This window comes from Dipodomys merriami, unplaced genomic scaffold (assembly GCF_024711535.1).
Source record: "Dipodomys merriami isolate MVZ:Mamm:240054 unplaced genomic scaffold, mDipMer1.0.p SCAF_15, whole genome shotgun sequence".
Classification (NCBI taxonomy): domain Eukaryota; kingdom Metazoa; phylum Chordata; class Mammalia; order Rodentia; family Heteromyidae; genus Dipodomys; species Dipodomys merriami.
In genome coordinates this window covers 5,844,561-5,965,257 of record NW_027202826.1, presented here as the reverse complement: position 1 = coordinate 5,965,257, position 120,697 = coordinate 5,844,561, and the positions used below count along the sequence as shown (strand labels likewise).

At 45.1% G+C, this 120,697-nt stretch overlaps 1 protein-coding gene and 1 long non-coding RNA gene across 6 annotated transcripts; both read right to left on the bottom strand.

Moving 5' to 3' along the window:
* Positions 1-3,268: 3,268 nt before the first annotated feature.
* Positions 3,269-107,059, bottom strand: Gab1 (GRB2 associated binding protein 1). 5 transcript variants are annotated; one of them, XM_070022128.1, is made up of 12 exons: positions 106,568-107,059; positions 41,969-42,263; positions 33,090-33,315; positions 32,640-32,720; positions 27,059-27,660; positions 25,952-26,037; positions 25,212-25,515; positions 17,542-17,631; positions 15,586-15,679; positions 13,512-13,635; positions 11,045-11,167; positions 3,269-7,476 (listed from the first exon to the last, which is right to left on the bottom strand). In XM_070022128.1, the coding sequence occupies exons 1-12, from the start codon at positions 106,637-106,639 to the stop codon at positions 7,318-7,320; spliced, it is 2,256 nt and encodes a 751-aa protein (XP_069878229.1). In that variant the 5' UTR covers positions 106,640-107,059; the 3' UTR covers positions 3,269-7,317. The 5 variants fall into 5 exon arrangements, with proteins under 5 accessions (XP_069878229.1, XP_069878230.1, XP_069878232.1 ...); XM_070022129.1 differs by lacking the exon at positions 106,568-107,059 and adding an exon at positions 87,532-87,574; XM_070022131.1 differs by lacking the exon at positions 17,542-17,631.
* On the bottom strand, positions 105,543-105,915 carry LOC138826760 (uncharacterized). Its single transcript, XR_011371837.1, has 3 exons — positions 105,897-105,915; positions 105,646-105,714; positions 105,543-105,554 (listed from the first exon to the last, which is right to left on the bottom strand). It is a non-coding gene; the product is annotated as an uncharacterized lncRNA (long non-coding RNA).
* Positions 107,060-120,697: the final 13,638 nt, after the last annotated feature.

Here is a 120,697-nt window from a genome sequence, read left to right as displayed (position 1 = left end):
GTGAATTTCAGAGTATGTGAATTATATCTCAATGGAAAAGTAATTCAATTAACTCTGTTCTACTTAAATATATGGATGTGAGAATGCTTTAGGGAAAAAGTCAAAAGGCACAAAGTACCCATGCAATTACAAAGACAAGTAAGTGGAACCTTTGAAGATTTAAAGGAAAGGACTAATGTTGTTGAACTGGTCATACTGACCTACTGAGGCGGGGGGGGGGGGGGGGGGGGCAGATTATCTGACATCAAACTTCTAATTCCTTGAAGGTACAGTTGTATGTATTCCCTTTGTCAGACTTTCTATGAAGATCCAGTTTCAAGCACAAGAGGGCGCTGTCCACCAAACACCAACTTGATAGCTGCTGTAAATGCTCTAAATCTGAGGGGAAAGAGCAAATATCCAGACAGACCTAACTTAAAAGTCTCATATACATATGTAAACCTATGTGTATATATATGTATATGAGACTTGGATATATACTATATATATATATATATATATATATATATATATACACACACATACATATATATGCACACACACACACATTTTTTTTTGTCGGTGGTGGGGCTTGAACTCTGGGCCTGGGCATTGTCCCTCAGCTCTTCAGCTCAAGGCTAGCACTCTACCACTTGAGCTACAGTGCTAGTTCAGATTTTCTGAGTGGTTTATTGAAGATAAGAGTCTCACGGACTTTCCTGCCCGGGCTGGCTTTGAACTGTGATCCTCAGATCTCAGCTTCCTGAGTAAGGATGACAGGCATGAGCCACTGGTGCCCAGCCACACACACACAGTTTCTTTGTGTGTTTATATACACATATAGAGGAGGAAAGAAAGGAGGAGAGAGGGAAGGAAGAAGAGAGGAAGACAGGAATGGGGAGGGAGGAAGAGCAGGATGGATGAGGGGAGAAAGATTTAAGAAAGGCAGAATAATGTGGATGAGCAAATGTGCAATTTTTAGCTAGACCAGCAGGTTGGAACTCAGAATGTATGTTGTAGTCTTTTCTTTTCTTTTCAACTGTACTGGGGATTGAACCTGGGCACTGTACCTGCAAGCATGCCGCCTCTGAGTTATAAAACTAACCCTAATGATCTGGTCTTCCGGAAAAAATTTTTTCTTTGGGAAATATGTGTTGCTCTTAAGGCCTTAAACGGATGCAGTGAAGCCCAAGCACACTGCAAGGGTAATCTGCTTCACTTTACATAAGCTGGTTACAAAAGTTACCCTAGCTACAAAATACCTTCACAGCAGCATCTTAGACTAATGTTTAACCACACACATTTTTGATAGTCTAGAGAATATATATAAAAAAATCATTAAGTAAGCCTTTTTGGAGATTTGGCTTTTATATTTCCTATAACTTGGGCTGGGAAGGTGGCTCAGTGGTAGAGCGCTTGCCTTGCATGCCTGAGGCCCTGGGTTTGATTCCTCAGCACCACATAAGCAAAAAGAATAAAGCCGTAAGTGGTGCTGTGGCTCAAGTGGTAGAGCGCTAGCCTTGAGCTGAAGAGCTGAGGGACAGCGCCCAGGCCCAGAGTTCAGGCCCCACAACAGGACCCCCCCCAAAAAAAATTCCTATAATTACATATGCGCACCCTTCCCCCTCCCCTCCAGTTCTCCAAATGACCTGGCCTCCACACAGATCGCAAAATCAGAAGAAACATATTCATCATTAAGAACTGATCATCAAGAACAACCATAACTAACAAAAATCTGGTCTCTAGTGAAAAACACACCTCTATTAGATTTCATTTATTTAAAAACTTACGATATGAAATTGGAAAATCTAAGGGGGGTGGTCACCTGATCAAAAGTTGGCAAAATGTTTCATTCCTGGCTCAGGTGTTGTTTGTTTTTGCTTTAGTCATGGGGCTTCAAATCAGGGCGTGGGTGCTGTTCCTGAACATTTTTTGCTCAAAGCTAGCGTTCTACCACTTTGAGCGATAGCACCACTTCGCTTTTTTTTTTTTCCTGGTGGTTAACTGGAAATAAGAGTCTCATACTTTCCTGCCCAAGCTGGCTTTGAACCATGACCCTCATATCTCACCCTCCTGAGTAGCTAGGATGACGTAAGCAAGAGCCAGCTACCAGCACGTGAAGCTTGACTCAGGATTTAAGTCTGAAACAATATTTACCGAAGTGTTACTGTCTAGAAAACTCTTCACAAAAATTAGAGGGTGCTGCTGCTTGCCCAGGCACCCAGAGTTTCACTATTTACAAAGTGACAGAAGGGCAGATGAGAATGACCTCAAATGAGATCGCCTCACACACCCCAAGCTTCTTATTCTTAAGTAAGGCTTCATGGAGGTCAGAACAGCAGGGTGCTGGACTGAGTGAACCAAAGGGCTGACTTATCCCAATGCTGCAATATAATACTGGGCACATTTGAACATTCATAGAAATGACAAATAAGCAGAATCATCCCAAGTCTTTTTTTTTTTTTTGTCGGTGGTGGGTCTTGAACTGTGGGCCTGGGCTGTCCCTGTGCTCTTCAGCTCAAGGCTAGCACTCTACTGCTTGAGCCACAACACCACTTCTGGTTTTCTGGTGGTTACATTGGAGATAAGTCTCACAGACTTTCCTGCCTGGGCTGGTTTTGAACCTCAATCCTCAGATCTCAGCCTCCTGAGAAACTAGGATTATAGGCATGAGCCGCCAATACCCAGCTCTAAGTCATTTCTGACACACCAAAATGTAGTGTCTTGTGGTAATGGTTGTGTTAACAGGCTGATTTCTAGCATGTTTGATTTCTGGCATGAATTGGGCATAACTCAGAGCAACAACACAGGTTTACTGAAGTGAAAGCAAAACAAGAATAATGTAGAGCATTCTTGAGCTGGGAGAGCTCCAAGGCCCTGAGGAATATGTCTGGAATAATGTGAGACTGATAGAGGGGAGGGGAGTTGGAGGGTCCTCGTGATGGAGTTTTGAGTGGCAGGTAGTGTTTCCAGCTGTGCATGTACATTCCCACAATGCATTGTTATGGTAATGATATGCAGTGTATAGACTTCCAAGGTCTTGATTAGGGGTCTCTACTGAAAGTTCACTAGAGGATAGCTATGTGCAACACTGCTCATGCCATTAGGGGGAATTTTACTCTTCTGAGTGAGAATCTTTATCAGGAGATGGTGCTCCTCATTGCTCTGGCCTATGGGATATTTGTCAGTATTTTTGATCATCAAGAGGTGGAGATGGGGGGCGGGGAGGGAGAGAAGGGGGAAGCTCCAATTGGAAATGCATATACATGTCTTTAGTTCACAATCTCAGTTAAAGGTCTTGAAACCAAACTGCAAAGTTTTATTTGGTAGCAGAAAATAGTCATCATTGAATTGTTACAAAAAGATGTGCAAAAAGGGAGAAATAAAATTACATACAAGATTCTCCTGATGAAATTTGGGATGGCTATAATTAGGTCACCAGAACTCACAAAATTTGATACTGTGTAAAGGTATTAGGAACTACAGTTAATCCCTTATCTGGTCAGTTGGTTAGGAACTCATGAGACAGTATACTGAGTCTGAAGAAAAATAGGTCTATGAAAGAGAAGACAATCCAAATTATTTCCAAGTAGAGCAAAATAAAAACAACGATCTCAATAACATGGCAGTCAAATTTCATCATATTAAGTCCATGATACTCATTTATGCTATGGCTTTTAATCTGATGGCTGCTTGTAAAACTATATAAAATTTCCATATAGTTTTCATATTTTACAACTGTAATAGTTTTCCATGGATGCTCTTCTCTCTTGTTGACTTAGTTATGTGTTGTGAGTCTTCACGAGGGTGCTGATTCTTACTGGACAGCGGGCAGGACCTACCAGAAGGATCTTAAGACAGGACTGGGTAGGGCATGCGGCTTCATTATCTGAGAAGCTTTCTGTGACTGTAAATAACTGTTACTCAAAATATGAATGCCTACACTCTGAACCGGCCAAAGTAAGCAGGCACAGGGCGTGTTTGGAACATTTTAAGAACAAACTATGTTCAATTCCTAAGACATAGTGTACCCAAAATAGCTTAACAAGCTTAAAATACTGTTTTCTCCAAAGGAGGGAAAGAAAACAACTTGTCAGTAGTTAAAAAACACACACACACAAAAACCCAAAAAACTAGAAAGGCTGGGCGTGAAGGGTGTCTGGGAAGATGATGCGGGAGGACTGGGTTCAGGGCCAGTCTGGAGATCTTGGCTCACAATACCCAAATCCAAACCTGTCTAATAGAATTCCCTCAATACTGGTGGTGTTCTGGTTTCCTCTTTCTTTCTTAATTTCTGGCAGCACCGGAGTTTGCCCTCAGGCCTTTTCACTTGTGAGGCAGGTGCTCCCCTGCTGACCAAGTCACCTTTTGCACTACTTCTGATAGGGTGTTGCTTTTTGCCTACGTCTGCACTCCTGTGATAAATTCCAGACCCCACCTGCATCGTAAGTATAACACCCTATTCTGTTGAGATGGAATCTCCTGGCTTTTCTGTCTGGGCCAGAATAGAACTGTAATCCTCCCAACCTCAGCCTTCTGCCTGGCTGTGAAGACATGGGCCATGTTACCCAGCTATTAGCCTGAAAAGCCATCCTGAAACGCTTCAGCAAGCATTAGCCTTGAACTGTGATCTGCCCACCTCAGCCTCCCAAGTAGCTAGGATTGCAGATAGAGTATTACAGATATATAAGCCAGGCGCTCAATAAAGGTGGGTAACTTCTACAGAGAAGTTACACTAAAAATATTTGTAATTGCTTTGGATATTCCCAATAGCTTTAAAGGAAGATTTTTGCTTATGAGTTAATCATTTATTATTGTGGTTACTTTTTTCTTTGTGCTGATACTGGGGCTTCACGTCAGGACTTCGATGCTCTCCCTTGGTTCTTTTCCTGCTCAAAGTGAAAGCTCTACCACTTGAGATATAGCTCCAATTCTGGCTTTTTAGTGCTTAGTTTCAGATAAAAGTCTCATGGACTTTCCTGGTCGAGCCTGCTTTAAACCATGATCCTTAGATCTCAGCCTCCTGAGTACTTAGGATTACAAGTATGAGCTACTGGTGTCCTGTTATTATTGTGCTTAGACCACAAAACATGTTCACTTTCTAAATAACTACTACAATTTAGTATCATTACTAACTATAATTACATAATGATGTATGTTTTCATAGTTTAGGTAAATTTCTATGATTTCAGATTTTATGTTGTGGGTTTGTTTATTGGTCATGGGGCTTGAACTCAGGGTCTGGTGCTGTCCCTCAGCTCTCTTTGCTCAAGGCTAGCACTCTACCACTTTGAGCCACAGTGCCACTTCCAGTTTTCTGGTGGTTAATTGGCAATATGAGTCTCACAGACTTTCTTGCTCAGAAAGGATTTAACTGTGATCCTCAGATCTCAGCCTCCTGAGTAACTAGGATTATAAGCATGAGCCACCTGTGCCTGGCTTATGTTGTAATTTTATCAACAAACAGATCACACACCAAACTCAAAGGTTTTGTTTTGTTTTGTTTTTTATTTAAAAACTCACCTCAAAATTCAGTTCTGGGTTTTAGTTTAAAAAGAAGCAAACATTTAAAAGCATCAAATGTTACTAGTCTACAATTGTCTTGTTATGAACACTTTGTTTATGGAACAACCCTAGTACACTGTATTAGGCACAACACCATGACCAATGGGCCCGAAATGGGGTCCATTTGTATACTCAGGCAACAATTAGAGGTCTGGTGGAGGTGGTCATACCTTGATGATAGGCATGCAGTCTCTACCTGTCCTCTAAAAGCTATCAGGAAGTCTCAAATCAATAGCTTGTAACTTAGGTTAACAAACAAACAAAACCCAAGCGACTATCCCTGCATTCTAAGTTATGTTGCAAAGCCAGAACAGAGGAATGTCACGGTGGCTCCCTGTAACCGCTGGTCTGGATGTCCAGACCACAGGATGGTGTTCCAGGGGAGTCAGAGCGATACCACTCCTCTGATGGTCTCAGAAATCTGGCTAGAAGGGGTCCAGGACTGTAAGAGTTCACATTATAGCAAGGCTCCAGTATGTTGTGAATTGGGACAGTGAGTATCAATCACAGTACAAAATTCTTAATTTTCTGACTGGAAAAGCAATAGATGCTACATAGGAGAATTGCTTATATTCCATCTATCTTTTTTTAAAAAAATGCAGATATAAAACATTAATTGCATAGGGATTTAAATATAAGGCCAAGAAGGATATATATATTTTTTAATCATAGAAAGGGCACTATGGTGTCATAAGATCATAAGATAGAGTTTCATTCTTAGAGGAAGAATCTGAATGACAATTTAATGAAAAAAAAAAAAATCACAGTATGTGGCTGGAACTAAGAGTGAATGTCAATTGATTCATCAAATCCCAAACTGGAAACTTAATTGTTAGCACTCACAAGAACTCAACTAAACATCATTGTCTAAACCTGGTCAGTATATTCGCACACTAGTGCCCAGTACGTACCTGATTAGTTATAGAACCTACCTTTTGCATATAACATTTAATACATGTTAACAAGTGTAAAAGCACAACATCACTGCATTCTATCAATCACTTGCAGGCTTGAGAGTGTAATTCTATTTAGTCTGTCAAAAGTACAAGATCCTACCCAGCAGAATCTTCACTCAATGAACGAAAGCACTGTAATTAACAAAAAATAACAAAAGTTCCACCAGTAAAAACTAAATGTACACGAACCAGAGAACTAGGCCCTGACCAGTAATATACATTATCTTCAGAATTTGTGGAAGGGAATGAAAGATTAAGTCCAACCATACTACGGTTGTACTTTAAGCTGAGAGTTACCACCTGAAATTTCACGTACAAAAGCTAACTTGTCAATCTGCTCCTCATTCTAATGGTGTTAAGAATATAGCTTTGGCAGCCACTTCCAAATCTTAAAAAAAAAAAAAAAAAAAAAAGAACACAAAAACTAGCTTAGTTCATTTAGTATTGTTACGTAGAGTAGTGTGAAGAAATCTGAGAACTCTGTGAAGGTACACTGGGAACACCTAAGCCAATGTTTTCAATAGAAAAGTGCATAAATACAGTAATACTACAAGTGCGGTTAGCCATGGGAGACGAGTTTCTCTGGGAGTTAAATGTTACCACTTAACCACATTATTTACAGCTTGCAGATTGTTGACGTGGCACCATGTACAGTCTGAATGAACTGCTCGATTTTGTGAAAGGTCCTCGGACTTCAGCTTTGCTTGCCTGAGGATCAATCCGCCTGGAGTTTAAGTGTCTAGACCACCATCTCCCCAAATGGCATTCATCTTTACAATGCACTTCGCATCTGCTCAGATAGGGCGACGGGAGGTTTTCATTTTACACTCTTGGTTGGTGTTTCCGACTCTGTGGACTGTCTCCCATCTGTCCAGGCTTCCCGTGTGCTCTTCAGAGCCAGGGTCTTCTGCTGGTCCACCACCACATAGTCCACTCTCTCGTCTGCTACACTGCTGCCCGAGCCGCTGCTCTTTTGCTACATACAGAGAAAATACAAATACAAAAGGAAAAAAAACAGACACATGCCACCTATCAAGGAGTGTTTCTGAGGGAAGGTCAGCCTTCGAATGCACAGATTCACATACACTGTGAATATCCTTGAAATTTGATTGGGTCACCCAAAATGGTATTACTTCAAATAAACAGTGGTGTCTTTCTCCTAAATCTATAATGCTCTCTTAAAAAAAAATTTTGTGTGTGTGTGTGTGTGTGTGTGTGTGTGTGTGTGTGTGTGTGTGTGTGTGTGTGTGTGTGTGTGTGTGTGTGTGTGTGTGTGTGTGTGTGTGTGTGTGTGTGTGTGTGTGTGTGTGTGTGTGTGTGTGTGTGTGTGTGTGTGTGTGTGTGTGTGTGTGTGTGTGTGTGTGTGTGCGCATTGTTAGTAATGGGGTCTAAACTCAGGGCCAGGATGCTCTCTCTTTGTTTCTTTGCTCCAGGTTAGTGCTTTACCACTTGGGCCACACCTTTCCTCCTCACTCTTTGGCTGGTTAAGTGGAAATAAGAGTCTCAGAAGCCTGGTGCTGGCGGCTCACACCTGTAATCCTAGCTACTCAGGAGGCTGAGATCTGAGGATCAAGGTTTGAAGCTAGCCTGGGGAAGAAAAGTCTCCGTGAGAGTCTTATCTCCAACTAACCACTCAAAAAGAAGTGGTGCTGTGGCTCAAGTGATAGAGTGCTGGCCTTGCGTACTAAGAGGCTCATGGACAGCACCCAGGCCCTGAGTTCAAGCCACACAGCTGACAAAAAAAAAAAAAAAAGTCTCATGAACTTTTCTGCTCAGGCTGTCTCTAAAATGTGATCCTCAGATTGCAATTCCTGAGCAAATAGGATTGCAGGTGTGAACCACCTGGCACCCAACCTCTCAAGTTTGAAAAACTGTTAATTTAAACTATCACATAGAATTATTCACATGAATACTCCAATCATAGGAGTTGGGATGGTAGTGACACTGTAATCTGGAGCCACGATCAAGCAATGATATTTAGTACCTTCTGGCTCCCGGAAAAAGGGAAGACAAATCCCTTCGGGAGGAAACGTACATCCTCAGGATGCAGCCACAAATTTGCAATGAGAAGCCACAAATAAACACCCAGGGAAATCAACTAGAAGTGTGAGTTAGCAAACAAAATTCAGACTTCCCAGGTCTTGAGGTGGTATCACTGCTGCTTCAGAGATTCAGAAAATGCTTAAAGGGACAAAAATAAGAAAGGAGGAAGAAGCTAGTAAAGTCAGCGAGGTATCTATAAAGAAGAGCCAACTAGAACTTCATTTTAGAAATATAAGAGATTTGATGTTAAAAGCTAAACAAATAGGAAAATTGAGAATTAATGAATTTAATGATAAATCCAAAGAAAGTATCCAATTAGAGAGAGATGGTGAGAAGCCAGGCCCAGGTGGCTCAGGCCTGTAAACCTAGTTACTCAGAAGAGCTGATCTGAGGATCGAGGTTTAAGGCAGAAAAGTCCATGAGCCTCCTATCTCCAATTAACCACCAAAAATCTGAAAGTGGAAGGGTAACTCGCTCAAGATTGCTAGCCTTGAGCAAAATAGCTAAGGGACAATGCTCAGGCCCTGAGTTCAAGCAGAAGTACCATACTAAAAGGGGAAGAGATAGACAGAGACAGAGATGATAAGATATAAAATATAAAAGTATAAAAGAATAAAGGTATGGAAAATTGTGAGAAGTTAATAAAAAGTTAATGATAAAAAGACCATGATAGTAAATATGTCTAATCAGAAACCTCAAAGAAAATATTTCTTAAAATGAGTATAGAAGCAATATTTAAGGAGATGACTGAATTTATAAAAATCAACTGTTGGGGTTGGGAAGGTGGCTCAGTGGCAGAGCGCTTGCCTCGCATGCCTGAGGCCCACATAAGCAAAAAGAAAAAAAAAAGCCGGAACTGGTGCTATGGCTCAAGTGGTAGAGCGCTAGCCTTGAGCTGAAGAGCTGAGGGACAGTGCCCAGGCCCAGAGTTCAGGCCCCACGACCGGACCCCAAAAAAAAAAAAAAAATCAACTGTTGTTTCTATTCCCTAAAAGTGCCTGACCCAAAAATAGAATTAAGAAAACAATTCTAGGGCTGGGAAGGTGGCTCAGTGGTAGAGCGCTTGCCTTGCATGCATGAGGCCCTGGGTTCAATACCTCAGCACCACATAAGCAAAAAGAAAAAAAAAAGCTGGAAGTGGCGTTGTGGCTCAAGTGGTAGAGCACTAGCCTTGAGCTGAAGAGCTGAGGGACAGCACCCAGGCCCAGAGTTCAAGCCCCACAACTGGACCAAAAAACAAAAACAAAAACAAAAAAAAGACTAAAACTTGGGGCTGGGAAGGTGGCTCAGTGGTAGAGCGCTTGCCTTGCATGCATGAGGCCCTGGGTTCAATTCCTCAGCACCACATAAGCAAAAAGAAAAAAGCCGGAAGTAGTGCTGTGGCTCAAGTGGTAGAGCGCTAGCCTTGAGCTGAAGAGCTGAGGGACAGCGCCCGGGCCCAGAGTTCAGGCCCCATGACCAGACCCAAAAAAACCAAACCAAAACAAAACAAAAAACAATTCTACTTGGAAATAGCTTATCAAAATGAATAATTATGGATAAATCTGTAGGATAAATAAGAAAATTCTATGTCTAGATACACTGATGTGAAACTAAGAAATACCCAAAGGCACAAAATGATAGTAGGATATTCTCTTCTATGTACTAAGAAAGTACTGTCAATAAAAAATAACAGAATCCTTAATTTCTATGAATGATGGCAAAATACACATTACGTTAAAAAAAAGAACTACAAAGAATTTAGCACCAGCAGATCTCCACTGAACGAGCTAATACTATTGCATTTTAGGGGGATGGAATTTTTTTTTTTTTAACAGAAGGAAGGTTTGAGCTACCAGACAGGTAAGTTAAACAAAGAAATAGGAAAGCAGTATGAACACATAAAAATGTTTAAATCATATAGTAAGAATGGGCTGGGGTGTGACTCAGTGGCAAAGCATTTGCCTAGCAAGTGCAAAGTCTGGGTTCCATCTCCAGTACCAAAAGAGAAAAAGAGAAAACAAAACAAAACATTAAGATGAGTAATAACATTGTCTAATTTGTAGACTAAACAAAAAGATACAATTAAAAATTTGGACAGAAACAGTGTGTCATCTGAGCTAACATTCTACAGAAGGTAAAGACAGGGGTAGAATCTGTTAAGAAATTATCTCAACAGAAATGACTAAAACTGCATTATGTGTATAACTCCCCTTACTATGAGGAAGTTAAAAGAAAATAATTAGTCTCCATGGTATTGTTGCCATGTGTAACAAAACTGTATTAAAATAAATAGACTTTTGGGCTGGGGCTAGAGCTCAGTAGAAGTGCTTGCCTAGGATGTACAGGGCAGTCTTTGGTTCCACCCCCAGCATCCACCCACCATTCAATTGATCAATCAATCAAGTAAGATGTAAATACTGGACTTCACTAAATTTCAATGAATAATCATAGAACTTCCTCAAAGGTGAGGATTCTCTAAAAGCTAAGCATCCTGCTGTACAGAACAAGGTTTCACTCACCTTCCGTGGGGGTGTAGATTTCCCGGAATCCAAATCTAGATCTAGGTATTCCACTTGCTTGTCCCCTTTGGGTTTGACCATAGGACTGCTTCCCCCATCCAGGCTGTGACTGCCAAAAAGACTCTGAAAGCAAAACACACACACACACAGACACACACGCACGCACGCACATGAGAAAAACAGTGGTCAAACATCTATGAGACATACTTCTCATCTATCTCTTCATTTCTTTGAGACCAGGCCTCTTGCTATCTTTCCCAGAAGGTCTCCAAACTCCCTGGCTGAGGTGTTCTTCTAATCTCAGCCTTTTGAGTAGCTGGGATTACAGGCACGTATCACCCTGCTCAGCACATAGTACTCGCCTTGTTTGCCACCCACTGAAGCCTACCTGTTTTTCAATAGGATCTATTGTTAGGAAATGACTGTTCAGAAAATTCAGCTTTGGGGGTTGGGAAGGTGGCTCAGTGGTAAGAGTGCTTGCCTTGGCATGCATGAGGGCCTGGGTTCAATTCCTCAGCACCACATACGTAGAAAATGCTGCAAGTGGCGCTGTGGCTCAAGTGGTAGAGCGCTAGCCTTGAGCTAAAGAGCTCAGGGTCAGCACCCAGGCCTCACGACCGAAAAAAAAAAAGAAAATTCAACTTTTAGTTTTAAAAAAGTAAAATGGATTAAAGCCTAGAGAAAGCTGAAAGTAGTTTCAAAAAGTTACTTTAAAAAAGTTTAAATTTGGCTCAACTCTGACACCGATGTCAAGCCACAGCTGGCTGTAAAACATTCAATCTAAACATTCTTTGTGGGTGCGTGCCAGTACTGGGGCTTGAACTTAGGGCCTTGCTTGGCTTTTTCCATTCTGGGCATGTCTTGTAACAGCACTGTGTACTCAGTTCCCGTGAGCTCATGAGCCACACACAGAGCACAGACAACACGGCTGCCACGATAGGCTGCCCTGCCTGTCTTGTACAGTACTTGAACTCAGGCTTTCTCACTCTTAATTATCTTAATCAAGGCTGGCACTCTACCACTGTAGCCATACCACTTCTGGCTTTTTGCTAGTTAACTGGAGAAAAGTCTCTTGGATTTCTCTGCCTAGGGTAGTGGGGGGTAGGAAGGAAGGCCTGGCTTTGAACCTACATCCTTAGATCTCAGCCTCCTGAATAGCACTCTGCCTAGACTTGTGCTCAAGAAAGAAATACACCAGGCTTTCTGAAGTCATCACGAGTTACTGTCTGTTTCTCTGGTTTTCCTTTTCATTATTTTCTATATCTAATCTAGCCGATACTCTTATCTACGCAAACACAAATAACAGAACAAGCAGTAAATCTGCTATCAACAAAAGCAAAAGCAAAATGTGTTTAGTGGTTAAAATTCTCAAACATCTGAGCTATTTTCTGCCAACTGCCTGGATTCTGGAAAACAAAATGCTTGCTACTGTTAGCAAAGTTCTCATGCCTTTGTAACATGGTAACCTGAAACACATTATGCTTGTTCTTTTCATTGTTTTTTTTACTGAAAGGTTCTAAAAGACCTTCTGTGTAAGAAAATTTTACCACACGACTGTCATGCCATTGGCCTGGAGGTTACACTACAACATGCTCCCAGTATATTTTCTAGAAGAATATCAAAATTCAAGTATACCTCCCATCACATATAACTGGAAAATATCTCTACAACTGCAGTAGTGTGGGTCAGAGATGTTTCTCTAAGTCTCATGCGATGAACGCTTAGTCCTCATAATGGTACTACTTTGTTTATTCACATGCCAGTAGTGGGGCTTGAAGTCAGGGCCTGGGCACAGTCTCTTGGCTTTTTTTTTTGCTCAATGCTGATGCTCTACCCCTTGAGCCACATTCCACTTTAGGCTTTTTGGTGGTTAATTGGAGGTAAGAGTCTCATGGACTTTCCTGTTGGAGCTAGCTTTGAATCATAATCCTCAGATCTTAGCTTCCAGAGTAGCTAGGATTACAGGTGTGAGCCACCGGCACCCGGCAAGCTGGTAGAATCTGTGGGAGGAAGTCTTCAGGACATTGGGGGCGGGCCCTAGAAGGGATTGTGAGCCCCTGGCCCCCACCTCACTCTCCTTTGCTTCCTGGACATGAGGTGATTGTTTGCTCTGCCAATCTCTCCTGCCTCAGTATACCAACATACACCCAAAGCAATGGGGTCACCACCCATCACAGATTAGAACTTCCAAAACCCAGAGCCAAAAAAGAAACCTGTTCGTCAGCTGGTTGCCTCGGGTCCCTGTTCTAGTGGAGGAATGCTAACATAAAATACTGTCTGCTTTTCCACGGCTCTCCCAGTGGGATGGGAAATTCTGACCCCTTCCTGGTTTTTAGACTTTCTGCTTGTGTCTGTCTTTCCTGACATAGGAGGAAACACAGGAGGCAAAGTTTCTGAACTGGAAGGAAGGCCACAGCAGGAATATGTCAGGGCTGCTCAGGAGGGAGAAAAGGAGGAGACTGCATACCGGGTCTTCACCGGCCAGGGCTGGGTTCATGGGGACGTAGCTCTCCTCGCTGTCGTGGGAGTCACTGCTGGACGTGGTGCTGTGCACAGAATCTGGCCGCGGCGACATGGGGAACCTGGAAGAACTAAGGGTACAGGCCGTCAGCCTCGGGGAGCTGTTGAGATCACCCCCAAAATCAAACCAGCCCAAGTCTGCCCTCCTTCCCCCATAGACACGTATGTCTACAGTTGTCTATGTAATGCATTTTATGGTACACATTACAAGTAATACTTACAAGTGTATTAAAGAGAAGACTTTGGATATAAAATTATCGAATGTAATACAGCAGAAAGTATTACCAGTAACTGAGTGAGTACAAAGTCAGATTAAAAAAAACAACAATAAGAATCTATATATAAAAACTTTTATTTCCATATATACCTTTAAACAAATTCCAATTAAATCAGCCTCACAAGAAACTACTGTATTAGTAAGATTAGGATTTTTTTGGTTTGTGTTTTATTTTGTGTCGGTCGTGGGGCTTGAACTCTAGGCCTGGGCGCTGTCCCTCAGCTCCTCTGCTCAAGGCTGGCGCACGCGCGCCCTTTACAGTACTATATTTTTAAGTCAAGAGCCCTCCAAAATTTTGGGTCTTGTGAACTCTTCATACTCAAAAAATTATTAAAAATTCCAAGGTACTGTCTGAGTTATGCTACTGGTATTTACCATATTTATTCTATCTCATGACATAGCATGCTCCAGAAGGGAGAATGACCGTTTTTTCATTTCCCCGGTATTGAGGATTGCAATCAGGGCCTCAGTTGGATTACTCCAACAGCCAATATTTTAGTATCTTAATGAAAAGCCCTGTTTTTCTGTTTGGTGATACTTGAGTTTAAACTCAGGACCTTCTACTTGTTAGGCAGATTCCCTACCACTCTGCCTCCAACTCTGTTTTTCCTTATTTCGTTTTCTTTAACAAGTGTTTTATTTATTTGATTGACTTATTTTTTCTTGTTTCCATTTCTTGAGTTTGATAAATATTGTTTTATATGATCAGAGGCACATAATCATTGTGCCTTTGTGTTCCTCCTTTATTTTTTTTTGCCAGACCTGGGGTCTGAACTCTGGGCCTGGGCACTGTCCCTAAGCTCCTTTTGCTCAAGGCTAGAGCACTATCACAAGAGCCACAGTGCCACTTCTGGCTTTGCCTGTGATTAATTGGAAATAAGAGTCTCATGGATGTTCCTGTGTGGGCTGGCTTTGAACCACAATCCTCAGATCTCAGCCTCCTGAGTAGCCACAATTAAATGTGTGAGCCACCAGCACCCAGCTGAAACTGTTTCATTGTTGGATTTTTTTTTTTGGGGGGGGGGTTTAGTTGTGGGGCATGAACTCTGGGCCTGGGCCATGTCCATGCACTCTCTAGCTCAAGGTGAGGGCTCTACTGCTTAAGCCACAGGGCCACTTCCGGTTTTCTGATGGTTTATTGGAGAGAAGAGTCTCACAGATTTTTCCACCTGGGCTGGTGTTGAGCTGTGATCCTCAGATCTCTTAAGTAGCTAGGATTACAGGCGTGAGCCACTGGTACCCGGTGACACTGGTTATTTTTAAGATAGGATCTTGGTATATACTGGACTATCCATCTATTTTTTAGATTTCCTGTTGCAGCACACACCACCACATCACCTTGTCTCCATTAAGATGAAGTCTTGCAGACTTTCCTACCTATACTGGCCTGGGATTTTCCTTTTTTGGTGCTGGTGGAATGGGAGCTTGAACTCAATGCTTGGCTGCGAGTTTGCTGTTTTCACTCAAGGCTAGTGTTGTACCATGTGTACCCCCCACCCCTCTGTCTACTTCCTCTAGGCTGGCCCTGAACTAGAGTTCTCCATTATCAGCCTCACAAGTAGCTGGGATCACAGGAGTGAGCTACTGATTTCCGGACTAAAAATAGTTTTAACTTTATAGAAGCTCCAAAAGGAGGGATCTCCAAGCCATTCTTGGAAACCATTTTTTCTAGACATATTCCTTGATAACGAATAATTTTAGATAGTCAGGACACTCATATTGCCCATTCTAACCAAGTACTTACTCTCGAGCAAAACTCCTGGTGATTGGAGATCTAACTGGAGCCTGCAGCTCTTCCCATTCTGGCAAAGGTTTTATTTCTAAAGGTGCTGGCTTGGCTGAAAAGAAAATGAGAAAAAGGAGCCTTTAGTATACAGAAGAAAACAAACCAAAATCCACTCTCTATTTCTCACAGATGAACTGAGGTTCACGGATGTCACATGCTAAGGTTAGAGCTAAATAGTGGCAAACGATAAATCAGGTAATGTTTCATGATTCTTAACTCAAAGCTCTATTGCAACATGTTGCTTTGAAATATAAGTAGAATATTTTATGGATATAAACTAAATGAAAACAAAAAAGAATAGTGTGACCAAATTCTTCCATAGTTACTTGACTTATACATTTCCTTATTTCGTCCATTCATTCATTCTTTATGAATTCCATCCTCACATGAATATAGGATGATCTATTTTATTCAGTACTTGAGTATCAGTTTACAGTCAGGTATGAAAAATGATGAATAGGCAGCATTAGAGATAAAATTAGTTCAAACAAAACCAAAACTCTGCTAAACCCAAGAGTTAATGAGCAAAGATTTGAGAACAATTCCTACCCAAACTTGAAACAAACAAAGGAATAATTGTTATCTTTAGATTCAAATATAGCTCTAGGAAATTTACATAATTACTTTTAAAACAATCACCTTATATTTTTAGTTTAATTTAACTTAGGAACTCCCTACTAAAGAAAATTAAGTAATGCTAATATTTTTATTCATAAGAGGTCTTTACTTATTATCTCATGATCACAGTAGACAATCAAACTAATATGTACCCCCAGAGTCCTTGGGATCTGTTTCTTAAGGAGGAGTCTTATGAGATCTGGGCCTTTTCAGTCAAGACTGATTGAAATCCTTTTCAGAAATGTATGGAGTAAGCAACAACATCAACAACAAAAAAAACCCAAAATAATACTATCTGTTTGTATTATATTTCAGAAGACTGCTTAAACATATTGGAAAATTTCAGTTATCTTTCATCCTGCCACTTCAAAGAAAAATGCTCATTTTTCCTCATTCTTTTTTCACAAATGTAATTTTAATCAATGGTGCTATAATTACCATGAAACTACAAAAATAAGTGTTCATTTTAAAGGTCTAAACAGACTCTCAGGAGCTTACAACTAAGCTTTTTATTTTATTTTTTGCTTTTGGTGGGTCATGAGGCCTGAACTCTGGGCCTGGGTGCTGTCCCTGAGCTCTTCAGCTCAAGGCCAGGGCTCTGTATCACTTGAGCCACAGCGCCACTTCCAGTTTTTTCTGTTTATGTGCTGCTGAGGAATGGAACCCAGGGCCTCATGCATGCAAGGCAAGCACTCTACCACTGAGCCACCTGTCCAGCCCACAAATGAGTATTTTTGTCAACTCAAATATAAGGAAGACTAGACGTATTAAAATCAAGTTAAAAAACTTTTCTTATCTATATCCTTAAAGAAATGTACAGAATGTTGTTCTGATTCAAGCTTTTTCTTTAATGTTTTAATTTTTTTTTTGCTACCAAAAGCCTAATAAGAGTTTAGCTCTCAATTTCTAAGTAATGGCATACTTAATACATGGAAATAATTATTTAGGCTCAGAACAAAATACATACATATATGTTACATGTGTATATATGATGCAACATACACACACACACAGAGGAAAACAACTGTGATTCACAAGCAATTTACGAGCTTAAAGAAAACGATTAAGGGAATAACACAAAAGACCAAGCTAACTACAACATATCAAACATTTAACATGCTGCTGATAAGCGGGTAACATAGATTCATCATGTGTCATGAGAGGCATTCATTTTAGAAATAACATGCTGGGGGCTGCAAGGGCAGTTGTAAAATAACACTAAAGTAACAAGAAAACCATTACAAAATAAAATGAACTCCCAACACCCCACAGAGCATGCGGTGCTGACGTACATACCCTTTCTTCTTGTAGCAAAGTCACCTATGGTTTGTGAATCAGTTCGCTCTAAACCATGGGGTTTAGGTCTTAAAATTTTAGGACTTTGACCTAATTGGTAAAAAGAAGACTCTTTTAATAGAATGTTATTGTTTAATTGGGAAAATGGATCTGTAAAAAGGAAATTAAAAAAAAAAAAAAAGCAACCAGAGCCCTGTGCAGAAATGTTCTATCTCAGAAACATGTGAGAAAGACTCCAATGTTGCCACACACACTGGTCATGCTGAGCAGGAGGAAGGGGTGCTGCGTGCAACGTGGAACACACGAAGGTTATGAAAGGTGTTAGGCTGAGCAGATCACCAGCCTGGTTAGTAATCTTGATGGGGAGGAAGAGGGGAAGAACACATGCCATGTTAGTTTTTCTTCTAACATGTCTTAAAAAACAGGATCCAAAGCTGGGCGCCCAGGTGGCTCACCCCTGAAATCCTAGCTACTCAGGAGGCTGAGATCTGAGGATCACGGTTCAAAGCCAGCCCAGGCAGAAAAGTCTGTGAGACTCCAATGACATGTTTTCTTTTTTCTTTTCTTTTTTTTTTTGGTCAGTCATGGGGCTTGAACTCTGGACCCGGGCGCTGTCCCTCAGCTCTTCAGGTCAAGGCTAGTGCTCTACCACTTGAGCCACAGCACCACTTCTGGTTTTCTGGTGGTTTTTTGGAGATATGAGTCTCACAGACTTTCCTGCTTGGGCTGGCTTTGAACTGCAATCCTCAGATCTCAGCCTCCTGAGTAACTAGGATGATAGGCGTGAACCACTGGCTCCTGGTGACATGTTTTCTTTTCTTTTTTTGCCAGTCCGGGGCTTGAACTCAGGGCCTGGGCACTGTCCCTAGCTTCTTTTGTTAAAGGCTAGCACTCTATCACTTGAGCCACAGTGCCATTTCCAGCATTTTCTGTATGTGTCATACTGAGGAATTGAACCCAGGGCTTCAGGGGTGCTATGAAGCACTCCACTATTGAGCCACCTTCCCAGTCCCTGTCATGTTTTCTTTACAATTTATGAGAAAACATAAAACCTCCTTTTCCCATGGAAGTACTTTCTGGAGACGAGACAGATGTTTTAAACACCAAATTCTGATCATTCCTGTACTTCCTAGCTGATGCCCTTGTAGAGAAGCAGGTGGCAAACACACATTTGCTAATCACAAATGGTGATTCGTTTTTTCCTGGATACTTAGTACATGCCCACTGACTTTGTCTTGCAAGAATTACGTGTGTGTGTGTGTGTGTGTGTTATGAGGCTTGAACTCAAGAATTACGTATGTGTGTGTGTGTGTATGTGTTGTGGGGCTTGAACTCAAGGCCTGGTGCTGTCCCGGAGCTTTTTTTGCTCAAGACTAGTACTCTACGACTCTGAGCTACAGTGCCACTTTCGTTTTTCTGGTGGTTCTTTGGAAAACTTTCCTGTCCAACCTGGCTTTGAACCATGATCCTTAGATCTCAGACTCCTGAATAGCTAGGAAGCACTAGCCCACTAGTGGGCTGGTATTCAGTTTTTTGAATTCTCCAATTTGGTTGTAGCAATCTATTCATGGTCACACATTAAGCCATCTAAAGAGAAGAAAAGGAGTTTAGCACAGTTGGGTGAATGGCTGCTATCACGCTGAAGGCTGGCTGTGGCTTAGGGCACTACAGATGACTACAGACAGCTCACTCCTGGGGGTGGGATAACAATGACAGAAAGCTTTGAGTTACACTGGGTTCCTTAAGTGGTTTTGCCCCTGGCTGTCTTCCTCTCTCTCCCCTTTCTGAAGGGCCAGTTTTTCATCAGCCCTGTAGCTTTAGACGTAAACCACTGTGGTTACCTCCCACGGGCCACAGCGCATGCTCCACACAGACCCTCGGCCTCCTGTCTAGGTCCGTGGTTATGTAATCGATGTTGGACTTGTGCCAGCTCTAATTCTTGTTTCTCACTTTTTTGTCGATTTCTGACTTTTTGTCCAATTGTCCTTCCAGTATTTTATTTTACTCTTTGTGCTGGTACTGGGGCTTGAACCCAGTATTTTTTTTTTAATGAAGTAGCTGCACAAAGGTGCTTCAATTCGAGGAGTTGAAGTACAACTCCTTCCGATCGGCGTCAGCCCTTCCCTCACTCTCTCCATCCTGCCCCGCCCTCAAGTTGTGTGCTTCCATCACAACATAGTACTTTTTTTTTTTTTGGTCCAGTCGTGGGGCCTGAACTCAGGGCCTGGGCGCTGTCCCTCCGCTCTTCAGCTCAAGGCCAGCACTCTCCCACTTGAGCCACAGCGCCACTTCTGGCTTTTCTGCTTATGTGGTGCTGAGGAATCGAACCCAGGGCCTCATGCATGCAAGGCAAGCGCTCTACCACTGAGCCACCTTCCCAGCCCATCCATTGCAACATAGTGTACACTGAATACGATAACTGTATTTCCTCACACTTCCCCTCTCCTTGCCCCCCCCCCCATTCTGATTCTTGTTTCTTCATTATGTGAAGTGGTTTATTAGTTGTTCAAAAGAGTTACACCACTGGATGCCTCCCTTTTGTCTGTGTGTGTACACGCACATCACCCTGCATATGTTATCACGGAAGTTTGTATTTAGATCCAACTTCTACATATGTGAGAAAATGTGCTGATTGTCTCTCTGAGAAGGACGTATTTAACATAATTTTTTCTAAATCCATCCATTTCCCTGCAAATGACATAAAATGCATAGCACAATTCTCCAGCGGCCCTTGCCTGTGCCCCTAAATGACCATCACAAGCAGAAGACTGAATCCAAGGACCTGCCTCCAAGTATTTGGATCACTGTGAACATTACTTTCCAGGCATAAGGAACCTCAACAAGCCCCTGCTCTTTTGCGCTGGAAGGATGGGGCGGCCCAGAGCAGGCGCTTTTCTAGGGCAGACGTCTTGGCAAGCTACCGACACTACAGAAGAGTTCAACTCTACCACCCGCTGCATCTCTCGCGTGGTATTGTTGTGTGGCCTGTTCTGAGTGCCTTCAATCTCCTGAAAGTCACTGTGAGCCCTCCCTACTCCCCACCCCAGGTGACGAAAGACCCAGAAAAGGGGCTTTTGTTACACCTTTCCCATTTGACCCCGTCCCAACCAAGCTTCATGAATCCTGGAATTGGGAAACCCGGGCAAAGCTCCCCAAGGCAGATGATGTGAAAAGGTGTGATTTTTACATCATTTTACTTGAAAGAGTATAATTATTTTCTTCTACTGTATTCTTTAATCCCAACGAGCTGCCTAGAGACAGCCCGATCGTGTTACAGGTCCGCCTAAAGCTCCGTAACAGCGTGCTCAGAGCGAAGGCCGGCCTCATTAGCGTGGATGAGAGCAGGCACCCGCAAGGCATCTGGCATTCCTTTATGCTCTCGGTGGTATTTTCCTCCCTCCTTTCTGGCCACCTACCCACTGGCAATACTGAGCCAGCCTTATGCTCCCTCTCTGTGAAAGGATCTAGTATGAGGTTTCCTCTAAGGATAAGTTCCAGAAACTTCTTGCCCTCCTACCACCACGTAATTGCCATCCACGCTCTGAACGCTGGCTGGGGGGTGGGGGGAAGCTTCCCGCACAGTGCCAAGCACTTACCTCAACCACAGCCCCTTCCTGGCAATTATGATCATGGGTTTACTTAGACCTACGCGGTGAGCTTCTGCAGGGAGGTGACCTGCCCTCCTTGAGTTTGGAACAGCTCGCCTAGCCCAATCTGAAAGTATTGCTTTGTCCTTCTAGAGGAAAAGGTAGACAACTGGATGTTACTGTGAAAGCTGTTTATCCCACATTTGGTTACGGTAGTGGGGAGGTCGTGTTTCAACCAGGCAGATGGAATCCTTTCGGAAGTCCATTTATACTAAGTTGGTTTGTTTTGTTTTGTTTTGCTTTTGTGACAGTACTGGGGCTTGAACTCAGGACCTTTATCTCTCTTGGCTTTTCCACTCAAGGCTTGTGCTCTGGCACTAGAGCCACTCTCCCACTTCTGGCTTTTTGGGTGGCTAAGTGGAGATAAGAGTCTTGATTTTATCTGCCCAGGCTCCCCTTGAACATCAGTCCTCAGATCTCAGCCTCCATGGAGCTAGGATTTATAGGTGTGAGCCACTGGTGTTCAGCTAGTGAGTATTCTCATAGGGACTGCTCAGATACGCTCAACGAAATGAGAATTTTATTTTTTGTATTACTACATGTTTAATGTAGCTTCAATGATTTCCTTTTCCAAAGTTTTATAGATTATGCCCTTTCCAGCAAACATCTCCAAAATGAAGATGAAAGAAAAGTAATTCACACAATTATCCTCCACTGATTCCAACAGGTAGTCAGATAGCCTCAGAAAAATGTTTATACTTGTTCTAATAGTCTCACTGTATAAAGAGGAATATAATAATTTAATAATTATAATCATAAAAGGTCAAGAATACTTAGGGACTTCTTCTTACCTTAATAAAGCTATACTATAAAACTGTACTCCATATCTATTTCCTTTATTTATTTTGCCAATCCTGGGGCTTGAACTCAGGACCTGGGCACTGTTCCTGAGCTTCTCTGGCTGAAGGCTAGCACTCTACCACTTGAGCCACAGTACTACTTCAGGCTTTTTCCATTTATGTGGTACTAAGGAATCGAACCCAGGGCTTCATGCATGCAAGCACTCTACCATTGAGCCACATTCCTAGCCCTATTTCCTTTAAACTATAACAAATTTGACCTACAGCCTTAGTATCCAAACTTTAATGCCTGTGTATTGAAGTCTTGTTATTTATTGATATTATCCATCCTCCAAACATTTATTCTTCTATTTTTAAAAATGTTAAATTTTAATCAAATTCAGAAACATCTTTTAGGGTCTCTTGGAAAAAAAGAAAAACAAGGCTAGAATAAGCATATCACATTAGGAGATGAGGCAAAGGGGTTGGGTGAGCTTGTTTGTTTTTACTGGGGTTCAAACTCAGGGTCTTTGCTCTCATTTAGTCTTTTTCCATTCGTGGCTGATGCTCTACCACATGAGCCACACATCCAGTCCTACATTTTTGCTGCTTAACTGGACACAAAGTCTCAATCTTTCCTGGCTGGGCTGCTTTAAACCAAGACCCTCAGGTCTCAGCCTCCCACTTAGGTAGGATTGTAGGTGTGAGCCATTGGCTTAGGTGAGTTTATTGAGTAAATATGGTTCATTTATATGCGGACTTACTTTTAGAGACGCCACAATAGGTACCTTACTGAAATTTCCTACACTCTACAAGATCACTTTTTCCATTAGAAATACAAAACTTTGAAATAGTAAAAATACAAATCTGTCCTGCATTTCCAGTGATTTAATCTGCTTTCCCAGTAGTTCAGACAAGCTTAAAAACCTCCCTTCTATTACTACAGTATGTGAAAAATTTCACCAAAACAAATACTACAGTGATGGATCTAGTATATGAAAATACGGCGAGGACAAACTGGGCGAGAGGCAAAGAGGTTCGTGTTACTACGTGAGGTGTTGGTATTCAGAGCGCATGCAGACCCGCTGCAGCTTCTATTACCCAGAAACATTTGAAAACCTCACTTGGTCTCCACACCACAACAGCTGTCTGCTAAAGCAGGGCTGAAACAAGACTAGAATGCCGCCTGCACATTTAGAACCATCGAAAGAACAGGAATCACAAAGGTCCTGGATGTTGAACGCGTTATCAAGCTTGAAAGTAATCAAGCTCTATCTGACAGAAGTAGATTTTCTTATTTCAGAGAATAAGAGTCATGGGGAGAACAGATTTGGTCACTCTAATCATAGCCCTTTGTGCCTGGGTGGCCCCTGGTGTCACGCATAACTTATCTCTACAGTTGTGGGATCAATTGTGGACACTTGTCCCAACAGTAGCCAGTGTGTGGCTGACCTACAAGCTAGTATGTGGACTGGGTGAACAGACAACTGGACCAATCACGTGACCTCTGAGCCACCTGAAGTGAGCACAGGATCAATAGGGTGTTAGAACCAGATGCAGAGGCTGCCCAGATGCATAATAAAGGAGGCAGGAGGCAGGATCCAGTCCCAGAGACCCGCAGCCCGCCAAAGCCCTCAGAGAGTAGAGCTCATTTAACACAGAGCAGAAGATGATAGAAGAGAAGGGGGGAAGGGAGAGACCAAAGAAGGGGCAAGGACCACCCAAGAGACAGAGCGCACAGAGGACAGGACACCCATCCCCCAGAACTGCCTCCATTTCTGCTTCTGGTCTCGTTTCAAGTGCATCCCTGCTTACTTAAAAACCCAACGCTTTTTTTTTTTTTTTTGAGTCTGAGTCTAAAGTTCTCTTGTCCACAACCCAAACTTAGCAGCAGGGGTCATGATGCAAGCCCGGGTTAGTGAGACATGTACACCACGGCTGTGCATTAAGAAGCTGCATATGGCAGGCGGCTTCCCAGGGTGCAGACATCCCGAAAGCATGCTGCAGTTCAGCTGGTGGTCAGTGCTTAAATGACCTCAACCCAAATGTCCAAAACCTGAACAGATATTATCCAATGTCAGCCAGGATATCTTATGTGCTACTTAGAGTTTTGTTTTTTGTCTTCTTTCCTTTCTCTGTCTCTGTCTCCTTCCCCCCCACCCCCTTTCTGTGTGCAGGTACTAATGGTTGAACTTGGGGCCTAAGTACAGTCCCTTAGTTTTTCTTCGCTGAAGACAGACACTCTACCACTTGAGCCACACTTTCAGCCTTTTGTGGGTTATAACTGCAGATCAGTCTCACAGACTTTCCTGCTCAGGCTGCCTTCAAACCATAATCCTCAGATCTCATCCTCTTGAGCAGCTAGGATTATAGGTGTGAGCCACCAGCACCCACTTTCTTTTCCTTCTTGTTCCTTTCTTTTCTTTTCTTTCTCCCCCACCTTCTCTCTTTCCAGTACTGCAGTTCAAAAACTCAGGGCCTTTTACTTGCTAGCAAGGAGGTTTACTCCTGACGCCATACTTTTTTCTCTATTTTAGAATTTAATATTACTTACAAAGTCCAGTGTAAAAGAAGAGACCAGAAGAATTTATTTATTCCCTAGCAGAGGAGGAAAGTTGTTATATGTATGAAATAGGAAGATTATAAGGCATTCTTATTATTCTCAAATAATTCTATCAAGTGCACTAATAATCTTAAATCTGCTGTTACTAAATACGCTGGAGAAGATTTTAGGAAATAGGAGCTAAGGGCCATCCCTAGTTTGCAGAATTGTTGGATTTAGGCTGTAATTTTTTTTTGATCCACAAATGAGCTGATAAGAATTCTTAAAGTCAAGAAATGATACTTACAATCACCTAGATTTCTACCTTCTCTTGAGAGACCATAATTAATCCCAAAGTCTCAGGAATCACCAGGGACTGCAGCAGCGCAGGAACGAAGGCTCTCCATTGAGGACAGGAAAGGCAGCTCCAGCGTCTCCTCACGCTCCCGTGCTGCCTGCCAGGGCCTCTGTGTAGTTTCACTTGTAACCTCTACTCTAGAAACAGGAAGCTCAAAATCTCACCTGGGCATCAACCTACGAATCTATAAATAGCAGACTGGCTTTGCTGAGGTCGACGACCCAGATACTATGAAAAGTGTGGGAAGGTCTAACCCCATAGCAGTTTTATTGTGTAGCAACAGTTAACTGCAGACCTAACTCTGCACTCTGCCCCGATTCTTGTGCCTGCCAAATTCCCCTTACCTTTTCGGTCTGGCTTGAGGTTCCTGTCCACTGGGGGCGGCTCACAGTCGGCCACAGGGACTGGCCTTCTGGGAGGGGTTTTAGGGCTGGACCTGAAGCCCATATGTGCAGGAGGAGGGACTTGCATTCCAAAGGAAGAGAAATCAAATGTTCCCGGAGTCATTGGCACATAATTCGCTTCCTGAATTGACTCGGTAAAGCTACTGGAATGTTGTCTCGGTGGTGAGTTGGGGTTCATCGGGACGTAGTTTTCGTCCAGTTCCTCACTTGACATGCTTCCCACGGCCAACACATTTTTGATTTTCTAAAGCACACATACGTTTTGTTTTTCAATAAGCAGAAATGACTGTCTGACACACAAGCACAATGAGGGGAGGGGCGATTCTTTTTGGTTTTTTAGTTTAAATTTTATTGTACGGTGATGTACAGAGGGGGGACAGTGACCTAAGTCCGGTAATGAGTACATCTTTGTGAACAGTGTCACCCTCTCCCTCATTTTCTCCCCAGTTCCCCCCCCCCCGATTCCCCTCTCTCCAAGTTGTATAGTTCTTTTCCAATATAGTGTCTAGTGAGTATTGGTTACCCTTTGTCCCACTGTTTCTGTGCTTCCCCTATCCCTCCCCAAATCAGATAAATTTTTATTATAGGTCATTCCAGGATATCATTTAGCCTCAAAGTACTCAGTAGGAAGATCTGGACAATGAAATAATCTTGATAATTCCAAGGACAATTATACTTACGAAGTGGTTATGGAAGCCTTCAAGTGAACTAGACCTGTCGCTTGGAAATGTTCGTGGAATATCATAGCAGTCTTGAGAACTAGCATCTAGAAAGAAGAACAAACAATCAACATCTCTTCCCAGCTGATAGCTGTCAAGGTAAACAGGAATGATCCACTCTCTCTCTTTGCATACACACACACACACACACACACACACACACACACACACACACATGCGTGTGTATGTATGTATATATATATATACACCGTGGCAATCTAAAAAAGGATGAGCCGGGTACCAGTGGTTCACGCCTGTAATCCTAGTTACTCAGAAGTGAGGTCTGAGGATCATAGTTCAAAATCAGCCCAGGTAGTTAAGTCGGTACAACTTTCACCTCCAGTTAACCAGCTAAAAGCTAGAAGCAGAACTGTGTTTCCAATGGTAGAGTGAAAAAGCTAGGGGAGAATGCTGTGGTCCTGAGCTCAATCAAGCCCCAGAACCAGCACAAAATATAACAATTAAAAATTTTAAATTACTTATATAGGAAGGAAGACAACAGCGCCCAACACATGTGACATGGAAGTTGGTATAACAGCACACATATCTGAAGGGGCTGGACTGGGAGAAACTGGGGGCTGCTCTATTTTTATAATTTCTCTGTCTGAACAAACAGCCTCTCACCTAGGAAGCAAAAGCTGAGAGGGAGGGAGGGAGGGAGGGAGGGAGGGAGGGAGGGAGGGAGACACAGGCAGGCAGGCAGGCAGGCAGGCAGGCAGGCAGGCAGACAGACAGACACACACACACACACACACACAAACACACACACACACACACACACACACACTTCCTGAGGCTGGAAGAGATCACTAAGGCCATTCTCCTTCAGAATGAGAAACTCTCAGTTCCTCCCTTCCAACAGAACAAGCATGCACGTTCCTCCAGGAATGGGCTGGGTCTCTGGCATGGTGACTATATGGTAGGTGGGTGGCTGGGTGGGGACAGGACCACAGAGCTGGAGAAGAAGAGGGATGTGGTGACCGTCACTCCATACTGAGAGGAGCAACCATTCAGAAGAACACTTTTGCCATCAGCCTCTCCTAAGAGAAGACGCTGGCCAGAGCTGACCTTTGCGCAGCTTGTTCAAATCCACGGTGGAGACGGTGTTACTGCGTGACGGCGGCATTCCTGCAGTGGGGATGCAGTAACTGCTGTCAGTGTCTGAGACCGCGCGCTGGATGCTACAGGTGTCCACGGGAGAGCGGTCAAGACTCGGGTGTGGCTTGGGCGGCCGAGGTGGAGGGATGTCTGGAATACCATCTAGCTTGGACGTCTGTCCCAGGGTGCCATCGGGAAAGGTCCGTGGAATCTGGTACGTATTACCAGGTGTTGGAGGAATGTCATAACTGATAGACACGTGTCTCAGCTGAGTCTCTAAACTGGACGTCCCAGATGGGGTATTGAAAACATAGAGTTCTCCGTCTGCTTCGGTACTCGATGGAGATTCCTTTGGCAACACATCATGGGAATAACTCCGGGGCAGGTTATATAGGCTGGAGTCGACAGAGACGGACGTGGCCCGCGCGGGTGGGGAGTCATACATCAGCTGCTGCTGGAAGAAGCCGTTCATGCCGTGTTTGCCGTGGGAGGAGGCGGTGCTTTTGGGAGCGGGGACATTGTCGTTGCAGTCCGTTTCAGAGGAAGTGGTTTTTGCCGAATCAGTGTGGGCTCTAAACAAACATGGTTGACGACAGAACAAAATAGGGTCAAGACATAAGACTAGAGTTTTGGCAAGTATATTCATAGTGAAGCCATCAAAATACAGGTGGGTTTTTTTTTTTTTGCCATTAGATTTCTTTGTGTGTATGATCCATAAGATTTAAAGCACAAATGGTCTTCAGTTTTTATTTTTTAGGATTATATACCCGACAACAAAATCACCACCACCACGAAACTACCAGAAGCATTCTCCGTGATTCCTGTTCTGCCCGTACCCCCAATTCTACCTAAGAAATCCACACCTACAAACCACAATCCCTGAAGCACTACCATTAGACACGACAAAAGTCTCGGAAGGAAAATGGAGAAGGTACACACACAGGAAAAGTACTTCCTATGAAAGAACATGCAAAAGCTGGCGCCAGCTTAGAAAGTGGGGTCATTGCCCTTTAAGCCTTTGGCAAACTTGTTCCACCTAACCAAGACCTAGAAGAAGGCGGCTAACAACCTGTGCCTGCCCTTCCAGTAAGCTTCTGTTAAAAAACACTGAGCCAACACTAGGAAGAGATCCATGGCACACATGGCGTAGAGTTCATTACCCAGCTCCAACAACCATAAGAAAACTCATTTGAGGCTACCTTGCTTTGGGGGTACAGACTCTGTCTCTTGTATTAGGAAGCTATCCACAGAATTTCTATATAAGCCAGGAGGAAACGCTAATAGCACAGCTGTCCTCACTTCCTCAATGATAAACAAGACACCTGAGCTGCACCTGTAGGCACTGTGCAAGGTCCTGTAGAAACTCAAGCTCTCCCTCCCCCAGTGTTCGTCAGATTACTCACTTCCTCTGTTCAGTGACTGGCTTCTGCCCTCTGTCTTTTTACCTAGGAATGACCACCAAAGTGAGTTGTTGTTGTTGTTGTTGTTGTTTTTTGGGGGGGGAGTGCAGGGCCTGGGGCCTGGGTGCTGTTGCTAAGCTGAAGGGTAGTGCTCTACTACCTGAGTCACAGCTCCACTTCTGGTCTTATTTTGGGGAGGAGTAGTTAATTGGAGATCAGAGTCTCCTGGGCTTTCCTGCCTGAGCTGGCTTCAAACCATAATCCTTAAATCTCAGCCTCCCAAGTATCTAGGATTACAGGCCACTGGTGACCTCCTCAAAGATTTATGACACATGCAATTCTAGAATTTTCCTTTCTTGTACCTTCTCTTTGGGGGGAATGCTAAACTCGTAAGCCTGATATTTCTACTTGATAATCCCTGAATGACCTCACTCATGTGTTCCTAGCTAAATTAAATTCACTTCTCAAATTGATCCTTTCCTGACATGCACTGAAAGAAACTCGATCTTTGCTAGACTCAAAATCCAATCGGCTCGATTCTCTCTACTGCACCATCATTTCAGCACACAGCCCACAGCCTTCTCCCCGACCTCATATCTACCCTTTGTTCTAAGCTCACGCCACCCCCCATGTTCAGGTCCTCACCTCTGGGGACTGCAACATTAAGCTCTCCTAACTGGACTTCTCTCCCTCCACTGGTCTAACCACAGCCATACCGCTTTAAGACCAAGATCTTCACAATATAGTTCTGACATTATTCATCTTCTCAGCAAAAAACCTACCAGCTGCAAGAATGACAAGGCCACCAACGATGCTACGCAGAATCCAGGCTGCTAACACCCTGCTCCGACTCGAATGTCCCGCCTGCGCATTGCACCCTTTCCCCAAGCAGACGCTCCTCTTTTTCTCCCTCCCGCCACACTCATTCTCGCTCATCCTTTCTGAAGTTTTGGCACACGTGACTGGTGATCTTCTCCTTCTCTAAGGCCAGCTAGCTGGTGTTCAGGTCTTATCCTCCAAGAAGCTTTGTGTTCCCAGCCTGAAAACACACTGCCCCTCGGTGGGACCCCTCAGGCGCCCAGGCAGAGTATAACATCTGTTCTTCGTCCTGAGACTGGGTGCGGGAGGAAGACGAGAGGATGGATGAGAAGCCGCTGCCATTCTCACTTGGTGAATGAAAAGAATCTGGCATCAGAGAAGACACTCGATTCTGAAGAGAGAAAGCGAGAAATGGAGCAGAAAGGAGGGGGCAGGAAGGTAGAGAAATGGCAGGAAGGCAGAAGAAGGCAGAATGGCAGAAGCACGGCCCCAAGGCGCTTCTCAAAGGCTTCTGCTTGGCTCTCCAACAGCAGGAGGGTACACTGCGTGGAATCCGATGGTGGAATCCGTGTTGCCTGCTAACTCTAGCTTTGGGAAAAGCCCACACAGCACACCAGCCTTCACTCCGGGATGGAATGTGTGAGGCGGGGAATACGCAGATGTGAAAGGCGACACTGTGGCTCCACAGATCCTGGAGAGCAAGCATGGTCTCAGGACTGAGCGACTCGGGGGGCGGGGGGGCGGAAAGGGGTCACTGTGGCTCCAAGGGCTCATGGGACATTGTGCATGGAATCCGGGAATGAGCCGGTCACATTAGGTGGCTAAGAAGAGGCAGGTGTCTGACAGGAGCCCACAGACGATCTCAAACCGTGGGAAGCAACATTATCTTGCGAGATGCCAGAGGTCCAGGATTTTTGGCAGGGCCCGCAGCAGACGCGCAGGCCTGGTGGCTGCCGGTCTCCCCAGGGGAGGCCTGGGAAGGCCAGGCAGAGGCTGCCAATTCAGACAGCTGAGTGGAGAAGAGGTATGCAAACAATCCTGAACACTGAGACAATCTGATAACCAACCCAGTCACTACCCAGTATTAAGTAATCTGCAAGACACCAGCAACTCAAAGGACATGAGAGATTGCTATCTGCACTGTAACTTGGCCCCAGATGTGTAAATCTCAATGCGGGGGGGAAAAAAAAATCACTTAATTCTTGAGTAACCAAGGCAACAAGTTTCCCTCAAAGGCAAACAACTGTACAATGAAGGACTTAAGTGACAGAGAGAAGGAAGGAAGTTCAAACAACAGATTCAATGAATTAATGTTAGGAATGGTCAATGAGAAAAGTAAATGATGTTTATTTTAAGACACCTGAACAAGTTCAAGGAGAATGCAAACAAACGAAAAAAAGAAAAACCCAACAAGATTATTCAAACAGCTGAGAGAAATAAGGCAATGTAGGATATGAAAGAGAATTCAATAACATCAAACTCTGCAAATAAAAGAGCTCAATAGTCCAAATTTAAAGACTCAATAAAATGTCTCACCGAAAGAACAGAACATGTTGTAAATAGGGTATTGGGAGCTGAGGAGAAGAATTAGGTCAAAAAGGCAAAGAAACAGCAGAACTAAATAATGACTAAAAGACAGACTGTCAGCATAATTCGTAATCAGCAAGGCTTCTTGCTCTGACTAGCTGACAGTTCTGTACCAAGGAAGGAAAACGATCAGGTGATTGCCAATACGATGACAAAGCGGAAAGAAGTGTGAAGGAATCTGTTTTACAGCTTGCTATCAAAACCCCAAAGGCATCTGATCCAAACCAAGAGTTTGGGAAAAACACTTCCTGGTGAAGCACCTCTCTGCAGCGTCCTGTCAAATGAACCGGGGGTTTCTGAGGCTACTCTCACCCAACACCTTCATCGATAAGTAACTTGGGCTCACATTCTTTCCTTCCCAACAAGCCTCACAGCAAACTCCAAAGGACACTGGATGTAAGGACAATGCACCTTACACCATTACTCTGTACCTTCAGAACCTCTAGCCTAACAGGAGGCACAGTGAGTACTTCATACATCATTGTTATGGAATCTTTATTTTTGTAAAATACACACAGCACAGTGTCTCTGGGCAACCCCACAGAGCGTGACTTCCACCACAACAGAGATGCACGATGCTACCAAAACCCATGAAAGACATTAACAGAAAAGGAAAATGCCCTGTTGTTTTCAGCTGTTGGCTTTTAAGGAATGACATTAGAAAGTCACAGTGGATCTTCATAAACTCAAATTTTAGTTAGTAGCGCAGGGATAAAAAAAAATTTCAAGTGTATAATTTCAAATACTCCACAGCAAACAGGCACAATCAAGTTAGAATTTGATATTATTAACTAGTGTTGATTTATAAAATTTTCTTGCTCTTACAAGTAAAATCCCATTACAACAAATACGTAGAAGACCTTCGTTAGAATGTTTCTGAGTGTGTCTATCATCTTGGGAGAATGTTTCATATGGATTATTTTGTAGATCTTAGCCAATTCTACAGAGTATCTTTTAACAAGCGCTGTGATTTTAGCTCAAGTAACAATCATGTTTTACATGAAAAGGAAAGTTCTGTATAATCTTATAACCCTGTGTCAAACCTTTCTCACACCTAAAGCTGGAGTGACTCACACCTATAACTCTACAGTGATTCAGAAGGCTGAGATTTGAGGATCGAGGTTCGAAGCCAGTCCAGGTAGACAAACCTGAGAGCCTCTTATCCAAAATTAACCATCAAAAAGACAGAAGTGGAGGTGTGGCTCAAGTGTTCAGAGTGCCAGCCTTGAGCAGAAAAACTAAGTGAGAGTTCAAGCCCTACTCCTGGCACAAACACATGCTCACACACACATACACATTTTCATATCTAACTCATCCCCAGTTTTATAGTATAAATCAGTATGTAAGTTGATGACAGCATCACCAATGGTCATGTCGCTGTCAGTTGTACAGACTGGCCTGTTGAGTGTTATTTTCCTGCTCCTCTATAATGTTAAGGCTTCCAACTACTCAATACTAAAGGCCAAGGATGATTAAATTAAAATACCATGAAGCTTAGGAGAGTAGAAAAATCACAAATAACTTTTGGAAAGGCTTTATGACACTTCTGGGGTACTGTAATCTTTCTTAAAAAAAAAAATCTGTGAAGTCAAGGCTTGGGGGTAAGCACTGCTTCCTTATTAGGTCCCAGAGCTTTCATCAAATTTCATTAAAACCCAGTTCACAGATTGCATAGACTTTGCCATAGTGGGATTTTACCTGCATGATTCGTTATTCACACCAATCCCAAACTACAACACACTCACTGCAATGGATTCGTTTTGCTTTCAAAATCTTCTAGCAGGAAGTATTCCTCTCCTTCTTCAGAAACAAAAGATGACCCTTGGCTGGTTTACAATCACACAAGAAATGGAGCAAGGTCACCATTTATAAATGAGTGAAATCTGTTAAGCAAGTAACACTGTGAGTCTGTCATAAGACCTGTCAAACAATAGCCAGATTTCCAGAAAGAGTTCTCTGCTACAGACGGCCAAGACTGTTTCTTCAAAAACAGTCTCCTGAATATCAGTCATTACGAGAGAATATATATATAGAAGCTTGAAAGAAACCTACACATATGGTTTCTTTTAAGACTTCAAGTCAAGGTTTAAAAGAAATTAAAGTTTTACAGATTTTAAAATGTAGATATGTTCACATAGCCCCAAATGAGCACGCACACCCACCTACCCGCGCACACAGAGGCCTACGCCACTTACCTGATGGGTTCAGGCTTCTTGCTTTGACAGTTGATCAGCAAGAGGTAGTCTTGAGGATCATCCTGGGTGCCAAGGGTCTCGGGGTGTGGCGGGAGGCTGATCAGCTGGTAGGAGGGAGGTAGAGCAGCAGAGGACAGATCCACCTGGGCGGAAGGCGGTGCTGTGTTTATAGCGAAAGGTGAATCAGCAGGTGCCTGAGCAGAGCTGCCCAGCGGCTTCACAGGATCTGCGATAGGGAAGTTGAACTGTCACTGTCTGTTACTTCACATCGCTTGCTTTTGTTAAACCAAGGCACTTTAAAGTTTCAAACTAGTTCACCCTATAAAAGCAGAATGCCGACCATGCCTATTAAAACACTACTACTAGATGCCTGCAGCCCTAGCTATTCGGGAAGCGAGACCTCTAGAAGGTGGATATACGAGTCCAGCCTGGACAACGGTGACCCCCATCTCAAATAACAACCACACAACCATTGCCTAAATAGCAATGAGTACACAGGGCGTAACTGGTTCCTGTCAAAGAGCTCGAAAGACCCAGAATCTCTCTCTCACTCAGGAGTCGCAGTCTTCCGTTTTGAGGCTACTGAAAAGGAAGGTGCTCTACAATCCTAGCAGGAGAGTTTGCTATCCGGACCATTTTCCCCCGTGTTAATTTGGCTATGCATCCAGCTCTTGCATAAAGCCGCCATGGTGCCTAGATAAGCTCTAACTTCAAATTTCTGAGTAAATGCCTGAGAGAAAAAAACCACAAAAGACACATGATTTATGTCTATTCTATGCTACCAGCAATGAAATAGGCCATTCTGCTCCTTGTTTTTGTGGGTTTGACTTAACTGCTTTTTCCAAGAAAAAGGGTTTGCTTGTACATGTAAAATCATTTCCTGTTTCTTAATTCAGAAGACATTTAGAGTATAATTAGCATCTATTAAAGGCCTAATAAGCTACTGAAGCAAAAAGCAAACGTGTGTGTGTGTGTGTGCGCGCGCGCGCGCACTAAAGTTTGAACTCAGGGCCTGAGTATTGTCCCTTAGCTTTTGTGCTCAAGACTGATATTCTACCACTTGAGCCACAGCTTCTCTTCTGGCCTTTTGCTGATTAAATGGAGATAAGAGTTTCACAGACTTCTCTGCTTGGCTTGGCTTTGAACCTCAATCCTCAGATCTTAGCCTTCTGAGTAGCTAGGATTATAGATGTGAGCCACTAGTCCCCAGGTTGACACAAACTTTTAACTAAAATTTACTTAAGATAGTTAGTAAGCATTGTTAAGGAAGGCCTTCTAATAAGCAAGTTTTCAGTGCAGGGCAGTAGATTATATTTGATGAGATACATAAAAAATAAATAGGCCCAAAGGCGCCTTTGCCAAATGTATAGCTTAGCCCGTTGACAACCATGATGCTGGGTGGTCATGTCCCTCAGGCTGGAGAGCCTAAGTAACACCTTTCCAACAGTCAAACTAAATTCCTGTGAAACAGTGCATGATGTAAGCCTTAGGATTCAATCTTACTCTGTATTATCAGTGAAGAACAATGTGGCGTAGTGACTACAGTGAGTTCTCTGATTCTGCAACCCCTAACTTGCTGTGTTCTGATATGCAACAAAGCAACCCTTGTCTGGAGGTGGTGAGTCTTTCTTCTGAAGATGGCCTGTATCTGTGCATGGAATTTTCTACTTTCTATGATGAAAGTCTTACTTTATGTCCACAATGAAACATAAACAGGTCAGGGTCACTCTGGTTCTATTGATTACCATTGTGTCTGATGATTTGCTTCATTTAGTGTATTTTTTTTCTATGTAAAGAGAATCATTTTAAATAAATCTATGTTCAACTTAGCAAATCAAAGTCTATAAGGAATATTCATTATAATCATAATCAACACTAACCCAATTGTCTTCTCGCTTCCAAACACACCTTTTCCATTGAAGAATATTTTACAAAGATGAATGGATACAAATGAGAAACAGCAATGGTAGCTGCAAGTTACAGCTTTGTTTTCCTTCTTTTTTTTGTCGGTCATGGGGCTTGAACTCTGGGCCTGTACTTCAGCTGTACTTCAGCTCTTCAGCTCAAGGCTAGTGGCTCTACCGCTTGAGCCACAGCTCCACTTTGGTTTTCTGGTGGTTTGCTAGAGATATTAATCTCACGGACTTTCCTGCCAGGGCTGGCTTTGAATTGTGATCCTCACATCTCAGCCTCCTGAGTAGCTAGGATTAAAGGCGTGAGCCGCCACCAGCACCCAGCATCTTTTTTTTTTTTTTTTTTATGCTAGTCCTAGTGCTTGAACTAAGGGCCTGAACACTATCCCTGAGCTTTCTTGCTCAAGGATAGCACATTACCACGTGAGTCACAGCTCCACTCTGGCTCTTAATTGGAAATAGAGTCTCACAGACTTTTCCTGCCTGGGCTAGCTTCAAATCGTGATCCTCAGATCTCACTCTCCTGAGTAGACAGGATTACAGGGGTGAGCCCTCAGTGCCTCCCTGTTGCAAGTTCCTGAGCTAATTTTATCAACTACCGAAGACCCTCAATTTCTGCACATCATGTTTACTGTGCTTCAAGGAGAATGTATTGTATTTGTTATGACTCTCAATAGAATGAAAGGATATCTTAGAAACTTTAATCCCTTAGGCAATGCTGACAAATGCTACAATTCTGATGCAGAAGGATGAGGGCACCAGAAATCACTGGGTATGTTAGAAACTAGGGGTCTGAATCCACTGAATCCAAACTGAAAACGTGTAATACTCCTCCCCCACAGCATAACCCCTGCTTTCACTGTATTTGATGTCGGTATAATTTGTGGAGGGGAAAGGGAAAAACAAATCATTTAAATAGGGATACAGGTGGACCCATTGTAACAATGAGATGTACAAGTCGATATGTCAAAAATTACAACTTTGGTGTGTGTATGGGGGGAGTAGGGGGGGTGGGGGTGGAGGATTGGGTGGGAGGATGGGATGGGAAGGGGAAACAAAGGAGGAGGCTATAATGCTTGATAAGAAACGTACTCATTATCTTGCCCATGTAATTGTAACCCCTCTGTACAGTATTTTCACAATTAAAAAAAAAAAAAAAAAGAAAATGTGTAATACAAGCTGGGAGCCAGTGGCTCACGCCAGTAAATCCTAGCTACTCAGGAGGCTGAGATCTGAGGAATACAGGCAGGAATGTCTGTGAGACACAGAACTATGCTCAACAGTATAGTGTTGTATAGTATAGTAGCAATAGATGCCTCAATACAAAAGCAAATAAAAAGCTACTAAGGCCCTGATGAACAAAGATTACACAGGACAGGATATGCGAATACACATTTAAATGTTAATTTGTCTACTAAAAGAAAGATGAGCAAACAGAAAATCGTACTATTTTAAAACTAAACAACTGTAATTTAGGCATTGAAAGAAAAGCAAACTTAAGTCCACTTTCAAATCTTGGGAACTTAACTCAGGCTGGGGGGATTTCCCGCCATCTTTCCACTGCTCTGGGCTGGAGACTCCCAGCCCTGCTGGTTGTTTAACAGCTTCTACCTTGGGGTTGTAGAAACAAAAAGAAATCTCATTTCCAAGAAAAACAAAAGAAATTTTGTTTCTACCCTCACTTGCATCCCCTAAAGAAAAGCCCAGAAAATCCACAGACAGTTCAGCAAGTTAGGATTGGAAAACAAGAGCTCGCTTGCCAGCACAGAAGAGTCAAAATAGCCGCGGTCACCTGGGCCAGCGGAAATAACATGCGGGCGGTATTTTGAGAGGTTCCTGGAATCAAAACACAGGTCAGAGTTTTCCCTTCTCCTTTTGTTTTTCAGGGGAAAAACGAGTTATTCTCATAGGGACGGCGGGGCAGTTATTTTCCCAGGCTGGAAAGCCAGACATAGTCTGTTTCTTCCCACATCTGGCTTGAAAACTGGCAGCAGCCAGTTTCCACAGCAAGATGAGGAACGTGGTGAATGTTCAGAACGGGGACAAACCCAGGGCCCAGGGGACAGATCTAGGGGCAGGAAGAAGAAAGCAGTCAGCATTGGTGAGTGGTGCTGGGGTCTGTGTAGAAGCAAGAAAAGAGAAAACAGGTGGGGAAAAAAAAATCAGTGGAGGAACAAACACATTTTGAGTCCTATTGTGCCATATTGAGCGGTATGATGTTAGAAAGATTAATAACAGTCCTTTGCTGTTTAAAATTTGATGCAAACCTTCTGATCCTTTAATTGTGTTTGATCTCTCTGTCTGTCTCTTCTTGTGGTTTTTGTGGTTCTGGGACCAAACTCAGTACTTTGTCCAGACTAGGCTTGCTCTTCTATCTATCTATCTATCTATCTATCTATCTATCTGTCTATCTGTCTATCTGTCTGTCTGTCTGTCTGTCTGTCTGTCTGTCTGTCTGTCTGTCTGTCTACCTACCTACCTACCTATCTGCCTACCTACCTATCTGCCTACCTATTTATTTCTATGTTGGTATTTGGGCTTGAACTCAAGGCCAGGGTGTCCCTAAACTTCTTAGTATTTACTTGGAAATAAAAGTCTGTCTCATCAACTTTCTTGCCCGAGCTGGCTTTAAATCGAATCCTCAGATCTCAGCCTCCTGAGTAGCTAGGATTACAGGTATGAGCTATCAGGGCCAGGCTAAGCTTATTTTTAAGGCATTTATCAAAGTCAGCTACTATAAATACATAAGGATGTACAGTGGTTATTTTCAATCATCCTAGCAGTTTCCCTATGATAAATTGAAAATCCGAATAAGAATACCATAAAGTATTGGGGGGGTTGGCTACCTGATACTACATAATGAAAAACCATTCATCTTTTATATATTTATTTCAAGAAACTTGACACATACTTGAACACAGTATATATTAAGATATTCCCCAGTGTGGCTACTTGGAAGATTTGGCCAGGAAGAAGTTTCAAAAAAATGTGAACAACAGGATCTAAAATATAACTGCAGCTGTATTTAGACATACATCATGAACTAAATGTAGAAAGTGGAGGGCCCAGTGGCTCAAGCCTGTCATCCTCGCTACTCAGGAGGCTGAGATTTGAAGATTAAGGTTTGCAGTCAGCCCTGGCAGACAAATCTGAGATTCTTACCTCCAATTAATCAGCAAGGAAGCCAGAAGGGGAGGTGTAACTCAAGTGGCAGAGTGTAAGCCTTGAATAAAAAAGATTGCCCTGGGGCTGGGAAGGTGGCTCAGTGGTAGAGCGCTTGCCTTACATGCTCGAGGCCCTGGGTTCGATTCCTCAGCCCCACATAAGAAAAAAGAAAAAAGCCGGAAGTGGCACTGTGGCTCAAGTGGTAGAGCGCTAGCCTAGAGCTGAGGGACAGCGCCCAGGCCCAGAGTTCAGGCCCCACGACCGGACCCAAAAAAAAAAGATTGCCCTTCGTCTTCCCAACTTGTCACCTGGTATTTATTATGCACTCCACAAATGTCCACAGTCTAGCCGACTGATGGCAAACTCCAATACTTGGGTGAATGAATAAACCGATTTTCTAAAACAGACTAAGCTCATCTTTGCTGAGATAATGCTCATTCGCCTTTTTTTTTAGGTTGGTCGTGGGGCTTGAATTATGGGCCTGGGCGCTGTCTCTGCGCTCTTTAGCTCAAGGTGAGTGCTCTACTGCTTGAGCCACAGTGTCACTTCTGGTTTTCTAGTAGTTTCTTGGAGATAAGAGTCTCACGGACTTTGCTGCCCGGGCTGGCTTTGAACCGCGATCCTCAGATCTCAGCCTCCTGAGTAGCGAGGATGACAGGCGTGAGCCACTGGCGCTCAGCTTTCATTCACTTTCTTAATGGTCAGCATTGTTTTCAGCCCAGAATCTGTGCCTTCATATTTGAAAACTTAGGGGGTTGGAGGCAGGGCTCTGTGGGCAGAGCACTAGCCAATGAGCAGAATATCAGGCACACAGTTCAAGTCCCGGTTTTATAACAACAAAAAGATAAAAAGAAAAAAAAAAACTTGGAACTTGAATCCTGGATAGAAAGTCTTTTGAAATTCTTGGAGGACCTCACCTTTACCCACACTGGAATGCACGCATTCACATTCCCTCTCAGACAGCAAGCATCTCGCTGAGGAGGGTCATGAAAGAAGAGACATGGAAAGACTCCTGCTCCTCAGCATTGAGGATCAGCATCATCACCAGGCAGGACTTGGAGATGGATGCCTGCTCTCTGTCCCCACAGCCTCAACAACATGAGGAGATGACAATTGCTGACCTGGAAAAACCCAGCACAAAGGAACTAGAGGGGCATCTAATCTCACCATGGCAAAACAAGTACTTGCTAAACAGCCACCAAAAACGAGACCCATCTCACTGACAACTGGAACTTAAAAAGAAAAAAAAACCCAAAACAGAGACTAACAGAAGGAAGATTCTAGCTCCTATCTCCTGCATCCGCCTTGGCGTGGGCTGGGCCTCGTTGTGGGGCTCTGTCCTGCGCTCAGGATGGATGTCTGCATGACCACTGATACTATTTCTCTCCAATCCATTTTTATTTTTCTTTGCCAGTATTAGGGCTTAAACTCAAGGCCTCACACTCTTGCATTTTTCGCTCAAGGCTGGCATCATTTGAGCGATACCTCTATTTCTAGCTCTTTGCTGGTTCATTGGAGATAAAGAGTCTCACAGACTTTTCTGCCCAGCCTAGCTTTGAACCACAATCTTCAGATCTCACCTTCCTGAATAGCTAGGAAGCCGCCAAGCCTGGCTTCAATCCAATTCTTGACACCAGTGATTATCTTCCTGCCCTTCCAGCACTCCTGTGGAAGTATCTAGCTACACACACGCCGGAGTGTGAGCATACTACTGTGTCTCTTCACCCTTCAAGTTTTGCTTTCTGTACTTCCAGGAACCTGGGATCAACTAAAGTCTAAACATATCAATTGGCAATTCCAGAAATAAACCACCTATATGCTTGAAACTGGATTGACCCCACTCCATCCTTCCTAGGACATGAATCGCCTTCTCTCCAGCATGTCCACACCGTACCTGCTACTGCCTGAAAGCCACACAGGGCTGTCCTGACTGAGTGTGCAGCGCTTGTTTCCTGATCCTTCTTTGACTTCACAATGCTCCCAAAGCACAAGAGTAATTGATTATAGCAGACTCACGATATCCTACTTTATTGGTCGCTAATCTACTGTTGCATCCAATCTAAGAATTAAATTTTAGAATAGGTATGTATTCACAGGAGGAAAAAAAAATGGGTATAGATAGACTGTGGACTGTTCTCAGTTTGAGGCACCCATGGGTGATCTTGGAATAAATCCCTCCAGGGGTGGGAGGGGACCCTAGAGTGCAGCCATGAAGACAGTGAAGTCCAAGCCACCAGCTCACCTTCACTCCTTCTGAATTTAAGTCCTACACAGATCCTGAGTCTGTTTACAAAAGCTACACAGCAGTAAGGAGTCACATAGCTACACACACACACACACACACACACACACACACACACACACACACACACACACACGCAGCTGCAGACTTCCACTTACAAATTCTTCTTCACACCTCCAATGGCCCAGCTCTTTCTAAGACAGGCACCCCAAATCTCAATTCCCCCACTCAAAACCTGACGCCTTGCTTTGATCATCCACAGCTCTTGCGCTAAGTCGTGTCAATCTGTCTTCTACCTCAGAGTCCTTGCTCAGAGCCCAGATTCCAGGGCAGCACCCGCCCTCCTGTTACATGGAAACAGGCTTCTTCCCACAGCCTACGATTTCCCCTCGGTCTCTTTATAAGGGGTTGTTCTCTTCAACTCTTACCCAAACCTTCATTCTCCCCTACTCCTTCCAAGTGGACACTGGCTGGACACTTTTTCCTTGTCTTTTGTGATTAATTCTCTCTGGCTTTTCATCAGTATTGATAACACCACCTGGGCTACTTCACAGCTGCAAATTCTAATGCAGATTTTATAAAAACACCTAAAGAATTGGGTTGAAACAGATAAAACTAGATATTTACAATAGGTCAAAATAGCTCAATACCAATAGTATTAATACTTATGTCAGCATTAATAAGTGCTCTTCTATGCCCTTCTGCCACCTTCTTCAGGGATGCTGATTGACAATGGTTAATTTTTTCTCTAAAATGTACACAAGAGGGCCAGGTGTAGTGTTACATGCTTGTAAACTCAGCTATGTAAGGAGGAGGAGATGGGAGGATCACAGTTCAGTCCAGCCTGGGCAAAACAAAAAAAAGTTAGGGAGACTTTCAAAAGAAAACAAGCCGGGCGGAGTGGCACATGCATAGGTACCCAGAAGGTAGAGGATGGAGGCTCTTTGTCTGAGGCTAGCTGTGGGGGGGGGGGGGGGGGGGAGTGAGACCCTATCTGAAAAATCAAGTAAAGAAAGAAGAGCTGGACATATGGCTCAAGGGCCAGAGCACACTGCTAGCAAGTGTGAAGCCCTAAGTTCAAACCCCAGAACCAACAAAACAAAACTGTATAAAAGTTTCTCTCAAAACAATGAAAGAAGCTGGCTCCAGTGGTCACGCCTGCAGTCCTAGCCACTCAGGCCTAGCCACTCAGTTCTAGCTACTCAGGCCTAGCTGGGATCTGGGGATCACAGTTTGAACCCAGCCTAAAAGTCTATGATGACTCTTATCTCCAACTAACCAGCAAAAGGCCAGAAGTAGAGGTGTGATTCAAGTGGTAGAGAGCCAGCCTCGAGCAAAAATGAAAAACTAAGGAACAGAGTCCAGGTCCAAAGTTCAAGCTCCAAGACCAGCACAACAACAAACCGGTGAAAGAGTTCAGTGCTTTCTCTCTCTGCCATGTTCTTATTATAAAACTGTCCTGTGTAACTGGAAATAACGAAGATGTTTAACAACATCACTAACAAAGTAGCAACGGAAGGAGGGCTCCAGCTGGATGATACTATCCTGCGCTCGCTCACCTTCTTCTGTGGGATTGAACCCACAGATGTCACAGATGCAGCGCACCCACTTATTCATCTCCTCCTCGCTGTCAGCCACCAAATAGAAGATCCGGTCGATGGTGTTAATGTCAAAGATGTAGCTGTTTTCAAACTCCTTCTTGTTAAATGTCAACCCAGCATCCACTTGTTGGCACAAGTTCAAATCAATGATCCGGATGGGCTTCTTGGCGTGATCGTTTTTGTAGTACTCCAGGACGTCTGGGTCTCCAGTCAAACGGCCACTGCGGAGCACAAACCATCTCCTCTTCCAGGCCTAGAAGCAAGCAGGGCACCATGAGCATGAGGGAACCAGCTTTCAAGATGGCGCATTTTTAACCATATAAGGAAGAGTGTCGTGGCTCATGCTTATATAACCTAGCTATTCAAGAAGCTGATATGCAAGGATTCCAGTTCAAAGCCAGCCACACAAATTTCAGAGACACTTATCTCCAATTAACCAGCAAAAAATACCTGAAGTGGTAGTGAGTTTCAAATTGTTAGAGCACCAGCCTTGAAAACATTTAGCATGCATGAAAATGCTTCAGAATGTAACATCCCTATCCAAACACCTGAAGATATATTGCTAAATAGACAAATATTTCTTTATGGAAGAAATTTATAATCCTTTAACAAGAAATTATCTAGAAAAATCACAAAGAGGGCTGGGAAGGTGGGTTGGGCTGGGAAGGTGGCTCAGTGGTAGAGTGCTTGCCTTGCATGCTCGAGGCCTTGGGTTCGATTCCTCAGCACCACATAAGCAAAAAGAAAAAAGCCGGAAGTGGCACTGTGGCTCAAGTTGTAGAGTGCTAGCCTTGAGCTGAAGAGCTGAGGGACAGCGCCCAGGCCCAGAGGTCAGGCCCCATGACCGGACCAAAAAAAAAAGAAAAATCACAAAGACATGTGGTTCTTTAATATCAACCTCTCAATCAACAGCTAGGCACAGTAAGTTTAAGTGTGTAATCCTAGCTATTCAGAGGCAAGAGATTGTACATCACAGTACAAAGCTAGCTCAGGCAAGATTAAAAAAAACATTTCATGAAACTCCATCTTGACCAATGGCTGGGTATGTTGGCATACACTTGCTGTCCTGGAGATACAGGGAGGCTCAACAGCAGGAGGATTGCAGTATAGGTCACCCAAGTGTAACATGAGACTCTACCTAAAAAATAACCAATACATAAAACAAATGCTGGAAGGCAGCTCCAGTGGTAGAGTGCCTGCCGATCAAGTACAAGGCCATGAGTTCAAACCTCAGCACCATTAGAAACACACACACACACACACACACACACACACACACACACACACACACACACACACACACACACACACACACACACACACACACACACACACACACACACACACACACACACACACACACAGTGTCAGATTTGCATGAATTGACCACGGTGGTCATCATCTGAGCCTGTTTTCTCTCTTGTCTCTCTCATGTGTGATCACCAATCACCAGTTCCTACTCTCCGGTTACAGGAAGCCAAATTCCTTGCCAATTGCGCATGCTCCTTTCTTTTTGTTCTTTGTTCCAGTACTGGGACTTGAACTGAGGGCCTGGGTGTTGTCCCTGAGCTTTTTGTTTTGTTTTGTCTTGTTCACATTCTACCACTTGAGCCCCCAGCCCCCCTTGTGGATATTTGGTGGGTAATTGAAAATAAGAGTCCCATGGACTTTCCTGACGCAGGGTGGTTTTGAACTGCCATCTTCAGATCTCAGCCTCCTGCTAGCTTGGGTTTCAGATGTGAGCCACTGGTGCTTGGCTACTTAAACTCCCTTCTAAGTCCCGGATGTTCTTCCCTCATCCTGGCCTGGCCAACTCCAAGCCTTCCTTTGCCTGACCACCTTCAACTCAGCCACCCTAAGGGGAAGTATGTGAACTAGGGGTACAGTTGCAGGGACCCTATTACTCGACTAGACAGTGATTCACGCACACGCACAATTCAACCTTTGTTTTATATGTATGTTTTGCATGTAACCTCTAGATTCCATGAAGGAAAATGACCACAAGAAGGAAAAAGATGACATCTGCTCCCCACCAGTGCACCCCCAAGGGACCACACAACACCTGGTGCACAGAGACGGGACACAATTAACACCCCCACTTCCCTAGGAGAATAAAGTGGTCAGATATCTGGGGTCATGAGAAGAAAAAACACTCTTAAAACCACTTAAGAGTGGGCACTGGTGCTCATGCCTGTAACCCTAGTTCCTCGGGAGGCTGAGATGTGAGGATCATGGTTCAAAGACAGCCCAGGCAGAAAAGTCCGTGAGACTCTTATCTCCAATAGACTACTTAGAAAAAGCCAGAAGTGATGCTGTGGCTCAAGTGGTAAAGTGCTAGACATAAGTAGAGAGTCTCATGGACTGCTTAACAAAAAAAAAAAAAAAAAAAAAAAGGTTAGGGCTGGTGGCTCACGCCTATAATCCTAGCTACTCAGGGGGCTGAGATCTGAGGATTGCAGTTCAAAGCCAGCCTGGGTAGGAAAGTCTGTGAGACTCTCATCTTCAATTACTCACCAGAAAACTGGAAGTGGCGCTGTGGCTCAAGTGGCAGAGCGCTTCCCTTGAGCTGAAGAGCTGAGGGTCAGCGCCCAGGCCCAGAGTTCAAGCCCCACGACCGACAAAAGAAAAAAAAAAAAAAGGAAAGAAAAGAGAGCTTCTGACACCCAACAAGCATTTGACCAAAATCCCTGTACTGAAAACCCCTGCGTGAACACCTTGGAGTAAGGACCAAACCAGAAGCGAAGGGACCACATCCCGCCTCTGCAGCTGCGTGTCGCTCTCTGAGTTCTGGTTGACGGTGCTCGCCCGCACCCCATCCACTGACATCACCCTGTGCAGGAACTCAAATAGCTGGAAAGCGGAGAGCAATGCACTCATTGAGGTGCCGTAGGCAGAGCGAGCTGGCCAGTACAGGGGCCACACAGATGCTCTCGAAGACACGAACCCCTGCGGCAGGAAATGACACCATGAAAACCCACAAGTTCGCCAAGAGGCACCTGCTACTTATTTATTTAATTTTCCCATGGTCCCAATGGGAATGTTTGTCTCACTCACCCAATGAGTCACTCACAGCGAATCTGGCACCCACGAAACAGGAAAACAAAAGTAATTACATAAACGACACACTTTCATAAGGCACAGACAAAGGTTCTCTGGATTATGGTACAAAGCACAATTTAGCCACAGAATAAAAGCTCGATGCTTGACGAGCGATCTGACATCAGCGCCCTTGCTAATCGCAGCACAAAGGCGGTCTGTCCTGTGTCCCCGCACACACGGCCTGCATAGATCCGTCTTTGTTATCTGAAAATATCTGGGATTCTTAAAAGTTGGTCCTATTTTTATCCTTGCTGCCTTGGTTGCCCAGTGCAAAGCCGCCCGCTGCCTTGCTGGTTCTGGCTGAGCAGCTACAGAGCAAAAAGGACAAGGTTTCTAGAAACCATCCAAAGCCAACTCAAAGCAGCTGTAAAGAAAATGCACCTGAAGAATCACTTTCACAGTTAGAAGCCCATGATGAGCAGAGAAGGAACGTAGAATCTACAAGAAGCTGCACTGTCACAACTCATTATGTATAAAATGAGTGTGTGTGTGTGTGTGTGTGTGTGTGTGTGTGTGTAATGTTGTGCTAGTACTGGGGCTTGAACTCAGGACATTGTGCTATTGCATGGCTTTTTTACTCATGTTTGGTGCTCAACTACTTGAACTACGCCTCCACTTTCTGTTCTTTTGCTGGTTGAGTGGAGGTAAGAGTCTCATGGACTTTTCTGCCTAGGCTGGCTTTGAACCATGACCCTTAGATCTCAGTCTCCTGAGTAGATAGGATAATAGGCGTGAGCCACCAACCTCCATTTCTAAGAATTGTTCTTCTCTACACTGTCTACACTTTTGCACTCATGCAACTTGGATATGCACACACAGAAAGGCATGGGTGTGAACATACCAGCCAGGAAGCAGACACAGGTCCCATCCCTTGATAGAAAGGAACAAAATGACAATCCAGAATTGCCCATACCACTACCGGTTACAGTATTATTCAGTTTCACAAAGCATGCCTCGTTTGCCTAAGCAGTAAACAGATTCAGCTTCTGGTTTTCTGACTTGGACCGCATGCCCAGTGTGGTGCTTGCTAAGGTGCCCTAACTCTTCCTTGGTGCCTTTCCCAGAAGAGCTAAGTACTAAGCAAAGAGTCAACACAGGGGAAAGCAGAAGAACAGGGCACACAGAGCTCCAGGCCTACTCAGCCCTGACAGCACACCAGCAATACTGAAGAGCAGTACCTTGATATGCTGAGTAAGTGACCTCAATGTGCCACCATGATTTGAACTACAGGCCCAACCGTTAGTAGACACAATGATGCTCTTCTCAGAGGCTGAGTATGTTCAAATGGTAGAGTGCCAGCTCCACAAGAACAAGTTCAAACCCAGGATCTCACACACACTCACACACACACACACACACACACACACACACACACACACACACACACACACACACACACACACACGGTATCAAAAACAAAACAAAACAAACCACAGGTCCTTTCAAGTTCAAGTCTAATTCTTTCTCATCTCACACCTGCTGTGCGGTGCTGCCTGGGTCTTCCTATTTCTGCTCATAATAGGCATGGCTCCAGGGAAAATCTTTGATCTGCTTTCAGACCTCCCGCTTCTTTAAAACGTCTTTTCTGTACTTCTGCCCAGCCTCCCACTCCTGCACAGTCCCTGGAAAGCCCGTCACCCATCAACGGTGGCTGGTGCTGTCTCTCTGTCAGGCAGGGGGACAGACTGGAACAGTTGGCTCGTGTGCATTTCCAAACTCCCAAACGGTGATGTGTTATTTTCCCAACTGGACTCCAAGGCCCTTTGAAAACTGGAGCAATGTGCTTTTTTTTTTCTTTGTTGGAACTGTGACCGCATTTTAGACATGATACATGCTTAAAGCAAGCCTTGATCAGATGCTTTTAAAGATCATTTCAGAACGATCACGGCGGGGCAGGGTGGGGTGGGGGGTACGGTGAACTTAAATGTGAAGATCTCAGGAAAAGGTACTAGAAATACAAAGTCACTAATGTCCAAACTCCCATACCATGACGGCACACCAGGGTCTTGCAAGGCGCACCTGCCGCTCCTCTCCCATCCCTCACCTGCACAGGCCAGCCAGAACATGGGCAGGACTCCGTCACTTCTCTGTGGATTTACACTTTGTGTATTCTCTGAAACACCTTACCACGTTCCTTCAACAAACTCCTATTCATCCTTCAAAACCCAAGACACTCTCCTTAGAGCTTTTCTGCATCTCTCCTGAATTAAAACACCTGCTCTCTCCTTTTCCTTGGAGTTGGTGGCACCAAAGAACCCATTTATAAGCTCTTGGCTCAGCACTTGAGGAAGAACTCTAGTGACAGATTTAGGCTTCTGGGCAGTTGCTGTAGCCTCAGTCTCCTGGATACATAAGCTGAATCAAGGCAGTGCTGTGAACATGACTGAGCCAGGACCCCTCTCACAGGGAGCGGCCCAGGAGCCTGCCCAGCCCCGCAGCTCCTCACACCGTGCAGCAGGACAGGAACTCAGTGGTTTTGAAATCTCTTCAAAGGTGCTCACACCCAAGGCTTAGGAAAAGAAGACTGCTCCCCAGCCCCAAGTTCAAGCCCACGACCAGCATACACACACACACACACACACACACACACACACACACACACACACACACACACACACACACACACACACACACACACACACACACACACACACACACGTTTATTGTTTACTTATAGAAAAAAATAGTTGGTATATGGACATTTGCAATTATAAAAATTAAATATAGAATTCCAGGATATATTTGGCAGGAGTCTTGGCCAGGAAGTCACATAGACAAATGAAGTATAACCATTTCCTTTTGAAGACTAGTGTTTAGGGGGTTAGAAACAAACAAGGAAAGCTGGGAATGTTTATAAAAGAGAAGGGGTTTCTCTCTCCTCTTTCCTTCTAGTGGTTATAATATGCACAGCGTTCCAATTTTCTTTCCAGGCGGTGCCAGCTGGTAGTCAGCTATTTAGATACTTTAAAATGGAACATAAGCACCTATTAAAAATACTCACTTTCTATAACAACTTTAGTGGGGCAAATAAAGAACGAAGGAAGGAAGGAAGGAAGGAAGGAAGGAAGGCAGGCAGGCAGGCAGGAAGGTAGGCAGGCAGAGAGAGAGAAAGAGAAAGAAAGGAAGGAAAGAAGGAGGGAGGGAGAGAGAGAGAGAGAGAGAGAGAAAGAAAGAAAGAAAGAAAGAAAGAAAGAAAGAAAGAAAGAAAGAAAGAAAGAAAGAAAGAAAAGAAAGAAAGAGAGAAAGAAAAAGAGAGAGAGAGAGAAAGAAAGAAAGAAAGAAAGAAAGAAAGAAAGAAAGAGAGAGGAAGAGAGAGAGGAAGAAAAAGAGAGAGAGGAAGAGAGAGAGAGAGAGAGAGAGAGAGGAAGAAAGGCAGGCAGGCAGGCAGTAGCGGCGAAGCAGGGACGGGAGAAGACCCCGTCTGTATAAACTCTCAAGCTGTTTCCCCCCCAGCCTCGGCCCAGCTCCCGGAGCAGAAGAAGGAACGCGTGGCCAGGTGCAAGCTCCCCTCCCGCTCTATCCTCACCATCATCTGTTCCAAACACACACAAGCCCCAAATTTCCTGTTTGTGAACTATTGTCGCCGTTTTTTTCCTAGCCATGTGTGAGCTGTGCTAAGTTTAGCTGAGCAATATAAACACAAGAACACACTCAAAATAAGGCAGAGAAACAATGCCTGGACCCCAGCTTTCAACTATTCCGTGAACTTAAAAAAGAAGTATTAGCGCTTCTATTCACTGTCTGGATGAAAACAGATGAGTGAAAAACGAAACAATTTCAAGAGAGAGAAAAAGAAAAACAAAAACGAGAAATCAACAACAGAACCAAACCAAATTGAGCGAGGTATTACAGGCCAGGGCTGGAGGATGGCAAGAGTCATTCGGGGAATTTCACGGGTAACTGCAGATAGTTTGTTGGTATTATGGTTAGGGCGATGCCTATTTCAAGGCCTGGGCATAAGTTCTACATAAAACACAAACGCAATGACACAAATGCCTCAGTCTTTATTGTGCACAGATTGAAAGCAGACTTTGACCCTTGCCAGCATGGGCCGCTTTATCATATGAATGTATTATCTATTATTTATTTAATGCTTATTTGTATTATTCATTAACATGGATTTCTTTTTTGGTGCCAGTGCTGGGGTTTGAAACTCAGGACCCGAGTGCTGTTCATAAGCTTTTCACTCCAGGTAGAGCTCTACCACTTGAGCCACAGCTCCACTTCTGCCTTTTTGTGGTTAACTGGAGATAAGAGTCCTTCCTGCCCTGGCTGGCTTTGAATCACGATCCTCAGCTCTCAGTCTCCTAAGTAGCTAGGATTACAGGCGTGAGCCACGGGTGCCGGGCCCGCTGTGTGGGCTTTGAATCGGATGGAAGCAATGCAGAGTCTCCTTAGGGGAAGGCACTAAGCGCGGTGGGCCAGGCTCGGGTGTCTGTGGGAACTTAGGAGGGGGAACTAAGCAGGACTTTACTTCAGATTCTTTTTTTTTTTTTGGTTCCGGTCGTAGGGCCTGAACTCTGGGCCTGGGCGCTGTCCCTCAGCTCTTCAGCTCAAGGCTAGTGCTCTACCACCTGAGCCACAATGCCACTTCCGGCTTTTTTTTTTTTTTGCTTATGTGGTGCTGAGGAATCGAACCCAGGGCCTCAGGCATGCAAGGCAAGCACTCTACCACTGAGCCACCTTCCCAGCCCTTACTTCGGATTCTTATCTCAGAGAACAATCTGGTACGAGGCTGGTCTTCTTTGGATGGTAGCAGGGAAACTGAGTTACCAACACCCCCAGGAAGGTAGCTCAGCTTGTGGTGTTAGCTCCCCCGTACGGAACTGGGGGAAGAGGGGCTTCATTTCCGTCATCACAGCCCCGAGAGCGGCCTTTGCCAGGCTTCCTTTACCTACCCTGGGCAGGGAGGCTAACGAGAGACCAGAGGCTGCGCTGGTTGGGAAACACGCAGGCCACAGGTGTGTTTGGTGCCGGAGATCGGGAGCCAGGACAACTCTTGGCCAGCCTGGGCCATCACATCTCGCTCTTCCCTTACCAACCTATGCACTGAGCGCGGGAGGGCTCAGGTGAGGACGGAGGTGGCGCAGCGAAGAGGGACCGGGCCTCCAGGCCATCACTGCACAGCAGCCCCTGGCCTGTCTCGCCCTAGACAAAAGGCAGCTGGGTCACATGTCATGTGGCAGCTAAGACTCGGGACGTAAGTGACAGAAGCAGGAAAGGACGAGTACAGGCCTGCCATATCACCTGGGCATCACCCTCAGGATCTATGACGACAGCGGCGCTGCGCACCTGTGCGGATGCTACCTTCTGCCTGGGTCCAGCCCCCAGTGACAAGAGAGCCGCGAGCTTAACCATGAGCTCCAAACATGCCCCTCCTCATTACAGCACCAACTCCATTCCTGACAATCTGGCCTAGGGAAATAACTCAACAAGCAACTACGCAGTAGGCACCAAAACATTCAACACTGTCAACACGAGATTGTTTCTAATTATTAGGAAACATTTAAACGATTAGTATTTAAATAATTAGTCATTATTAAAGTGATTACTAATGGTTGGTAAATATTTGAACAATAGCATTTAAATAATTAGTATTGTTGCTAATTATTAGAAGTAACTATTTAAATTGGTTTTAATATGCAAGAGAACACAGAGTGACTTAGTATCTTTTGCTTTCCAGGACCTTCCATATCCCAAGAACCACCCACCCCCACCCTCTGCCCTCCTCCCCGTCCTGGGCACGGATGCATGGCTGGATGGATGCATGCATGCATGCACACATGCATGGATGGATGCGCGGATGCATGGCTGGATGGGTGGATGCATGGATGCGTGGGTGGGTGGATGCATGGGTGGGTGGATGCATGCGTGCATGCATGGATGGATGGCTGCATGGATGGATGGATGCATGGATGGATGGATGCATGGGTGGATGGCCTGCAATAGGGAATGGAGTGAGTTACAATACATTCTTATGAAGAAACTAAGATGAAACTTCATTTCCAGAAAGCAGACTCCAGTTATGACACTTCCCTTCTGTCTGTTCTGTTCCCTGGTCGTCTACGCCAGGCCAGGCTGACCTCCAGGCTGTCCCCACTGCCTGGTACACCTCTCTGTCACACTGCCCTCCTGCACTGCAGTCACACAGCTGCTTTCTTCCTTAAACTCGTCTTCTGCCCCTCAAAGATCGAGAAACAAGGTAGCATACAGCAGGCAAGGACTTGAAGGCCAAGGTAAGGGGAGATGATTGCTACCTGAATGAATGAATGCATGAAAGACGACTGTCTGGGGGACCTTGACACCACCCTCTCAGAACAAGCCAACCGTTCTGCCACAAACTGTCAGCTCTTTACCACGCCTCATTGAATAAAGAAAGAAGAACAACTTAACCAAGACAAGTGGCTAGGAAGTCCAGGAATGAACAGACTACTCTGCGTGTGTATCTTCACACAGGAACTACAGCATCATGAGGGGTCACATACTTTGGTCACAAAACTGTGTGTGTGTGTGCACGCATGCGTGTATGCACACACGCACCAATACTGGAGCTTGATCCCAGGGCCCCGGGCTCTGGCTTAGCTTTCTCCTTCAAGGCTGGTGCTCTACCACTTGAGTCACACCTCCACTTACAGATTTTTTGCTGGCTAATATGAGATAAGCGTCTCCCAACTGTCTGTCAGTAGCTGGCTTTGAACTGCAAATCTCAGACCTCAGTCTCCTGAGAAGCTAGGGTTGTAGGTGGGAACCACTGCCCCACTTACAAACTTAGTTGTGTGGGTTTTTTCATGTGTTTTACTAAGAATTGATCTTCTGTAGTGTCAGCACATTTCTAAATTCCATTTCTTTTTCATCTATCCTATCCAAAATAACCATTTTTGTTTGACTTTCCAGCACACCATATTAAAACACCCTCTTTTCTCTTCTGAGTTTCTTATTGCTGTATCAAGATTTAGATCACAATACTTTCAAGGCTGAAGATACAGCTCAGGTGATAGAGTGCCAGCCTAGCAAGTGTGAGACCCTGAGTCCAAACCCCAGTGCTAAACAACAAAACAACAGCAACAAAAATCAAACAAAGAAAAACACCAAGAAAATCAATATTCACACTGAGAACTAGATAAATAGCAATGAAGTGTTACCAAACCAATTTCAAATTACCCTAATTACGTTTAAAAGTAATAAGCCAGAACAATGCTAAGTACCATTTTCTTTTGAAGGTAAAACGCAGTCTAAAGCTCCTAGAACAAAAACAGAGTTCCTTGGAAAGACATTCTTCTGCTATACTTTCTGGACTCACTGACTTAAAATACATGAAGCCCAACACAATAAATAACCTCATCCAAAGAGAAGAACTAAGTACACGGTGGAACGAAAGACAAAAATGACTCCACAATGAAGTCAACATCTCTCCATCTTTCTTGGGCCGGGCACAGTGGCTCATGCCTGTAACCCTAGCTACTCAGGAGGCTGAGATATGGGGATGGTGTTGAGAAGCCAGCCTGGACAAGAAAATCTGTGAGACTCTTATCTTTAATTAACCACCAAAAAGCTAGAAGTACTACACTCTCCACCCTTTAAGGCTAAGGGACAGAATCCAAGCCCTGAGTACAAGCTCCAGTACTGATACCGTCACACACACACACGCACACACACACACGCGCGCACACACACACACACACACACGATCTCTGATGTGAATGAGGTTCCTCAGATACAGCCTGAAGTTGATGTTCCCTCACCCCAAATGCTGTTCCGGGGGAAGAGGTGACATCCTTTCCACAAAATTCTTCAATTCTTCAGAGAAAATGATTTTTAATTCATGTAACAGGCAGACAATGGTCTCATCAAACAAGAAAACTTATTGACTGTTTACTCCTTTTGTTAAGAAAGAGAACGAGAGCGAGCAAATGTGAGTGCTGGGCTAGGCTAGCCATTCTGGGGTGTGCTGATGCTGGGCGCCGCTCTCCTTTTCTGTCAACTTCTGTCTCCTTCTCCTCCCAAGCTCTTCACCTTCGGTCAGCAGGAAGTAGGTCAAACGCACTGAAGTCACAGGCTGCTGCACGGAATGGTTTAGGTACGGTGTCCTGCATCAGGACCAGGGGAGGGTTTGGGGAGGAACAAAGGGCTAAGTACTTTCTGCTGGAGAAGTGCCAGTGCCATCTCAGAGTCCCCACGCCAAGTAAATCATCTCACAGTTCCTAAGAGCAAATCAAAACAAATCCAAGGGGCCGGGGAGGTGGCTCAGTGGTAGAAAAAGCCAGAAGTGGTGCTGTGGCTCAAATGGTGAAGTGCTAGTCTTGAGCAAAAGAAGCTCAGGGATAGCGCGCAGGCCCTGAGTTCAAGCCCTAGGACTGGCCAACAAAACAAAACAAAATCCAAACCTCCTAAGCAACAAAATGCACTTGACAGTAATAGAAGCACTGACGTATCCCACATGCAGTGAACACCGGGTGAACAACCGATACAACCCATCTGCCTTCAACCCACTGGAAACCCCAGAGAGACAGTCAGAATCATTCACACAGTGCTGGCATCTGGGGGTGCAGATGACAACCACCCGTGTCTGACTCGCCAACTCGCAAGTTCACTCAAGTCTGTAAACGCTAAAAATAACCACGTAAACATGTTTACCACATCGAAAACATACAGCATCCACAGTCTTCTAAAGATAGCCCTCCAGTTGCGCGCGCAGGGACGGGTCTGGGGTTTTTTAGAGATGGCATGGCTCTGTCCCACCCGGCACCACAGAAAGTCACATTTCGGTAGCATATCTGAAGGGTGCGGTGGCCGGTGGAGGTCTCCGGGGAAGGGGGTGGGCGTGGCTGGTGGGAAGCAAGAAGGAAAGGCATTCCCTAACCCCCTACTCCTGTGTGTGCTGGGGCTGGCCTTCAGGAAGTTCTAGACAGGCATGTCCGGCTGTACTTTTCCAGCCTAGAGCCCCACGGCTTCCTCTTCCTCATCCTCAGACTGTGACAGTGAACGCTGATGGCAAGTCAAGCAGAAGGCAGACGGGCATCCAGAGATCCTGTACCCCATCGGTGCATGGTGCGGGCATGCTACAGATGCAGATTCTGCGGTTGTCCTGTTCTTGAAAAATACCCACCATGTTCTAAATCAAACAAGGGAAGTCGTTCCAGTGAGAGCTGTAATGCTAGAATTCACAAGGACAGCCATAGCAGCTGTACTATCAAAGATTCAAGGAATCATTTTAGTAGGGTGTGGGGGTAGGTGTAATTTGGTCTCTGTAAGTTATACTTTGATGTTACTTTGTCTGTGCTGGTCCCAGGGCTTGAACTCAGGGCCTAAGTGCCATCCCTAAGCTTTTGTGCTCAAGGCTAGTAGTCTACCAGTTGAGACACAGCTCCACTTCTAGCTTTTTTTTGTGGCTAACTGGAGAGAAGAGTCTCAACAGATTTCCCTGCCCTGTTTGGCTTCAAAGAGGGATCCTCCGATCTCAACCTCCTGAGCAGCTAGGATTACAAGTGTGAGCCACTGGTGTCCTGCTGGTGTTACTTTTAAGATAGGGTTGGTCTAAGGCTTAGCCTGTCTTCAGTTTTAAAAATCTTCAAAATTAGCAGCTGCACACACACACACACACACACCACCCACACCCACACCCACACCCACACCCACACCCACACCCACACCCACACCCACACCCACACCCACACACACACACACACACACACACACCCACACACACACGGAAAACTGATGCCAGTGGCTCATGACTGTCATCCTAGCTTCTTAGCAGGCTTTGTAAGATCTAAGGTGGGGGGGAGGGTGTAGTTGGGAGGGAAGGGATGGTAGGGGAAAACAAAGGAGGAGGCAACAATGCTTGATAAGAAATGTACTCATTACCTTGCTCATGTAACTGTAACCCCTCTGTGCAGTATTTTCACAATAAAAAACATAAAAAAGATCTGAGGAACTTACAAAACAAGGATTTATTTTCAATAAATCAGTCATTCAATAATAACACTAATAATAAAGTAACTAGTGAGTTTCTACTAAACAAGTCTTTGAACTAAAGCCAAAACATGGGCACTGACTAAGGTAGGTAAACAATTGATGTCCTTTGTACTTTGGACCATTATTTTTTAAGATAATCTCTAGATGACATCTAGTTAACACACGGCTTGTTTTCTTTTTATTGTCAAGGTGATACACAGAGGGGTTACAGTTAGGTAAGTCAGGAACTGAGTTTATTTCCTTTTCACCGGTGTCACCTCTTCCCTTGTTTTCTCCCAGTTCATGTGCAGCAGTGTCCAGTGAACATCCCTGCTACATTCATTTCCACACGCATCATTGAATCATATGGCTTTCTTGATAGGAGACAAACACTGACTGACTGCTCCTTTCTAGGTTGACCCCTTTGCACTTGGTTTTCAGGAGCCCTGGAGAGTGATTAACAACAACACAATCATTTCCACAAAGGCGGCTCTGGAAATCTCAGGATTCCTTCCCCTGTGACAAGAACCCAGTAAAGCGAAAGAGAAGAGAGCCTGGTCGGGAAGGCAAGCAGGGGTGCGGGGACTCCTCCCCGATGGCACGCTTATCTCCATAGCTATCTCTGCACCCGAGTTCTGTCTGCTAAGACTCTCCTCCAAACCTACACCAACAGCAGATTTATACCAGGGTCCCCTGCTAGGTGACAGATTCTATCAACAACCCATCAGGGACCCCTCTTCCTGGTGACTAGCGACACGCATTTTCAAGACAGAGTCTGAACATGCTGGACAAAACATGGGTGAATGACCCTGGGGCAAGGACACATAAGATATTGTATTGTTTCTGGGCGTTCTCTCCCTCCCTCTCCCCCCCCCCTCTCTGGGGCTTGAACTAATAACTCAGGGTCTTATGCTCTTACTTGGCCTTTTCCTTGCCTTTTATTGGTTTCTTGGCGACAATAATCTCTCGGATTTGTCTGCCCAGGCTGGCTTAGAACTGTGATCATCAGATCTCAGCCTCCTGAGCAGCTGGAGTTACAGACATGAATCACCAGCATCCAGCTTGTTCTTAGTCCTTTTTGTTGTTGTTCTTGGTCTTGAATGATCCAATGGGTCAGTTTCCTGAATGTTATTATGTCATTGTTATTATAAACAGAAGAAAACTATCCTAGTAATGCTTTTCTCCAGGATCTCTGTGGTTGCCCAGAAAAGCAAATCTCAACCAAGGACTCCCACAAGATTTACTGCCGTTATCAATGCTCATATATCAAGAGGAAGGAGCTGTGGGCATTTCCCAGTGTTATGTAGTTGGCTGTAGATCCTGGGGTTAATTTGTTTCTCTTGTCTATTTTGCTGCCAAATTATTTATAGAGGGGAATATAGCTCAAATAATTCACTTTCTTTAAAATTCACTATATTTAGAGAATGAGCTCATCACCCGGTTTTAAATACACACACATCATGATATAATTCTCAAAGCATGCTTATACATCTAATATCATGTTTTGGAGTCTGTTCAAATTATTCATTAGAATGAGTAACAAAGAAGAAAACAATGAAGCAGCAGCTGTTCCGTGTGTCGGTCTGACTTACAGCAAGCAGTATATTTATAGGTAAACAGAGCAAACCGGGCTACTCAGAAAAGAATGGTTCCCACTCCCAAATAATTAATTACACTGTAAAGCTCGGCGCAAGTCATTTTGAAATGAATTAAGTTTACGCATGCAGGATTCATGTTTTTGTGTACTTCGAAATTAAGCTCACCGTACCAGTCACATTTGCAACATCTTATCTCTCCAACCAGACTTTGAGCAAACAGAAGTTAGTAACAAGACTATTCAGGTCAGCACTGTCTACCAAGCTCCTAGGACATTAAACACTAGGTGTTGAATTCAAATATTTACCTTAATATATTCTATCAAATTCATTCCTGCAGGTGGTTAGAAAAGCGGGTTGTATAAAAGTGCGGTTCCCTGGAGTCCCCAGCCCAGCCCCACTCCAGGGCTTGCGTTGGTTTTTGTCTCTCGGTGGCTGCCACCTGCCCTGCTGGTGGTCTTGTCCACCCCCTCCCTACTTCACCTCACTCCACACACTCTGCGGCTCTCTGTGGTTGGGGGGGGGAGTGGATGCTCATTCTCTGCCTCCCAGCAATGGCTGCCTCCATCTGCCAGCACCGAGTGTCCCCCTCCCCCCGTACCCACTCTTCTAGTCACTCCTGGGCTTGTGTATGGTTCTGTGAAACAGATTTATTAGTTATTCTGTCTCTCAATTCTGGGAGTCTAAAGACTCTCATCAAAGAAAAAGGCACGAATGAATGTCTCCACGCAGATTTCGATGACGTCTGCATGTGAAACATCTGTGTACACACACTTGAAAACCTTAAGCCCGGTGCTGGTGTGGCTCATGCCTGGCCTGGCCTGGCATCCTGGCTACTCAGGAGGCTGAGATCTGGAGGACAGTGATTTGAAGCCAAGGTTGGCAGAAAAAGTTCATAAGACTCCTCCAAAAGTAACCAGCAAAAATGTGAACTGGAGGTGTGGCTCAGGTGGTAGAGCCCCAGCCAGCTAAGAGCAAGCTGAGTAAGTGTGAGGCCTTGAGTTCAAGGCCCAGTAGAGGGAAGAGGAGGGAAGGGAGAAAAGGGAAGGGGAGGATTCCAAATAATACGTTTATAAATATCTATCACATATATATGAAAATATGCATTATATATGTATACATATATGTGTGTGTGTGTGTGTGTGTGTGTGTGTGTGTACCCATGTGCCGCAGAAAGGACACCATTCCATTTCCTTTTCTATGTGTCACTGTCCCTACCCTCATGCCACTCCAAGGAAACAACTCCTAGGATCATACTAAAGGACCTCTCCTTCCCCACCTCCAGTTGTATCAGATCCTCCACTGAGCCTCCCTCCCTGGAATCTACTGGAATCTGTCTCCCACTCCCACAGGCCAGGGGCGGGACTTCATCCCAGGCTTTCAGGAGATCCATCCGTCCCTGCCCACCTGCCTTCTTCCATACCCTCTCCCGCCTTCCTCACAGTGCTACCTCCAAGACCCAAGAGTGGCAGTGGAGGACAGCATGGTTTGGGAGGGATGAGTGTGGTGGTGGCTAATCATAGTGTTTATAGCTCACCTCAATCTAAACCAACGCAATCTCAAAATGCATTGCATGTTCCTCTTAGAATAAAGAGAATAGCAAACGGTCAAATGTTCTCTCAAACATTTTTAGAGGCTGAGAGACACAACTCAATTGTCTGGGTTTCCTGAACTCTAAAACTCTTATCCCCATTTAAGCTGCAGAAATACACACGAGAACATGGCTTCCATGTTCCATTTCCCTTTTATGGACATAGCTGTGTATCTGTTAAACAGACACAATTCAAAATTTAAAACATTCTCCTGAGTACAGCAACATGGAAAAGAACCACCAACAACGCAGGTAGAGCCAGAGAGAAGATGTTTGATTAGAAATCACCACTGAAGACATTTCATCCAGTCATTCATTCTCTCATCCAAACGTGTTGAGCCACTGTGGTAGCTGCTGGAAAGAAAATGGCCCAGAAAACAACACACTTAAAGAGAATTTTAAAAGTAAATTAAAATGAAGGAAACAAGCTGCAGTGCAGGAAGATGAAAACTACCACGTGCACAGACAGGACTGATTTTCCAGTTCTATAATCACCTTGAAGGGAGAGTCAGGCTGATCAGGGAAGCCCTCATCCTAGCTGAGACCATCCCACGGACCTGGACGTGGGAAAGCGGCTCTTACACAGTCTCAGCCGCCACTCTTCACACTATACCTCTGGGCGATGACAATTAGCAAGCTCTTAGATCAGATCCTGGGAGCCGAATAGGCTTAAAAGCCCTGCACTATTGTGCGCTGTAATGTCTCCATCAGCTAATAAGATGAGGTCATCCACGCATGGTCGCCCTGGGAAATCTCCACACAGGCCATTACTTCAGTCCCCTGACATCGTGAAATACCCACCCTCACCACACACACTCATCTAATAACCATCCATAAGATACAGCAGAGTGGGAGGAGAGGGGAAAAAAGAACCTATTACATTTCCTGAAGTCTTAAAAACAAAACAAAACAGAACTCTAGGCATCCGCATACACACACACACACACACACACACACACACACACACACACACACACACACACACACACACACACACACACACACACACACACACACACACACACACACACACACACACACACTCTCTCTCTCTCTCTCTCTCTCTCTCTCTCTCAGACTAAAGAAAGACACCCTTGGGGAAGTACCCAAAGATGTCACTTCTCTGAACATTTAAAGTATTATTTACCAAAGTGTACACCAGAAAATGGAAACATGTTTTTTTTTTCCCCTGATGTTATTGTTGTTGGTGGTGGTGTTTGTTTTTTTCTTTTGCAGGGGGAGGGGGATGCAGAAAAGGTGGGAGGGTGAACAAATGCAATCATGCTATTCAGTATACACTATGTGGGAAATGATCTAGGCACCTTGTGGGCAGGTAGGGGAGGGGGAATATAGGAGTAAGCAAAGGAAAGGGTAATATTATTCAAAAGAAGATACGTACTCATGACCTGACTTATGAAATGTTAACCCCTCTGTACAACATCTTAATAATAACAACAAAGTTCTATTTTTAAACATTATTTAAAAATAATGGCGTTTACTCTTTCCCTACTTGGATGGATAAGTAGGAACAAACAGATATAATGGAGAAAAGAAAGGCATCTGATAGTGATAATGATGGAGATGGAAGAATGCTTGTCTTAAAAAAATAAATGTGGAAAAAGCCGGGCGCTGGTGGCTCACGCCTGTAATCCTAGCTACTCAGGAGGCTGAGATATGAGGATCACGGTTCAAAGCCAGCCTGGGCAGGAGAGACTGTGAGACTCCTATCTCCAATAAACCACCAGAAAACCGGAAGTGGCGCTGTAGCTCAAGTGGTAGAGCGCTCGCCTTGAGCTGAAGAGCTGAGGGACAGCGCCCAGGCCCAGAGTTCAAGCCCCACGACCGACAAAATAAATAAATAAATAAATAAATAAATGTGGGCTGGGAAGGTGGCTCAGTGGTAGAGTGCTTGCCTTGCATGCATGAGGCCCTGGGTTCAATTCCTCAGCACCACATAAGCAGGGGAAAAAAATCCGGAAGTGGCGCTGTGGCTCAGGTGGTAGAGCACTAGCCTTGAGCTGAAGAGCTGAGGGACAGCGCCCAGGCCCAGAGTTCAGGCCCACGACCGGAACGATGAATAAATAAATAAATAAATAAATAAATAAATAAATAAATAAATAAATAAATAAATGTACATAGTAAGACTCAGGTCTAGGATCCTGGGATCGTGACAGAATTTTAGCAGCTATTGATTTCTATGTATTTTGAAAAGGTAGGTTCATTTACAAAGAGAAATGAGGCTTCATCTATCAACCAACACAAGTTTACTACTATTAGCGACACTCTTGTAAGGATGAACCTGAGCAAGAAAGAAGAGCATTATTGATTAGTAATGTCTGCCATGTCAATGGACAGGAAATCAATGTTAACATGCTATATATATCTTCTGATCTCTGGATCACATTCTCAATCCTTATTTAAAAAAAAATACTCAGCAAACACTTCTGTAAAGGAAAAAAAGATAAATGTACAGAATAATAGCTTTCTAGCTTTGTGACTGATTCCCCCTGCCCCAGGAAACATGCCTTATATATAGTATAAGTAAATATTACTTACATCATGTTCAATTAACGTTACTTGACTTGTTTTGGAAATTTTTTTCTACAAAGAAAGCTATCCAACAACAGGAATCACACCTTCCTTCAAAAGGAAGCAATTAAATTAGACACAGATTGGGAGAGGCAGATTCCCAAGGGAAGAAAGATATCAACACAGGAAGAGCAGCCTGAGAAACCTCCAGCTTCTCTCTGGATTTGACCTTTCTCCTCTTCCTTCCACTGCTCCTTTCCTTGTCTCACTAACTTTATCTTCTCTTCCTTATCTCTTCTCTCCACTTCATTTCTTCTGCTGCCTGACCTAAGTACATCAAAGGATATTTGTGTCATGTGGACATTTGCATCCCTTGATATACTTTAAACACACACACACCCCTCAAAACTGAAAAACACATGCCATCTAACAAACAACTCTTCTTTACGTAAAAAGCATTTATGGTTATATTTTGTGTTTTCAAGCATTTTCTCTATTGAATATAGGTCCATCTTGAATTTTCTTTTCTTTTTTCTGTTTATCAGTCCTGGGGCTTGAACTCAGGGCCTAGGCACTTTCCCTGAGCACTTTTTGCTCAAAGCTAGCACACTACCACTTGAGCCACAGTGCCACTTCTGGCCTTCTCTGTTTATGTGGTACTGAGGCATCAAACCCAGGGCTTCATGCATGCTAGTACTCTACCACTAAGTCACATTCCCAGCCCTTGAATTTTTTTTTCCAGCAAAACAAGCATCATTAAAAATAAAATGGTCCCTTCTCTATTCTTGATGAAGAAACCATACAATGCTCTTAGATAATTTGGATATTCACCCGCTGAAAGCAAGAAGGAATTCAGATCATCTCTCAGGACTTTTTCTACTAGCATAATAACAACAATTATTAAGATTTATTGAGTACTCATTAAGTGCCAGACATTGTTCTAAGCACTTTATACATTAACTTAATCCCCACCACAACCCTATAAGGTAGGCCATAATTATTCTCATTTATAGATGAGAAAACGAGTCACAAAGAGATTAAGTAAGTAATTTACCCAAGTCATACTGGAAATGGTAAAGTCAAGACCTGTACCACTGTATGTAGTCTGGCTCCAGAGCCCAGGTAATAATAACCACTTCCGTAACCACTAGACCATCTGTCAATGACAGGGAACAGCTACTTTTTTTTTTAATACAGGATTTGTGGACTACCCATAATCTACCTACCTACCTATTATTATTATTGTACTACTAATATTACTACTACTCTTTTCCTCCTTTTTCTTTTTGCAACTTTATACACACACACACACACACACACACACACACACACACACACACACACACACACACATTAAAGTGAAATCAGAGGCTGGTGGCTCACACCTATAACCCTAACTACTCAGGAGGCTGAGATCTGAGGATTACTGTTTGAAGCCAGCCCAGGCAGGAAAGTTCATGGGACACTTATCTCCAATTAACCACCAAAAAGCTGGAATTGGTGGTAGGGGTCAAACAGTAGAGTGCTAAGTAGCCTTGAGTGAAAAAGCTAAGGGACAGTGCTATAAATTCATTTTGCTATTTCAGTGGGGAAAAAAAAAAAAAGATTTAAAAATGAAACCAGCTCACTTCTCCTTTCTTCCCTGTTACCGTGGTCCATCTGTTTACAGTAACTGCAGCCATTCTCAGCAGTCAGTCAGTTACTTCTAAAAGCACAGATGCCTCTGCTTCAGGCCCACCCCGTTATCAGATGCGAGCACTGCTCACAGGCCAGAGCCCAATGCGTGACACTCGGCGAGTGCAAGAACGCACATGTTAAACAATACCCATGTGGCATGTACACAAGAGAAGAGAACCTGTAGGGTTTCTGTTTCCTCTTAACAGCCATTTAACGATATTTGCTGCCATACTGGATCTTTACTCACAGCTCGGCTGCCCTTAAAAACTTGTGCGTTTCTTCTTCTCAGCTGTTGCCTACCTCCTTGTTCATTTTTTGGCCTGAGGTACTTTCCTCTAAGGGCGGAACACACCTGTCTTTCCCCTGGGATCTGTCTCTGGAAACAAGAGTAAGGCAAAGATCACCTTCATGAGTGTCTGTGCCCTTTTCTCCTGACACAGGACAGGGCTGATCTTCTGAAAAGTTAACACACATAGGGGTGTGTGCCGTCCGCTTTTCTCTGCCTTTCTCTTCCAGTTCTGAGCTACCTAGCTGCTCCCAGATGAGGATATTTAGGAATGGTCCTTGCCCAATCAGATAAGAGGTTTGAGTTTCATGCACAGAAATACAGGCCTTTACTTTTCTTAATGTATGTTTGTCTATTTTTTGGTGCCAGCCCTTGTGTTCTTAGTTGGCATTGTTGCTCAAATGCTCTACCACTGGAGACACACCTCCACTTCTGGCTTTTTGCTTGTTAACTGGAGATAAGAGTGTCTTGGATTAATCAGCCCAGGGCTGGCTTTGAACCAGCAATCCTCCTATCTCAACCTGAAAAGGATAATTACAATTGTGAGCCACGGACACCAGGCATTGCCAAGCTTACCATGACACGAGCTTTGCTTGGTGTCATGATTTTTTTTTTAATAAGCAATGGCTGCATTTATTAAGGACCTCAAGCAGAGTATTAGATGCTCCTTCAAATCTGCACACATACCACACACACACACACACACACACACACACACACACACACACTCCACATTTCCACATGAACACACTAACCCTTCCCAGTCGGGCACCAGATGTGGTATGATGAATAAATCTCTACTGGACAGAGCGAGTGGCAGGGGCATGTGCCTCCTCTGGTCTGGACCTCAGGACACTGGATGTGTTTCCTGCACACTCCTCTCCCCCTCCAGCCGGAACACAGGCAAGCCATGACCAAGCTTTGACCGTGTAGTTGAACTGGGTGATGTAGAGAGGTGGAAGCCAGGGTGTCTGAAATTCTGTGAGTGCAGCACGGCTCTGCAAGTTTGGAACACACTCCTGGTGAGAGGAACACGTTTAGCTCTATCTGCTTTGATCCGCTGAATTCTGCACCGCGGTTCCGAGTGTGTTACACAGGCTAGCTCATTAATGAGGCGTGCAGGAAAGTGCGGAGATTCCAGATGAAGAAACACAGACGTGTCATTTCCCCCCAAGGCCAAAGAGGAAGAAAGGCCCGCACAAAGTTCCAACAACTCAGCCCTGTGCACCAACGCTTCCTTAAAGGAAAGCCGCTCATCAAACCAGCTGTCTGCCTCCAGTTGACAGTTTTCTTCTATGGCATCAATGTCTTATGAATTTGAACAAAAACATGTATTAAGCTCCAAAGTAAGGGATATTTTAAAAAGGGATATAAATCCTATTTCATTTGATCTTAAGATACTAACTATTAGCCAAAGATGCAAATGTGTATAAGACTTCTAAAGCTTTTAAAAATTAATTGATTAGGGGCTGGGAAGTTGGCTCAGTGGTAGAGCGCTTGCCTTGCATGCCTGAGGCCCTGGGTTCGATTCCCAGCACCACATAAGCAAAAAGAAAAAAGCCGGAAGTGGCGCTGTGGCTCAAGTGGTAGAGCACTAGCCTTGAGCTGAAGAGCTGAGGGACAGTGCCCAGGCCCAGAGTTCAGGCCCCACGACCGGACCCAAAAAAAAAAAAATTAATTGATTAACTAGAAACTCTAACATGCTGAAGGAATCAGATTGCTAGCCTGCAAGAAAGGGCTTTGGGCATGAAGCTTTTACTGAGTCTACAATTCCATGAAACTACAGACAAGGTCGAGCTCTGTCACCACATTTCAGCCCTGTTAAAACACTGGATTATTAATTGAAAATAAACTCATGCTGGCTGGGTTTAATACTACGTTTATTCTAAAAAGGGCCCACAAAAAAGCTGTTACACAACACCGGAGTTTTTCTTTCATTAAGACAAAGCCAGACACCTTCATCCTGTCCCAAACTTCTGAAAGCAGGAGAAATGCCAGGGAGGTATGGATTGGGGGCCAAGGGGGCTTGACGGGGAAGGGTGGGAGATAAGCATCCTTTGTCTTTACATCTTAAAAAAAAAAAGAAAAATCATTCGCTCTGGAATCCTTTCATCTTCCATAAAGTTCTGATAGTTAAGTGCCAGAGCCCACTTATTCATTCATTCAGCAAATATGTATTAAGCACTTACTGCCAGAGGCCCCTGCCAGACGTGGACAGAGAACAGCTGGAAAGCAGGGTGAGAAGACAGACGGAGACAAACTTTCATGTATTAGTTATGGTTTTCACCCTAACGTAAGCTTGAGCAAAACCTCCAGAACAAATGGCTGCATTCTTTAGTAACCTCAAAATGTACCAAAATACACAGACATCCCTTTGTTTTCCCCTCCTCACCTGACAGACATGTTTCCAACAGAGGGGGCTCCACCCACTTTGTTTGTGTCCGCGCATGTGCACACGCATGTGTCTGTTGGTACTACAGCTTGAACTCAGGGCCTTGCATCCTTGCAAGTCTTTTTCGCTTAAGGCTAGTTCTCTACCACATGACCCACACCTCCACTTCCAGCTTTTTTTTGCTGACTAATTGGATAATAAGAGTCTCATGAATTATTCTGCCCTGGCTGGTTTAGAACTGTGATCCTCAGCTCTCCGGATCCAGAGTCGCTGGTATTAGAGGCATGAGTTCCAGGGGCCCACTGGAGCTACTCTTGTACTTGTGTGTTTGGTACTCCCGGGGAAGCCCCAGCACCTGCTGGGTAGTGTATTTCCTACTTATCTTCTCAGAAGGCCTGAATATGCATTTGGAATTCACGCTCATCCATCTGCTGCCCCGCACTGTCGCCAGACTCACGAGGTTTTAATTAATAGCAGATGAGTGAACGCTGTGAGTTCTTTGCAGCAAAAGCAAGTCTTTCATTACTTAGATTGGCCTCCTCATTCTATGCTTGGTTATAAAGACAAGGGAAGAAAAGAACATGGTTGGCACCTCTAGGGTAAATCATTTCTATAAAAATAAAAGCTCTTCGTACTCTTGATTACCGGCTGAGGAAAGATGAGGCTGAGAGCCCCATGGGTGGAACATGAGTGGAGTGAGTTTCACTGGACCTCTGTGTGGTCAGCCTGTCCCTGGAAGCCTGGTTAGAGAACGCTCCGGGCCTGCCGTGTGGACGGAGCTGGGCAGCTGACCTGCAGGTGTCCTGGCTACTGGTAGCTCAGCCTGGTCCTCACAGAGGGCTCTGCCCACCAAGGAAAGCCCTATCTCACCAAAGCTTAGTCTTATTTCTGCTTAGCCAAGAGAGAGAGAGAGAGAGAGAGAGAGAGAGAGAGAGAGAGAGAGAGAGAGAGAGAGAGAGAGAGAGAGAGAGAGAGAGAGAGAGAGAGAGAGAGAGAGAGAGAGAGAGAGCGTGCGCACGCACACTGGTTTTAGGACTTGAACCCAAGGCCTGGGTGCTGTCTCTGAGCTTTTGTTCTCCAGACTAACGCTCTATCACTTGAGCCACAGCTCCACTTCTGGCGTATTTGGTGCTTAAGTAGGGATAAGTGTGTCACAGGTGCTGGTGGCTCACACCTATAATCCTAGCTACTCAGGAAGCCGAGATCTGAGGATCATGGTTCTACGCCAGCCCAGACAGTAAAGTCTGTGAGACTCTGATCCCCAATTAACCAACAGAAAACCAGAAGTGGCGCTGTCGCTTGAAGTAGCACAGTGCTAGACTTGAGTGCAAAAGCTCAGGGACAGCGCCCAGACCCTGAGCTCAAGCCCCACAACTGACAGAGATGACAAAATGCAGAGGCGCTGCTGTTGGGACTGGGAAGAAAACGAAGGACGAGAAGTGAAGACCAGAGGCAAGGAATGTGGTGACCTTCAGTGACAAACTAAGCCAAGTGGCCTTTCAGGGGACTCACAGGAAGTCTTCACAGGGCATCCACACAAGCCCCACTTACAAGAGGTGACACTGGAGTGAGGCGGCTGAGATGCCACGCAGAGACCAGGGAGAAGCAATGGGTGGAGAATTTCAGGCCTGTATCAGTGGTGTTGTGAATAAAGCCAGAGTCGAATGCATGACAGAGCAGTAGGCTGTGAGGAGGACGTGAAATCCCTGTAGTATGGTGTTCCACTTTAAAAGTGGAAGTTCACATGAGTGGGCAAGCTCTGGCACCCTCTCCCTTCACCCCCACTAGGTTACTTCATGCCAGGCTCCTAAATCTATCCCTCAATATTGCTTCTTCATCAACTATACAAAGTCCTGACTTTGCATTTCCAAGACAGTGACCTGCCTGCTCACCATGACACCAGCTTAGCTTGGCACATACAATCCCCTAAAGTTCACTTCCCCATTTTCTATTGCAGAAGCCCTCAAAATTCTTGTGCTAAGGACCGAAATAAAGATATTTTAGGCTTTGTAGGCCATCTGGTCTCTGCAGTACCCACAACTCTTTCATTTTAACATGGAAGAAGGCACAGACAACTTATAAGGCAATGGGCATGGCTGTGTTCCAGTACAGATTTCTTTACAAACAGAAGTGACAGGCTGATGTAGCACTTGCCATTGTTCTACTCTAACAGAAGCTGAAGCTTGCCAAAGGCCCACATGTCCAGACTCTCTTGCAGCTAGCTCAGGGCATGTGAGTGTATGCACGACCAAATGGATGTGAGCGCATATGACCAGCTTTGAGATCATTCCTTTCTCTTGGGCTGAAATGAAATCATGGGGCGCCATCTTGGACCATGAGAATGGTGCAGCACCCTCAGGATGACAACAGAATGAGATGCAAGAAATATGTCTACTGAGATTTCATGTTAGTCATGAACCAGAACCAGAACCGGACTGTTCCAATAAAGAGATGAAAAGCACCAAAACGCTTTTAACTTGCTTAAGTTACTATATGTTGAGGATCCTTTAATGAAAGATTTGCATTTTCAAGTTCAGTTTTGCACACAAGGTAGTAATAAATTCAGAATGGAAGACAACTTTGTTCTAAGACTACAGAAACCAAACAATCAATCATAAACCCACACAGTGGGGTCAGATGACTTAGTCGACACACACCTATCATTATCACAATAACTAATACTTAGTGAAGGTTTATTCTATGCTATGCTCTTATAAAATGCAGACTCTCACTCGTCTTGAAAGCAATTGGTGTCATGGTCACTTTCACACAGTAAGTTCAGAATGGTAGGAAGTAGGCTCCAAGTGATACCGTTCCTAATAGAAACTCAGGGACATGGGACTCTTAAGCACATTCTCTTTCCCAAAACTACTTGTTGGTCAAAGATAAACCACAGTAATCTTAATGGCCAATCCTAGGGCAATACTTAAAAAATGGCTCTCTGACTCTACGTTTCAAACAAAAATGGATCCACCAGCATCTACATGAGTTTAATTATTACTGCTCTTTAGGGGCCAAGCAAACCAATGACACAAGGTTAAATGACTTATCCACATTCCTTTGAAAGGCTCTGAGAATGTCAAAAAGTAGATTTCATCAGATAGACGTCAGTGGCTGCCACCAAGCCCTAGCCATCTCCTCCCGGTCTGCCCATTAAAAGTTGACAGGATGGATGGACACTTGCTGTACCAGGCTGAGTGAGCCGGACCTGCAGAGCTGCAGCAAAAATCTGCAACAGAAGGGAAGTGCTGCTCTCTGGAGGGAAGGGTGGGCCTGCTATTGCCCTCATCTGTTGGGTGTAGCATCCGTCTCTGTTGGGGGCTTGGCTCCCTTCATGCAGACCATCTGGCTCCATTTTCCTGACCACCAAAGCCTTTCCTGTCTTGTACAGCCCAGAGGGGCAAGTGCACCCAAAAATTACAACGCAGCTAACTGACTGTGGCAGGTGAACCCAAAATTCAGTTGTTGTTCCCCCACCCCGACCCTGTTTTTGAAGGGAAGAACTGTTTCAAAGTTATTTTCGTTTTTTGTTTTAATAAACGAGAGTAAGAGTTGGGTTTCTGAAAACTTCAGTAATTTCACAGCAATGAATAACAGACAATTAAAATTAATTATTATAATTAATTGTTTCTATGCCAAGAAGAGAACACTAGGTATATAAAGGATACCATGATGTAAAAAGTCCAGCTCTCTCCTTTCACTGGGGTGCTAATGTGGTTTGGGGCACTGCACAGGCAGATCTCTGTCTGGATGACATACACAGAAACGTCAGAAACTCACATATTGGAAAGCATATGCAATCTCAGTGGTCTGACAGGGGAGAGTTAATAAAGATCGAAGGGGTACTGTAACATATTGAAATACAGAGTCTCTGGAGAGAAGGTTCAGACTCACTATAACCCAGCTATCACGCACGTTTTATCTCTACTAAATTGACATTAAGACCCAAGAAGAGCACTCAGACACCTGTGACTTATTACTATGGAAGCAGAGTTTTCTAGGATTTACGAGTCGCAATGACTACTTTCAAATTGAGCAATCAGCAGAGAACAACGGATAAATTACAAAGAATACAAATGTCACAATTTTAGCAACAGCATCCACTCACTAGAAATCGGTCTTTATTTCACAATGGAAATGGCTAAAACCACAGAAAACCCCCACCATTAGGGCCCAGGAGCCAGAACATAGTTTAAATCTGAAGAACCCTATCTTCTCCCACTCGAAGCAGTCACAAGACACAACAGGGGCTGAGGCCGCATATTTACTTGCTGATACTGGAGAGGAAAAAAAAAAATCTTGACTGCTTAAGCGGACAAACACTACTCCAACGTTCACACGAGTCATCTGATCCTCAAGTGCTGAGCCTCAGACTCTATCTTCCCCTCACACACAATATCCCCTTTCTCCAACGCCAACAGCTCACAGGAGCAGCCTCTGCTAGGCAAGCGCTAGTGTTTTTCAATGTTTTTAAACGATGGAACCTCTCCACAGAGCAAAACAGTACTTGGACAGAAATATGCCAGGAAAAAAGACAGAGAGAGAGGGAGACAGTAGGGAGTTTCAGGGAAACGCCTGATAAAATTCCATTGATTGATTCCCTGCCCCCCCCCCCACAAGAACAACCAAAATGTACTTTTCCAAGCTCTAAATGCAAAAGTGGAGCAGGAAAATAAAAATACATTCTTGAGTTATAGCAGTCCACAAGGAGACACCCATTTCAGAAAACAATATAGACCATCTCCCTCCACCCTCCTGGGTTATTTTAGAGTGCCTATAGAAATAAGGGCTTCACTGAGAAATGCCACCTGCCTTATACAGACACCAAGTTAACGAAAGAGATGATTTTTTTCAACACTAGAACAATGTAAGACCCGCCTGACCAGAGAAGCAGCTAAAGGCCAGCACAGGAGAAAGGTCATAGAGTATGAGGGGAAAGATCATCACTGAAAAGATTCTAACTACTCACCTACTGAGTACGGTGAAGAAAATAAACACACCTTCCTGCCTGGAGAGGCAGCTTCCCGCCCCTCAGCCTTCCAACATGCTGCTCGTGACCAGAGTGTCTAGGAAAGCCATACAGGAGCTCAATTACGCGGCCTGGCCTACACCCAAGTCAGTGACTTCATGTTAATAACAAAGCCAGCCCTAGTGGACGCACAGGAGAGACAAAGAGATGAAAGACTGGAGCAGACTTCCAAGAGCAGAGCCATCTCCCGTTCAGGGAGTAGTAAGTGCTCTCTCCACTGAAATATTACTTGTCTTTAGGAAGCCTGGAGTCAGCTCATGAAATCTGCACACTAGATTCTAATGGTAAAAGCCTCTCACTGTAATGGTCTGGGTTAGGCACCAAGCTGTGCTCTGTAAGGAGCCAGGAGTTGTTCAGAGCATTTTGCATAACTTAAAAATTGCTCAACCAACTCAGTGGTTTCAGTGCTATTAGCCTGAGTTTACAGATCAGGAAACTGAGGCACTAATGGGAAGGCACTTTTAGGTAAGGGTGTGTGTGGGTGTGTGTGTGCACCAGTCTTGAGGATTCAATTGAGGGCCCGAGCTTTTTCGCTCAAAGCCCGCACTCTGCCACCTGAGCCACTTCCAGCTTTTTTTTGAAGGTTAACTGGAGCTAAGAGTAGTATTGACTTTCCTGCCCAGGATGGCTTTCAACTGAGATCCTCAGATCTCAGCCTCTAGAGCAGCTAGGATGACAGGGGTGAGCCACTAGGGCCTGGTGGGAAGACATTTGTTCAAGATCTTGCAGTTGGTGGACTTGTGGAAGGCTTCCTGGCTGCAGACACCAGGGCTGACCAGCATGCCTGGCTCTGCCACATGAGTGCTCCTCCCGTCCTCAGCTTCAATGAGGAAGGAGCCTCAGACTCTGTAACTCCCAGAGCTGCTTCCTGGGTTCAAAGCATTTTTCACCGTGTGTGAATCCCTTCAGAAATGATGCCCATGAGACATGGGCTTTATTATGACCATTTCCATGTTACAAACAGAAAAAATAGACCCAAGGGGGCAAAAAACTTGCCTGATACTAGCTAAGGGATAGTGTACAGCCAGGCATGATGGCTCAAGCCTGTAATCCTAGCTACTTAGGAGGCTGAGATCGGAGGAACTCCATTCAAAGCCAGCCCAGGTAGACATATCCTAATGATTCTTACCTCCAATTAACCAGCAAAATGCCAGAAGTGGTAGTGTGGCTCAAATGGCAGAATGCCAGCTGTGAGCAAAGGGACAGTACCCAGACTCTGAATTCAAGTCTCAGGACTGGTGCACGTGTGTGCACACATGCGCGCGCACACACACACAAACATATACACACTCAAAAAGAGGTAGTGCGGGCATTTGTACTTGAATCTGTGTTGGGGCCAGAGGTCTGCCCATTACTCAGTGTCCTGCACAGAAATAATCCACCAACAGCCAGAAAAGAGCCACATTTTAAGTGATCCTTTAACAGATGAATACTGGGTAGAATATTATTAGGAGGAGTACAGGGAATGTGGGAAGGCAAGTCAGCAAAATTCTCGTATCAACAGCCAAAAAACATCTTTCCAAATTAGTTAACAACAAGCGTATGATGTGTTCCACACACTGAGCGCTGCTGACGAGGAACTCTGAGCTATAAATATACAGAACTGTGCATTTCTGGTATACATAACCAAACGATATGCAAGCCACATGGCATTTTAAATGCACTAGAGAGCTTTGCGCTCATAAAGAATTCCAAGGTTCCATTCTTTTGCTGTGTCAAATGTTCTTTAAAAAAAAAAAATCATCTTCTAACTAGTGCATCTTTTTTTCAGATTTTCCAAAAGCAGCTATCTTCTATTTCAGCCAGACCGATTGAGGGCTTGACGGTGTAATAATTCAAATTACATATGCTAAGTGTGTAATTTTGCCTTAAATGGAAGAAATGCACCATTACCCCAATTCCAGTCGATTCCTCTCGCCTGGGAAGTGAACTGTTAAGCTTTGGATCATATCAGCATGGGAACAAACTTGCATTTACAGCCTGGCCAAGATAATCTTGAAATAAAAAGAGTTGTAGGGATCAAAAGTTTGATGACTAAAACTTGAGGACACACGAGGAGCCGGTAACTCCCAGAATGTACAGATAAGAGAGAGCCCAAGATTCGACAACATTCACACTTTCTGAACGGCAGGAGGTATGTGGTAGTTTCTATGCATTAAATGCAACACTAGCACCTAGGATGCCAGCATCCACGCGTGGCCTAGGCCAGACTCCCTACTGCGTGCTACCACAGTCGCTGAAAGTCTTCTCTCCACAGCTCCTACTAATCGCCATGCTTAATAAAGACTATTAAATCTCCTTATTGTGGGAGGATGAAATCCAAGGGAGTAGAGTAGGCTTCTGGCTGTCTGTATAGTCTTTATAGAGAGTCCAAGGTCTCAGCAGAGTTGCCCTGTTTTGTTTTGTGCCAGTACTGGGGCTTGAACTCAGGGCCTGAGCGTAGTCCTTTTTACCTTTCTCACTCAAGACTAGCTCTCTCCCACTGGAGCCATAGCTTTACTTCTGGCTTTTTGCTGGCTAACTGGAAGTAAGAATTTCACAGACATTCCTCCCAGGCTGGTTCCAAACCTCGTTTCTCAGATCTCAGCCTCTTTGGTAGCTGGGATTATAGGTGTAAGACATTGGCACCCAGCACAGAGTTGTTTAAAAGCAGTGCCGGCCTGATAGAGGGCCAAGGAAATGGGAGCGACAAGACCCAGGTAGAATGTCTTCAAGGTATCCCGTGAAAGGAATCAACCACCACCCAGCTCAGGATGCCTCTACTCCAAAAAGAAAAAATTAAAAAACAACAATGTTCCATCTGTTCCTTGAATTTTATAATGTTGACCTAAAAAATAATACTATAATAAAACCTCTTAGACTTCTTCCCATCCTCCTGGCCAGGGCTGGCCCTGGGGCTTTGTCTACAGGGGCCCAGGGTTCCCCCCTCGTATCTTTGAAGGTCACATACCTTTGGGTTTGGGGAGGGAGGGCCACGGCATTTCTGCTTTTACTCCCAATTCCCTGACCTGCAGCTAGGCCTGTTCACAAAGGAAAAGGGGGGGGGGGGGAGGGTGGCCATGCTCCCACGCGGGCTGTCTATTTGGTCTCTAATAGACCTTGAGCTGGTCTAAGGCCAGAGGCACAAGGTCAGAGAGAGGGCAGGGCTGGAGTGTGAGCCCTGAGTGTAACGCGGCGACGCTGGAGAAGGTGATTAAGAGATTCCCAGATGGAGAAAGAACAGTGGAGGCTTAGAAGGGGGAAGAGAGGGAGAAAGAGAAAAGAAAGGAACCACCGAGAAAAGATTTTGGAAGTTCCATCCTTCCTCCCTCCAAAAACAAATGCCTCTGTCATCTAACTCAAAACGACATGCATTCATTGTCTCCGTGAGCAAGCATGAGTTTTGCTACTCACGTATGAAAGCGTCAAGAAAAAAGAAATGTATGATGAAGAAAAGATCAGGAAAGGTATCATAGGCAAGATGCCAAAAATGCTAGGAGCTCATCTTCAGTCCACTCAGGTACGTTCCACCACACCACCAACTCTCTTCACAGCTAGGGCACTGAACTCAAGGTGGGGGCATGCTCCCTCAGCTTTGTGTGCTCAAGGCAGGCACTCTACCACTTGAGCCACAGCTCCACTTCTGGCTCTTTGGTGGTTAATTGGAGACAGAGTCATTTGGATTTTTTTACCCAGGCAGGCTTCAAATGGCAATCCTCAGAACTCAGCCTCTTGAGCAGCTAGGATTACAGGCATGAGCCAACAGTGCCTACATGCAACAGTGTTCTGCTATGTTCTGTTTCACTGCTCTGTACTGCAAAGCATGTTAGCACATGATGGGTTAAAAATCACTGTGTGCTGGCCTAGAAATGTAGCCACATATGCTATCCCTTATTGTTTCTTTGGAACACTCTGTCCCAAGTTCCAATCACCTGGCTTAAACGTTAAAGCTCACCAGGAGCACAGGAACACAGCTGGAAACAACCACCAGGACAAGCTTAGGAAATGTCTTAGATTTCTCTTTGTTTTGTATTTTACTGAAACGCATGCTCCATTCACACAGGGGCACACACAGCCTGGAAAGCTAGGAGTTTCCATGTAACAAACGATTTCATCCAAGTCCCAAAGCTGAGAGTTTCTGTGTAACAGAGGCGATTTCATCACATTTCTGATAGGATAATGGTGGATTACAGAAAAGTGGGAAAGTCCCTTCTACCCCCAGAGTGTGCAAAGACCTCTGACACGCTGGCCTCTGCCAGGGCTGCACATTATTCAAATCAGAATCCCTTGTTTTTAGATAAATCAGCATCATAGTCCCATGGTCCCAAAAGTTCCAAAATGAATTCTTGCCAGATTAACTTCTTAATGGTCTCCAAAAGATTTGTTTTGAGAAAAAAAAAAAAGTCTCCCTATTAAGAGATTTCAAATCTAAAAGCGCAGTGGCAGGTTTCCAGTTATTAATTTTCAACAAATCACCAATATACATGGTTAAAAAAAGGGTTTTCTTCCAAGGAGAACCATGTCCAGCTTCATTTTTTTTTTAAACTTATTTTTAAAAAAGCATGAATCTGACTACTACATCCAAGTGACCAAAACATTAGGATAAATTCATCCAAGACATGTTCTTGATGCTTTCTATATTAACTGGCTTATTAAAGACAGATTTATAGCTGGGCACCAGTGGCTCACGCCTGTAATCCTAGCTACTCGGGAGGCTGAGATCGAGGATTGATGTTGGAAGCCAGCTAGGTAGAAAAATCCAAAAGACTCATCTCCAATTAACTAGCAAAATGCTGGAATGAAAGCATGGCTCAAAAGGTAGAGTTCCAGCTGTCAGCGGAAAAGGTCAAAGGAAAGCCAATGCCTTGAGAAGTTCAAGCCCCTATACCAGCACACACGTACATGTACACACACACATGGAGTTATTTACACACACCGTGTAGAAATAGTATTGTATAAATTCAGGTATGACTAAATGAGGCTTAAATAAAGCAAGCAAGAATCACTTGACTAAACCTAAGCATTATACTATCCACCAAAAGTCATAAGAAACAAGTTTTGTCAGCTAGATGTACGTTACCTCCAACAGCAGGGATTGTCTTAGGCCCGGTAGCTCAGCGTCCTGCCATATTCTCTTGCAGCCTCCCTAAGGAAAGTTCTTGCTGCAGAAAGGCCAGATTACAAATGACCAAGAACAGAACAAAGAGGGCTTGCACGCAGGAGGCACTGAATTGTCCCAACCCAGCCCTAACATGCCGTGTGCACAGCCTCCATCGTCTTTGATGAAGTACAACATAAACCTGCATAAAGATGTTTGTCATCAAAGGGTACAAAGTGTGAGCGCCAACTCTCCCGGTTATTGAGATGCATCTTAAAATAGGCCTATGTAGCTAATGTTGAATTTCACGTCCTCATCTTTATGTGAGAAATCTTACCAAGATACAAAATGTTCGTAGAAATCCCAATGAGCCACGGTTGGGTAGCTCCACAGATATTTCTCTATGGTCCATGTCTCTTGTTTTGTAGCTAAAAAAAGCAAGTTGTTTTTTTGAAAAGAGGCAAATTATTATTTCTTCAAATATTCTTCTGTCTCGTTCTTGATACGTGCAACTTAAAATAGCTCATCTGAAGCCAGCAGAAATGTGCCAGGAACATTCCATCCAGTTTGCTTTATTCCTTTGAATCTGAAAAAGGCCCACTCTAACTTTCCCCTCTTTTTTAATGGTGTCAGACCTTGCTTTTCCTGGGATGTTAATCCACTCATCTATGTCTAGAAGCTTGATTTTGAAAAAAAAAAAAATGTCAGCTAGGTGCCAGTGGCTCACATCTGTCATCCTAGCTACTCAGGATGCTGAGATCTGAGGATTGCAGTTCAAAGCCAGCCCGGGCAGGAAAGTCTGTGAGACTCTTATCTCCATGAAACCACCAGAAAACCGGAAGTGGCGCTGTGGCTCACGTGGCAGAGCACTAGCCTTGAGCTGAAGAGCTGAAGGACAGCGCCCGGGCCCAGAGTTCAAGCTTTACTATGCAACTCTTCCCCTCCCCACCCCGCAAAAAACCTGTCAGTCCTGGGGCTTGAACACAGGACCTTGTCACTGTCCCTTAGCTTCTTTTGCTCAAGACTAATGCTCTGTCACTAGAGCCACAGCAACACTTCCGGCTTCTTGGTAGCTAATTGGAGATAAGAGTCTCACAGACTTTCTTGCCTGGGCTGGCTTTGAACTGTGATCCTCAGATCTCAGCCTCCTGAGTTAACTGGATGACAGGCATGAGTCACCAAGGCCCAACTAGAAGTTTGCTTTCTTATTGTGAGATACTTGAAAAGGCATGTTTATCATCTGTAAACAAACTTCAACAACTCTACCAACAGTATCACTTCACATACATCTATGTTTTCTTATTTATAGCCACTAGGTCCCCTCCCTTCCACTACGCTAACACCCCCTCCCCACCCCCCCACCCCGCATAGTTTCCTCAGGTAAAACCAAGGTATACCCTGGGATGGGGGTGGGGGTGAGGATGAATTCTCCTTCCAACACCAACTTCATACTGTGGCCTGGTTCCTCTGGTCTACACCGATCCCAGGACCTCTCCCAGAGCTGAGATTCTCACCGGACATGCCAATTTTGCCCCCAGGGGACATATGGCAGGATCTAGAGACTTCCTGGCGGGTCACAGCTGGCAGTGGGGTGTGCCACGAGCATCTCGTAGCGTGGAGACATCCATGATCCTGTCAACATCCTACAGTGCCAAGAGCTGCCCAGGCCTGCGCAGCATGGCAGGGGCCAGCTTGACAAACGACACCACGCGTCCTGGTCAGAGGCTGCCGAGGCTGCTAGCAAAAGTATTTGCTCATGTCTCCTTGTTGGGCAGGAAGCTGAAGGGTCTTCAAAGACCAAAAGCCAAGGAGAAAGCAAGTAAGAGTGGAACGGCATCCCTTCTTTCTCATTACAGAAGGCAAATAGGGGAGGTTTTTGTTTCCATGTGAAAGACAAAATGGTCTCCTGACCACCACGCTGACAAATGCTAACACCATAGCCAACAGTCATTTCCTTCTTCCAAAGGAATTAAACCAGAATTTAATGTACAGTTCTCGCTAAGGAAGTTTCGTTGGCAATGGTTAAACAGATCTGTCCAGTTGGAAAGTCTGGTCATGTTAAAAGTGGGTTTTCAAGCCAGGTGCTGGTGGCTCATGCCTATAATCCTAGCTACACATGAGGTTGAGATCTGGTTCAAAGCGAGGAAAGTCAGTGAGACTTACCTCCACTAAACTCCCGAAAAAGCCACAAGTGGAGCTGTGGCTCAAGTGGTAGAGTGCCAGCCTTGATTAAAAAAAAAAAAAAAAAAAAGCTAAGGGACAGCACCCAGGCCCCAAGTTCAAAGCCCCAGCACCAAAACAAAACAAAAACGGGTTTTCAACTTAGCAAAATGATGAACTATCATCCTCATCCCCTTGGAGGAGATGTCCTGCTAAGGTAACCAACGGCCGTCCCAGAGCCCTTAGATCTATGGTTATTCTAGATTCTTCTTGGCAAGGAAAGCATGTACAGAAGGCCTGTGGTTGATCAACACCATGGGAACTGCTTGCTTCCGAGCAGACACCCTGCAATGTCTCCTGGGTACCCACATAATGTCTCCTCCAAACGAAGGCATTTTTTTAAAGTGAGTTCCTCTAGGAGAACATACAAAGCAAGCCAAGCACTCGCTGGAGCGTGACTACGCAGTGGTCCTTGTGAACCAACGCCAACTGCACGGTGATGTCATGCCAGCCTTGTATGGCCAGAGAGCCATCCCAAGATCGAGAGGAAGGAAAGAAGACACTGGATGTGAAATCCACGCAGCATACACACACGCAAAGACATCTAGAACTCACGAGTCCCATACCAGTGTCCCCAGGTGGAATTTAGTCTCTTCTCTGCCATGCCTCAAAAGGCAAGAAAAACTGTTCATCAGCTTCTTCTCTCCAAACTCGCTGCTCTACTGGTGGGCCCTCCAATCAGCACACACAGGCCTGGGGCTCGCACCCAATACGAACCCTCAGGTACAAGTCACTGGACTTCGTAGGTTTGTTGCGTTTCTGTTTCAGGACACTTCCGTATAAGACCCAGTTGGTGACTAGCCCTTTGAACATCATCCTGCCAGCAATGGTAGCCAAGTAAAGATGTCACATATTTGTTCTAGAAATTCCTATAAAACAGGACACCAAAACTTAAATATTGGAAAACTTAAATATTCCTTGGCAGAATTAATTTAAACCTCTCCCTGGTTTGAGTCTAGTCAGTGCATCAGGACTGGAGTCTTATAAGAACTCACATACTAAAAACCAAACCAAAACCAGAGGCTTTGGGCACATAACCAACACAGAATGAGGACATTCACCTCAGCAGGAGGTCAGCAAGGCTGGACACAGCCCGGGCAGCTGAGAGCAGAAGCAGACCCACAAGGCAGAGTTCCATTATCCCGCCTTGTTTATTTATTTATTTTTTCTATGTATGTGACAGTACTAGGGTTTGTACTCAGAGCCTTTTCTGTTCAACACTGGTCCTCTATCGCTTGAAGCACATCTCTACTTCTGGCTTTCTTGGTGGTTACTTGGAACTAAGAGTCTCTCGGCTTTGTCTGTCCAGGTTGGCTTTGAACCTGGATTTTCAGATCTCAATCTCTTGAGTAGCTCGGATTACAGGCATGAGCCACTGGGACCACTTTCTTTTACGCTGTGTCAGGAAGCAAGATAAAAATCCCAGGAAGAAGCTGATCACAAACGTCAAAACTATTCAATTTCTCTCTTTCATCCCTGTTCTACATTTGATCAAGGGAGGGACACAGAACTGAAAGTAGTGTCCAGCCAGAGACAAGGACCGGAGGCTGCCCTCGGCTTTGAAGCCATGCCTCCCCCCAGGGAACAGCCGCAGCTACTGCCCACAGCAACGTCTCTGCAGAGTCCAGAGAAATGAAAAGCATAAATACAAAAAGGGCAGATCACAGACATGCAGACATTACCAAGTCAAACAAAACTCTACCTTGAGGTTTTAAGTGGATGGTCTACAGAGTTAGGGAAGGGAGGGAGGCCAAATGCTTACTGGATTTCAAGTCTCATGTGAAGTTATTCTAGTATCTTTTTTTTTTTTTAATCACAGGATCTGTTATCAAATGAAGACAGAATCTATCTTTGTGTTTTGGTCATGTCTGGATAAAATGAAGAAATGTGAAATGAGTGACAATGAACTGTTCAGAGTTATTTGCAATGTCATCCTATAAGCTGATAAATGACTGATACACTGTCATCTGAAGCAAAAGCCATTGTCATTTTACTTTTTTCTTTTTGCCAGTCTTAAGGCTTGAATTCAAGGCTTGGGCACTGTCCCAAAGCCTCTTAGTGCTCAAGGGTATCGCTCTACCACTTGAGCCACAGCACCACTTCTGGCTTTTTTCTGTAGTTTATTAGAGATAAGGGTCTCACAGGGACTTTTCTGCATGGGCTGGCTTTGAACCTCAATCCTCAGATCTTAGCCTCCTAAGTATCTAGGATTAAAGGTGTGACCATCTTATACTCTAAATTACTCAAATATATTAATTATATAGATGAAGCTTAAGAATGTGTTGGATTTTGCCAAAGATACCAAGTTAGAGGAAAGAGCTGTTAATATAGAATAGTGCACAGATGACAATGAGTTGATATCTTAATAGCTATTGGGTACTGAGTTTAAGTATACACATAAACTGCACAAACAGAATTGCTGAACAATTGGCTAAGCAGTACTGCAATACAGAGAACTGGCAGGAAAAAAGTTATTTGGATTTCTGTGTGTGCTGGTACTGGGACTTGATGTGTGTGTGTGTGTGTTGGTACTGGGACTTGAATTTAGGATCCTGCATTTCCTCTGAGCTTTTTTTGCTGAAGGATGGCACTCTACCACTTGAGCCGTACCTCCACTTCCATATTTTTGCTGGCTAATTATAGATTAGTGTCTCTGAGATTTGTCTGCCCAGCCTGGCTTCAAACCATCATCTTCAGGTCTTAGCCTTCTGAGTAGTTAGCATTACAGGCATATGAACCACCAGCATTCGGCCTGAATGGTTTTTAATGGAAATTCAATCCTCACCTGTATTACTAAAATGAAAAATAACTCCATCAAGGGAAGAAACAATCTAACAGGCATTACCTAAGTGGAAAACTACGTGTGGAGAAGTGAGGTAAATCGGAGGCAGCATCTGAAGAGGAAATCAATTATGTGCAGAGAGACTAGGCTGGTGAGAAGAGACATCACTGCACAAGTTCCAGGGTGCCCATGCGGGTCCCAAGTCTAACTTGCAACAGTCTATGACTGGACCGTCACAAAGCTGGCCTGACCTCAATGCTACATCTACTATTCTCACAGCCTAGGCTGGAAACAGGCTTCTGTTGGCAACTGCACCACATGGCTGACTCACACTGAACGCAAGCCCAACTGGAAGCAGTTTCCCTCGTAACTCGTTAGACCACCTCTCTTCTTCACCAGCAGACATCACATTACGTAGTTACTGGCTCAGTGTCAGTCCTCACCCACTAGACGGTCTCTCAATTTTCAACACCACCATCATTTCAGTGAGCACTAGAATATAAGAAAGTCTTTGACATGCTACAGCAACCCATGCACTCCTTTTCTTCAAAACTAAGGGCTACCAATCGTATCTTTCTGATTTTTCAAAGCAACCTACAGATGTGGCTGAAAATATCACCCTATAATCAAAGTCCTCTCACAGTGGTCTACAAACTGGCCCACTGACTGGAACTGCAACAACTCCCATGTGACACACCCTTGTGACTTAAGGTTGGTCTACATACGGCTTGAAAACGGACCCTCAGCCCTTCCTTGCATGTATGCAGAATTTATTGTTGTCTGTTTTAGTGAAGCTCCAATGGTGTTTGGAATTTACTCCTTTGGAAGGGAAAAGGGAAAAAAAAGCAAACATTTGCCGACCATATCCAAATAATTAACTACATAATGATATATTTCCTATCAAAGGGAAAATCAACTGCCCCAAGCTCTCCACACGTTTTCCTCGGCTAACACATGGTCAAACTCTCTCCATTTTACACGGAGAGTCTATTCATGAAAAAGCACAGGTTCCCTTTCCAAAGACACTGACAATGTCCCCACTCCCTGGTCCAGTTCAACGACCATTCATTGGATTCCTAACAGGTGTCACATAAATAGATCACCACCTTAACAAGGAATGATGGAGTCCTCCCCCGCCACCAAAAAAAAAAAAAAAATGTAGTCATCTTCCTTAACTCCTGAGATACAGCTCTGTGCCAAGTCAACTACAAAAACAAAATGAAATAATCAGTAATATTGGAGCCCCTCTCTCTTAACACCCAGGTGGTTAATTGCATTCACCAACTTAGAAACTATTGATTGATCACTAGTTATTTGAAAGGCTCTCTCTGGGAACAATAGCAATCTATCCTGTAGATGAGAATCTGAAATGAGAGATGAGTACATAAAGAATCAAAAGCTCATTATCAGCCAGGCACCAGTGGTTCATACCTGTAAACCTAGGTACTCAGAAGGATCTGAAGATCACAGTTCGAAGCCAGCCTGGGCAGGAAAGTCTGTGAGACTCTTATTTCCAATTAAATCACCGAAAAAGCTGGAAGTAGCATTGTGGCTCAAGGGGCAGAGCACTAGCTTTGAGCAAAAGGAGCTCAGAGACAGCACCCAGGCCCAGAGTTCAAGCCTCAAGAACGGCAAAAAAAAAAAAGAAAGAAAGAAAAAGCTCATTATCACCAAAAATAAACTTGATAACAGAACCACATATGACAAGGAAAACAGGCTAATGAATACAACAATTCAAAAGTCAAAGAACTACTAAGTTTTTTAATTAGAAATGACCCTGAGGACTCTATAAGTTCGATTCTTAATTAAAAGGGAAGCTGACCATGACCTCTCCAAGATAGAGTCTCTATTTTCCTTACGTGCGATTCCTTTTACAAAGCTCCCAATCTGCCAGGCACTCACTATAAATACACTGGAAATAACTACCAATGTTTGCTAGATGAATGAGATTCATTTTCATGGAATCATTTATAATCTCAGAAGGAAAGCTTCTGGCTCAGGGTCCTTCTGCAAAGAAATGGCTCCTTGTTCATTTATGTATTAGCAGTGAACACAGGCCGGAATGGAAGACCCTTTCCCGACCAATGGAGAGCTTGTCATCCACAAGTTTGCATGCAATTGACTCATATGAACTCCCAACACATTTTCCCACAGAAACAATGCGGTGTGCTGCAGTTCTCGCTTCAGCCAACCCCACAAAAGCTTTCTTAAGTATATAGTTCTGGCAGGCACAAACCACCACCCAGAAAAGTGCCCCATGCAGGAATGCACTCTCCTCCCCGCTGTGGGAACACTCTTCTGGCTGCTTCCCAGGACGCAGGCCCCTTCAGGACTGGACCTTGGGTGAAGCCTGGACATTGGGTGACTGGGGACCAGGGCATGGTTCAGAAGCCTAGAGAGAAATGATGGCTCCTTCCCACGATACCTCTTTGGCACCAAGCAAGATGGAGCGGCCATCCAGCAGGGATCCTTACAATGTGATTTCTGTTTTATTTTATTTTGGGGCCCTCCTGGGGGCTTGAACTCAGGGCCTAGGGCTCTGCTTCTTTGCTCAAGGCTGGCACTCTACTCCTGGAGCCCTGTCTCTACTTCTAGCTGGTTAACTGCAGATAAGAATCTCTCAGGATTTGTTGGTCCAGGCTGGATTCAAATTAGGATCTTGAGATCTCAGTCTCCTGAGAGCTAGAATCTAGCTGGAATTACTGGCGTGAGCACCAGCACCTGGCTCAACATGGGTTGCCTCCTGCAGCTAACGGTCTAATGAGGAAGAAAAACACTGAAGGGTCAGAAAGGAGAGAAGGGACAGTGGCTGAGAGGGGAAGGGGCAGGGTGAGCAGAAGAGGAAAAGAATGGCAAAAACTAAGTTTGCCAGGTGCTGGTGGCTCACACCTGTAATCCTAGCTACTCAGGAGGCTGAGATCTGAGAATCGTGGTTCACAGCCAGCCTGGGCAGGAAAGTCCGTGAAACTCTTATCTCCAATTAACCTCCAGAAAACCGGAACTGGCACTGTGGCTCAAGTGGTAGAGCACTCGCTTTGAGCTGAAGAGCTGAGGAGCAGCACCCAGGCCCAGAATTCAAGCCTCGTGACCAACAAAAAAAAGGAAGAAAAAAAAAAGGAAAATAACTAACGTTTAAAGACACAATTGCACACATCTATTGAGTTTGTCAACCCACAATAGGGTGAGTTTTCATCACCATGCCCTGGATTGATTAATAGAGAGAGCAACAAGTCGGAGAATACACTGTCAATTATACAAACCACACACACAACCTCCTGCTTCCCCAGGTACCAGCTATGGCCTCCTTCCCATCTTCTCCCACTTTTGATTCCTGGAAGCATCTGGCCCTTCAGCTCTCCTAACAGGTCCCTAAGTCTAGTTTTCCCCCTACTAAGTAAAATCTATTCAATCCTTTGCTGGCTTCTGACCTGCCCACTAAACTAGTGATTTGTTACGTACTACCATCTCTTCTTCTGGAAAAGCTGGTCAGCATCCAAAGGACCCAAGCACCCATTCAGTCTAAGGCTCCAGAATCTACAAAACTGGTCCCAGCCACTTTAGGACCTTAAACCACTGGTGCTCACCTCTATTCTTTTTTTTTTTTTTTAACTCCAACACTACCACACATTGTAAGTGGACTTATGTGATTCTTTGGGGCTGTTGGCATCCGAACTTCTCTTCCTCTGTTTGGCAAAATCCTTAATCCCATGACTAACAAACGCTGGAAAACGCTACACAACTCCTTCTACAGTCATCTCTGTGAGCAAAGTGCAAGCACACATCAGGTACTGCGACCCCACCCAATAAATCCAACTGGGATCTTGAATTGCAGCAAGCCAAGTGCCCTTTCCAGAGGGAGCAGTGTGGCAGCCTGTGTCTCTTGTCACTGTGGGCTTAGGATCAGGGTGTGTGAATCAGCTGTGAGCCATTACCTGGACCAGTACAGCTGTACCATTCCTGTTTGACAAGTTTCCCTGAGAGGTTCTCAGCTTTCCCAGAGAAACTAAAGCTACCTAATAATATCTTTCACAAACTCTCTTTCGGATTAAAGTAGCCTGAGATTTCTGTTGCTTACAACTGAAAACTCTGATGGACATGCCAAGCCGGGTAACATTTTATTGCTTTTGGTCAAAGGCCACTGTGAGATTTACACAGCACACATGCCCTGCAGGGAATCATCCTGGTCGGTCAGGGAGCTCCAGAGCCTGCATCACTGCTGTCAAAGGACAGGATGAACGCATGGCCATGCTGCTCCAGCAGGGATAAGCTAAGAGGTGATTTGAGATGAGCCTGGGAATCGCAGAACTCAGGGAGGCTAAGAAAGGAGGATCTCAAGTTCCAGGCCAGCCTGAGCTATACAATGAGAATTTTGTCTAAGTCAGGGATAGTGGCCTCACGCCTGTAATCCTAGCTTCTCAGAAGCTGAGATCTGAGGATTGTGGTTCGAAGCTAGGCCGGGCAGGAAAGTTGGTGCTACCCTTACTGCTAATGAACTTATGTAAGAGCTGGAAGTGGAACTGTGGCTCAAGTGATAGAGCTCTGGCCTTGAGCAAAAAACAAAGCTCAAGACAGCACCCAGGCTCTGAGTTCAAGCCCCAGAAACAGCACACACACACACACACCCTAAATAACAAAATAATATTTATTGTTCCCTATTAGATTGACAAACTCAGCAGCCCTGTTGCCTAATTCCCTAAAAAGTATCTAGTTATGAAACAATGAAATCCCACTTCCTGCATAACTAAAGTGAGCTAATTTTTTAAAAAGAAAAGTATCTAGTTACAGGGCTGGATGATTGGCTCAAGTGGTAGAGAGGCTCACTAACAAATCATGTACTTACTTCCTGGCATGTTTGAAGGTTTCTTACTCTACAAGAAGTCCAGCTAAAAGCCTTGAAAAATTTCTGGGGTGATGCCAAAGCTGGAACTCAGGGCATCTTGCATATGTACCACTGAACTCCAACCCAGCCCAAAAGCTCCAATTGTTAATCCCCTGCTTAACGATTCCCAAAGCAACAGTGATGCCATCCATTCAGGCTAAAGAATTATCTCCTTGAGTTAGCCTGATAGAGAAATCTTAACAAAGATGTATTATTGAAGCTAAGAACAGCTCACAATCACAAAACGTAATTTCCGAAAAATGGAAATAAGCCATCATACATTATCTTTAATTAGAATTGATATTTCTCTTAGAGTAATCTGATCTGGGTCACCACAGGTAATGCATTTGATTTCTCCTGGTCACTATAACTAAATTGCCCTTATTAAGTTTTCCCTTTAGTTTCTGACCAATAACATTTGCCAGATACTTTTAAAAAGTCTTTTCAGTAAGACACAAATTGCTACAAGAAGTCACATGAATAACAAAACTTTGGCACATGAGAACATTCTTAACGGCAAGAGGCAGGATTCTGGGGAGAAACAACTTGGAAGAAAACTTTTTTTTTTTGCATGTGGAAGGGTGAGGGTTTAGGGAAAACAGCACTTACAGGAAGAAAGAGTTTCTAATTCCAGTTATATGTCCTCTTTTGTTGTTGCTGCTGCTGCTGCTACTGCTGCTAAATATCCAACTAGCATTGCTTATCCTAACCCCAATTTTGTTTCCCATTTTATCATCTGAAGGTGTCTATAAAGCCTAACACTTATTTGCTGAATGAAGGTATTTTAACCTTTAATTCAAGAACAAAGGGGCTGGGAAGGAGGTGGCTCAGTGGTAGAGCGCTTGCCTTGCATGCATGAGGCCCTGAGTTCGATTCCTCAGTACCACATAAGCAAAAAGAAAAGAGTTGGAAGTGGTGCTGTGGCTCCAGTGGTAGAGCGCTAGCCTTGAGCTGAAGAGCTGAGGGACAGTGACCAGGCCCAGAGTTCAGGCCCCACGACAGGACCCAAAAAAAAAAGAACAAAAAGTTACAGCAGGAAAAAAAAAGGGCGGGGGGAGGAGGGGGAATCCCTGGGCTTTAGCCAGACACTGGTGTCTCATACCTGTAATTCTAGCTACTCAGGAGGCTGAGATCTGGGGATCATGTCTTGAAGCAAGCCAGAGTAGGAAAAATCTGTGAGACTCCTATCTGCAATTAAGCAGCAAATGCCAGAAATGGAAGTGTGGTTGAACTAGAACATCAGCCTTAAGCAAAAGGGCTGAGGGACGGCATCCAGGCCCTGAATTCTGGAACAAAAAAAAGATAAGCTTTCATCTCAAGCAATAAACCCAAATTTAAAACAGGAAAATAATGTAAACTAAATCAGAACGCCCAATTCCTGAATTCTGCTTTTCTAACTGACCTGATCTATACAAGCCTATTCTCTTTTTTCTTTTCTTTTTCTTTTTTGTCGGTCGTGGGGCCTGAACCCTGGGCCTGGGCGCTGTCCCTCAGCTCTTCAGCTCAAGGCTAGCGCTCTACCACTTGAGCCACAGTGCCATTGCCGGCTTTTTTCTTTTTGCTTATGTGGTACTGAGGAATCGAACCCAGGGCCTCATGCATGCAAGGCAAGCACTCTACCACTGAGCCACCTTCCCAGCCCTTCTTTATTTTCTGAGAGCAGGACTTGGAGTGATGAAACCCTAAGGTTTTTGGTTTGTTTGTGCTAAACTTAGGGCCTGAGCCCTGTCTCTGAGCTTCTTTTGCTCACTGCTAGCATTCTACCACAAAAAGCCATTGACTTTTTGTAGTTCATTGGAGATAGGAGTCTCATGGACTTTCCTGCCTCGACTGGCTTTAAACTTCAACCCTCAGATCTCAGCCTCCTGAGTTAGCTAGGATTACAGGTGTGAGCCATTAATGCCAGGCAACTCTCTCATTTTTAAACCAGGATTCACCCAAAGTTATATAATCTGCCCAAGACTACATAGTTTCAGCCATTTCCTCTCCTGGTCTCTAAAACCATTATATGGAAAAAGTGCTAAAAACAAAAACAAACAAGCAGTCTGCAACCTGCCAAACCTACAGAAACGTGACTTTCCCCACCAAGATTCACTCTTAGTTTGAAATATCCTGAACGACTCAGAACATCTCAATTCAGCAAGATTGCCTGGCTGAAGGCAGAGCGCAGAGAGCAGAACAGGGTGGAGGAGCTCCTGGGTCACTTGCCTTCAGCACTGGGAACACCTGCAGAGATGAGAGACCTGGGGTGAGAAGGGGATTGGGGAGAGATTTCCTTGTCTACCACTGGACTCCCAAACTCTGGGAATGGGCTACAAGAAGGACATGCCCAGCGCTGAGCAAGCACCCAGGGCAATAGAGGTCTCGGCTCTCCCACACAGGACACTTTCAGCAAGGTAGGGGGTGGGTACCTTCAGAAGCCTGGAAGCCATGGGCAAACCTGGTACCAGGAGGCCATTCCAATGAATGTCATCATAAAGCACAGGAAAACGTCCACCAGACAGCCGGCTTCACTGGGCAGCTCCACTGGTTTCACTGTGGGCATCGATAGATGAAAATGGTTCCACTGGCTTTGTTTACTGGTTTGTCTAGGGCCATACCTCATTAGTGGACATCTTATGGGATCAGACATGGCCTGCTGGCTGTCTCGTGGAAGGGATGATCATGTGACCAGGAGTTCCTGTACTTCCATTTGCTTCCTGTTACTCAGAGAAACACGGAACTAGATGGAAGGGGAAGACTCTGGGACACCTTGACTACAGCCCTTTGGTCTGTCACTCAAGGACTGTTTAACTTCTCGTGCCATTTAAAATGTTATCACAAGCTTGAGCAGTTTATAACAAACCTACGGAACAGGACAAGCCAGTCTGGATTATACAATATGTAAATAAGCCAAGGAGCTAGGGAGGGCACCCAAGAGCAGAACAAGCTAGAACATGGACTCCAGGAGCTAAACTTACTCCACCTGAAGGCAGCTCCCATTCACATTTCCCCCATACCGTTTTTTAGTACTTAAAACATGCCAAGTACAAAAACCAAGAAAAAAGTTACAAGTGTCACCACAAAGACCAACTAGCTGGTCACTAAAATCAATCAAAGGGACAGGAAATTATGTATTTAAGTTTTATTTTGTTGTTTCCTTTTTAAAATCTGGTCTGCCTACCAAATAACTCCTATTCAGCCTGACAATATTAACGCATTCTAAAGAGATTATCAGTCTTTAGGATCTCCTTGCCTGCACACATGCTATCCGCTTCAACATGGGCCATGAGCCACAGCTCAAGTTTCACTTGCGTTGTTTTACAACCTGAATAAATTGTTTTAGTTTCATGCATATACTTGTTGGAAAAACAGATTTTATATCTACCATCTTTGTGGATGGTTAAAGACATAGTCAACAATGAGGCTGGTAACATTCTACAAGTGTTCCTATAATTCAACACACTGACCCGAAGGAGACACTCACAGATGACATCTTAAACAATTTAGAATAAAAAAAACAGCTATTGAAATGCTATTCAAAGGTACTCGGTAAACTACACTGCTCCCTGAGGCTTACAGTGGCCTACAAATTCTTCCTTTAGACAATCTGTTATAAATCAACTGCAAAAAAACAACTTATGACACCCCCCCTACAAAAAAAAAAAATTTGCACAATTAGTGAAGGGTAGACGGCAGTCATGTAGATATATGGATCCTACTATTGACACTGAAGGCCCAAAATAGAGGTGACATTTGATAACTCAAAAATTTATTATACATAAACATAGCTGACCCATATAAAAATAATGCTGGGTTTGGTTCATTATATACCAGAGCAGAGTTCTTTCCTAGAAAAGATCAAGTTTGTTGTTTCCAGTGGTCGATACTGCTTATATTTTTAAATACAGGCATTGTACACTTAAAGGACGTGCTGAATTGAAACCCTTTTGTGCAACTAAAGACAACTAATAATAGTCTTGATAAGGAATAATTAATGATAGTAATAATAAATAATAGTAAAAAGTAAGTAATAATCTTGAGAATAACTTTTGACCTAAAATGATGATGGTGGTGGTGGTGGTAGATGATGTAAAGGCGGGACGAGGCTGGTGTGAGAGCTGCGTCATCCCAAGAAGCAGGCACCAGGGCTGGGGGTGCAGCATTTGTCTAGCATGCTCGAGGTCCTCAGTCTGACCCCAGCACCACAGAAACACAATAGACTGAAACCACACCCCTGCACCACAACAGGCACAAGGGAGGGAAACAGGTTTTGAAAAAGCTCTCTGGTGATTCTGATGCTCCCAGAGCTATCTCCCCAAATAAGAACAAGAGAACTAAGCACCTGTTGTCCATCTCCACCTGAGTTCAAAGCCCAGTTCTGTACCACCAACCACCAAAACCTAGTACTTCTACCATCACCAACTCTTACCCCCACCACCACCACCACCACACACACAAAACCAACTGGGCACTGCTGGCTCATGTCTGTAATCCTGCTCAGGAGGCTAAGATCTAAGGATCGAAGTTCGAAGCCAGCCCAGGCAGAATAGTCTATGAGACTCTTATCTCCAGTTAATCACCAAAAAGCTGGAAGTGGAGCTGTGGGCTCCACTCAGGGGTAGAGTGACAGCCTCGACCAAAAATGCTAATAAGCAAGAGCAAGAGGCCCGGAGTTCAAGCCCCAGTCCTGGCACAAAACAAGCAAATAACAACCAAAACCTGTTCATGAACATATCAGAGAAGCCTTCCTTTCAACTGACTTCTCCCCTGACAATTCTAGAACCCAAAATCGCAGTCATGGTCAGTCACATGTCAATGCCAAGTCAGAAAAATACCTCTGGATGGAGAGGAAGATTTATGCAGCAACTGATGTTCCCACGATAAACCTACAAAGAGATTCTCCAGCGACGTGCAGACCGATTCCACATACAGCAAAACCAAACTCAACCAGAACACATTTCCCCAAGGTGTTTCTAAGAAATCTCCGATGGTACTTTCTTTATAAATATAAGTATATATATATATATATATATATATATATATATACACACACACACACATATATATATATATACATACATACATATATGCCTTTTTAAAAAAGTAGAAAAGATCCAAAACTTCTACAGAATTAAACAAGAAAACAGAGTGGGATTTTTTATTTTTGTTTTTATTTTTGAGGGGGAGGGGGGAAATTGAAGTACCCTCAATAGCATCCTCTCAAATCTTTCTGCTCTAAGAAAAAGAAAATTGAAAGTAAAATGATTACAGACTCCAACCTCTACACTGCTCAAAGAGTCCCACTGCTCATCGGGCAGACCTCCAAAAGACTAGCTTAGCTGGCGATGGCTCAAATACAGTTATTCAAAATATGCTAATAAGGGCAGAGTGAGGGCCACCTCCCTCCCTCCCTCCAGTCCTTCCCTCCCTCAGTAAGAACTGAACCAGTACCTGTTAAAATAGGCGTTGCCAAACACTTGCTAAGTGAGATTACTGACTGCTGGCTGAACAACTGCCAATGTAAAAGCAGCATTCAAGGGCTTTGCTCGAATGTATGTAGTATTTAAAAATGGATACAGATTTTTCGGTTGAATGTTCAAGTCACACGCACTCGCATCTTCCTCCCTGGGTGTCTCAACAAGCATGAAGGATTTACATTCTTTCCAAGTCCCTTAAAGATTCCAGCCCATATCACCAGGAAAGACTCCACACTTCTGGAAAGCATCTTCTGAAGAAATAGTGCTCATCGTGGGAAAGCAGAAATGGCCATGGTGAAGAGCATGGCACAGGTCAATGGCGGAGGACCAGGCAGAGCTGTGCCCCCGCCAGCCACGGTCTCTTTAGCCCCACGCCAATGCCTTTTGGGTACACAGCAAAATCACAAAACTGTCCTCTGTCCATATTCCAAAACCATCTCAGAATTTCCCCATCTTCTCTCCCTCCCTCCACCCCCCCCCCCAAGGCTGTCCACACACACATTCCAGACATAGCCTGAATTTCAGAGCTCAGGCCACCCGGCTTCCCTGCAGGAGCACAAGCACTGGTTCCAAAAAAAAGTCCCCAAAGTGACCCCTAAACCACCAACCCTTCCTTGTGCAGGAAACCTGGACCCAGTAACTGCCACAGACACACTGAAGGGGAGCTGGAAGGAAGGCAGAAACGGGATTACACACTTACCCGAGGTGACTCATGCTCATATGCTCAAGATTAAACAGAGCACCAGAATCAACTAGGAGGAAAGAATTTCCCCTAGGGGTCAGAAAGGGGTGTGGGGTTTCCAAGTGTGCACTCCAGTAGGCTCCTCGGTGTGGATCAGGTGAGCAAATCCCACATAATTCACTTCCTGCTCCGGTGAGGTGTGGGCCTGGGACCGTCCTGAACGGTGTCAGTCAGCACAAAGCCCCTTCCCGCTAGGCACTAGACCCTGCAGAGAACCGAGAGAGCCAGGCTGGGTCCCTTCATGGATTTCCTGCGCCAGCCCTCGCTCACACATGGTGAGAAGGTCAGTTTTGTTCTGTGGTGGCTGGTTGTGTTTTGCCTTTCTTGTTTTTAACCACAATTGAAAAGAAAAAGAGGTAAGCTGAGACGAACGTGCCAGCTGCCTCCACTCACTGCAAGGATCTGAATTTTAGAAGCCGCGCCTTCAGACAGAAGGTGGAGGGAAGGAACAGGGAACGTGTCAGGCTGGGAATGGCCCTGGAGGGGTCATCCCCAGCTTGGTTCCAGTCCTCCCTCTGTCTGGGACTCAAGGTATGATCTAGGCTTAATCAAGTTCCCTACAGGATTCACTCATCTCATTAAGAATAAAAAGAAAGCCACACAGGATAGTAGATGCCAGTAATCCCAGCACATGGAAGGCTGAGGCAGGAGGATCTATAGTTGGAGGCTAGCCTGACTGCACAGGGAGTTCAAGGCCAGCCAAGCCACAAAGTGACTCTTGTCTCAAACAAACAAATGACAAGGAGTTTTTCTTTTCTTTTCTTTTGTCATTATAAGAAGAACTGGCCTTCAGCTTCCGTGATTCTTTTTCTATTCCTGGTTGTTTCAATGAATATGACAAAGCTGAAGAAAACTTACTCTTTTAATGTTTAAGAAAACAAAAGCGATCCTATGTGAAAGTAGACAAGAATGCTAATAAAGCTTGAACTTAGCTGAAGGAGGAAAAATATTTCAATATCCACATTCTAATTTTCCTTAGTAAGAGCACGGGTTTTCAACAAGTAACTAAAATTTCAGGTTAGAGCCAGAAAGAAAGAAAAGAAAAAGGAAGGAAAGAGAAAGAGAGAGAGAGGGAGGGAGGGAGGGAAGGAGGAAGGAAGGAAGGAAGGAAGGAAGGAAGGAAGGAAGGAAGGAAGGAAGGAAGGAAGGAAGGAAGGAAGGAAGGAAAGAAGGTAGGTAGGTATCTCGTAGTTCCTTAAAGTCATTGGAACAAGCAAATAGAAGTTAAAGATTTAAATATGCTAGAAATTTTTTTAAATGTGTCCTAAAACAAAAATAGACAAATTATACAGTCATAGTATATAGTCAAATACATTATGAATTTTAGGCCAAACCATGTACATTTTCTATGCAAATACAAGTAGGTGTAAAAATATTTTTTCCAAAAAAAACTTGCTATGTATTTTAGTCACAAAATTTTTCTAAACTAAGGCATGAACTTGCACAAAGGGCCCTAACTTTGCTTCCTTGCCATCTTATAACATTCTTTTTCTATATGCTAAACAGGAAATTGTGGTTAAAATACTTCCACTGACAATTTATAGGGAGGTTTGGGGGCTTCTTTTTTAGGTTGTACTTAAAATACTTAAAAGGTATGTTCCTCCCTAAGAGCATTTAAATTTGTTTCTAGTCAGGTCAGTCAGCATTCACTGGAAAAAATCTACCACTTACATTAAACAGTATATGGATTAGTATATATCCCAGGCCAATATATAATATATATATATATTTAAGAATATTAAGCAGTTAATAAGAGTTATGCCAAGTGTGGTTTAAACACACACACACACACACACACACACACACACACACACACACACACACACACACACACACACACACACACACACACACACACACACACACACACACACACACACACACACACACACACACACACACACACAGAGCAAGGGTTAAGGTCACCTGAGAGAAGCAAGCAGGGCCTTTGCTGGCAGGGTGGAAGTCAGGCAGGAGCCCAGCCCGCCACCACTCAGGATGGATGGAAGCAGCTGACTGTGGGTGACCACCAGCCACAGTAACCACAGCCCTTCTTTTCTCTTCAGAAGCAAGTGTGATCTACTCACCAAACTCACCGGGTCTCGAGCTTCAACGAGGGGTGTGGCAGCTATTTTGCCTAATGACATTAATGGGTCCTCTACACTTAGGAAGCAGATAGGAAGATTCTTAGAGATCTGGGAGGTGGCAGATGAGCAATACTTCAGAGGCTAACGTGTTCCAGAGTAAATAAATGGAAGAGAAGGGAGGGGAAGTGGATGAGGGTCCAAGGGGAAACTGGGAAACACACCACTGTAGTGGGAAAGTTCCCCAGAGCAGCCTGATATCCTAAGTGCTGGTGGGCATGTGAACTGAATGCTTTCCTGCCGAGACAGGAGTAGACAGGCAGGTCAACAGTTTAACAAAGGCTAGAGATGAGATACCCATTATTTTTTCCTGGGTTTCCAAAATTATTTTTTATTATCGTTTGTTTTGGTCAAGTTCATACTGTAAGGAAATTGGATATAATGACTAAGTTTCCCTAAGGAAATGTTATGTCCAAAAAAAAAAAAGCTTTCTAGAATAGAGTTCAGTAGGTAAAGAGCTAGAAATAAACTTTGCTGCTGGGGTTAAGTAACCACGTCCACCTGGTTTACTTGAATAGATTTCTAAAATAGAGTCTGTCTTGGTCTCTTAAAAGAGGATTTTACATTAAACACACACACACACACACACACACACACACACACACACACACACACACAGAGTTAAGGGGGGGAAAAGGGACTTCTTTAGTCAAGCAAAATTACTTTCCCTTTTACAAATCAATCACATCTCAAAATTAACCAAAAAGTAGAGCTATCCAGATGTGTATAACACATATGATGGATGAGAGAGGGCAGAGGAATTTTGAAGTATCCCAGGAAATCTGGACTCCACTTTAATAACAAGTTTACAATCTAGTAACCAGAATAACCAGAACTTCTGGTCAAGAACTAATCCTCCTTCACCTCTCCTCTTCATCTCGATTTGGGAATGCACATTCTTTTTTTTTCTAATCGATACTGACTTAATACCTTCTTTGACTAAATAGTGTCTTGAAAGCATCTTGGTGAGGCTCAAACACTTCCTCATAGCCACACCTCTTTAAAATTTCTAACTTCTAAGTGCATGCTCTCAGAGGTGCAGATGCGTGTCAGCCTGGGTCAGAAAGCACCGCACACCTATGGTAACCATGCAGCCCTCCTCCCACAGGAGCGAAGGAAGAGGTGTCTCTCTCCTGAGTTGGGTCTTTGCTTTCCTCTACCACCTAAGGATTTACTTCTACTGGATTTTCTTTCTTCTCCTTTTTTCTTTTAGGCCTAAGTGAGGATTTCCCGAAATGTCATATGAAGACCACCGACCTCACTACCAGAAGGGTGTGAGTATGTTAAACATTGCAGGTTTCAGAACCTGCTAAGAGAAAAAGAAGGAAGGAGGGAAGGAAGAAAGAAGAGAAGGGAAGGGAAGGGGAAGGGAGGGGAGGGGAGACCAGAAGGACAAGAAAATAAGGAGAAACCTTCATTTTAGAAGGGGCTCTCAAAGCACACTTATGTTTGAGGGTCAGTATCCCAAACCAAGGGCAACAAGGACCCTGCCAGCTCTGCTCATGTTCTTTCGACCTTCTACGAGTAGAGGGTATGGTGGTAGTCCTCTCCCTTGGAACGGATGGAAAAGGCAAGGCAACTGGGTGAGTGCAAATGAACGGGAGGCGTCAGCAGAAAGGCAGACTTGTCAGCCTAGCTCTGTGGTGACTGCCAATTACAGTAGCCAGACCTGCAAGAGGACTTGATTACATGTAATTTATAAAAAAGTAAACAAGCTGGGCCAGCTTATGAACAATGAATGGTGATATTCCAGCCAAGAGGTAATAAAAAGCATGAATAAATGACTCAGCAAGCCCTCCACACACACCCCTCCCCCAGACAATAGGTTGTGCTCTAGCAAGCTAGGAAAACCAGCTGGACTTGGCCTGTAACATCCATATGTTCAACCTTCCAGAAGCTTCCGTGTTCAAATGCTCCCCACTACCTGAGTCAGGAAGGCACACGAAGAGAAACTGGAAGGAAAAGCTGTCTGCTAGACTTGGCTACAAGGGGATTCAAGGGTAGCATGATGGAAATGATGGGAAAAGGAGCCAGCTGTCTGGCTGAACAAAGGGGACCCGCTCCCGAGGGGCTGGGAAATGGAGAGAAGGAAATCAGGTTTGGGGCCAGTCCCATTTCTGACCATCAAACCCATCCTTTAATGCCATGGTGGAATGTCACCTGTCACCTTTGGGAAGAATTGCTGAATTCTTCCAGAGCTCTAGCTCACAGGAATCACAACACACTCACGCTCCTAGTATCACACAAACTCTTGCGGGTGAATGCAGCGTTCCTTAGGTCAGTTTCTTAGGAATTTTCCACAGTGCCTAAGGTCACCCCAACACAGCAGCTGGACAAATGCATTCGTCTTTCTGAGGCTAACTTTAATTTCCTGTAAGGAGTTAGACTCTTCTCAGCTATTGGGGAAGGAGTTGTATATAACTGAAAAACTGATATTTAATAGTTATTCTATTTCTTTTTTTTTGGGGGGGGGTGAGGAGGGTTGGTCGAGAGGACTGAACTCTGGGCCTGGGCGTTGTTCCTCAGCTCTTCAGCTCAATGCTAGCGCTCCACCACTTGAGCCACAGCCCCACTTGCAGCTTTTTTCTGTTTATGTGATGGTGAGGAATCGAACCCAGGGCCTCATGCATGCAAGGCAAGCACCCTACCACTGAGCCATCTTCCCAACCCTCAATAGTTATTACATTTCTAATGCAAATGATGTAAAATAAGACTGGATGAAGTTGAGTGCCAATAGCTCATGCCTGTTTTTCTAGCTATTCAGGAGGCTGAGATCTAAAGTTCATGGTTTGAAGCCAGCTTGGGTAAACAAAGCTCAGAGACTCTTTTTCTCCAATTAACCAGCAAAAAGACAGAAGTGGAGGTGTGGCTCAAATAGCAGAGAGTCAGCCTTGCGCAAAAAATGCCAAGCAATTGGAGCTGGGAAGGTGGCTCAGTGGTAGAGTGCTTGCCTTGCATGCATGAGGCCCTGGATTCGATTCCTCAGCACCACATAAGCAAAAAGAAAAAAGCCGGAAGTGGCACTGTGGCTCAAGTGGTAGAGCGCTAGCCTTGAGCTGAAGAGCTGAGGGATAGCGCCCAGGCCCAGAGTTCAGGCCCCACAACCGGACCCCCAAAAAAAAAAAAATGCCAAGCAAGAGAGCAAGGCCCTGAGTTCAGGCCCTAGTACATGGCACGAGTGCGTGCACTCATGCAAACACGCAAACACACACACACACACACACACAACTGGATGAAAAGCAAAAGACACTTAAACAATACACAGAGAAGAATGGGTTGGAAAAGGTGAACCTTTTGGAATATTGGACAAGACGATTTATCATTTTAGACTCCAAGAATTACAATTATTTGTTCATGCTAGTCAAGGTATCACACACAGTTCAGACAAGGCACAAGTACCATCTTTGTCCTCTGGAAATTAACAGTTACAATCACCAAAGGACAATACCAACACACACACATACATATACATATATACATACATACATACACACACACACATGCATTTCCTTTTTGGAGACAAATCATGGATACAGAAAAATGGATGAGGGCTGGGAATATGGCTTCGTGGTAGAGTGATTGCTAGCATACATGAAGCCCTGGGTTTGGTTCCTCGGTACCACATAAACAGAAAAAGCCAGAGTGGCACTGTGGCTCAAGTGCTAGCCTTGAGCAAAAGAAGCTCAGGGACAGTGCCCAGCCCCTGAGTTCAAGACCCAGGACTAGCGAAAAAGAAAAAAGAAAAAAAATGGATGAGGCTCACATGTTTCTCCTGTTTGAAGCATTATGCATTGATAAATTTGAGCCATATTTGATTCCTTATAGAAAAATAAGAAAAAAACCTGTCCACTTGACACAGTATAATTTTGTGTACTTTTGTTGGGAGATAAACGCTTCCGTGAAGATGAGTCAGATTTTGTATCACATCACTAGGAATAAATTACCTTCCCTAATATTTTGGACTCTTACCATTTGGCTTTTTCTCAGCACTTCAAACATTTAAACTTGCAACTGTCAGGGAGAACTCGTCAAATCCAGAGGCTCACACATAACTTTGGGGTCAATTAGAACTTCGCCAGAGGGTAAGGGGTTCAAATACCTCCCTAAAAGAATGAGGTCAGCTTTCTTCACCAAGCCCTACCCAACACCATTGGAATGTAAAATATGGAAGGTGGCATTTTACCAAGGCTCCTCTTCCAAAAGTTAAAGATGAAAGCTCTTCCCCAGCCATCATTAAGGGTCATCCCTCCAACCAGAAACATTTTATCTTGGCGCCCTAAGCACTGCGGGCATGTGTTACAGATTGGAGCTGAGAACACACAGCAGGCATTTAATTCTTTAATCAGATAGTCACGTCAGGGAGGAGTTCTGATATTCACAAAGTGGCCTAACCACATTTCCCAATACAGCAGTAACCAAGAACTTCATTTCAGTAGAGGAAAACAATCCTCATGCTATTCCCTATCACCACATGGAAGAACACAGGGATCTGCAGGGTAGAACACTTTCTCCAACTTATTAAAGTTAACAAACAATTTTATAGCAACAAGCAAAATCGGTACATTAAGTACAATTAAAAAAATAACAAAAAAAATAACAAAACTTCTCCTAATGCTATCACCTTACATGTCCATGTCAGAGAAGACAGAACATGCCAGGCATCTGTGGCTCACACCTGTAATCCTAGCTATTCAAGAAGCTGAGATTTGAGAATCACAGTTCACAGCTCCCATGGGCAAGAGAGTCTGCCAGACCCTTATCTCCAATTAACTATCAAAAAGCTAGAAATGGAGCTGAAACTCAAGAGCCAGCCTTGAGCAAAAACCTAAAGGCAGACCCAAGTCTTAAGTTCAAGCCCTAGTACTGGCACCAAAAAAAAAAAAAAAAAAAAGGATAGAACATCCTGACTAAAATTGAATTCACTTGCTTATCTCATGCCATTACTAAGCAGTAATGGCAAATGGAACTTAACCAGGCATTAAGAAAGTAAGGAAACAAAACCTAGGTATGAGATGGCATTTTCTCTGTTCTTTTGACCCAGACAACTCCTAACTCTGTCCTCTGAGGAAAAGGAATTGTGATGCCACTAAAGTAGATCTTATAACAAAAAAAAAAAAAAAAAAACTACACTACATGAGTTAAAGCAAAATAAAGTGTAAAAAGTGGAAAGGAAAAACAATGAACAGGATAGCTAAAGTTTAGTATTTTTCTTAGGGGAAAACAAAGACCTTTACATGGGGGGGGGGGGAAGCTTGGACTCTCAGTATATTGTTTTGAATTCACAGAACAATGTGGTTTATTTTCCTCCCCTCTAGGCCATTTTTTTTTAGAACATATAACTTAAGAGAATTATCTAGGTCAAGTGTGAATTTAAAGTTAAAAAGCAGGGGAAACGGACAGGAAAAGAAAAAAAGACAACATCGTAAGAAAAACCCTTGGTCAATTGAGAATTCTTTCCAGGGTAGAAAACAGGAAAGAAAGCTCAGCTTAGAAATGCAATCATGTTTCTGAAATACACACAGAGCGATAAGAAAAGGCTAATTAAATGTTAGGAAAAGTTTAAGGTAACTCACATTTCTTTTCTAAAGCTCTGCTCCTTTTCAAGCTCCTACAACTTCCACCTTCCCGGGCTCAGTATGGGGTGAAAGCAGCTTCTGCTAAACCAACCACATGGAAACTTTTTGCTCTAGATAATACTGCGGGACAGGCCTTGGCAGCTACAAGTTGTAATCAGAAGGCTTCAAGAGCTAAAGTAAGAGAGATAAGGACCAAATATGCATTACAAGGCACACTCTTAACTCTTCTTTCCACAAACAGGCAGTTAGAGGATCAGAGCCTACAAGACACTGCCTATCCAGCTGGCCAGGAGAATTTTACAATGAGGATTATTTTTTTTTTTGTTTCCTTACTTGTTATTATAAAGGGGATATATAGAGGGATTACAGTTACATAATCAGGTAAAGAGTACATTTCTTTTCCAATGTTACCCCTTCCCTCCTTCTCTCCTAGTCTTTCCCTCCCATTCCCACCTACAAGTTGTAGAGTTCATTTTCACCACTGCTGCATTTGTTCACCTTTTGTCAACTAGGGATTTTTTTTTTTTTCCATTTTGTTTTGCTCAGCATAGAGTTGCTTGAAATACAGAAGACTTAGCTGGGTGCTGATGGCTCAAACCTATAATCCTAGCTACTCAGGAGGCAGAGACTAAGGATCACAGGTCCCAAGTCTGTGAGATTCTTATTTCCAATAAACTACTCAAAAATGCTGGAAGTGGAGCTGTGGCCTAAGTGGTAGAGAGCTTGCCTTGAGCAAAGGAAGCTCAGAGAGAGCATCTAGACGCAGAGTTCAAGCCCCAGGACTGACAAAAAAAAAAAAAAACACCAACAACAGACAAACAGTAAAGGCATTCTTGTATTGTTTCAGGTACATGTGTATATACACCTGGAATGGTCAAAAACTTCTAGCTCCTAAAATGACTCTTCCTAGCAATTCTATTGGCCAAAATCACTACCTATAAGTCATTTAAGGCTCCTGAAGCCATCAGGTTGGCAATAGCAGAGGCCAATTGTTTATTTATTTATTTTATGGTGGTTCTGGAGCTTGAACACAGGGCCTGGGAACTGGCCCTTAGCTTTTTTGCTCAAGGCTAGCATTCTACCACTTGAGCCAAAGCTCCACTTCAGCTTTTTGGTGGGTCACTGGAGATAAGTCTCATGGCCTTTTCTGCCCAGGCTGGCTTAGAACCATGATTCTCAGATCTCAGCCTCCTGAGAAGCTAGAATTACAGGTATAAGCCTTCAGTGCCCAGTTTTTATTTAATAAACATGGAAATCCACTATCATGAGTCACTTTCCCTTATAGTAATCTAAAGTATAATGTTCATTTATTTATCCAGGAGGGAAAAACAGAGACACTTGTAAGTTTTCTGAATTTAACTGAGATAAAAAGGAGTCCCAGAAATGTTGTGACTTCAATCCAAGTTCAAATGGTAACCACTGTTTGGAAATCGCCATGATGATGGCAGGAATGTGAAATGAGCTGAAGCCCCCCATCAGCAGTCAGGAAGAGTTTAATGGGACCCTGTGGCATTATTCTCTTCCCTCCCACTAGGGCTGGCGCTCACACAGCTGGGCATTAAGATGGCTTCCAAGGTCCAGAATCAGCCGCTGGCCCAAGGCAGCACTGGCCCTGGGGCTGGAACTCAAGAGGCAAATGAATCAAAGGCTCTTTCATTCCTCCTCCACCGGGGCATGCTCCCTCTCTGCTGTTACTTAACTGCTTGCCAAACGAATTATGTCGCTCCAAACAGACATAAAGAAATCTTAAATAACACGTATCACTTGGGGGGGGGGGGGGGGGGGGGGGTGTGTGTGTGTGTGTGTGTGTGTGTGTGTGTGTGTGTGTGTGTGTGTGTGTGTGTGTGTGTGTGTGTGTGTGTGTGTGTGTGTGTGTGTGTGTGTGTGTGTGTGTGTGTGTGTGTGTGTGTGTGTGTGTGTGTGCGCGCGCGCGCGCGCGCGCGCGCGCCAGTCCTGACACCAGGATCTGCATGCTGTCCCTTAGCTTTTCCCACTCAAGGCTGGTACTCTATCTACCATTTGAGCCACACCTGGCTTTCAGCTGGTTAACTGAAAATAAGAGTCTCACAGACTTTCCTGCCCAGGCTGACTTCAAACTGAAAATCCTCAGATCTTAGCCTCCTGAGTAGCTAGGATTCATAGGCCACTGGCAGCAAGCTGTGCTTTGGAATCTTACTAAGTCCAGGTGACCAACCAGTGTATTCTGTTTGCTTGTAGCTTTGAGGCCCATCAAGTGAGTTAGATCACTGCAGAAACAAAACCTTTCCAAACCAGAAGTTACAGCTGACATCCAAACTCCATGAGTGAAACTTACGGGTCGGAAGGCATTTCCTTTTCTCCTTTTCCCTTTAAATCCAACTTGCCCTTAGGACTTTTGCTATTGTGGGGCTTTACCATAATGCTTCCAAATTCACTGGTGAAGTAAGTACCCTTGCCGCTGTCCCCCTGCTCACCCCCCCCACCCCCGTCCTTCCCTTCCCTTCCCATTCTGAACTCAGCAATTACAGCCCATTTATCATTTTTTACAAGTTCTTGTAAAGTTTTTGGTGGTCTTTTTTTTTGTTGTTGTTTAATATTTATAGTTCACAGCTTGTCCTCTCAAAATGACAACTCCTTGAGGGCAGGCAGCCCACTACACTCCACACATAGAAGGTTACAACTGCTCCTGAGACACCTGTTTTGTTTATTTACTCAACCAACAGATGTCTGCTGAACTTCTACTCAGAGCTAGGTACTTGCTCTGGGTGCTGGAGAGACAGCACTTAGCACAGGGGAACCACAGCTGCTGCAGGCCCAGAGCTGTCTAAAAGCAGCATTGCAGGGTCCTCAAGGAACGCCTAACACACTTGCTAAACCACTGCAGATGAATAGCACAGTAGATATGCATTCCCAATACAAGCCAGTTAAAAAAAAAAAAAAAAAATTAGGCTGAGAATGTGGCCTAGTGGTAGAGTGCTTGCCTAGCGTGCATGAAGCCCCAGGTTCCATTCCTCAGTACCACATACACAGAAAAAGCCGGAAGTGGCGCTGTGGCTCAACTGGTAAGAGTGCTAGCCTTGAGCAAAAGAAGCTCAGAGACAGTGCCCAGGCCCTGAGTTCAATCCCTAGGACTAGCAACAAAAGAAAAATAAATACATTTTAGCCAGGCACCAGTGGTTCACCGTGTGGAATTCTACCTACTCAGAAGGCCTGAGATCTGAGGATCACAGTTCAAAGCCAGCCTAAATAGAAAGTCCGTAAGACAATTTACCACCAAAATGCCAGAAGGAGAGCTGTGACCCAAGTAGTACAGCACTAGATTTGAGCAAATGAAGTAAATAAAGCCCTAGGACTGGCACAAAAAGCATAACTGCTACCCTGAAGAGTAACTATCCAAACTTCTAGTCTGCCCTGACCATGTTAGTCTCGGAGGTCAAGGTGCTGGAGGCCAGGTGGCTAGCTGAATCTGGTTGGATAAAGATAGCTGCCAGAGTGACAGCCAGACAATATCTAACTTTCCCATTATCTCATCCACATGCTAAATGGCACACCCTCCAGCAGGGAGATGACTGACAGTTACCATGGCGACAACTGGAAAGCACCATAAAAGGAATGGACATGTCATTCCTCCACTTTATTCACCCCTCCTCCTCCATCTCTTTCACTCTACAACACAGCAGCCCACCCCACAAGAGTTGTCAAGTTGAGCCGCCAGGTCTTTTCCCACTTCTGTACTCGGCCCTTCTTCACTACTCTGCTGGTATCGTCTTGTTATTGCTTCTGAGAGGGAGAAAGGGCCAGACCAGTGGCAAAAATTGGTGACAAAGAGATAGCTACACCTTCCAACTGTGTTGGGGGGGGGGGCATGCACACATACCAGTCCTGGGGCTTGAACTCAGGGCCTCGGTGCTGTCCCTTAGTTTTTTCACTCAAGGCTGGTGTTCTACCATTTGAGCCACAGATCCATTTCCAGCTTTTTGCTGGTAATTAGAGATAAGAGTCTCATGGACATTCCTGCCTGGGCTGGCTTTCAACCATGATCTTCAGATCTCAGCCTCCTGAATAGGTAGCATCACAGGCCTAAGCCCCCGGCACCCTGCTGAGATACGCCTGCCTTCCAATTGGTAATTTTCACTATTCAAAAGACAACAATCCCATTTAGAGATTCAGCAAGTTTTACATGGAGAGCTTCGAATTTATCATTAAACCCAGGCACAACAAAAGAATTACCTATCATTAACTACTATAAAGGCTTAATGTAATTGCTAGTTAAAAGATGTTCAAGAACAGAAACAATGGTCCCGTCTGTCATACTTGAAAAGGGAAAGGGGAAAACATCAGAAATCTGAATGGAATGTTTACGAACACGAGGGAAACGAGAAACATTTTCTCCAACCGAGTAATTACATTCCTTCATAATTGCAATACTACAAGCTTCAGAATCTGTCCGTTGCTACTGGTGATACTGACGAGGCAGAAAGAGATTCCAGAAATCAGTGGAAACTTCATGGGGCTTGGCTTCAGGCTTAGCAAGGGTCTTGACTTGTCCTTGAGCCAAAAAGATGCAGACGCGCCCGTGGCTAGCCTCCTCTTCCCATGCCACACGTCAGCTGCTCACCCAGTGGGTGAGGCTAGCTCTGGTTCCATGCCCATTTCCAGAACCAAGAGTGTACGGTTCACAAAGTCCGGGCAAGAACGGCCCGATTCACTGACAGGTGCAGAGCAGAGGGAGTGCAAGCCAGGCTACTGATGACCTGCCCCAGTGCTGGCTGTCAGCCCGCTGTCCCCTCCTGCCACCTCGCCTGGCCTCACAGGCAGGCTCCCCTGCTGGGATGCCACACCTGCCCAGTGCTGGCGGCCAGGCCCTGCAGGAGCCCTGCTCGGTGCCCCCCACCCTGCGGCGCTCTTATGGAGGCCCACCTGGCCTTTGTTTCAAGATTGACATTTTATTTTAGCGAAAGTTCCTATTCTTGATGAAATCAACATGCCTTCTTTAAGTAACCCTTCAGACATCAGAACACCTACTAATATTCATTATTGGTTAAATGGAGAGCAGAGTCTCACCAACTTTGGTGTCCTGGCTGGCTTCAAAGGGCAATCTTCAGAACTCAGCCTCCTGAGTAGTGAGGATTACAGACCTGAGCCATGAGGCCAGGCTCAGAAAAAGGATTTAGAAGAACGCAAATTGGGCTGGAAGATGGCTCAGTGGTAATGTGATTGCCTAGCATGCCTGAGGCCCTGGGTTCAATTCCTCAGCACCACATAAGCAGAAAAAGCCAGAAGTGGCACTATAGCTCAAGTGGTAGAGCGCTAGTCTAGAGTTGAATAGTTCAGGACCCATGACCGACAAAAAAAAAAAAAAAAAAAGAATGAAATCCTTCTCACGTTCATTGTCTTCTGCCACTTCCCTGCCCTGGGAAGTTCAAGACAACTGACCTTGAGGAAAGCAGTAAACATGGCCGCTGTAAGTGGAATTCATCTGCGAGCTGGAAGTTGAGATGACTTCAAAGATACAACTAAAGTAACTTTTTTAGTCACCTGCAGGCCAGTACAATCATGCCAATCGGTATTTAGCATACTCTACTATACTCTAAATCAAAACAAACTGTCCAAGTAGCCTGGGCAACACATTTCCAGCAAAGTCTTGGAGTTCAAACACCCTGAAGTCTCATTTAGCAATTATAGTAATCAAGCACCCAGGACAGCTTTTCCCATGAATTCACACACAAAAAACCATTATCAAGAGTGGGGGTGGAGGTAAAATCTTTTGTGTGTGCGCTAGTACTGGGGCTTGAACTCAGGCCTTGCAACTCTCCCCCAGCTTTTCAGCTCAAGGCTGGTGCTCTATACCACAGGAGCTATATAACCCCACCTCCGGTTTCTGGTGGTTAATAGTGGGTGAGTCTCATCAGTATTTTTTTTGGGTCCAGTCGTGAGCCTGAACTTTGGGCCTGGGCGCTAGCTATCTCTCAGCTCTTCAGCTCAAGGCTAATAAGCTACCACTTGAGCCATAGCACCACTTCTGGCTTTTTTTTTCCCAGGGCCTCAGGCATGCAAGGCAAGTGCTCTACCACTGAGCCACCTTCCCAGCCCCTTCATCAGTATTTTTGCCCTGGCTGACTTTGAACTGCCTTCCTCAGACCTTATCCTCCTAAGTCATAATACCATCTTTTTTTGTATGAGCCAAAAGTATGTGAAAGAATTCATTCAACTTCCATTATCATTTTTATCTAGCTAGCAAATACATTATTCTACCCCCCACACACACACACACCAAACCCAATCACTTATCTAAGAGTAAATGCTTTGTTTTCCTTCTCACGCACATACAATTGTCTTCTTCTTGGAACTAAGAGCTGGGAATAAAACTGGCACTTTAAATTTTCTTTTTTTTGGACTCTTAATATATTCACGAGGGCAGTCATTTGGGCAAACTCTGCCAGATGGACAGACAGGATCTGGAAGGTCTGAAGAGCTCTGGAGAGACTTTATGGTGAGTGGCATGAGGTCCTCCAATCCAGTCTCTCATCCATCCTGGCAGAGAGGCAGCCGGTGAGTTGTCAGGGAAGTTAAACATCGCTGCCAGCCTCTGGGATGCAAACAAACAGCGACTAACAGGTTTCACCTGAGCTCAGCACGGGGCGCAGATGCTCTTCCACAAGACACAGGTTGCACTAACACGGGTGGCGCGCGTCTGTTAAGGAGGGGAGGGGTGCGTCGGGAACGCCGCTCACTGGCAAGGCGCCGGCAGCAGCCGCAGTGTCGTTTCTTCCCGGGCTGCGGGCCGCCATGGGGGAGGGACCGTGGCTCCCCGAGGCGCCACATTTCCACTGGAGTGAGGTTGGTGCTTTCAAAGACCATCCTCCTTTTCCTTACCCGCGAATTCAAAGTGATCTTGCACACGCACGCGGGGTCTGGTGGCGATGCCACGCGTGGCCACTTCGGCCTCTCCGGTGCCCCGGGAAAGGATGGCGACCCTGAGAAATGTCCGCTGGCCTGTGGGGCCGGCTGGGGCCGGGCTGGACGGCGCGTCCAAGGCTGCCCAACCCCCGGGCGCCTTCCCCTTCTAACCAGGCCTCCGGGCCCAACGCCAAGGCCCCTCTATCCAGAACCCCGCGAAGCAGGGCGCGGTAGAACCTCTCCACACACACACACACCCAATTTTTGCGCGCGCGCGCCGGAGATGATCCCTCCACGACCCACGTCCCGGGCGCGCGGACCCAAGGGAGGACTGGTGAGGCGTGCCCGTGCCCACGGGCTCCATCTCCCCTCGGAGGCAGAGCGAGGCAAAGACGGGGGACGGCTGCGCCCCAGCCCGGCACCAATCCGACAGCAGGCGCGGGGCCAGCGGGAACCTGGCTGTGCCACGGGGCGCCGCCGCGGCCCCGCGCCCAGGCCGTCCGGAGTCCAGGCCGAGCGGGAGCGCCCCGCGCGGGGTCCCCAGGCTGCCCGGGAAGGCCGGGCCACCCCCACCCCCTCGGCCGGGCTCCGTGGAGGCCCCCACCCCACCCCACCCCACCCCGTGCCGGCCGGATGGATCTACTTACATAACGCTTCAACTTTTTCTCCGGGGGCGACTTGCGGAGCCATCCCGAGCAGACCACCTCGCCGCCGCTCATGGCGCGCGCAGGTCGGGCTCCGGCCCGGGCGGCCGGGGTGGCGGTGGGCGCCGTGGAACGGAGGAGCGAGGACCTCGCGGATCCCCGACGGCGCGCGCCGCCGCGGAGCCCGGGGCGGGGCGGGGGGTTCGCCCGCCGGCCTCGGTTCACAGCGGCCGCCCGGGCGGCGCGGGGTCTCCGCGGGACGCGGTCCGGGCCCGGCGCTCCGCCCCCTAGGGACGGGACCTCCCGAGAGCGCTGCCCCGGGGCGGTCACGCACACCCGGGCCACACGCACAATGCCCCGCTCCGGCTCTCCCGTGCTCGTTCCCGCTGTCGGTGCGCCCGGCGCGGTCGTCTCCTTTCCTCTCCCCGGGGAGGGCGGGTCGCTGCTCCGCGGGGCCCTGGGAAGCCGCGAAGCCTTGGCGGGCGGCGGGCGGCGGGCGGCGGGCGCAGGGCCGGTCCCGGGCCGCCGCGGGAGTCGGCGCGAGGCGCGCGGAGGTCGCAGGTCGGCCGGAGGGTGGGTCCGCGGCCGGGGCCGCGGGGAGGGCGGGGAGCGCGCGGCTCGGGGCGCCGGGCGGCTCCGCGCGGCTCGGCTCGGCTCCGGGGTGGGATCCCACAGTCCCGTCCCCCAGCCCGGGGCGCGCGGCGGGGGTCTGCTCAGCCCCGCCCCGGCTCCCGACGCCTGCTTCGGCCGCCGCGGGCCCCGCTTCCTCCCTCTCCGGCGGCCCGGCCCGCGGTCGGGCTGGCTCGGCTTCGCCCAGACTTTCCCCGAAACTCCGCCGGAGCGCGCTTCCAGCCAAAACAACAAGGGCCGGGAGGAGGGCGGCGCGGGGAGGGCGGGAGCGAGCGAGGGAGGGGGCCGGGCGCCGTCCCAGAGGCACCCTGGGATGTGTAGTCCGGGCTCGGGAGCGGGGTCGCCGCCGGCCCGCCGCCCCCCCGCCGCCGGCCGAGGCCTCCGGGGGCGCCGGGCGCGGGGCGGGCGGGGCGCGCGGCCCCCGCCGGCCCGGCCCGGCGGTGCCATCTTGGGCTCCGCGCGGTGTGGGTTCGCGGTCCGCTCGGGGGCTGGGGGGCTGGGGGGGGGGGGGGTGTTTGTTGTCTTTTTCCTACTTGACAGCCCGGAGAAGAAAGTGGCCCGGAGGGAAGCCGGGCTTCGGCCGGCCCCGCCGCGGGCCCCTCCGTGGGGCAGGAGGGTGCCGTCGGGGCGCTCCGCGGGCGCGCGAAACCCAGCCCTGGACGTGTCGGCTGGCCGCGCGCCCCGGGGCCGCTCTCGTTCCCTTCGTCCACCATGACACCGAGATCTGGAGTGGAGAAAGCTCTAGAAGGTGAAGGACACGCAGACACGAGTGCGGGAGACGCGAAGCGATGCGTGAGCGCCGCCTCCCCCCCCCCCCCCCCGCACAGGCGTGCTCGGGACCCGCACGGCCCGGGCTAGACCTGGCTCAGCTTGGAGGAACTTTCCCCGCCGACACCTGCGGCCCCGCGGCTGGAGGCCAAGGTCTGAGGATCATGGTTCGAAGCCAGCCTGAGCAAAACGTGGAGCTGTGGCTCAAGTGACCGGCCTTGAGTGAACGAGCTAAGGGTCAGAAATCAGGCCCTGGGTTACTAGGACAGACAGAGACAGAGGGACAGAGAGACAGACAGAGACTATATCCCTGTGTATAAGGTGCCACTCCTACTCTGGTCCTAAAGTCCTGTCAAAATGGAACGCTGTAATGTCTCTTCTGCACTCTAGCTTTTGGCAGTTCTGGTGTATTTTTCTTCATTTCAAGTAAGACGTTCAGTTATCACATTTCTCCGTAAGAAATCTTCATGATTCCTGTCTTCCAGCTGTCTTTGCTTTAGACCCATATTTTCCTCTACAAAGATTGCGGTTGAGGTGAGGTTGAAGACAGTCTCTGTGAATACACACACAGTATTTTAGAAAGTTTACCGTTATTTTTACAGTACAGGCCACTTTTTAGCTCATCTGTTAAATCACAATTTGCATCTCTAGAAATTAAAAAGTATGCCCGAAAAAGCTGTGGCACAGGAGAATCTTAAGTTGTATTCACATAGCAAATGTTAACAGAATGCTACTCCCTGAGGAGGATCTGGGGTACAACAGGGACTTAGTCCTGCTTTCCTCTGTCCTGGAGAAAACTGTTTCACAGATAATTAACCCTACAATGTCTAGAATTTAGATGATAAATGCTGTGGAGAAAAAGTCTTGTTGGTCATATAATAGACGATTCACCTGTCCTAATCCCCATGCAAGTGAGTAGCAAGGATGGGTTGGAAAAGATTCCCGTGAAGAAAGGACTTTAAACTGAGCTCCTCAAGGTACTCAGAACCTGGCCTGGCCTGGAAAAGAATATTCCACACCAAAAATAAATAAGTAGCCTACTATTATACAGATTCTCAGGCTTGAAGGCACACGTCAAAGGACTGGAATGAACACAGTCATGAAGTAAGCAAGTGAGGAATGTCATTATTGAGACAGATTACAGATGCAGGCAAAGAGCCACTTGGAAATCCTCTTGAGTTTACACTTTTCCTTACAGCCAAGACCTGTTGTCTCCTGTGATCTTCCCATCATCCAAAGGCCGCGCCTTGTTGTACCTTACTGTGTACCTCCAACACTCCATTTTAGTTCCACTTTAACAGCACAACTTCCCACGTGGTCAGTTGCTCTCTGTGCATTCATGTCAGGTTATCTGCTGATATTCCTAATTGTGCTTGCCATAGTCATCAGTTGTTGGATGCTTGGATTGTTCCCAAGTGTTTGCTGTTATGAGTAATGCCTACAATGACTCGGGAGCCTCCTGCACGTTTACCACATTCCCAAACCCTCCTCCTCTCCCATCCACTCCCTTTTCTTATAGTTTCCTTAAGGAAACCAGGTGCTCAGACCGGCCTCCTTGAGCCTATTGCTATCATACATGCAAACCTACCTGCCATTCTGCTGCTGCTGCTGCTGCTGCTGCTGCTGCTGCTGCTCTACCACCTCCTCCTCCTCCTCCTCCTCCTCCTCCTCGCAGATAGAAGACATTAATTAACCTGGTTCCTATCAGAGGCCCATTGCTCCAGGCACCATCTCAAGAACCCCCCTCACCCTATGAACTGTCTCTCTATAACTATTGTAGTCTCAATGTAATCCTTTTTTTTTAACCACCCTTTGTATGTGTTCTAATAACACTTTATAAAAACTAGTTGTGATCAGGCATGATAGGGCACACCTGTGATACTACCTACTCGGGAGAAAGAGGCAGGAAGGTTGGATGTAAGGCCAGGCTGAGTGCTGGTAGCAGTTAGATTTTCTCAGAAACAGAAGCTGGATGCACACCCATAGTCCTAGCTGCTTGTGAGGCTGAGATACATGGAAAATGGTGGTTTGAGGCCAGCACAGGCAAAATGTTTTCAAGACCCCATCCCAACTAGTCTACTATTCTACTAGTGTACATCTGTCATCCAGCTCTACGGGCAGCAGAAATCAGAGGATAGAGGCCCAGGCTGGCCCTGGACAAAAAGCAAGACTCTATTGAAAAGAATAATGAAAGCAAAAAGGGTCAGATGTGTGACTCCAGTGGTAGAGCACTAGCAGACCAGAGGCCTGGATTAAATCCTCAGTGATAGAAAGGAAGTGAAAAGTGATGAGCCAGATTTAGTCAAAAACTACACAAACTTCTCAGATGTTGCCCTATACCACCATGATCCAGTTGGGTTTATATTCACACATATATGTGTACCCCCACAAATACACAAATGCACATATACACTATGTCCTTTTTTAATGGAAATGAATTATTATAGTGGCTTTTTATGTCTATTTATGAAGCTTTGATCTTATCTGTTACTCCGAAAAGTCTAAGTTTGGTTTTGGTTTTGGTCTGGTGTTTTGCTTTTCAGACAGGTTCACACTATGTAACCCAGGCTGGCTGCAAACTTGAGATTCTCCTGCCTCTTCTTCCTGAATGCTGGAATTATAGGACTCTACCCGCACGCCCAGCACAATTCTTACATTTGACTGAACTCAGATTCGGAAGTGGAAGGCAAGGCGGCTAGTGGCCTCCACAGCACTAAGTCACATTAATTTTTTAGCCTTCATATTTCTCACTTTGTCCCCAAAGTCTCAGTGCCCTTCAGTATCCACCCCTCAGACCCCAGCTCACCCTTAACCCTGGGGAAAACCTTGTCTTCTGACCCCAGCTGGAGTCACAGACCCTTCTCTCTTACTGACCTATGTCTTCCTCTTCCAAATGTGTCCCACAGGTGTCTTCTACCTGCTCTTGAAATGATGATATTGCTGTCTCCGAAGATGAAGGCCTCTGTGGATGGAATGCATCTTGTCATGGTGATTGGTAAGATACACTAAGTAGTGTATCTGGACCTCTAGGCCTACCAGAGTGCCTGGAATATGGTAAGTGTGTAACCCATATTCGTGGGATGAGGGGTGAATACATCAAGTGAAGGGCTTTCAACCAGTGGCCCATGGGCCCAGCATTGGCTTGGGTTAGCTTGCCACCAACATGGCAGTTGGGGTGGTGCTTGAGTAGGGAGTGGCCTCAGAAGACTCTAGAAGGTGACAAAACATACTTGCTGTCACTACCTAAAGACAGGATTGTTTTTCTTTGAAAATGTTCTCATTTATTGTGTGTGTGTTTGGTGACCTCTCTGTGACAAATGTGATTGAGAAAATTGTTGTTTTTAAGCCTCAAAACAAGCCATTTAGTATCTTTTCATTAGGTTAAGCTTTATAAGGTTGAAATATTCACCCACCTAAATGTATCTAAGGAAGTTGCAGATGAATCTAGAATGAAACTATTCTTTTTGTTATTGTTGGTGGTGGTCGTGGGGCTTGAAATCTGGGCCTGGGGGCTGTCCCTGAGCTCTTCAGCTTAAGGCTGGCGCTCTAACACCTGAGCCACAGCACCACTTCCAGTTTTCTGGTGGTTTATTGGAGATAAGAGTCTCATAGACTTTCCTGCCTGGGCTAGCTTTGAACTGCAATCCTCAGATCTCCTGAGTAGCTAAGATTACAGGCATGAACCACCAACGCCCAATTTAGAATGAAAGTATTCTTGGACTAAGATTATTTATTATATGGAGAAAATTATCTTTTTACTAGGGAGTAAGGCATTACTGTTTTAGGATATTTCTCTTACAATTATTAGATGCTTTGATGACTTTAAATACTTTATGATATGACTGAGTTGCATACTTTTATTTCTAATATAATATGTCAAAAATTAGTTCACTAACTTGGTTAAGGCAGAGTTTATTTGAAAGTGGGAACAAACCTTTTTTGTGATTAGAACACAAAAAATACACATACATATAATAGTGTAATGCTTCACATAACTTGTGTTCAAACTACATTTTTCTCAGTTTTAAATGAGCAATAATATTCTATGCAGTCAAAAAATATTTACTGAACGCAGTTTCCTTCTAAACCTAAAATTATTGAATGAGTACATCGATGTCATTTATGAAGTTGACGTTAAAACTGTGCACAGAGCCAGGCACCAATGGCTCACACCTGTAATCCTCCGTCCTGTGGAGAAGAGGCAAAGGTTTCAGTAAGAGACTGAACAAGTGAGTTCAAAACTTTAACAGACTAGTGGCAAACACAGGTCAGGAGGAACTACCCCTGCTCCTTCTGTAGCCAGGTTTAAAACTGAATACTGCCAGGCCCTGGTCGCTCATGCCTATAATCCTAGCTACTCAGGAAGCTGAAAGCTGAGGAGAAGGGTTCAAAGCCAGCCTGAGCAGAAAAGTCCCCATTTGACTCTTACCTCCAATAAACTACTCAACAAAGCCTGAAGTGGTGCTGTGGCTTAAGTGGTAGAGTGCTAGCCTTGAGCACAAAGATGTCCAAGGACAGCGTCCAAGCTCTGAGTTCAAGCCCCAGGACTGGCAAAGAAGTAAAAATAAAAAATTGAATACCACTGGGGTGCTGGTGGCTCATGTCTTTCATCCTAGCTACTTGGGAGGCTGAGATTTGAGGATCAGCCTGGGTTGGAAAGTTTGTAAGACTCTTATTTCCAGTTAACAAGTCGAAAACCAGGAGTAGCTGTGTGGCTCAAGTGGCAGAGCATCAGCCTTGAACAGAAAGGCTTAAGCAAAAGCCCCAGACCTTAATTTCAAGTCCTAGAGCCAGCACATACACTTTCCATACATGTACATTACTGTGTGTGGATTCTACCTCAATAAAGTTGTTTTTAAAAGCAATAATAAAAAAGACTAGGAATGTAGCCAAGTGATAGTGCTTGCAAGTTGTGGTCCTGAGTTCAAACCCTCGTACAGCCCCAAATAAAATAATATACCTGCCAGGCACCTGTCATCTCAGCTACAGGAGGCTGAGATCTGAGGACTGTAGATTGAAAGTTGATGACATTCTTATCTCCATTTAACACTAAGAAGCTAGATGTGTAGGCTGTGGCTCAGTAGTAGAGAGCTAGCCTTGAGCAAAAGAGCTCAAGAACAGCACCCAGGCCCTGAGTTCAAGCTCCAGGACTTGCGCGCGTTCTCTCTCTCTCTCTCTCTCTCTCTCTCTCTCTCTCTCTCTCTCTCTCTCTCTCTCTCTCTCTCTCTCTCTCTCTCTCTCTCTCTCTCTCTCTCTCTCTCTCTCTCTCTCTCTCTCTCTCTCTCTCTCTCTCCCCCTCTCCCTCTCTCTCTCTGCAAAAGGCCTAACAAGGGATTTTACTCCAAGCTGTTAGAAGGAAGTCGGGAACTAGTTGGCCCTGGGGGGTCCCGGGTGGGAATGCCTGCATGTTTGTGCTGGTTACATGCGTGTTTACTTTTGGAAGTTTATATAGCTGCACACTTTGTTTTGCACATTTCTGAATTTCTATTATACTGCCATTCAAAAAGTGCATTTCTAATCAAATAAAAAGCAAGTCTAGCTACAGCTGCGATGGTGGTGCCGCGTTCCCACGCCGGCCAGCCCCACCTCGGCAGACATTTCCACGGCGCCTCTGCGGGGACATGGATCGCCCCTCGGTGCTTTTCCAGGTGGAAGAAATATTTCCTCAGAAGTGTCTCAGAAGGCTGTTTACATTGTGATGAGTGAGGGATGTGCCTTTCAGCTTCAAAGGCATCAGCGGCCTCTTGCAGACAGGAAATTGCTTGGGAAATGCAATTGTTAGAGTCCCAGAAGCTGCAGCTCTGAGAACGCCTCTCCTTCCCCAGGCCCCTGCGGCCTCGGTTTCCCTCTCCCAGGCCACGGTCGCTGCTGACAGCTCAAGGTCCCCCTCCCTCCCTCCCTCCCCCTTGAACGATGGGAAAGCCAGTGCTGGGCTGGGCCAAGCCGTTCTGATTTGTTCCTGAGCTTGGAGCAGAGTTGAGTGAGGCCCTGGGCTGGGGAACTGGAGTTCCCCAATACAAAGCACCCAGCCATCTGCAGGCGGAGGGGAGAATGCTTCGGACGGCCTGGGAAAGATGCGGCCCGCTGGTTTCAGCCTCTCAAGGGAGCAAGCTGGAGTGCTTGCTCTTAGAGTCTCTGAGTTTCTGGGTGCTAAATGAAAACCTCTCTCTTCTTTTCATGTAACCCCAGTGGGTTCTTTTTCCTGCAAGGGACTAGTTCCCACACAAGATGCCTGGAAAATGAACAAAGCCCAACCCAGTGCAGTGGTCCACATCTGTAGTGCCAGTGATTCAGGACACTAAGGAGTTCTAAGCCAACCTGGACAATATAGTGGGTTCTTGTCTCCGATACAAATTTTTTTAAAATAGTAAATAAAATAATTCAAAGTAAGTAACACTAGGCTGTGGGGAACCAAAGGGAAGAGTTCTATTTTTAGTAGTATCTTACATTTACAATGAAACATCAGCATTGTCCAAGTCAAACTTCTCCCTCATTGCAGGAATCCGCTCAGTGTGAAGTCACGGCCTGACCACTTTACCTTCTAGTTTTTATTTTTCGGTCAGCCATGGGACTTGGACTGGGGCCTGGCGCTGTCCCTGAGCTCTTTTGCTCCAGGCTAGCCCTCCACCACTTTGAGACACAGCTCCATTTCCACTTTTTAGGGGATTCATTGGAGATAAGCGTCTCACAGCCTTTCCTGCCCTGGGCTGGCTTTGAACCTTGATCCTCAGATCTCAGCCTCCTGAGGAGCCAGCGTCTGGCAAGAATTGCTTCTTTTGTTTGTTTGTTTTCCAAGACCAGACCAGGACTCACTCAGGGCCCAACTTTCACTCATTGGCTAGTGCTCAACCAACTGAACCACACCTCCGACCCTGAGAGTCACTTCTATTGAGAACTGTGAGCAAGGGAAATCCAGTTTCTGGCAAGTACACCGAGTCAGGGGAGAGCCATGTCCAACTCACAAAGAGAAGGGAGCCCGGGGAGAAGCCGAGGCCAGCCTGGCCACTCCCCAGCGGCATTCCATCTCCTGCTTGGGCCCTTCCCCTGCTACCTTCCCAACCTCCATTCTCCCAGACTTTCCTCCCAACCTCCATTCTCCAGACTCCCTTCCCAACTGCCATTCTCCCAGATTCTGATTTCTACGGGTGATGTCCAAAATAGTTAAAGCAGTACTGTGTGGGAGCAAAGACTCAGTAGATGACAACGACCAATCACTGGCTTCGCCATACTTACTCTGCCTTTCTAAGGATGCAGCCAACAGTGGGGAGCCTTCTTTTTTGCCAGCCACCATTTATATGTTGATCGTATTATGAAGTGGTAACACAATTATCAGTGCAGCTCTGGGAAGCTGACAAGAAGCATTTGGATCTATCCAGTCAGATACCAGCTAAGTTTATGGGCCTTACTCTGCCCATGGGCATGGGAGGCTATTAGCCACCTCTTCATCAACTGAGTTATCTGTTTAGCCCCATGTTTTTTTCCTTTTGTGCCACACTGGGGCTTGAACTGAAGACCTTGCACTTTTATGTGGCTTTCTTGCTCAAGGTTGGCTCTCCACTACTTGAGCTATAGCTCCACTTTCAACATTTTGCTAGTTCATGGGAGATGAGAGCCTTGTGGTTTTATCATCTTTGGGTAGCCTCAAACCATGATCCTCCGATCTCAGCCTCCTCAGTAGATAGGACTACAGTTGTACTCATGGGAATCCAACCTCCAAAAAGAACTGATGGAGAATCACTATTTTGGCTAAGCGCTGTCCCCACATTTCCTGGTGTGGACGGGGGAGTGCACCCTGAGGTGTCTGTGATTATGAATGAACCTCTTATGGAGCAGAGGTAACGACAAAACAGCCAGCCAGCTGTTTTCCTGGCTGATGAGAAGATGTACACACTTGGGTGACTGCATGGTGTGACTTGGATCCAAGGCTATCATCCAGCCCACACACAGATTCGCTTTTAGAACCACCAAGTCACATCACAACAAACTTATGGTTAACAAAACCCCCAGGTTTCAAATCAAACAGCCAAGCTATTTTTTTTTTTTGCCTTCATCCATATTGATGAAGTGGTGTTTGGAATCCAGGCTAAGGGCTTGTAAAATTTCATTCTGTTGTTCTCCCATTGGCTTTCTATGTTTTTGGTTTTTTTTGGTTAGAGGGCCTGGGTGCTGTCCCTCAGCTCTTTAGCTCAAGGCTAGTGCTCTACCACTTGAGCCACAGAGCCACTTCTGGCTTTTTCTGCTTGTGTGGTGCTGAGGAATCGAACCCTGGGCCTCATGCATGCAAGGCGAGCACTCTACCACTAAGCCACCTTCCCAGCCTCCTTTTCGTGTTCTTGAAAGCTTTTAAAAGTCTCCCTCGCATTAACCATTTCTTCTAGCTTGGTTTCATGCAGAGATTTGAAAGCTGGGCTCTGTTGCAGCCTGCGTGCTGAGGCTTGTTGGAAATTCTGTCTATGGTTATGCGCCGTCCGTGGCTAGGTTCCCAGGTGGCTATCAGATCTTGCCCAATATCTGGAAAGCTGGACCCTGGGCCAGCAGCTGAGCTGGCGGCCGCTGTTCCTGTGAGAGGCGCGGGGATGGGATCTAAAAGGTGAAGGAAATCTGTAGACAGAAGCAAAACTGAATTGCAAAACAAATGGAATTAACCAGTCTTAGAGACGATTGCAGGTCTCAGTGTAACAACCCACGAGACAAGGCTGATAGAAAATCCAGCCCCTGACTGCTTTGGTCTGCGTGAGCCAGAATCCTCTGCGGCCTCACTGATGAGATCCCCGTGGAGAAGCCCCTGCCCCCCTCCCGCTGGCTTTTCTCCAGTTGCTTCAGACTAACACTGGTCAGGAGGGCAGCAGAGCAAAAGCCACTGAAGACCTGTGCATGGACGAGGAGCATGAGAGCCAATGGGATGAGAAGGCTACAAAGGAATGAGAGCCCCCAGGGGAGCTGGAGGAAGAGCAGGGGCTGCTGGGAGCAGGGTGGTGTGAATGCTAGTGCTGCCGCCATGGGCCTCTGAGCCCTCCGGATTTGGAGGTGTGGTGTGAGTGGTTTAGTCACGTGTTTCCTGTGGGTTCTCTTTCATTGATGAAAATTCAAGATGAGAGATTCCCCTGTTGAAAAATCTTGATGTATTTATATGAAAAGTCGTTTTACATATTTGACAAGTCATGAGGAGACAGCAGGCTTAGCTGATCGTAACATGTCCACGTTAGCAACAGGCAAGGTTAAAGCACAACCCAGCATTATTACGTTACAAGAATGGTGTGCTATTTGGGGAACAGTAAAAAGGCCTTAAAACCTGTTCACTACTGTGATTTCCAAAAATGACATTCCAGCCAGTATTTTATTATCTGATTATTTAATACTTTAAGGTCTTTTTCATGCAGCCAGGCCCTGGTGGCTCACGCCTGTAATCCTAGCTACTCAGGAAGCTGAGATCCGAGGATCGTGGGTCAAAGCCAGCTCGCGCAGGAAAGGCCATGAGACTCTTACCTACAATAAACCTCCAGAAAACCGGAAGTGGCACTGGGGCTCTAGTGGTAGAGCACCAGCCTTGAGCTGAAGAGCTGAGGGACAGCGCCCAGGCTCAGAGTTCAAGCGCCACACCAACAAAAAAGAAAAAAAAAAAAGGAACTTTTTCATGCAGAAAAAGGCTTTGACTTTTCATAAAAGCACTAAAGAAACTAGGAAGAGAAGGGAAGAATCTGAACTCCATGAAGGCTAGAAATGACAAACTTGTAGCCAGCATGCAGTTTTGTAATGGCATATACTAACACTATTTTGATCTTTCTAATTTCTTAGGCTTTCTTCTTTAGAATTGTACTAAGATGGTTAAAGCAAGCACTAACATATTCCACTAAGACTTGTTTTTCCTTTTACCCTTGCACTTAGATACATCGCTAAAGATGCTCAGGTATCTGATGGAAAGTTTCATGGTACCAAGAATATAGAAGGATAGAGAAATTTTGATGAGGAGACTTGACTCATTTCTTTAGTGATTCCAAGGAAAATAGAAACTGAGGCTAGCCTGGAATAAATATCTCTTCAAAAATCAAAAATCTCCATGAAGAAGATACAATCTATTTTTTTAAGCTAGAAATTCAGGCTTTTAAAACATTAAACATAAAACAAAGATTTTCCTCCACTATTTCCTTTTCTTTTGGTCAGAGCTCAGGTGGGAACTTGAGACAGGAGGTTCTTTTGAGCTCAGAAATTCCAGACCAGGGGGCTGGGAAGGTGGCTCAGTGTGTAGAGCGCTTGCCTTGCATGCATGAGGCCCTGGGTTCCATTCCTCAGTACCACATAAGCAAAAAGAAAAAAAGCCGGAAGTGGCGCTGTGGCTCAAGTGGTAGAGTGCTAGCCTTGAGCTGAAGAGCTGAGGGACAGCGCCCAGGCCCAGAGTTCAGACCCCACAACTGGCAAAAAACAAAACAAAACAAAAGGTTCCCAAACTGTAACACAAGAACACTAAGTGCAATATTACTACTATCATCTTTGAGAAAAGGGAGAAAATGATGTTTGCTATAGAGCAGGGCAGGTTCCGTGGGAGAGGTTAATCTGACTTTGATAGTTGACTATACTTTGGAGGGAAAAAGGTCAGCATCTTACATTCTCAGTGGAAAAACAAACAAACAAACCAGTATTCTCAAGGTCCAAATGCAGAAAGGAACTATTGATTTGGAAGGCCAGTAAGACTGATCTTAACAAGTTGCAATAATCATTTTTTGTATAGGTTTGGTTAACATAAACTCATACATACATGTTTGTGTGGTCAAATTAGATGTATTTAGAAAATGTCTTTAAGGAGCATGGCTCTGCTGCTTGTTGTTGTAAGGACTTGAGTGGTAACGGAAGGATGCATGCAGTCTACTGTTAGAGGGGAAGACAACCGTCATGGTCCTCAAGCAGCTCAGTCCAAACCAATGGCTGCACAGAGATGTTATTTGACAAGACGCTTCACACATTGAATGTTGTGACAGAAGGAATTCAAGAGGCTTGCAAGAGAATCTGAATCCTGGAGACATTCATAGTGTCCCCTTTGGATTGGCAGGAAGGGAACTATCCCTGAGGCCTCAGAGAATGCCAGATACAGAGGTGGGGGAGGGATGTGCAAAGCACAATAGACGAATGGTAGAGCCACCTAAACTACAATCAAGCAGGGCGCCTGTGGCTCACGCCTGTAATCCTAGCTACACAGGATGCTGAGATCTGAGGATCTTGGTTCAAAACCAGCCCTGGCAGGCAAGTCCGTGAGACTCTTGTCTCCAGTAAACTACAAGAAAATCAGAAGTGGCGCTGTGGCTCAAGTGGTAAAGCACTAGCCTTGAGCTGAAGAGCTGAGGGACAGAGACCAGGCCCAGAGTTTAAGCCCCACAACAGAAAAACAAAAACAAAAACAAAAACACTACAATCAGTTTAGTTTAAAGATATTACTTAGACTAAAAAAAAAATGCTAGAATCAGGTTAATGTGAGACTCCGTAATATAGAAAATGTAGCTCTGGCGAGTCTCCTGTGGAAGTTGGTTTATAGACAGAAAGGGCAGAGGAAAGTAGCAAGAGAGGAAACAATTTGATGGGATGAATTTACTTTTCTTGCAAAGGTTCAGGCAGAAGGGATTTCCTTATCATTTTAGGCTGGGGATTGAGCTCTCTTTCTCTCTCCTGATTTCTCAGAAGATTAGATAAAGAATTTAGCTTTGGCTCGGTGAAGTGCTAAGTGTTACAAAGAGTGACTCCATTTTGATTTGTTCTGTTAGTCCCAGTGCAGGAGCACAGTGCAAACCAAAGGCTTCGTGAAAATGTTGTTAGTGATGCAAAGGGGGGAGAAGAGACGGGGCAGAGCATCTGGAGGACAGAGCAGGTTTCTGTGTGGCTGCCGTGGAGTATTATCAGCAGTTTAGGGCCAGAGAAAGAAACTAGGCCATTTTATTGTTTCTGGACCTTGTACCAGGGCTGGCGTGGTGATGTGATTTTGATGTTATAAAGTGATTTGTGCTATCATGTGGGGGGTGGGTTAAAGGAGAAAGCCAGAGCAGAAACAGCAAATCGAACTCGGTGGCTGCTGTAGGCAGACCAGAGGGACTGGTCATAAGAGGACAGTTTTCCTGCACCATCGTAGATACTTGAGATTTGTTCATGAAAAGCACTTCAGGATAGCTTGCACACAGGAGAGTCCCACAAGGTAAAAGTTTTAGCAAGGATTTATTATAGTATAATGGAGAAAAGTGGGCAAAACTAGAAGCCAGAGAGAAACTGTTCCTCTGGGAGTCAGGCTCAAAATGGCAGTTCCTGTTTGTAACCTTTCCATTTTGAGCTGGAAGAATACATCTGGCCAATACATATAGCAACTCTTAATCCTTTGACAGTGGTTCCAGAGAGGTGGGGTAGATGTTGTTTATTATTCTAAAATAAGGAGATTCACAGCCTGGCATTGGTAGCACACGCCTGTAATCCTAACTACATAGAAGGCTGAGATCTGAGGATTGTGGATTAAAGCTAGCCTGGGCAGAAAAGTCTATAAAACTATTTTAAAAGACTAAAACTTGGGGCTGGGAAGGTGGCTCAGTGGTAGAGCGCTTGCCTTGCATGCATAAGGCCCTGGGTTCAATTCCTCAGCACCACATAAGCAAAAAGAAAAAAGCCGGAAGTAGCACTGTGGCTCAGGTGGTAGAATGCTAGGCTTGAGCTGAAGAGCTGAGGGACAGCGCCCAGGCCCAGAGTTCAGGCCCACGACTGGACCCC

Excerpts from the sequence above, each read along its gene's own strand:
- Gab1 (XM_070022128.1), bottom strand. The coding sequence starts at position 106,639 with ATGAGCGGCGGCGAGGTGGTCTGCTCGGGATGGCTCCGCAAGTCGCCC. Across the intron at positions 32,721-33,089 it reads AAGAAGCCTGAACCCATCAG|CCAAGGGTCATCTTTTGTTT; the intron begins GTAAGTGGCGTA and ends ATTGTAAACCAG. Across the intron at positions 7,477-11,044 it reads AATCTACACCCCCACGGAAG|CAAAAGAGCAGCGGCTCGGG; the intron begins GTGAGTGAAACC and ends CTCTGTATGTAG.